General features: G+C 31.3%; 19 protein-coding genes and 1 non-coding gene across 27 annotated transcripts in view; 9 read left to right on the forward strand and 11 right to left on the reverse strand.

Moving 5' to 3' along the window:
* The first annotated feature begins 6,417 nt into the window (after nt 1–6,417).
* Nucleotides 6,418–12,827, forward strand: LOC105772969 (uncharacterized). Of its 2 annotated transcripts, XM_052628864.1 has the most exons (13): nt 6,418–6,931; nt 7,277–7,386; nt 7,778–7,847; nt 8,181–8,328; nt 8,444–8,581; nt 9,030–9,169; nt 9,414–9,461; nt 9,950–10,060; nt 10,153–10,334; nt 10,409–10,530; nt 10,984–11,060; nt 11,149–11,294; nt 12,555–12,827. In XM_052628864.1, the coding sequence occupies exons 1-12, from the start codon at nt 6,677–6,679 to the stop codon at nt 11,272–11,274; spliced, it is 1,527 nt and encodes a 508-aa protein (XP_052484824.1). In that variant the 5' UTR covers nt 6,418–6,676; the 3' UTR covers nt 11,275–11,294; nt 12,555–12,827. The 2 variants fall into 2 exon arrangements, with proteins under 2 accessions (XP_052484824.1, XP_012449963.1); XM_012594509.2 differs by lacking the exon at nt 12,555–12,827 and having other exon boundaries at nt 11,149–11,713.
* LOC105772979 (chromatin remodeling protein SHL) lies at nt 12,454–16,661 on the reverse strand. 3 transcript variants are annotated; one of them, XM_012594522.2, is made up of 5 exons: nt 16,430–16,661; nt 15,992–16,337; nt 15,394–15,462; nt 14,164–14,299; nt 12,454–12,618 (listed from the first exon to the last, which is right to left on the reverse strand). In XM_012594522.2, exons 1-5 carry the CDS (start codon nt 16,500–16,502, stop codon nt 12,511–12,513), a joined length of 732 nt encoding a protein of 243 aa, XP_012449976.2. In that variant the 5' UTR covers nt 16,503–16,661; the 3' UTR covers nt 12,454–12,510. The 3 variants fall into 3 exon arrangements, with proteins under 3 accessions (XP_012449976.2, XP_012449979.1, XP_052484828.1); XM_012594525.2 differs by lacking the exon at nt 12,454–12,618 and adding an exon at nt 12,631–12,854 and having other exon boundaries at nt 16,430–16,653; XM_052628868.1 differs by lacking the exon at nt 12,454–12,618 and having other exon boundaries at nt 14,165–14,325; nt 16,430–16,653.
* Nucleotides 16,662–27,389: 10,728 nt separating this feature from the next.
* Nucleotides 27,390–31,907, forward strand: LOC105772952 (bifunctional dihydrofolate reductase-thymidylate synthase 1). 2 transcript variants are annotated; one of them, XM_052628871.1, is made up of 12 exons: nt 27,391–27,664; nt 28,353–28,891; nt 28,971–29,370; nt 29,485–29,533; nt 29,628–29,689; nt 29,894–29,955; nt 30,045–30,119; nt 30,225–30,390; nt 30,472–30,595; nt 30,837–30,943; nt 31,053–31,233; nt 31,570–31,907. In XM_052628871.1, exons 2-11 carry the CDS (start codon nt 28,458–28,460, stop codon nt 31,161–31,163), a joined length of 1,590 nt encoding a protein of 529 aa, XP_052484831.1. In that variant the 5' UTR covers nt 27,391–27,664; nt 28,353–28,457; the 3' UTR covers nt 31,164–31,233; nt 31,570–31,907. The 2 variants fall into 2 exon arrangements, with proteins under 2 accessions (XP_012449953.1, XP_052484831.1); XM_012594499.2 differs by lacking the exon at nt 29,485–29,533 and having other exon boundaries at nt 27,390–27,664; nt 29,624–29,689.
* Nucleotides 31,908–33,133: 1,226 nt separating this feature from the next.
* Nucleotides 33,134–35,362, forward strand: LOC105772998 (40S ribosomal protein S25-4). The gene is made up of 4 exons (XM_012594554.2): nt 33,134–33,282; nt 33,411–33,485; nt 33,599–33,733; nt 35,022–35,362. Exons 1-4 carry the CDS (start codon nt 33,280–33,282, stop codon nt 35,133–35,135), a joined length of 327 nt encoding a protein of 108 aa, XP_012450008.1. The 5' UTR covers nt 33,134–33,279; the 3' UTR covers nt 35,136–35,362.
* Nucleotides 35,363–36,535: 1,173 nt separating this feature from the next.
* On the forward strand, nt 36,536–37,114 carry LOC105787135 (uncharacterized). Its single transcript, XR_008193012.1, has 3 exons — nt 36,536–36,602; nt 36,686–36,757; nt 36,844–37,114. It is a non-coding gene; the product is annotated as an uncharacterized LOC105787135 (transcript).
* A 2,413-nt stretch (nt 37,115–39,527) lies between these two features.
* Nucleotides 39,528–41,228, reverse strand: LOC105773012 (3-ketoacyl-CoA synthase 9). Its single transcript, XM_012594576.2, has one exon. The coding sequence runs from the start codon at nt 41,128–41,130 to the stop codon at nt 39,649–39,651; it is 1,482 nt and encodes a 493-aa protein (XP_012450030.1). The 5' UTR covers nt 41,131–41,228; the 3' UTR covers nt 39,528–39,648.
* A 4,352-nt stretch (nt 41,229–45,580) lies between these two features.
* On the reverse strand, nt 45,581–47,306 carry LOC105773004 (3-ketoacyl-CoA synthase 4). Its single transcript, XM_012594563.2, is given in 3 exon segments — nt 45,581–45,956; nt 45,959–45,984; nt 45,986–47,306. Coding segments are annotated over 3 exon segments (1,503 nt in total). The 5' UTR covers nt 47,278–47,306; the 3' UTR covers nt 45,581–45,771.
* A 1,430-nt stretch (nt 47,307–48,736) lies between these two features.
* Nucleotides 48,737–50,458, reverse strand: LOC105773018 (3-ketoacyl-CoA synthase 9). Its single transcript, XM_012594598.2, has 2 exons — nt 49,330–50,458; nt 48,737–49,245 (listed from the first exon to the last, which is right to left on the reverse strand). Exons 1-2 carry the CDS (start codon nt 50,339–50,341, stop codon nt 48,860–48,862), a joined length of 1,398 nt encoding a protein of 465 aa, XP_012450052.1. The 5' UTR covers nt 50,342–50,458; the 3' UTR covers nt 48,737–48,859.
* Nucleotides 50,459–55,507: 5,049 nt separating this feature from the next.
* Nucleotides 55,508–57,317, reverse strand: LOC105773030 (3-ketoacyl-CoA synthase 4). Its single transcript, XM_012594611.2, has one exon. The coding sequence runs from the start codon at nt 57,248–57,250 to the stop codon at nt 55,736–55,738; it is 1,515 nt and encodes a 504-aa protein (XP_012450065.1). The 5' UTR covers nt 57,251–57,317; the 3' UTR covers nt 55,508–55,735.
* A 7,203-nt stretch (nt 57,318–64,520) lies between these two features.
* On the reverse strand, nt 64,521–65,902 carry LOC105773035 (protein RADIALIS-like 2). Its single transcript, XM_012594624.2, has 2 exons — nt 65,525–65,902; nt 64,521–64,813 (listed from the first exon to the last, which is right to left on the reverse strand). Exons 1-2 carry the CDS (start codon nt 65,763–65,765, stop codon nt 64,809–64,811), a joined length of 246 nt encoding a protein of 81 aa, XP_012450078.1. The 5' UTR covers nt 65,766–65,902; the 3' UTR covers nt 64,521–64,808.
* An 8,145-nt stretch (nt 65,903–74,047) lies between these two features.
* On the reverse strand, nt 74,048–80,366 carry LOC105773038 (proline-rich receptor-like protein kinase PERK5). The gene is made up of 9 exons (XM_012594639.2): nt 80,319–80,366; nt 79,403–80,224; nt 77,914–78,372; nt 77,345–77,431; nt 77,032–77,102; nt 76,873–76,949; nt 75,483–75,627; nt 75,216–75,377; nt 74,048–74,435 (listed from the first exon to the last, which is right to left on the reverse strand). Exons 2-9 carry the CDS (start codon nt 80,148–80,150, stop codon nt 74,190–74,192), a joined length of 1,995 nt encoding a protein of 664 aa, XP_012450093.1. The 5' UTR covers nt 80,151–80,224; nt 80,319–80,366; the 3' UTR covers nt 74,048–74,189.
* A 3,271-nt stretch (nt 80,367–83,637) lies between these two features.
* On the forward strand, nt 83,638–91,106 carry LOC105773061 (hypothetical protein). 2 transcript variants are annotated; one of them, XM_012594689.2, is made up of 15 exons: nt 83,638–83,937; nt 85,608–85,670; nt 85,789–86,032; nt 86,114–86,226; nt 86,310–86,391; nt 86,662–86,723; nt 86,851–86,945; nt 87,077–87,156; nt 87,721–87,804; nt 88,246–88,362; nt 88,719–88,804; nt 88,887–88,993; nt 89,498–89,589; nt 89,671–89,747; nt 90,374–91,106. In XM_012594689.2, exons 1-15 carry the CDS (start codon nt 83,785–83,787, stop codon nt 90,866–90,868), a joined length of 1,950 nt encoding a protein of 649 aa, XP_012450143.1. In that variant the 5' UTR covers nt 83,638–83,784; the 3' UTR covers nt 90,869–91,106. The 2 variants fall into 2 exon arrangements, with proteins under 2 accessions (XP_012450143.1, XP_012450133.1); XM_012594679.2 differs by having other exon boundaries at nt 85,789–86,226.
* A 2,008-nt stretch (nt 91,107–93,114) lies between these two features.
* Nucleotides 93,115–95,692, reverse strand: LOC105787137 (uncharacterized). Its single transcript, XM_012613576.2, has 3 exons — nt 95,462–95,692; nt 94,858–95,393; nt 93,115–93,620 (listed from the first exon to the last, which is right to left on the reverse strand). The coding sequence occupies exons 1-3, from the start codon at nt 95,690–95,692 to the stop codon at nt 93,179–93,181; spliced, it is 1,209 nt and encodes a 402-aa protein (XP_012469030.1). The 3' UTR covers nt 93,115–93,178.
* A 749-nt stretch (nt 95,693–96,441) lies between these two features.
* Nucleotides 96,442–101,108, forward strand: LOC105773071 (transmembrane 9 superfamily member 1). The gene is made up of 12 exons (XM_012594702.2): nt 96,442–96,683; nt 96,921–97,113; nt 97,206–97,310; nt 97,885–97,902; nt 97,992–98,089; nt 98,166–98,318; nt 98,474–98,608; nt 98,710–98,876; nt 99,118–99,212; nt 99,307–99,680; nt 100,038–100,311; nt 100,623–101,108. Exons 1-12 carry the CDS (start codon nt 96,585–96,587, stop codon nt 100,688–100,690), a joined length of 1,779 nt encoding a protein of 592 aa, XP_012450156.1. The 5' UTR covers nt 96,442–96,584; the 3' UTR covers nt 100,691–101,108.
* A 776-nt stretch (nt 101,109–101,884) lies between these two features.
* On the reverse strand, nt 101,885–104,855 carry LOC105786620 (COBRA-like protein 6). Its single transcript, XM_012613138.1, has 6 exons — nt 104,765–104,855; nt 104,608–104,687; nt 104,053–104,506; nt 103,613–103,757; nt 103,002–103,279; nt 101,885–102,171 (listed from the first exon to the last, which is right to left on the reverse strand). Exons 1-6 carry the CDS (start codon nt 104,853–104,855, stop codon nt 101,885–101,887), a joined length of 1,335 nt encoding a protein of 444 aa, XP_012468592.1.
* Nucleotides 104,856–111,909: 7,054 nt separating this feature from the next.
* On the reverse strand, nt 111,910–114,404 carry LOC105773078 (B3 domain-containing transcription factor VRN1). Of its 2 annotated transcripts, none has more exons than XM_012594723.2 (5): nt 114,107–114,404; nt 113,271–113,715; nt 113,143–113,199; nt 112,870–113,069; nt 111,910–112,489 (listed from the first exon to the last, which is right to left on the reverse strand). In XM_012594723.2, the coding sequence occupies exons 1-5, from the start codon at nt 114,164–114,166 to the stop codon at nt 112,208–112,210; spliced, it is 1,044 nt and encodes a 347-aa protein (XP_012450177.1). In that variant the 5' UTR covers nt 114,167–114,404; the 3' UTR covers nt 111,910–112,207. The 2 variants fall into 2 exon arrangements, with proteins under 2 accessions (XP_012450177.1, XP_012450169.1); XM_012594715.2 differs by having other exon boundaries at nt 113,143–113,217; nt 114,107–114,402.
* A 6,932-nt stretch (nt 114,405–121,336) lies between these two features.
* LOC105773092 (protein DMR6-LIKE OXYGENASE 1) lies at nt 121,337–123,993 on the forward strand. Its single transcript, XM_012594747.2, has 3 exons — nt 121,337–121,838; nt 122,985–123,312; nt 123,585–123,993. Exons 1-3 carry the CDS (start codon nt 121,387–121,389, stop codon nt 123,840–123,842), a joined length of 1,038 nt encoding a protein of 345 aa, XP_012450201.1. The 5' UTR covers nt 121,337–121,386; the 3' UTR covers nt 123,843–123,993.
* Nucleotides 123,994–127,489: 3,496 nt separating this feature from the next.
* LOC105773114 (flavanone 3-dioxygenase 2) lies at nt 127,490–129,895 on the forward strand. Its single transcript, XM_012594789.2, has 3 exons — nt 127,490–128,034; nt 128,205–128,532; nt 129,419–129,895. Exons 1-3 carry the CDS (start codon nt 127,583–127,585, stop codon nt 129,683–129,685), a joined length of 1,047 nt encoding a protein of 348 aa, XP_012450243.1. The 5' UTR covers nt 127,490–127,582; the 3' UTR covers nt 129,686–129,895.
* A 527-nt stretch (nt 129,896–130,422) lies between these two features.
* LOC105773102 (serine/threonine-protein kinase SRK2E) lies at nt 130,423–134,140 on the reverse strand. 2 transcript variants are annotated; one of them, XM_012594768.2, is made up of 9 exons: nt 133,452–134,140; nt 132,281–132,355; nt 132,083–132,184; nt 131,942–131,995; nt 131,775–131,867; nt 131,543–131,635; nt 131,342–131,446; nt 131,172–131,270; nt 130,423–130,968 (listed from the first exon to the last, which is right to left on the reverse strand). In XM_012594768.2, exons 1-9 carry the CDS (start codon nt 133,620–133,622, stop codon nt 130,678–130,680), a joined length of 1,083 nt encoding a protein of 360 aa, XP_012450222.1. In that variant the 5' UTR covers nt 133,623–134,140; the 3' UTR covers nt 130,423–130,677. The 2 variants fall into 2 exon arrangements, with proteins under 2 accessions (XP_012450222.1, XP_012450231.1); XM_012594777.2 differs by having other exon boundaries at nt 133,460–133,628.
* Nucleotides 134,141–136,235: 2,095 nt separating this feature from the next.
* Nucleotides 136,236–138,973, forward strand: part of LOC105773123 (pentatricopeptide repeat-containing protein At2g15820, chloroplastic) — a 3,251-nt gene continuing 513 nt past the window's right edge. Inside the window, exons 1-2 of the mRNA XM_012594799.2 lie at nt 136,236–136,883; nt 137,379–138,973. The exon at nt 137,379–138,973 is cut by the window's right edge and continues 513 nt beyond it. Coding sequence (XP_012450253.1) covers nt 136,260–136,883; nt 137,379–138,973 — 2,219 coding nt within the window. The 5' untranslated portion in view covers nt 136,236–136,259. The remainder of the gene's footprint in view (nt 136,884–137,378) is intronic.

Raw genomic sequence — 138,973 nt, forward strand, 5'->3', positions numbered from 1 at the left:
TCTGTTGCTTCCTTATGTCTATGTATATGTGCATGTAGTTGATGATAAATATTCTCTGGCATACTGATTTCTAAACTTAGAGGGTATAATATATTTTGGTTATAGGTCTTCGGTGGTTTGAAATGTTATAGGAATCTTCTTCCTTTCATGGTCTATTTGCATTTTAATTTGAAGTGAGACAAAATAACTTGTCCTTTAGTGCAAACAAATGACCACCGCTTAAATTATTAGCTTTGATTAGGTCATTTTCGCTCTCTAATTATGAATATAATTAAAGTGTATTTCTTGCATGTGATTCTTTAGTTCTACTTGAATCTTGAACAAATATTTACATGCCATTCGATGATTGCGTTTAAGTCGCTTTAGTGTGGTTATTTTGGTGCGAATGGTGACAACGAATGTTCGAGCTTCTAACATTTCTTTCCTTCTTGTTAACTATGAATTTACTAATATGAATTACGTACTACAATTGAGACAGACTAGCATATATAGTTTTAAATGCCATACTATAGTAATAGTTGATTCAATCTAATACCGATGTGAGATAATAATTAATAACATCCTTAAAATGTAGGAAGATCTTCCTTCAAATAATTATTGCTAGCGTGGTTTTGCAGAGTCATATGAAAAGAAAATAGAGTCCATTTATTCTCTCAAACTCACTCGAACTTCCTTTCTTAATTATTTTATTCGCTTGTGGCTTGGTATATATCAATGTGCTTTGGCGTTGTCTATGTTATGAAATCCATGTATTACCTTCATCAATTTCTATTTAGTTGTAAATCAGACTTAAAATTGCTCCATGTAAAAATTGGACCTCATATTGTTGAATGAATTGCATGCTTATGCCCTTGTTATTTGTTATTTATTTTCTTTTGCTCGTGCTTTGGCTCGTTCTTTTGCTTAAAATGCGTACTGTCTGTTACTAGGTGGATTGGTGATTGACTGTGATTCCTTTGTAGGTATTGGATGTTACCTATCGATTTGCTCGAGACATAAATCGTTGGCAAGTGAATCTCTAGTTGCATTTCAAGAGGTATTTTATAGTTGCAATTCCAAGAATTGACTGTTTTTTTATGGTTTACTCCATAGTGTGAAAAAGTGATGTATTTCTTTTAATGAGAGGTTTGCGCGTAACTTCCTTTCTTAATAATAAAACTCCTCTTCTTCTTCTTCTTGTGTTACTTATTTATACATAAATATAAACAAATGATAACATTTATTTGCAATAATTTCCTTATTAAAATAAGATTCTATATTTGCTTAATTAAGTAAGGTCAACAAGCTTTTATATTCCATAAAAATTTATAACTTAAATTATTGAATTGTTTTTTAGGAAATTATTAAAAATAAAAAGAATTTTACAAAATGAATATACTTTAATAAATTATTTACTAAAAAAATTAAATTAGTATAAAAGTATTATTATTTATATCAAGTAAAATGAAATAATCTTTTTATAGAATTAATACAAATAAATAATTTCTAATTATTTATAAATTTTAAAATTAATTTAATTATAATATAAATTATTATTTATTTTTATTCGTATTTATTTATCCAACACCCAAATGTGGTAATAGAGTTTTAGTTTTGAGTAATCTACATTTGAAACAATTCCCAATCTCTCGTGTCGAAAACATGGCCGTTGGTTCGAAGGTCCAATATGATTCCCATTTATATACTCTCATTGGAAAATCTTTTCTCAACTCTCAATATTTCACAACAATGACATATATTTGAGTTAACATCATATCATTGGACATACCTGCATGTTTCTCGTCTATATCTTTGAAATAAGATATTTCATTAATTAAGTTCTATGTGTTAAATGAAAGAATTTTTTATTTTGGATAATTTTATAGGTATTTAATAGAGAGTAAATTCCATTTCTTTATTATATTTCATTTAAGATTATATTATCTTATCAAATAATCTAATTATATTCACTATGTAGTTTTAATTAATATACTAAACAAAATTTATAACTTAAATTATAACTTTTTTGAAAATCTAATTACGTTAATTAATCCATAATTTTAAACTATTACCAACTTAAAGGTGAATCCGTTAAAATCGTAATTAAATGAAGGGTTGAATGCTTGAAAGTGCTTCTAAAATTATGATTGAAAGAAAACAAATATTCATTGTTATTATGATTGATGTTGCTTCTAAAAATTCTTTAAAGAAAAATGTGGTTTGTTAATATTAAATTTGTAACATTGTTGTCAAAAATACGGTTAAGATTCTAAACTAGTATTGTTCATTTTTCTTTGATAGTGTGATATTGCTTTCTATTGAAGCGGCTTGTTTGATTGCTTCCTCCACCCACGCTTGAGCGTCTTCTTTTCACGCAATCACTTGTAAGTTCTTTGGCAATTAAATTATTTAATTTTAGTTTATCGTTATTGAAATTATGATTGGAGAAATGTGACCCTTTTAAATAAATTTGACAATATGGAACACATTAATATCTTGCAAGAATGGCTCAAATGCGCCTTTAATCGCACAAACTGTGAGGCGTAAAAGAATTGGAATTGCAGTGACAATATGGTTGGAAATTTGTAACATTGTCAGTTGGTTTATACTTACATTAGGTGCCATCGATAGCCTTCATACTTATAGACCAAGGATTAGGTCCTATATTTTAGATTTTTATGCACAACGGGATTATGTGAAAAGGCTTGTACATGCTAGTGACGAGACCTGTATTTCACAAGTTAGGATGAATAGATTTGCCTTTTTCAAACTATGTGAGATGTTACAAACGTTAGGGGGATTGAAGTCGTCAAGGCACATGCTTGTTGATGAGCAAGTTGCAATGTTTTTACATATCATTTCCCATCACCTTAAAAATCGAGTTATCAAGCATCACTTCAATAGGTCCGGGGAAGCTGTTAGCGAGATCATTTCATAGTGTTTTAAATCTTTGTCATACACTTACAAGATGTGTTATTTAAAAAGCGAGCCAATTAGCAGATTCTTGGACACAAGGTGGAAATGGTTTAAGGTATTGGAATAAGTTTTATATATAGCTTGTACATAATTTAGTTTATTTAGATTTAAATTTAGTATCCTAACTTAAGGTTTTATAACATGTGATATAGAATTGCTTAGGTGCTCTTGATGGAACCCACATAAAGATTAGGGTTCCAGCAGTTGATAAACCTAGATATCGAACGCGAAAAGGTGACATAGCAACAAATATGCTAGGTGTTTGTACACCTGAAATGCAATTTGTTTATGTTCTTCCGGTTGGGAAGGTTCATTGTCGATGGACGAGTTCTTGAGATGCCATTAGTAGGAGGCATGGACTAAAAGTTCCTCACGGTAAAGTGGATAGTTAGAGGACTTTGAATTATTCATTAAGATTAAACTTTCTTGGGGAATTAATAATTAAGAATTTTTTTATAGGTTGTTATTATCTAGTTGATGCTGGATACACAAATTGTGAGGGATTTCTTGCACCTTTTAGAGGACAACGTTATCATTTGAATGATTGGCGTCAGGGTTATCAGCCAAGTACTCCGCAAGAATTTTTTAATATGAAACATGCCTCAGCACGTAATGTTATTGAAAGATGCTTTGGGTTATTAAAAATGAGATGGGGAATACTTAGGAGTCCATCATTCTATCCTGTGAGGGTGCACAATAGGATAATTATTGCATGTTGTTTGCTCCATAATTTTATTCGAACCCATATGAGTATTGATCCTATTGAAGCGGAGATAGGAGAAGGATTACCTACTAATGTGGTAGATGACGATGAACCGAATATCGTCAATATTCATCCATCGGATGCTTGGGCTACTTGGAGGATGGAGCTAGCCAACCAAATGTTCGATGAATGGCAAGCATCTAGAAACTAGTTAGGTTTAGGAGAAAATTAGTTTGAGTTCATTTGTTTATGTTATTTTATGTATCTAGTTTGTGAAACTTTGGTGGTGTTTTGAGTTTTTGTATTGTACCAAACTTGTTGAAATATAATTTGATTTCTTTTCATTCATCATGTGTTATAATTTTATACAGTGTTGAGTTTTTTATTCATGATATTGAACTCAATTTTAATTTTATAAACTGCTCACCTTTTGATTCATGATATTAAACTTAATTTTAATTTGTTTTTTCTTAAGATAATTATGTCGGTGTTTGAATCAAATGTTCCTTCCCAATCATCTCGAGGATCCAAAAGGAAATGGGTTCCGAAGAAGATACAAGACCGGTTTCTGCATGGTGGACTTGCACAATGTTGGGACATTTAACGCCGATACGGGTTCAAAGCGGTTACTTAAACGAGTTAGAAAAATGTTAGAGAAGGCTTTACCCAATGCGATGTTGAAGGCAAGACCTAATATCGAGTCAAGGATTAGGTTCTTGAAAAGAGATTGGTCAATAGTGTATGACATGCTTAATGGCCAAAACAATAGCGGTTTTGGTTGGGACGACCATAAGCGGTCGTTGTTGTCAAGATGCGGTTTGGGACTCTTATTTAAAGGTAAGAATGAGTTCAACTCTTGATTATCCTATTCTTACCAAACTTATAACTAATATGATTTCCTCGTTTTATAGAGTCATAAAGAAGCGGTCGGATTCGGACATCGTAGTTTCCCTACTACGACCAACTTATCGCCATATATAAAAGATCGAGCGATGGGAAAGACGCTCAAACAAATTGACGTTCTTGAAGAAATAAATGTTGAGGATGTACCTTCTGCAGATATTAATAAAGACAGAAACGAATACTATGATTGCGATGCTAATGTCTCTTTGGATGACATGGATGTTTCTGCCACGGAGCCGCAAACAGACAAAAACCAAGGGGGTTCCTCATCTTCAAAGAGGAAAAAAAAGAATTCTGATGCAACTGGTCATTTTTCTTCTTCGCCATCGATCTCGCCACTTTATTGGCTGAAAACATGCGGGCCATTGGCAAACAAATTAGTAGGAGTATTGCCTCCGATGTGGTAGTTCACCAGGGCATCCAAGAAAAAGCGGCAAATTTATATCCAACCTTATGTGAAATAGAAGGTTTAACTGTGGATGAACGGTTTCAAGCATTGACTAAAATTCCAGATCATCCAACTCAAATGGTAGTTTTTATTTAGTTTACCTTCTGATGTACGGTTGGAATGGGTCAGAAGATTTCTTGCTAACCATTAAAATTTATGGTTTTGTTGATGACATTTTCGTAACTTTTTACATTTGTAATATTTGGGATGGTATGTCATATAACTTTTGATGTGACAAAAGCTGTATAACATTTGGATTGTGACATAGAATTTCATGAATCTCATTTAACCTTTTGTTAATATTCATTGTTATTATGTTTATGCAAAATACAATTCTAAAGTTATTTATTATCGCTAATATTTTTTATTGTAGAATAATTAACTTATTTGTTCCACAAATGATATTTTAGCACATTAAATATGTATTGCGTTTAATAATAATAAAGTATATTATAAATTATATTTAATAATAATTATTTAAATTATATTTTATAGTATTATATATTATGATTTTAGTAAATTCATATAAGAATAAGAATTTTATTTAATTATTTATTATTATTAAATTATATTTAATAATAATTATTTTAAATTATATTTTAGTATTATATATTATGATTTTATTAGTAAATTTATATAAGAATATTTATTAACAATTTTATTAAATTATATATTTTATTAAATTATATTTTATAACAATTATGTTAAAATATGATTAAATTATTTATTATTTATATTAATAATCTTATTAAAATTTAATAACAATAACAATAATCATCTACTTTAAAAAATTTCGCTAAGGGTATTCTAGTCATTTTAACTTTTTTCCTTATGCTATTACACCTCTATTCCATTCAACCAAACACAAGAATACCATTACGCTCTATTCCATTACATTCAACCAAACAAAAGAATTACCTATTACGCCTCTATTCCATTACGCCTCTATTCCATTACAGCGAACCAAACGCACTGTTAATCTCTATACTAGGCATACATTTTTTATTTAGTTGTATTTTAATTTGATTTATTTGAATTTATTAATTTTAGTTCTTATACTATGCCTTATCAATTTGGTTTTATTTTACTTTGATCAATTTTAATTTTTGTATTTATTAATTTTAATTTTATATTTTTAATATTAAAACTTTATTTATGAATTAAATAATAACTATTAAATCTATTAAGTGAAATAATATAGATTTTCATAGAAGTTAACATGGCATTACACAGTAATTTATTTACTGAATAAAATTTTAAAATAATAAAATTTAATTTAATAAATTTAATATTTTAAAAATTGAAAAGTATTAAGGATTAGAAATATACGTAGAGCTAAATCAGCTAATGTACATATAAAGTTAAAAAAAGGGAGCGAAGTGGGTAGTTTTTTAATGGGGGCGGGTATATAAAGGGCAAACTAGTAAAAAAGCTTAACTTCCTTGGTTTCTCTCAGTTTCATTTTGATTTTGGATTGATTTGATTTTCAGATCCAATTCCAAATTTCAAAGCATTAATTTCAGTTTTCCACATCACAAAGCGCCAAAAAGGTCTTCGCTTATTGTGTTTTGATTTTTGAGTATATACGTATATACTCCTTATCCCCCAGCTTAAACCCGAAGGCAGAGAACGGTCTTTGATGAAGCGGCGTCAGCAAGTTTAATAGAATGGCGGAAGTTACGAGCATGAACAACTGCTCCAAAGACGGCGGAGCCACCGAAGCTGTGACTAATAACGGCTGTACTATCAACGGTACCGGTAAGGATATGATTAAAGTCACTGTAAAGAAAGCGAATGTGAAAGATCCGGAAATTTTCAGTTGCTTGCTTCAACCGGCGAGTTCCGATTCAGATCTCGATTCAATCGGTGTTCGGCGATTTCTACTCGCTCGCAAAGCTGAGTCCGGTGTTCATCGCCGACTTGTAAGCTTTTATTTGTAGGTTTTACCTGCGGATCTGAGTTTTGAATTGTTGACTAGTATGATTTTGAGCTAGTTTTAGGGGAATTATGGAGCCAATAATGCGGGTTCAGTATTCTACTTGTTTGTATTGGAACGGAAGGTTTTAGGTTCATTTCTTTGTTGAAACACAAAGCAAAACAAGTTGTTTTTTCTAATTTCATTTTGCATTCACCGATTTTCCATGTTTTCACTTCATTCTAGGGTTTATTAACCTTCCATTTCATTTACAAAGAAGCGGTAAGCAAGAGTTTGTAGCTTTTATTTATGTTTTGTTTAAATTTATCTTTATTCGTTGATTGATGTGAAGGATTGGAGATGTAATGGAAAAGGTTATGTGGCCTATCGAAATTACATTCGTAGGCCTAGAAACTGGGAAAATTCACAAATACCAAGCTATCCAAGCACTCCTGGAAACAGGTACCTTAATTATCCAGAACTTGCATTATTTTTAACATTTGTTTATGGAGTTATATTTGATGCACTAACTGCATGTAATATATGCAGATCATAAAAAAATTTAAAATTAAATTCACTTATTTTTATTTCTAATTATGTGGAATCTTCTGGTTTACTGATAGTATATAGAATTATACACAATCAGTTCATCAAATATTACCCCCATGATCATTTGCTTCACGAAATGAGGCTATGAAAGTACCAATCGCAGTTGCATTTGTTAGATTGGATGAATGGTTAGGGTTAAAGATGTTTTATGAACAATCAACTGCTAATTTTGTGAGTTCTATTTTAAAGTTTTATGTTTTTATACAATTCTGACATCAGGGTAATTTACTGGTTGATGCATCAGTGGGCGATGGATGTTAACTTCAAGTCCACTCTCGCGTTTGTCCGAGGTGGAAAGCTGGAGCTCAAGCAAGGTAGGTACAACATTTGTTACGCAATTGGTACTTTCAATCAATTAGGGTATGTGATTATATTCTTAGTTTGCATTGCGCATTGCTGTCTGAATTCATTGAATAGTTCCTGTTCATTTTCTAATTGTTTTGATCACTTTCCAAGACAACTTATTCATCATGTTCTTGATGATGAAATGAAAGAACAGAATATTTTCTTTCCCATTATAAAGGGATTTCCTGCATGCCAAGAGCTTGAAACTTGTATGTTCTAATCTTGCAGTTAATATAAGACTTCAACCTTGATATATACAGGCTTTTAAAAGACATAGAAGAGTTTAATACTTTTCCTTGCAGGATTTACGGAGTGGTGCTCTGGCTTCAAACCATAGAACAAGTTTCAGCTCTAGCATTAGTGATAGTGATCACCCACGTGGACAAGGAGTTGAACCTGCATATTCTTTTGTAGGAATGCACTGCATCTTTGATCAGTGCAAATCAGCTGGTACCTTTATTGTAAATCTTGAATGCAATCTACAGTAGTTTCTTCTCTGTCATGCTATTTTGAGCAGTGAATTTCAATCTTTTAAAACTGAAGCGATCACTGGTCTTATATGTAGTTACGGTTTTGAAGTTCGGGCACATGAGTTCTGATCTACTTGCATATGGGGCTTCAGATGGGACTTTAACAGTTTGCAATGTCTCTGACCCCCCTACAGTTATCAATCAATTAAAAGGGCATTCAAAAGATGTCACAGGTTGGATTTACTGGTATTGTATCTGTAGTCTTTCTTATAACTTAGACTAAAGTATATGTATCTGTGCTGCCTGCTAATGTCTTTCATTTACTGAGATCATGGTCAACTTCATGTGTGGGTTACTTGCTCCATTTGACTTCCTTTATTTTATTTTTGGAGTTTCTTTGGAAATTGAACTAGATCGGCATGATTTTAGGTATAGATATTCACTTGATAGAAAATGAATGCTAGTTTACACTCATTAATACTTGTTTGATTACTCGTGTAATAACATAAGGAAAAAACTTTACATACATAACTTTTTTTATTTAAAATGGATGCTAATTTGCATACTACATTATTGTTATTCGTATTAAATTTCTAGATATCAGTAACTAGGATTGAATTTTATTTTGATAACGATGATTTGTATCTAGTTTTTATTAATTATGTTTCTGATTATTCTCAGATTTTGACTTCTCTTCAAACAATCAATATATTGCATCATCATCAGCAGATAAGACTGTGCGAGTATGGGAATTATCAAAAGGCCTTTGCATACGAGTAATATATGGAGTCTCTCCACAATTGTGTATTCGCTTTCATCCTGTGAGTACATATCATCAGCATTAATAAGTCGTCTCATTCAGGCCAAGGAAATTTTATATGGTTATTTATTCTGCATTTTCTTTTTATCTGCCATAATCTTGAAACAAATTCTGTTCCAACCTAATTTTAATTGAGGCCGCAACGAAATCGTTCTGTCTAATGTAACTATAATGTGTATCTTTAAGTTTAGTTCGGGTTTAACTGTCTACTAAATTGTTTTTATATTTTCATTTCTTGGCCACAGGTAAATAACAACTTCCTTTCAGTTGGCAATGCAAATAAAGAGATTACTGTAAGTACTGCAAGTCTTTGCTTTCTCAATTTATAGCTCTTGACAACAAAGTGGAAAATAACCCGTTGATAATCTCAAGTCAACTTAATGAGCAATTACTGCAGTTGATTTAATATGTTAAATTGTGAAGATTATAATCATCACATTCAGAGTCTAGATATGTTAGCAAAATGCATTGCTTCTTTCTCACTGATTTGTTTTGTGAATTTTGATGTTTAGCTTGTGGTACGAGACAGGCCTCTGCCTGTTTAAAAATCCATGATGAAATAGCCAGTTGGCTGCTTCCATATATTTTAATCTTCATTCACTTTGTACTTAGTTGTACATCTGTATGTGTTTGAATTTTCTAAGCTCTCGTATTTACGCTTTCAAAAATTAGGAATCTAAACTTCTGTCAGTTGTCCACAGCAACTAAAACTGCATATACTTATCTACTTCAATCGGTTCCATCATTTAATTGATAGCTTCCTTTTTTTTCTGTACACCAGGTGTTCAATTTCAGCACGGGGAGAGTTATTGCCAAATCCATCTTCGATAGTGAGGTTACCTCAATGGACCATGATCATACGGGTCATCTCATTTTCTGTGGTGATGCACAGGTATCTTTCCATGTGTCGATATCGTAATCGGAGAATCAAAGAAATTTGTTAATAGTCTTTACAGGAAGTTTCTAACGAGATAACATTTGTAGGGATGTATATACTCTGTAACTATGGACTCCCACACAGGTGCGTTATCCCGTTCTCATCGTTATAGAAGTAGCAGTAAACAGAAATTTCCGATCACAACCGTGCAGTACCGAAGTTTCTCGTTACTGGCTGGTGGCCCAGTGTTGCTGACATGCACTAAAGATGGAAGTCTTTCTTTCTTTAGGTTCGTTAAGAACACTATGCCTTCTACTTCCAGTCTTTATGTCATGTAACTGAAATAGTATGCTCGCATTGCAGTGTTGCTTTGGAAGTAGAAGGTTATTTGACCCTGCGTTGCTCACTTAAATTAACTCCGAGAATACACAGTATTCGAGCATCCTTCTGCCCTCTGCTTTCCCTCAATAAGGGAGAATATATAGGTTTGTATCTCCCAACTTAATTGCCACTTACAAGTACGGATGTAAATGAAATACTGGTGCTCGCAAATTATTCGAGTTTGACTCGAAATTTTTTTTAACTCTATTCGGTACTTATCAAGTGAGCTCAAGCTATCAGTCAAGCCGAATTCGAGCTTAATAATACTTGACTTGAACGGCTCGCAAGCCTTATCGAGCTTGTTATATTACCCTTAATGCATATCATTAACTTTAAGCTTAGTTATCGAGCCGAGCTCAAGCTTGAGTACAAAAATTGGTAAACGTGCTTAATTGAGCTTGAGCTTAAAAGTAGATGTTCAATTGAGCTCGGCCCGAGTATCGAGCTTGAGCTGGACAATATTCGGGCTCGGCTCAATTACACCCCTACTTACAATACGACTTCATTCTCAAATCATGTATATCATTTCTGACATTATGTTGTTTCGTGCTGTGAAGTTGCTGGGAGCGAGGATTCAAATGTCTATTTCTATGATTTAACTCGACCGAAACATACATGTGTAAATAAGCTGCAGGTTATACTCTCTCGAGTACTAGTGGATAACTTGTTCGAAACTTCTTTGCTAATGTACTGTTAACAATTTGAGTAATTGATGTCCGCAGGGTCATCGTTTTCCGGTTTTAGTAGTAGCTTGGAATCACGGGGAGAACTTTTTGGCTTCAGCAGACCTGTACGGCGTCGTTATAGTATGGAAGAGAGCAAAAACAAGTTATAAAGGCAATATATAAACATTATACAACGATATAAGGTAAAAAAAACTCTCAAACACATACATCATATAGATGCATTAAATTGAACAAGGAAAATCGGCTTTATTCGCTCAGTTTGATCATTCTTTGTTTATTTCATTTGAGTATTGAATTGTTCCTATGTTTCATTGTCTGCCATTGATGAGTAAGCCGTGTGATCATTGTTCGACTCAAATTTTTAGTTCATTATATTTTTCTTTTAATTACATGTTGAGGAAATTTAGGGGGGAGAAAGGCCCAATTGCTACAAACTTGGGGTAGACCAGATGGGGGGGGGGGGATGAAAAGCATGTAGATTAGTTTATGCTCTGCTTCTTTCTGTAATTTTAGCCACCGCGCCAAAAATTGTAGAATTACATTGTTATGAATTTGATTTCTTTTTATTATTTGTGATTGATTGTGGGTCCAAAAACAGTCATTAGTTATTCATTCATTTATCGCGTACTATGTTTGTTGTGCTTAGGTGTATCTTAAGAGGTAATATGGTAGTTACTCTTATCGTCTTATATTAATCGTTGGGCTCAGGTGTTAATGAAAACAAGTTTAGACTAATTCAACAAGTGATATAAAAATTTAGATATATGTTGATGGGCCTTTCCGGTAAGTCTTCAACCTGTCATTCGTCGGGGATCCCCAGTGCCTATAATGGCAGATTTAGTAAAGTGGGAGTGCCTTGTCAAGATGGACCATGTGATCACTTACCAAGGGGATGTGAACATTCACGCTAGGTAGCATTTAAATCCATGCTTTTAAACAACATCAATGGGCATCTATCCTACGGTTTGATTAACCTAATTTCTTGATGCATTTTCATTCTTTTTGGAGAAGTTTTCAAACTGATGAATCCCTTAACAAATCGGTATTATTCTTACTCTCAACTTTGTGAAAAGTTGAGTTATTGAGGTGACAAGTTCGATAAAATGAAAGCACCTCTTTGAAATATATCGTGCATGTACATATTTGAATTATTCATGGATCTAGTTTAGGGTTTAGTGTTCATATTTCAGGTCGAGTCGGACTTAGGTAAATATAAAATATGTTAATATTATGCTTAGGTTTAGCTCGACTTGCCCATGAGCACTTTTAATTTGAATATATGACATCAATGGGCATCTATATCATCGCTTGATTAACTATATTAAAACCAACCCAGTAAAATTAAAAAATTATAATATTATAAAATATAAACTTTTAGTTATTGCATTTAATTTTAATTTATTTAAAAAAAATCACTTTGTATTTTTCTTCTCTCTCCTCAGATGTTAAATCCTTGCCTCGGTAAAGAATGCGAAATTTGAACTTCGACATATAATCACTGCACGTCTGCACCAAAGGTAGAAACGGTGAAGTTTTATTTTACATACAATACAACCTTAATTTACAAACCAGATACATACATATCGCATAAAAAAAAAAAAAAAACCATTGAGGTTTTCAAACCGGCTAAGTCAGTCTCAAACTCAACCATCGTGGTAAAAATTAAAACTATCGTATCTCAACTAAAACACTAGGTTTATGTACTTTCTTTTTCACCTCCGTCGTCGTTTTTTTGCATCCACCTAAGTCACAATGTTGATGTTTAAAGGTTAATAACAAATACGTAGTAACTAAACTACTAATACTAAAATCATTTCATGTAGATCTGCAGGTATAATTAAGTTAAACCGAGCTCAAATATTGGTAAACTCAATCTCGAAATTTAGAGTTAGATACTTAAGCTTGATTGCACATCTATTTTTAAGCTCTAACTCAACTCAAGATATAATCAAGTTACTTGAGCTTGAGTTTTACTAGGCTCATTTTTCAATTTCCATATTTAACCTCAAAACTCAAGCTCAATTAAGTTTGTATATATTCAAGCTCGGGCTCAACTCGATAATAAGCTTAAGGTTAATAACATATATTAAGGCCAATAATGCAATTTGATAATATGAAATTATTAAAAATGAAAATAAGGCCCGTGAAACGTCAAAAGTAAGTATTATTGAACTTTAATCCAACTCAATGATGAGTTCAAAGAGGTATCTATTTAATAGAGCATCAATATCTCATTTAAATCTCTAAATTGCGCTATCCATTAGGTCTAAAACTAGTCAATTCATGTTTCGAAACATTTTATTTTGGATTGATATCATTAGGGCTTGAGGAGATGTTTCTAGGATGAGTCATTATGAGTTGGGTTAAATTCAATTCAAGTTCAACTCATTTTGAATTACTAGTTTGGGTTATTCTAGCTAGAATTTTTTCAAGTTTGGGTTGAACCCATATTCAAGCCGTTGACTTTTATGTTCAAATAGAATCAGAATCGATTTGGGTTCAAATTGATAAAGTTTGGTCGAAATTGTTAACCCTACAATCCCTAACAATGTTCAACGACATGATACATTCTCTTTATACACTCTTTCCCTTTGGTCTAGGTTAAGTGTAAGTATCGAAAGATCATATTTTTCACACTTACTAGACATGGTATTTGAATCTGATACTTAAAAAAAAGGAAATGGTTAAAATATGTCATAAGTCCACATAATCTTCATAAATTTGAAATTTAGTCCTTGTGCTTTTATTTCTAGACATTTAATTCCTCTACTTTTCAGATTTCAAAACTCAAGTCCAACTGTTAATACTATTTTTGTAATTACATGGCTATCATCAAAATGCAACACAGACAAATTTAACCGTGTTAACAGTTGGATTTAAATTTTGAAATATGAAAAGTAGGACTTAAATTTTAAATTTAAGGATTTATGGCATATTTTAACCAAATTTCAAAATAAGGATTAATTTTTAAATTTGTGAAGAGTAAAAGGACTTATGGGATATTTTAACCAAAAAAAATTATAAGACTAGAAGGAATTAGGAAATTGCTACCTTTGTATCCAAGTCTACGGAAGAGGCAAGGGAATTCTGCAACTTCTTCGGATCATCGGATAAACAAGTTTCACAAAAATAGTGATCGAGTAATTTCACCTCTTCTGCTGTCATTTCTATACAAGCAGGGTGAAACCTGAATCAAAAGTGCATTCCCACATACTACATAAATTTAAGTGTTAATAAAGGAGCCTTTCAATTATAGTGTAGAATAAATAGGTGGAAATGTTGAGTAAACACAATGAAGCAATGATACTACATCGACGTATCATGTCCCGTAATTAAAATTATATGAAAATGTAACTAAATCATTAATACGTCACACAAGTAATTAAATTAAGAAAATTTATGTCAGCTACTAAATTTGGTTATTAATGTAATAACATGAGAAAAATACTAACACAATCAAAATCAAAATCCATTATAGTCATCTTGGAGAAGGAGCCGTACAAAGCAGTGATATTGCGTCAGCATATATTATTTCCACTTAAATCATGTAATTAAAATTATATGGAAAGTCAACTGAATCATTAATAAATCATATTCGTAATTAAAAGTATTCAGCCAAAGCATTTATGATTCGGCTAACTTTTCATACAGTTTTGATTATTTAATGTGATTTGAGTGAAAATAATATACGTAATGTAATTGTTCTATACAATCATTTCTCGTGATCTTATTATTGCATAGAAGATAAATATTAAGGTTACATTTGGTTATTAGTATAATAACATAAGGAAAACGCTTATTTAATACACATGTATTAAAATAGATAGACTTAAATTAAAAAATAATTATAATAAATTTAAATTTGAAATTAGAAGGATGAGTAAAAATTTTTGTAAAAATAAGACCACTTTAAGCAAAAGTTTTCTTCCTTTTACCAAAAGTAAATCATGAGAGTAACTAAATATTACTAATTTAAATTAATTTATTACTTAATGAAAATAATAATACTCAGAAAAACGTAGCACAAACGAAGCAAAGAAATGCTAAATTGGATGAAAATTTTGAATTGGATTTTAATATTATGGAATCCGATGTTTTCACAGCAGCCCAAAAATATTGGAGGGTAATATATTCATACTCGCAAGCATATTTTCTTACTCAAGTTTAGATATATTCAAATATTAATAAGAGAAATAAAAGCCAAAACTCTATATATATATTTCAAGAAAACAATAGTAGCTAAAAAGGTATTATGGAAATATTCCCAAGCATCCAACTTACCAGTCACTGCAACCTTCACACTGAACCATAAGATCATCAGGATTGTAAGGCATCTCACATTTGCAATAACTGCCCACATTAAGTTCAATTTTAATTTACATTTGCAATAACTGTGACATTTAAGTAGAACTTTTATTTTAACAACCTAACATATTTGAATTTAAAGAAAATAAATGTATTTATTGAATGAACGACAATTAGCAAATTAATATTTAACATTCTCCCCAAACATCAAACTCGTAAGATCGTATCTAAATATGCATGCTAAGGATCAACATTTCTTAAATTTTTCTTGCCTAAACCTAAAAATTAAAAGAAATCAGAACAAACGGAGCTCAAAATATAACCTATAACTGTTCTAAACATAAATTAACCAAAAAACTAAGCATAGAAAACTTTAATCATTTCCTTTTAGTCAATGTATGAACCTAATCTTAGTCGAGGGATTAAGTAATCAAAACATCATTAGACAAAATTCACCAAAAAATTATCATTAAGTCACTAGTTATAATGTGTGAACCAAATTAATAAGTATCCACTCAGAAATCAGGTCATGAATTAAAAGTAAAAATTAATGGAAGAAGAAGAGGGAACGTACACGGCGACGCGATCGGGGTTGAAAGCACCGGTGGCGGAATTGTATTCGAAACGACAGAAGAAATCGTCGTTTCCAACGGCGTCAAGCTTTGTATAGCTTTTGAAGCTATGGACCGTACACTTCGCTTCGATCGTATCAGCGCTTTGCACATCGTAATGATCAGACAAGAAAACCTCCTTAGAACCATGGAACTGTCTCCTCCCTCCGATCGACTCCTCCGGCCGATAATACCACCTCACGTGCACCTTCACGTTTCCACCACGTGCGTCCGCCTCGATCCGTTCGATTCTCGCCACGTATTGCGGTTTCGATCGCTCCGCCGGTCGCATCAACACACAATCTCCCGCTATCAATCACCGCCACAACTTTTAAAACACACACACAAAAAGGGGGGGGGGAGGGGAATAAAAGCTCATCATCTTAGTTCTTTAGTCTTACCTTTAATTGTTTTGTTGATGTTCCTGAGTGTATAAGAATCGAGAGTTCTCCTTGGAGCTTTGCCTTTGGCCATGGCGAAGCAATTTTCTTCAGATAAACAGAGATTTTAAAATGACACAAAAAGAAAATTTTCAAAATATCATACTAATTATTTAAAATTTTTATTTACTTTCTGTTTTGGCGGGGAGTTTAGATTCAGTGTTTCTCGGAGGTATGGTGATACAGTGATTTTGGGGGTTTAATCTGCGTTGGATGGGTTTTTAAAGGGACAAAATTGGAATTAAGTAAAAGTTTGAGGGTTTTAAGGAAAGTAAAAAATGAAGGATAAGTGAGGATCCACGTCATCGGGTGATTAGATTTGGGAAGGAGCGTGTGGATGCGGTGACGTTTCACGTCATGCGGATATGGGAGTTTGAGATTTGGTGCAACCAGATTTATTTTTACAAAGTGCTGTTCTTCACTCTGTTGTTATATAGAAAATTCATTACAAGATTTTTTTTATATCGAAAGTTTAATGAATAATGAGTATGTAAAAGGGCAATAAAAAAGGAAATTGATTTGATAGTGGTGATGTCGGTGTATCGTGTGGATGGGGTGGTATACAAGTGTTGACTTTTGCACCAGATAAATTTGTTTTGACTTATTATTTTATTAAATTGGACTTTATTGCATCAAATTGATTCGAATATAAAAATTAAATCAGTTTTTGAGTAAATTATTTAAAAACGATATAAAATAAGAAATTGAAAAAAAATCAACAATTCAATCAATTAAATTAATTTCATAATTTTTAAAATTGTTATTATTTTTATAAAATTTTACCATTTATTTAATTATTACTAAACCAATGATTAAAATTATTGAATCAAAATTAATAATTTAATTGATTCAACCGCTATTTCAATATTAAAACATTGGTCCAAAATTGACAAAAGATGAATAAAACAAGAAATTGATTAAAAGTGTTTTTATAAAATAACAAATATTGTTTTAAAATTTTTTAGTATTTTAGTATAAAAACTTTAAAAATTAATAAATGTTGAGTGTAGTAATAAAACAGATTACATTTTAAAGAGGAACACTTGTCCAAACCTTAAAATTAACATTATTGAAATAAACAATTACGAATCTTAAATTTAAATCATAAATGGACCTAAAGAATGCTAAGGAAAACTTAAAATAAATTATTGTATAAAAGTTGCTAGCTTTTATAAAGTAAAACTATACTTTTAAATCTAAAATTAATTTTTATGTATTTTTACCTAATTATTTTGTAAATTTTATGTGAAGGATACCAAAAAATTAAAACTTAAATAAATTATTGTGCAAAAACTGCTCCTTTGTAAAAAGATTTTTTTTGTTTTAAATCTACAATTCATTTATACATATATTCCTTTTACCAAATTCTTTTATAAATATAAATTTATAATTCACATATTGAATCGCATAATTTAATATGAATAAAATCGAATAATATATAAGTGGTTAAAATATATCTATCAATTTTATGCTTAAAATTGTGAGTCACATCCTATGGACTTAGAACTAATGTTGGTTTTTGTTGTTTGAGCAAGAGTTGATTTCTTATTCGGTTTAATCGTGTTTTTTAACATTAATTTCACTATAAATATTTACAATATTTTTTTCTTTTTGATATCATGTTTAAAATTTTTCATAACTCTTCTCTAACCCTTAAATAAGATAATAATACACTTCAACACACTCGAACTCAAGTCCTTCTATACTGACAACAATATTAATACCAATCGAACTAAGATTCAATCGACTAATCTCATTATTTTTTGTCATTGTCGTTTGTGCAATTGTGCTTAGTGATTTGTGACCATCTTCATTTGGCAATCTATCCCTCTATTATTTAATGATAGGTTTGGATAAGCAGTGCGTTTACCTACGGTCAGTATAAAAACAACGTTGGTAATGAGATTAAATACTATCGCGTGAGACAAAAAATAAGCTAAACGCACCTCACCGCTTATCGAAACCCACCTTAAAACAAATACTATTATTGTTAGCTTTGATTTATATTTTAAACTTCTGTTGTTGTATCGATCTTTACTTATTCGACCTAAATAAAAATTACACTTAAAAAGCCTGAGATTTTATTCAAAAAAAAAAAAAAAAACTTAAGTTCATTAAAATTATTTTTATTGTGATTTAATCCAATTTGAATTAAATAACGCTATTCATCCTATACCCGAATTTATAAGTTATGAAATAATTTAGTAAGCGCATAAGTTAATACGAAATATTACTAATCGAATCAGTAATTTCTTAAATTGCAATGAAAAACAAACCCTTAAAATCAGCACGTATATAACTAATGTACATAACCTGATAATAGTATATATATATATATACTTTTTATGTTATCCATGCTCGTGTTTAATATATATATTCCAATATGAGTGTGTAAAAAATTAGATTATATTTAACCAGAGTTCGAGAAACATAAATTAAATGCCGATGTAAGGTGAATTGCAATGCGCTCTACTGGATACTCTTTGACATGGATAAGGCATATAGTGATGGTGATGATGATGCATTTCCTTTGTTTTTGGATATTTCTTTCTTTTCTTAGCATTGGGATGTTCTTGTTTTTTCAGATCCTCGACGTTACGAACATCTAAAATGCACGTAAATGATTGAGATTTTCCGGAATAATACATTGATAATCCTGGCCTGTTTAGAGTATAGTTGAATCAAAATTACCGAATAAAAATATTCATAAAAAATAATAATTAGATATAAAAAGAAAAAAGAAAAAAAATTACTTTTGTGGAAGATTGTTCCTCAAAGATCCCATGTCAAAGTGCCTCTTTTCACTTTGATTCTCCATTATTCGAATGTATGAAAACCTCTATATGTTTCTGGGGATTTTATATGAAATTTTGTGTTTAGGAAATAGGTAACCTAAAAGGTTTTTTTATTAATGATTTATTTTTCTACAAATATGGATTGCTTTGAATTTTTCTTTTTGATTTTGGGGGAAGGAAAAAGATAAAAATTGATATCCCCATGATCGTCTAAACTCCTCTTGTCCATTCAAAAGGTTAAATGAATTTCTCAAAGGAAAAAAAAAACTTCCTAATTGATCATATAGCCTGTTTTTTCCAATTTATTAATAGGTCTAATTTGAATAGAAAATTATCGATTTGGTTCAAAATCAAATGAAAATAAATTTATATTCATTTCAAATTAAGCTTAAATTTAAAAAAATTGCTAATTGATTTTTGATTCGAAATTGATGAGTTTCTCTAAACAGAGAGTTGGGGAGTTATAATGTGAAGTATTTCAAAATATTGAATTTATTACAATATTGTTATGTTTTTAATAAATTATTGAATTTTATATATATATATATATATTTCAACATTAATTTCATTATAAGTTCTTAACATATATACTTTTTTATATAATATCTAGAATTACCCGTAGTCTCTCCACAACTCTTAAATAAGAGGATAATGCGTTTCAACGCACTCAAACTCACGACCTTTTACATTAACAACAATACTAATACCAATAAAATTAAAACGTAATTAATATGAATTCCTTACACTTTAAATTGCTAAATTTCTTACCGATAGCTCATGAAATGCTTATTTTAGAAAGCTATTTTATATAAATTTTTAATTGAGTTTCTAAAAGGAAAATGCAGTATTATCAATTGGTCATTAGTTTGTTTGGGCTTTTGTGCAAATTTTGAAATTTTCAATCTATAAGAAGATTAAGATAGTATTTCTTCCGTTTGCTAACTACTTAGGTAACCAGAGTTAGCATAATTGTTTTTACTCGTGCGGTGCATTAGTTGATTGTGTATATGTTAATTAAATATATGGTAAATTATAAAAATAGTAACTTTTGTTTCTCATAGGTTGCATTTTAGTCACTTATGTTTAAAATGTTACGTTTTAGTCACTTACGTTAATGCGTTGTAATATTTTAGTCATTAAGCCGTAAATTTCCATTAACGATGTAACAGTAAGCTGATGTGGCACGCTAAATCATCATTTCAAACAAAAATTTCAGGTTAAATTATACAAATGATCCCCATATTTTTTTCGTTTTGAGCAGTTTTTTTTCTTCTCCGTTTTCTAGTCTTTTATGCTTCTCCCTCTATTTTCCTTCTTTTTCCATCTCTTTTAACATAAAAGAAAAAAAAATTGCTCAAAACGAAAAAAAATATGGAGACCAATTGTATAATTTAACCTAAAATTTTTGTTTGAAATGATGATTTAACGTGCCACACCAGCTTACCATTACATTATTAATAACAATTAACGGCTCAGTGACTAAAATGTTACAACACGTTAACATAAGTGATTAAAACGTAACATTTCAAACATAAGTGACTAAAATGTAACCTAAGGGAAACAAATGTGACTATTTTGGTAGTTTACTCTTAAATATATTATATTCTATTGTTGAAATCTAGATATAAAATTTATATAGAGAGATTGATTATATTTATTAATTAAAATATAGTGAAATAGTGAAAAGCTTTATTTTTATAATTACATTTTATTAAATTAGTTCATATATAGTTTTTAAATTTTTTTAGATTTCACAAATAATATATTTATGGAATTAAAATATAGTAATTAATAAAATAAAATTTTAAAAATAGTAATTGATATTACAACCATTTTAAAAATAACATTTGATAAATAATAGTATTGTTAATCTCACAAATTAAAGCATATTAATCTCACTATAGGGTTATATCATATCTGCTCTGTTTTCGATACTATGCCTAGAACTACTCATAGTCCCTTCCTTATCTTTAAATAGGCGAATAATGTGCTTCAGCGCACTTGAACTCACGTTCTCCTACACTGGCAACAATGTTAATGCTAATTGAACTTAAAACTCAATCAAACGTATAAATTTTTTAAAATATTAATATTAGTTTATGCATTAAAAATAATACAAACTAGTTATTAACGTGTGTAATAACTTAATTTCGAATGCAGTGACATTTGGTCGGAATTTGAAATTTATCAATATCGAGATTATATATTTCAACATAGTTTTATATTTGGAAAATGCATTAATGCAAAAATGTGATTAAGTTTACATAATCTAAATTAGATTAAAATTTTATTGAAAGTATAAATTTAAATATTGATACGTTTTTTTTTTTAATTTTATTTAAGTAAAATTGAGTTCCATCTTTGTAACACAATCATAAACTTTGCTTATCAATGAGCTCTTTGTTTCAATAATTAAGATTTTAAATAATTCAAGATTATTTGAAAATTATTATTATTTATTAAACAATTTCATTATAGGTTCTGATCATATTTGTTGCTTTTTACACAATATTCAGAACTACTCATAACCCTCAACCCATAAATAGAATGATAATACACTTTAGCGTATTCGAACCCACGTTTTCTTACACTGACAACAATATCTATATCAATCGAGCTAAGACTCGATCAATTTATTCAAGTTAAATTATATTTTAATAAAATATAATTCAATTTCTTATATGCCCCTGATTTAAAATATATATCAAGAAGTCATAACTAAGTATGAAATGATTAACTAATATAAATAACAACGGGGATGAAATTGAACGGATTCAATTACAATTGGAGGCTAAACAGCATAATTTGCAAACTATGAAAGATAATATCTAAAAAGGCTTAATTGAGCAGGAGGTACCTAATTTATTGGGTTTATTTGAGTTAGATACCTAAACTATTTTTTATCGATTCGAATACGTAAACTTTGATTGCGGTTAGTACCGTTAAAAAAAAGTCAACCAATCAAATTTTACCAGATAGTCAATCATTAAAATATAATTATAAAGTTGAGGGACTAAAGATTAATTAACCCAAACTGAAAAGATGGAATCACTTTTCCCTTCCCGACGCCTCGATGGTTCCAACTATAATCTTTTTCCGCATCTCAATTTATCATAATATCTTTTTCACAATACTTTTGGAAATATTGAAACTCTAGCTTAATTAAATTAGGCATCATGGGTGGGTCGGGGTAAACTAGGGACCAAATCCACACGTTTTAACTTTATATATATAGGATTAGTATTTAATATTATAGGAAATTATAAATTTATAAGCACCATACGTTATTTTTAAAACATTTTAAATTATCTAATAACATGTTAAAAAGGTATTTGTCACCAGTTTAACCTTTTTTGTAAAGTTTTTAAATAGTTAATGGAATAATTTTCGATACACAATAAACATAAAGATTGGATGTTTTTCCTTGTTTGATAGGGTTGGGTGCGTAAGATGCTTCAACATTGTCAAAGTAGTGAAAGCTACATTTGTTGGTAGTGATGGCATACCAAACATATCAAAACACTAAATCAATTTTTTTGAATTCTGTGTATTGATTTGATAGTTAGTGTGTTCTCTGTCTCAAGTGTAATATAGGTTCGAATTATATTAGTCGCATTACTATTAGTATTTTGTCCTCCTCTTATAATTCATTAAAAAAATTACTTCACTTTTTTTTCATTGAAATTAATTTAAAAATGATATAAAATAAACAAAGTTTTGATTGAAATAGTGGAATTAATATATTAAGTGTATTTTTTTAAATTTTTACATAAAAATATAGAAAACAAAATGTCGTCAAAGTAATATAATTTTATATGTAAATAATATTTTAGTCATTACTCAATTGAGTTAATGTCTTATTGGCTCATGACACCAACTCTATAAATGACTTAAAAATATATAGTATAGTTTAATGTGTCATAATCTAATTACATAAAAAATTCTCAAAAATTAGATTCAATGATTTTCTATATGATTTGATAAAATAATTAAAATAAAAAATTAAACTTATCAAATTTTATATAAGATAACATGCTAAAATTTAAATAATTATGACGCAAAAAATAATACAAAAGATCACTGATTAATACATTTATTGTTGTCAAGTTTAAAAATGTTGGATATTGATAAATTTGACAAATGCTGGAAAAATAAATTTAAGGAAAAAATGTAATAAATGTACAATGAAATTGTTTTAGAATTACAAACTTAATTTAGATTATTTTTATAATAACACGTTTAATCTTCAATGTTTATATTTTTATTAAATTGATCTTTATTCTTTTTAGTTAAAGTTAGTCATTAACATTTTAAAAGAGTTAAATAGTTTTTTAAAACAGAAATATTGGTTGAAATATTAAAATTTTAATGATGTTGATGTGGTAATCACGTGACAATCCACTCGTATTTCACGTTGATTTTGTATTTTGTCTTATATGTTACGTCAAAAATAATTTAAAAATTATAAAAGTTCATAAAGGCTTAAAAAATAGCATGAAATACATCTAAATTGTCATGTGCATTGTAATTTTTAAAATTTAACGATTTAGAAATTGACTTGTTTTAAAATGTTGAGAGTCAAATTTAACTAAAATAAATAAGATTCAAAACAAGAAAATATGTAAAATTAAAATAAAAATTAAACATTATACTTTAATTTTTATTTTTAAATTTTTAAATATATTTCAAAAATCAGTTTAGTAATTGATTTTGAATGTAATTTATTCACAACCAGTTATCTGTAGAATAAAAAATCATTTTGGAGATGAGAGTCATGAGCGGCTGAGATTTCATTTCCAAAGCAAGCTACTGACTGACGACCGTATCTATAATCAAGCGATCAATGCCAGGTGGATGGTAAAGATTCGACAAACATCCAATGGAAGGACGACTGTGGCACACTATAATTGGTTGGTTCTTGAGTTTCCCGCCTTCCAGCGTAGCACACAGGTTTGCTTTTCCTTGTACTCCTTTCTCAATAGCCGTTTCGTACAATTTTTGGTTTTAGAGTTAATTATTTTAAAAACTCAAATTACCTATTTACCACCAAGATAAAAAAATATTTTTTATTGTGATTTAGGCAATATTTAATTCAATAAATTTTAAATCTTATAAAAAATTAAAAAAATTCCTTACTCCAATACATTAAACATATTCAAAATTAATGAATCATATTTATATATATTAAAATTACAAAATAAACTTCAAAATTTATTTATCGACCTAAAAGATTTCATTAGACAATAATTTTATTGGACATTAAGAGCGTAATGCCTACAACCTTTTGTTTAGTAGCAAGAGTATTATATTGTAGATATGAGAGTTTAAGTTCGATTTCAGAGAATCCTATTCTCCTTTAGTTAAAAACACATTCTTAGTAAAAGATATACACATATTAAAATAATATTTAAAAATATAATTAATGAAAAATTAATTCAAGAAAAATATTACATTAATTAAGTTAATGTCTATAAACCTTTATTTTTTAATAAACTACACTTAATGTGACTATAATATTAGTATGCTTACTTTTTAGTTACTTAACTTCAAAAAGTTATAAAACGATTATTAAACTATTCAAAAGTTTTCATTTAAGTAAACTATTTAGAAATTTTCATTTAATTCATTAGGTTGTTAAGCTTTTGCTTTTGTTTTTGTTTTTTAAAGTTCGGTTAGCAAGCTCCAAATGAAGATTCAACGATCGGTGCCTTTCGGCAAGTAGAATAACATACCTTAGATCCAAGCCGATCTAACGATTAGTGTCTAATACTGAAAAAGAAATCTGTTTGGATTTTGGTTCATAAATTATTGACGTTCAAAATTATTTCATGCAAAAAAAAAAAAAGAACTGTATAGGAGAAGGGGAATGAGACCTTTCAATTGGCATAACCGATGCAAACAAAGAAGGCCATACAACAACGATTTTAATAATCTAGTAACTTAAATGAAAATTTTCGAATAAATTAACAATCATTTTATATAACATTTTGAAGTTAAATGATCAAAACGTAAATGTACAAATAGTTTAATCACGCTTACATTTATTTATTTTTAGGTGTGACTGAAAAAGAAAAAAAGGTTTTAATATTATCTAAAATTATCTTAAAATTGCAATGAACACATTAAAGTAAAATCAATACAATAGATTAGGTGTAAAATTATAAATGGAACATTAAAACGAATAAACAAATAAATACATTAATGGCGAAAAGTAACAAAATATGAATTCATTATAAAAGTGGGGGTTTTGTATTTGAAGAATAGTAAAAACAATATTTTTTAAAGAGTTGGCATCTTTAATTTTAAGCTTTATTTTAATTATATTTCTAAATCATTGATATTAAATCAATCAAGTCATTTCGTTATTAGAACCATTAATTTAATTGTTAAATGATGTTTCAAATCTTGACCAAATTTTTTAAAAGATTTGAAAACCTCAAACTAAATTTTTAAAACATTTATTTTACAATATTCATTTTTCTTAAATTTTTCATTTTAAATTATGTGACATAAGATTTAACGTTTCATTTAATAGATAAACTAATGATTTTAGTAACAAAAAAACTTGATTGATATAATATTGATAATTTAGAGATGTAATTAGAATGACATGAAGTTTGGGGATAAATTTAGAATGGGAGTCATAATTTAAGAATGTTTGGTGCAATTAACATTTTTTTAAAATATGGGTTTTTTACAAGCTATTTGTGAAAATTAAACGTCGACAATGACAATGAATCGCAAAGAAAGAGAGAAAATAGAAGACACAAAATTTTACATAGAAACCCTTTCGGGAAAAAAATACGGGAAAATGAGAAGAAAATTTACTATGTCGAATTCAAATGATACAAGATAAAAACAGACTATATATTTATAGGTTTGTTACTTTATTTTTACTTAGTTTTACATTCGAATTCTCAAATCCTATCAGAGCCCCGCACCCTCGATTGCAACCCAAGTCTAATATTTTGCTTATTGGGGACCTGTGATGGCCCTCAACTTTTGCCCTTACATGTCCTCCTATATTTCTTCTTGTATTTCATTTTAATAGGAATTTAGGTCAAATAATTTTAAAATAAAATTTTTTTGAAAGATTTTGATAAAAAAGACCCTGGCACTCGTGAGTGTGAAAGTCGATATAAAATTTTGGCTGCTCAGCCTCATGAGTAATTTATGAGAGCTGAGCTCTACTTATAAATGAAAGTATAAGCATAAAAAAAAATCATAAAATGCTATATGTAATTGTTAAAAAATTTCAAGATTTCATTAATAAAGAAAAAAAAAAGATGAAAATTTAATTTTTCTTTAAATGAAAATATTTATTATCAAATAAAATTTTACAAAAAGTACTATTATGATGGTATATTTATCTTTTCAAGAATGAATTTGTAATTTTGTATTATTTTATTTAAAGATAATATAAAAGTGTAAAAGATAAAAAATATTATTATAATAATATTAATGGTAAATTGCAGTTTAGGTCACTAAACAATTACTAAATTTAGGTTTGAGTTACTTAGCTTTAAAAAGTTACAAAACGATCATTAAAACTATTCAAAAGTTTCCATTTAAGTAATTAAGCTGTTAAAATTATTGTTATATAACCTTCTCACACCGTCATCAATTGAAAACTCTCATTCTCCTTCTCTTTCACACTTCATTTTTTTCATAAAATAATTTTGAATGTCACGAATATACGAACCAAAATTCAAATAGCTTTATTCTTCGATGCACTATACCGATCATCAAATCGTCATTTGAAACTCTCTAGCCAAATTAAAAAAAAAACTACCAAATGATTTAAATAAAAACTTTAGAATAGTTCAATGATTTAAATGATTTTTTTGAATAGTTTAGTAATTATTTTGTAATTATTTAAAATTGAGTGACCAAAATGTAAACTCAAATTACCCTAACATTAATTATAATTTAAAAGAAAAATATTTTTATAAATTTATAACTGAATCCGATTAAAATTAATACCAACTCAAAAAAATATTAAATATAAAATTAGGAGAGATAAAAAAACACTAATTCATTTTTTTTTCAACCGATTTAGTCATTTTATTAGTAATGATAGAAACTAAAATAAAAATAGGCGGCAGCGACACTCCGCGTCAACTGTGCTTTTTGGATATTTGCCGTCTCTTTTTCTCTTTTACTTCCTCCCTTTTTTATATTTTTCGCTCTTCTTTTCAAACTCTCTCTCATCGATCCACTAAAATACTGATTCTCCACTCACATTTTATTTTCATTTCTCTATACTCAAAAAAACAAAATCCCTAATTTCTCTCCTTTTTTGAAAAAATTATTCTAATAATTTTATTCTTAGTTGTAGAAGAAGTAGCCAGAGCTTTTCACCGTTGCTGTTCGAACATTTTTGTGTTTTCTTCTCCGATCGGTCGGTACCTTATTCGCATTTCTCTCATTTTTTTGTCTTGCTTTTTGATTTTGTTTTAAACTTGGTTTTAGAGAGCTGGTTTGATTGTCTGGTTCCATAAATTTTTGGTACAAATAATTTTTTTTAATAGTTAAGAGAGTTGAATGTTTGGTAGAAGCGTGATTATTGATCAGTTATGTATGTTCGTTTTAATTTAATTTAATTTTATTTTTCCTTCGAATTTTTTCTGGAAAATCTCGTTTATTGTTTGTCATTTTTTTGTTAGGAATGTATAACAATTTCTTCTCTTATTTTTTATTGGGAAAAAAACTCTGTTTTTTAAGATTTTCTTTTGACTTTCTCTCGCATGCATCGATAGTTGGATACCTTTTTAAGTTCTGAGATTGATTAAAAAATGGGTATTAAATTTTTGGCTTTCGAGAGGTTGAAATCTGAATTTTCGCGCTGATTTTAGTGACTGTTAAACGGGGTTGACCTTGATTAAAGTGTTGTTTTCATTTAGAAGGACTCTTTTTTTCCCACTAATTTCACTCATTTTTCTATTGGAATTCGGTTACTTTGAGTAAATGCTTGGTAGATTCCAATGCTAGGAAGGTTTAACTTACATGTTCTTTATGTTCAAAAAAAAAAAAAAAAAAGAAAAGAAAAAGAAAACTTACATGTTCTTTATATTGAATTATGACTTCAGTCTGGTTTCTGTCGGACTCTACCGCACTTCCACAAAAAAAATTGGCTGATCGGTTTACGTTGCAAGCTTTGATCCTTGAGCTTCAGTTCGGCTTTTAGTTGAATTATGTCTGCTGATACCATGATGAATGTTCCTAATGGCAATGGTAATGGCAATGCACAGCCTGATCCGCAGCGAACGTATCAAGTTGTTGTGGCTGCGACCAAAGATATGGGTATCGGTAAGGATGGGAAGTTACCTTGGAACTTGCCTTCTGATCTCAAATTCTTCAAAGATATCACTCTGACTACATCAGATTCTGGGAAAAAGAATGCAGTCATAATGGGTAGGAAAACATGGGAAAGTATTCCCCTTAAGAATCGACCTCTTCCGGGTCGTCTTAATGTTGTTCTGACTCGGTCTGGAAGTTTCGATATTGCAACTGCTGAGAATGTTGTTATATGTGGAAGCATGACCTCTGCTTTGGAATTATTGGCTGCATCTCCTTATTGTCTTTCGATCGAGAAGGTCTTTGTTATAGGTGGAGGCCAGATACTTAGGTGCAGAAGCTATTTTTTAATTGTTTTGTTCTCCTTTTTTCTCTCCAACTCTTCTTACATGCAATATATTTCGATGCAGGGAATCCCTTAATGCAGCTGGTTGTGATGCTATTCACATAACTGAAATAGAGACAAACATTGAATGCGACACTTTTATGCCTGCCATTGATACCGCTGTATTTCAGCCTTGGTACTCATCATTTCCTATGGTGGAAAATGACATTCGGTATTGCTTCACAACTTATGTTCGTGTGAGAACCTCGACAATTGAGCACCTCTGCCAGAACTGTGATCTGGTCGTTGATAACAAACCAGATACTGGTAAGTTTGAGGTAAAGAAGTTCTCTTTCCTGCCCAAGATGATTTTCCGTAAACATGAGGAGTACTTGTACCTGAATATGATTCAAGACATCATCTCTGGGGGTAACCTTAAGGATGACAGAACTGGGACTGGTACTTTATCAATGTTTGGTTGCCAGGTAATGTCTAGCTCTTAGTTAAGTTCCTGCTGTTTTTTGTTTGAACCGTTAGGTTTCCATCGATCTTTATTGGTTTCAGCCTGCTGATTTGAATATATATATTTTTGTCCATAGATGCGTTTCAATTTGCGAAAAACGTTTCCGCTTTTGACAACTAAGGCATGTATATTATCCTTGTGATGTAGTTATTTCTTCTGTATATTATTTTTAAGTATACAGAGAGTGATTTGCATTTGTGTTGCTTTGTCCGCAGAAAGTATTTTGGCGAGGTGTTGTCGAAGAGTTGCTTTGGTTCATCAGTGGTTCAACTAATGCCGAGGTGATAATTTATTGAGCAGCATACTCCTTTGCATTGCTAGACATTTTTATGCCCTGATGAGATGGAGTTGCTGGCTTCAGACTTCTTTTGTCTTCCAAATGAACTGTGATTTATGGGACGGTTGAATTAGCAACTGCAGATTTTGTTTTGATATATGAGAGCTGAGGGTTATGATTCGTTCTAAAATATTTGCATCACTGACAGGTCCTTCAAGAAAAGGGCATTCACATATGGGATGGTAATGCATCCAGGGACTTTCTTGATAGGTATTAGACTCTTTTGTTGTTGATTTCTTGTTGAACTAATTACTGTTTTCGTGTTGTTATTATAACTTGCGTTTGAGTTGCAATTTCAGCATTGGGTTGACTAGTAGGGAGGAGGGTGACTTGGGACCCGTATATGGGTTCCAATGGAGGCATTTTGGTGCTAGGTTGGTTTTTTTTGCCCTTTTCTACTTTTACTACACTGCTGGTGATCGGTTCCGTATTTCTACTTGATGTTTTATTTAAGATGCCTCATATCTGATACTTTCCAGGTATACTGACATGCATGCTGACTACACTGGACAAGGATTTGATCAGTTGTTAGATGTTATCGACAAAATTAAGAACAATCCTAATGATAGAAGGATTATACTCTCCGCTTGGAATCCATCTGATCTCAAACTTATGGCACTTCCACCTTGCCACATGTTTGCTCAAGTTGGTATTAAATAGTGAACTTATGTCTCTCTTTCTTTTGTACTTAAAAAAAATTAATACTTTTCAATCTGAATGTTGCAGTTCTACGTTGCCAATGAGGAGTTATCTTGCCAAATGTATCAGCGTTCTGCTGATATGGGCTTGGGTGTGCCATTTAACATTGCATCTTATGCTCTCCTGACATGCATGATTGCTCATGTTTGTGGTATGTTGTCGTTGAGACCGATATCCTGTTTATGTTTAATTGATTTGCTAGAATGATGAGTAACATTTGTGTAGGGTTGCAAACGAGACAACAATGAATAGAAAACAAAACTTGATGCTATAACTGCAGGATAGCTTCCTGCTCGACTCTAAAGATTAGATTAAATCGTTAATGGTTTCAATTTCTCCTAGACTGCAATCCTCTTGTAAGGATCTGTCTTAATTTCTTCTACTGTGTATAGATCTCATTCCTGGTGATTTCATCCATGTGCTCGGTGATACACATGTTTATAGCACTCATGTTAGGCCATTGCAGGAGCAGCTTCAGAAACTGCCGAAGCCTTTTCCAGTGAGTATAGTGAATTAATCTTTAAAAACCAGGGAAAGGTATTTTTGGTTCCCGTCACCCTTCAACCTTATTTCTTCTGAAGCATTTTTCTTACCATATCGGAATGCAGATTTTGAAGATCAATCCTGAGAAAAAGAACATAGATTCCTTTGTGGCATCTGATTTCAAACTCATAGGTTACGATCCTCATGAGAAAATAGAGATGAAAATGGCTGTATAGAGCTTTGTTTCAGGTTCAGCAAACTCAGAGGCTCCGGTCTGATTCTAGGCAGCATCCACTCAGTTTTGAGGTAAAATTTCACTTGACTGGTATCTCTTGTGTCATGGTTAAGTGGTTTCTGGTTTGAGAGCTTGATGCTAGGAGTTGTCTATAGTTGGTATGCTCATGCAGATGCTCTTCTATGTTGCTCCAACATTTTCATTTTGCTTAAAGTGCCCATGTCTGGTATCCATACCTGACGCATATTAAGAGATAGGTATTGGGAATATGACCAGCGACTCTCAAATACATGGAAATACCTGTGTTAGACACATTTTTATGACACTCACACCCGAGTCCTAGTAAAACATTAGTTTAATCTGCATTTTGACTTTGTCAAACTGAATGTTTTAGTGTAACATTTCAGGGCCATTTACCGGAGGCTTATGCTGATGCCGAGACATACTGATTACCGAGTTCAAAAATAAAAGGTTTGTTTTTTAGTTGGATACAGTTAGAAGGATGATATCATATGTAGTAAGTGAGAATCCTTTAGTTCCACATTATTATTCTTCAATGGTGGTTCTAAGGAGATTTAGGATTTTACTGTAATTTTCTTGAGCAATTTTACTTTCTGAATTGCCAAACATATTCTTGAAAAGAAAACTGGTTATTTGGAAGACCAAAAGTTCTTTCAGCTTTTATTTGGAGGGGTTATTATTTATTAAGGACTTAAAAAGAAATGATATAGTATTAATTATCAAATATCAGTCCATAAATCTGTTTCCTATAGCTATATTTTGTCTGTTGAATGGTGTAATAATGATGTTTGTTTGTCAATTTTAAATTTATTATTTTCCTCTTAATAATACTCATAATGGATTCATAAGCTCACAATTTCATTTAATTTTATTTATTTTATTTTCGTAAATATTTTATATGTTATTAATTAGTATTTTTTTATAATTGGGAGGTAAATCGAATTGCTTGGAATTAAATCTAAATTTTATACCTCCAACATAATACTTTATCATGGGTCAAGAGATTGTTGACATTATTAAGTAGTTTTAAATCATATATTATGTTATACTTTTAAATCATATATTATGTTATTTTGAAGCTGTATCTGTGTGATAAAGTTTTTAATATAAACATAATATTTAAATTATATTTATAATTTTTTTAAGAATGCATTTTAAAAATAATTAATAATTGAGATATGGGGTAAGGGTGAGTATTGCAATCTTAAAAAATTAACATGTGATTTTTTAAAATATTTTATTATGTTTTTATAAAATATTTGTTAACTTTTAATTTTAATTTTATTTGTAGAGTCTAAAATTTTATTAACAATATATTAAATAATTTTATATTTTATAAATAAATTTTAAGGGTAACATATGTCATATGTCATTTAGAATATAGTAAAAATAAAATATAAAATTAAAAAATTATGAAATTAAAACATTTCATTCACAAGATATCACATGCTAACTTATAATTATACATGACATCATGAACCTAAATATTTTTCAATAGTCTTGCGATATAAAGACCTGCTCCGCTTTTATTGCTATCTGAAAAATAGAGTTTAATTTGAATTTTATAATATAATCTGATTATTCGGTTGAGTAAATAAAATTTTTATAATAAATTTTATAATATAATCTGAATTTTATAATAAATTTTGAATATTATTTGATAAAATTTTAAAATTTTTATAAATATTTAAAAAATTAAATTTTAAGTAAATAAAAATTATAAATCTTATAAAATATATATTTTAAAAATATATAATATCTTAATGTTATTTTCAATATAAAATATTTATTTTCTCATCATTTAAAAAAAATATTTTCTAATCATAAAAATTAGAACTAATTCGATTCACATGGATTTTAGATTTTTTTCTCGGCCCAACGAAAAAGTCATTAGGCTTCTAAATGGGTAAACATCCTATTGGGTCGGATTTCAACCAACCCAAAAACCCTAGTGTTACACAAAAAAAAGCCATCCCATTCCCAGAATCCCATTATCACCTTCTTTATATATCCCACCGCACCCTAAGCAAAAACCCACCCCAACAAAAGCTGCGCTTCATCTCTTGCCCTTTCTTCTTCACTTTCAGCAGATCCCAATGGTTTGTTCATCTCCCTTCTCTTCATTCTTCAATACAATTCGATTTTCCATTTTTCTACTTCAAAAGAAAAGGTGAATCCAGCTTTGTTTTAGATTCGTAAATTATATTGTTTTGTTGTTTTTTTGCAGGCACCAAAGAAAGACAAAGCTCCTCCTCCATCATCAAAGCCTGCAAAGTCTGGAGGTGGCAAGCAAAAGAAGAAGGTCGATTTTTTTTTTCTGATATGTATTTATAGGGGTGTTGATTTTCTGCACTTTTAGAGTTAAATATGAACTGGGTTTTTTTTTTTGTTTTTTTTTGTTTTGGGTATTAATAGAAGTGGAGCAAAGGAAAGCAAAAGGAGAAGGTGAACAATATGGTGCTATTCGACCAAGCTACTTATGATAAGCTTCTCTCTGAAGCTCCTAAATACAAGCTCATCACTCCCTCGATTCTCTCTGATCGTATGAGGGTACGTTGAATGTTCTTTTACCTCTTTTATGTTAATTTCATTTTTAGAATGTGGAATTATTTTGTTGTGTGATGTTTTTTTTTCTTGCTCTTCAATTTGTGATACTATTAGATTTTTTTTATCTGGATGCGGAGATCTGAGTTGTTTATTTGGTTACATTAATTGTTGTTGTTCAATGATTATGTTATGGCTGTTTTGTGCCGAATCGGGGCTATCTAGACTATTGTTATTGATGTTACATGGATCTGGATAATGGGAATTTTTCAGGATGTTGATTATAACTTGAAATGTAGCCTATAAAATGGTATCATAACATGTTGGATTATAGCTTGAAATGTGGCTTACAAAAGTTGAATGGTATTGTAATGGTTAGGGTGTATTTGTGTTGAATCTGGGCTATTTAAACTTTAGCTATTGATGCTGCATGGATCTGGATAATGGATGATTATAGCTTGTAATCTAGCTTACAGAAGTTGGAATTGTTTTAGTGTTGAATTCGGGCTATTTAGACTTTAGCTATTGATGATGAAAGTGGATAATGAGATTTTTCAGGAATTTTCCAGGTTCTTGATTATAACTTGAAATGTAGCCTACAAAAGTTGAAAGGCATTGTAAGGGCTAGGGTGTTTTAGTGTTGAATCCGGGCTATTTGGACTTTAATTATTGATGCTAGAAATGGGAATTTTCAGGGATTTATCCGGGTTCTTGATTATAGCTTGTAATGTGGCTTACTAAAGTTGAATGGTATCGTGATGGTTTGGGTGTGGTAGTACTGAATCCGGGCTATTTAGATTTTAGTTATTGGTGCTAGATGGGTATAGATAATGGGGTTTTTTAGTGATGGCAGGCTAAAACCATGAGTGTTGATCTTAATTACCTTTGGCATGAGCTCCTGTTGTTTGATTAATGTTACCCTAAATCATTTCTACATTCAAATTGTCTGTTTCTATAAGTGCTGTTGGGACGTAACTTGGGTTACCATTCTTTTATACTTGTCGTCTGCTTCTAGATGCATGTGCGAATTCTATTACATGAATTTGCATTTGGCTATTTGAGTCTGAGCCGTTGTGCCATAGAGTTAGATGTAGGTCGTTACTTAGTTGTCTGCTTCTTAATGGCTGTGTGAATTCTATTACATGAATCTGCTTGTGCTATAGAGTTAGATGTCCGGCATTACTCGGGTTACAGTTCTTTTATGTCTGCGTCTAGATGCATGTTGTGAATTTTTTTACTTGAACATGTATTTGGCTATTTAAGTCTTTAACATTGTTTTGTTTGCACCTTGCAGATCAACGGATCGCTTGCGAGAAAGGCTATAAGGGAACTGATGGCAAGAGGGTCGATTAGGTTGGTTTCCGCCCATTCGAGCCAGCAGATTTACACTAGGGCAACAAACACCTAGGTCTCATATTGTTACGTTTTTTGCTTAATTAGTTATATATAGTAATGCTTTTTGCTGAGATTGAACTTGTTCAAATGGTTTCTTTTTGTTTTATTTTAAGACGTTTCTTCAGCTCAAGAATGTTTTTGTTATGGTTTAAAGGGATAGTTTTGAGATTTTGTTGACATGCTCTTTAGCTTCTCGGTTTTCCGAGATGAGATCAGTATGATGCTTCTAATTTTACATTACATTCTGATTTTGTGTTGGGTTAAATTATAGAGTAAAAAAATTATAATATCGCTTGTTTTTATTTACCTGGAATTTATCTAATGTGAGTTTTTTTGGTTGTCAAATTTACTGGTGTAATGTGTAAAAGTTAAAAAGAAAAAACCCAATAATATGACATTATAATGGAATTTAATTTCACAGAGTGTTAATAATCTTGACAATTTTATTAGTTAATATATCCTTTGATATTTATGTCGAATTTGATATTTAAATTAAAAGGCATCATATGTTTTAATAAATATGTGATATTTTAGGTATTAAATTGAACATTAAAATAATTTAAGTATCAAATTAAAAATTAAAATGTGAAATCAAGTATTAAATATTAAAATATAAAAAATTTCAGAATTAGACTCATAATTAGCATAAAAATAAAAATGAAATTTAATCATCATGAGATGTGTCACGTTTAGGATTGTGTGTCTGTGAGTTATTATATGGGTAAATTAGAACAAATCTCAGTCAACTATCGGTAAATGGTAAATTTATGTTTTTATCATTAAATTTTAAAAAGTTATAAAATAATTATTAAATTATTTATAGATTTTCATTTAAATCATTAAACTATTTGAAAATTTTTATTTAAGTTATTGAGTTTAGTTTTTTTTTTTTATAGTTTAACTGATGAGTTCCAAACAATAATTCGACGATCGACATGGTGATTCAAAAGAACATATCTTAAATCTAAGTCGATCTGATGGTCAATGTCGAAGATCAAAGAAGAAAGTTGTATAGATTTTAGTTAGTAGATTTGTGACATTTAAAATTGTTCTATAAACAAATAAACTGAAGTTGAAAAGAGAAAGAAAAACTTTTGATTGGTGCAGACATTGTGAAAGATAAGCCGTACAATTATAATTATAATAATCTAGTTACTTAAATGAAATTTTTTAAATAATTTTTAAATAATTTTTTTTAAAATTAAATAAATAAAACGTAAACATACGTTTTAAGTGTAGTTTACCACAAATATATTTAAGAATAGATATAATACTCCCTCTGTTTAATGATTTTTGCAGGTACTCCATGACAAAAGCTTTCTGCATAGCATTTGTAATGACCTTCTTTTCCGTATTCGATGTTCCCGTCTTTTGGCCTATATTGCTTTGTTATTGGATTGTTCTCTTTGTCCTTACAATGCGGCGCCAGATTACGCACATGATCAAATACAAGTATATCCCATTCAGCATCGGAAAGCAGGTCAGCTTCAAATCAGTTTTCGTAACTGTAGTTCCAAGCATTGTCTGCTTGAAAGATAACGGTATTTTTCATCTCTTTGACAGAAATACACTGGTAAGAAGCCTTCTGCAAGTAGCAGTGGCTTTCGTGGGGATTGAAGCTTAGCTTGTTCGCGGGTAAGTAGTAAAAGGACTCGGTAAAAAAGAACGAAAGATAGCAATCTGATGATGATACTGATAATCGAATTTCATCTTCGGAATAGGTGCGTTGCCGTTGGTACGCAGTTACTACAAAACATAGGTTCTTCGTAGTGCTGACATATCCCAGAACTGAAAGTTGATTGTTTATATACACATGGTGATGAATTTCAGATTATTTGCAAGTAATGTGTACAAAAAAGTATTGTTTTTGCACTTGTATGTCAGTAGGCATCATTGGCAGATTGTAGGTTTTAATTTTATTTATTTGTTTTTAAAAATGGTATTCCAAATTTAAGGTTTTTAAATATATTTTGAGAATCATATTTATATTTCTATTTATGTTCAAATATGTTTCTATAGGTGTTTCATATTTTATGGAAAATTTGAGTAACAGCAGGCCTATATTCTGAATTTGGATTTGAACGAGATTGTGTTAAAGCATTATAGAAACAATAGGGAAAAAAACATAATTAATTAATTAATTACAAAAATGACTCGAGTGAATAATTACATACGAAAATGACCTGAAATCCATAGTCTGTTGGTGTCACTTGACACATCGGCAGTACCATCCCCAATGTTAAGCCAATGATTGGCTTTTTAAAAAAAAGAAATTATTTAAATGCCGTCATTGTGTCAAGTGGCGTCAATATGTATTTTTCGTAATACTCGTGAAAAATGAGTATTCACGATGGAGAAAAAATACTATTTTTTTAATGAATGCTTTTGGTATGTTAATTCCAATTAAATTTCACTTAACTTTCTTTTTTGTTATTCGTTTCTCTCATTCTTCTTTTCACATGTCGCTTTTGTTTTTATTTTTTATTTTTTTTTTCAATTAAAGATTTCAGCGGTCATACTCAATAGTCACCGATGCTACCGTTTACGGTGGCCTTTTATGTCGATTCAATGTCAAAAAAGAGATTTTCTCTTTCTTGTTAACTTCTCCGATTTAGATCTCTCAATAGCTGATTCTAAATCTTCTAAAACAATGACCAAAGCTTTGAATTATTTTTTCATGTATTTTTTGGATATTATTATTATTAATTAATTAAGTCAGGTTATTTTAAAAAACCAACATTCAGAAATTGTAAGAACTGAAACCTTTGGAATTTGTTTTGAAAGCTAATTATTTGGCTAAATGGAGATTTATTTTACTACAAAAAGAAGAAGAGAATTTCTGAAGAAATGCAGAATTTTCCTATACAAAATTTTAAAATAACAAAATATATAACTGAAAATCACTTTCTATTGCATAGCTTTTATATACGAACAGTTGTTCTTATTTCACACAATAACATAATTTCAGAACTTTCTATAAATATTTTAACAATTCAGCTATTAAATTTTGTTGGAATCGACCCAATTAAACAACAAGTAAAAAAATAGCGGAATAAATTGAGAAATTAAACACACAAATTTAACGTGAAAAAGCCTCTTAAAAAAGGATAAAAAACCACGGGCAAAGATAATTTTACTATAATGGCAAAAAAACGAAGAGTATAAAAAATGGAGATAAAAATTAAACCCCGAAAACCCGAAAACAAAGAACCCTCAAAACGTAAACATAAAATTCTCTAAATGTATTATGAGTTATGATCTCTAATGGGTGTATTTTCTAAGATTGTAAAAGAGCCTATTTATAAGCTAAATTCATAGGTCAAATAATAAAAAATAATCTAGACTAATTTGAGCTTAATTGAAACAAATAAATAGAGTTTAACTGAAAGATTATTTCTCAAATTTGACTGAAATAGAGTCATACTCCACAAATTTAAAGAAAAATTTAAATGGATTTGATAAAGTTTTTTAATTTAATATGATATTTCTATCATGTTAATTTAAAATATTGTTTATATCATTATATTTTTAATGGTTGAACTTTTACATAAATAAATAATTAAAAAATAATTTATTATTTCAAACTTGACATACATTATTTAATTTACGTCAATAAAACAAATAAAATTTTATATTAATTTAAAATACTGTTTATATCATTATATTTTTAATGGTTACAATTTTTACATAAAATAAACAATTAAAATTTTAATTTATTTCAAACTTTAACATACGTTATTTTATTTACGTAAATAAAATGAGAATAGTGTGTAGAACTGCATCTTAACTATATCCATAAATCAGTACAGGTACAAATTGATGATCATCAAGCAAATATTAGATCCATGTCATTCAACCAAAACAGACCACTATTAACAATCAACAAATTAAACATCACAACATTAATCTTTATAATTTTATGTAATTGTTAGGGTAGTTACCACTATCGGTCCAAAACTTATTTGGGTTTGGGCCGATGCCGATCCAAACTCATAAGGTCGCAAATTGAGCTTGCATGATGGGTTCGCAGACTGAGTTCATAGGCAGAGCTCGCTTGTTGAGCCGACTCCCCTATGAAGTTATACATGCATGAGAACATGTAACACATGTTAAATTTGGAATATGATACGTGTATGTATGCATGGAATCTACTTATAGCATGTCATCCCAACAAACAGTATCCATATAATATAAATAGACAAACATCACCAGGAGAAGGGATCAGAGAGAAAAGTACCTCAATAATACTTATTAAAATTTAAAATTTAAGTTCAGCTGTTAAAATTATTTCATTAAATTGAAGTTAATTACAATTTCACTTTTTTAGTTATAAGTGTTTTTTCTCTATTTGAAAATGTCACACCAACAAATTAATAGTGTTAACAATTGTATTTGAATTTTGAAATCTGAAGAATAAATGAATTAAATTTCGAATTTGTGAAAAGTACATAAAATATGACATATTTCAACCTAAAAATTCAAGCACTCAAAATAATAAACATTGAAAATCGCTTTGATTAATCCCATTACAGGCTAAGCTGCACTGGATACCTATGAATGCAACCTTCCCAGGGACTATTACATGATGGCTTAACATTCTTGAGTGCCAACCAAACTGCACTGTTACATTTGAAACCGCTCCCGAAAGCGATCTGCCAAATCCGATCCCCCTTCCGCATCCGACCCTTCGCTTCTATATAGGCTAGCTCGTACCAAATCGAACTCGATGAGGTGTTACCGAACCGGTGAAGCGTCATACGAGAAGCTTCAACATGTACCTGGAGAAGGTACAAATTCTTCTCGAGCTCACCGATCACGGCTCTCCCACCGGCGTGTATACAAAAATGTTCAAACGCGAGCTTGAAATCCGGGATATAAGGCTTGATTTTAGCATTGATCAACTTGTTGGCAACTAATGTGACAAAGAACAAGATTTGTTCACTTATGGGAAGAACAAGGGGACCTAACGTAGTAATGTTGGACTTAAGTGCATTACCAGCAATCGTCATCAAATCTTTAGACAATGAAACACCTGTTTTCCCAATATCATCTTGTTCTTGTCTGACACAGTTAAACGCCTCATCATTAGCACCGCAATGTGTACGTACCACATGAATAAGTTTATACTTGCTTCTTCGTCGGTCCACTGATTTATTCGATAATAAAACCGCAGCACCACCGATTCGAAACAAGCAGTTTGGTAACAACATTGCTTTTTTGTTACCAAAATACCAATTTTGTGTAATATTTTCAGTACTAACAACAATGGCATAATTGTTCCGATGAACTTGTAACATGTCTTTAGCTAAATCAACAGATATAACACTAGCACTACATCCCATACCACCAAGATTAAAGCTTTTAATATTACCCCTCATCTTATACTTGTTGATAATCATTGAAGATAATGAAGGTGTTGGATTAAATAAACTACAATTAACGACAAGAATCCCAACATCTTTTGGCTTAACATTAGTGTTAGCAAAAAGGGTATCTAAAGCACCAAACATTACCTGTTCTGTCTCTTGTCTTGCAGCCTCCATTGATGGTTTTGGTGGAAGACAATGCATTGCTTCTGGTGCACATGTTTCTTCTCCAAGCCCTGATCTTCCCAAAATCTTGTCTAAAAACACCAAAGAGGTCTCATCAAAACAACCCATTAGCTTACAATGTTTCATGAACCGGTCGTGTTCCATTTTTAGCTTCGAAGGAGGGAGATAACAGGCATAATCCACCAAATAAACGGATCTTTTTCGGGTCATAAAGTAAACGGTCGACCCGACCAAAACGAAAGCCGACAACACGACGACATAGACAAGGTTATGTTCAAGGTGAAGCCATGTTTGGTGGATGTCATTAAGGCTTAACCTCGATGCTTGAACGATTATAACAGCCATTAAAGGGACTAAACAAAGCTTTAAAAGGTGTGTTATGAGATAATGGTAACCAAGTTTAACGTACTTTAATTTAAGTACCCTATTGTTTGAACTGTTTTTTTCACCATTCATGGTGATGGATGATTCAGAAAAAAAAAAAAAGAACTGGGTTTTAATTTTTTTCTTGAAAAAGCTAAAAGATTTGATGGAAACTAGTTGGATTTTTTCGCTTGTTGTGAACAAAAGGGGGTATATAACTATATATAATGGACAAAATTAAGAGTTTGTAATGAAAATTTTGTGGGTGTTTAAAGAGGGTTAATGAAGCAATTACTGCAAAGACCGGCCGCCATTAAAGAACAAGAGGGTGTTTAAAGAAAATTTTGTGGAGTTGGGGCGTTGGGCGTTGTGCGAATCATCTTTGAGCTTTGAGTTATCGTTTTTATGCATTTATGGAGTTCCATTGACAATTACGGACATTTACGGTCTAAGTAAAATTAGGTTCGAAGTGTGAAATGAGTGAAAATGTATTATAACTATTAACTGGATGAGAGTTTAATTATTAGGATAGTGATTAGACCTTCTAGTAATTTTAAGGAATTCTAATTTTCGAGATGTGTTTGACTAACAACGTGACTAGCGCGACTCGAACTAAGGTCACACTTGAAGCAGTGAACAGTTTTAGTCATTAGGTCATCATAATGGTTTAAAGCAATCATAAATTTTAAGCATAATGACGAATTTAACTATGCTTACCTCTTTTCTCAATTTAATCTTTACTATTTTTTGAGCTACATTTAGTAATTAACATTTTAAAAATAGTTAAATAATTTTTAATAGAAATACTGATTAAAATTATAAAATATTAATTTTATATTAATAAAATAATTAACTCAAAAAATTAATGTTTTAAGCAACATATGACAGCTAAATTTAACTCAAAAAAAATACCAAATTAAAAAATAAAATAAAAATTAAAGTCAACTAATGGTAGGGTTTCTACCATGGTGATCAACTCAATTTCAAAGGTCAAAGACGACGGCAAATATAGCACTATTATTAATTACATATTTTGGCATTTCAAACATTAAATTTTTTGGGTGTGAACTTTTCCAACCAAAATTTAATGGTTTCTTAATGGTTGTAGACATTATTATGGCATGCACAAGTCAGATTCAATAACTCGTATTTAATTAAATTAAAGTATTATTTCACTATTTCAAATTATTTTATTTTCATTTCTTATTTTTCAACAATAGTTATTTCAATTTGCTTTTCTTCACTTGGATTTTTACATCATCTCATACTATCAAAACCATTTCATGAACTATATCAGTATCTATTTCTTGAACCCGTGGTTCATACATTTCATTTCCATATCTCAATTTAATATCTCATTTCAATTCGTATTCAAGATCATTCAATAAAATTTATATTATCAAAATTATTCATTTACCCTTATTAACTTGGCTCGGACTTTGGCGGATACACGGATCCAACCAAACACACCAGTACGGCACATTGTGCCTAAAACAGTACATAGTATCTGATCAGTATACGACACATAAGTGCCTGGAATGACACACGAGGTGCCTGAAATACGACAAATAAAGTGCTTGATATACGACACATAAAGTGCCTGATCGGCAAAGCCGATAGATCCCGTACTCTTCTAAATCCTATGGCATGCCAACTATATCAGACTTAGCCCGACTAGTTAATAGGGTATTCCAATTCTTAATTAAATCTCAATTCAGTCACAATTTCTCACATTTTCAATTGAATCATTTTCCACTTTTCAATCAATTTTCAATTCACATATTCCTAATTCAATACACTTTCTCAATTCAATATCCATTTCAATTATTCACATATAATCACAATTCAATTTAATTTCTTACAATTCAATACTAATACTTACCGTGCATATTAACTTAAAATTCAACAATTAATAATAATTAAATTCGAATTCTAGTAATACTAACCGTAATTCCTCGATTTATTCTTCGTCCACTATCTCTTTCCCTTCTTGGCCGATGTTTCCGGCACGACATCAGCTACGTAATTAAAACAATTAAAATTTATCAATAATTACAATTTCACATTCAACTTTTACCCAAATTCCCAAATTAGTCCAAAATTTAAGCTAGTTTTATTTTTATTTTTTTTACCAAAATTATCTCCATATTTTCGTTTAATTTCTTCTACAAACTTATTTCAACTCTTCAATTTCACTCAAATCCCTGATTTTTTTAAATGTAGTAAAATTTTACTCTAAAAAAATAACACAAATTCAACATCAAACACCCAAACAAAACTCTTTCAATTAAAAGACTTCAAAATATCTCAATGACATATATATAATTCTCTCATATTTATCCACTAACCAAAACTCATAAAATTAATGGACTATTTATTTAAATAGTCCCTTATTCTAATCCCATTTTGAAATTTAATACTAATTAACTTAATTAAACACTAATAATTAAAATTATTAAACTATCATTCTGCTCATTTCTAAAACGACTCTGTAAATTTTAATCTCAATTTCATATACCATTCAATTCAATACCTTTAGCTACTTATTTACACTTTTACACATTTGCCCCAAAACATTTACATCCTATACAATTTAATCCATCATATCAACGAAGTTAATTCCACCATTAACACATAACCCACTATTGCCGAATACTTAGCACCATACTAATTTAATTTATAGCATTAAACTCCTTGAAAGCTAATACTAACAAAACTCATGGTACAAAATATTTAAATTACTCACCAAACTTAGTAATTCAACTCAAATTTCCAGCACAAAGAACAATCCACCAAAACAGTCCCTAGACTTAGCAAAATTAACAATCTAACCTCCAATTCTATTAAAACAACCCCTAATTCTTTCATTTATTCAACATAATCAATGTCTTGAAATCTAATAACTTCCAAAATTTCAACATAAACCATGAAATATTTTGTTCTAAGTTTCTAAAAAACTCAAAAATTATAAGAAAAAGACTTAAATTGACTTATCAATTCAGCTTGGACCCTCAAAACCTCAATTTGCCCTTTTCTTTCTTTCCTTCTTTCCATCACTGTTTCGTTTGCCTATTCTGTTTCTATTTCTCTTTTTCTATCTTTTATTTCTTTTATTTAATTAGTTTAATATAATAACAATAAAATAATAAAATAATATTATTTACTTAAATAATAAGTAAATATGTAATGATTACTAATTTCATTTTTCCACATGTTATGTATCATACATTTGTAAACCTTTTTTATTTAAAATATAATAATATAATATAATTAATATAATTTACAATATAATAAAATAATAATAATATACATTATCATTAAATAATATATTTATATATTTAAAACATTAAAAAATCTAAGATTTTTATCATGCATATGCCGGCTCAACTTTAGAAAAAGGCATAATTCCCTATTTGGTCCTTTTAACTTTTCTTTAATCTATAATTAAGCTTTCACCCTGTTGCAATTTATTCCTTTTTCTTAATTAACCTCAATTTAGACAAATTCACTTAATTAAAATCTAATTAACTACATAACTAGCTTCGTAAATATTTATAATAAATATTTACTTATTAATATTTACGAGTCTGATTTACCGAAATGGAGTCCCGAGAATGTACTTTTTTTTAATTTGGTCCTTTTTAATCAATTAACCATCGGAACATTAAAATTTCTTAACGAAACTTTAATACCACCTTAACTCAGTTTATAGTATCGAGGTCTCAATACCTCGTTTTCGACCCAATTTACCTAAGAATTTACAAAATTCACTAATTCAAAAATATTTCTAAAATCACGCTTAACTTATAATTATAATTATTAATTAATAAATTTTTTTCTAATTTTTTCATCGGATTTAGTGATCTCGAATCACTATTCCAACACTACTGAAAATTGGGCTGTTACACTTTCAACCTTTTAAATAGATGTAGTCGAAACTCCTCTTGTATCATTCGATTTTCAACATTAGTGAATTTCTCCTTCTCTACCCGTAGTTTTTCCTGAAAACATTTTCTACATAAAATCTGTGTGTTTTATTTTTCTTTTCATTGATAAATATAACAATAATAATCATAATTAAATATTAAAATGTATCACAGCATGCTGGCTCAGTAGCTTCATTTACAATAACATAATCACCATCTATTAATGGCATTCAATGAACTTATTTAATGATTTTGTTACTTCGCCAAACTTTTTATGAATTAAGATTAATAGTCAAAACAAGATTTTGAAACATTTAGGTCACGAGTCTATAATAATATATGATGGGATATAAATGTTATTTTATATCAATGAAAAGAAAAATAAAACACACAGATTTTACGTAGAAAATACTTTCGGGAAAAAGCACGAGTAGAGAATGAGAAATTCACTATGTAAAAAATGCTTGCCTTACTGTTGGCCTGCGAGGTAAATGTCCCAAAATCTTTATTGACAATATATAATTTTGACTATTAATTTTAACTCGAAAAAATTTTAGTAGTGTCTCCAAGTTGCTAAATAAACTCGTTAAATGTTATTGATAAATTTACTAGGCGTAAATATAATAGTAATAATCATCATTAGATATTAAAATCTCTAGCTCACGGCATGCTGACTCAGCAGCTTATTCATTTACAATAACATAACCACCATCTAACATAATTAAAAGACGGATTAATTTTGTTTAACTAAAACGACACCGTTACACTACTAAAATGAACATCGAACATTGGCTACTAATTAATCCCTTTACGGATTGAGCTTCACTGGATACTTGTGAATGCAATCTTCCCAAGGGTTACCACATGAGGGCTTAACATTCTTGAGGGCCAACCAAACTGCACTGTTACATTTGAAACCGCTCCCGAAAGCAACTTGCCAACACGATCCCTTTACGATCCGACTCTTCGCCTCCATATAAGCCACTGCGTACAGATCGAACTCGATGAGGTGTTACCAAACGGTGGAGCGTCATACGGAGGCCTCGACATGTAATGGAGAAAGTTGCATATTCTTCTCGAGCTCATCGATCACGCCTCCCTCCGCATGGATACAGAAATGTTCGAACGCGAGCTTGAGATCCGGAACATAAGGCTTGATTTTGGCATTGAACAACTTCTTGGCAACTAATGTGACAAAGAACAAGATTTGTTCACTTATAGGAAGAACAAGGGGACCCAATGTAGTGATGTTGGTCTTAAATGCATTACCAGCAATTGCCATCAAATCTTTAGACAATGAAACCCCAATTTTCCCAACATTATCTTCTTCTTGATAGACACATTTAAATGCTTTGTCGATAGCACCACAATGTGTCCTTACCACATGAATAAGCTTATACTTACTCCGCCCTCGATCTCCAGATTTATTCGACAACAAAATAGCAGAACCCCCAAGTCTAAACAAACAATTCGTTATCAACATCGATTTCTCAGTCCCAGCATACCAGTTCTGTGTCATGTTCTCGGTACTAAAAACGACCGCGTAATTGTTCCGATAAACTTGCAACATGTCTTTTGCAAGATCAATGGCTATAACACTAGCACTACATCCCATACCACTAAGATTAAAGCTCTTATTATTACCCCTCATCTTATACTTATTGATAATCATTGCCGTTAAAGAAGGTGTTGGATTAAACAAACTACAATTAACGACAAGAATCCCGACATCCCTTGGCTTAACATTAGTGCTAGCAAAAAGGGTATCTAAAGCACCAAACATCACCAGTTCTGCTTCTTGTCTTGCAGCCGCCATAGACGGTCGTGGGGGAAAGCAATGCATTGATGGCGGCGCGCCGGTTTCGTCTCCGAGCCCTGACCTTTCCATAATCTTACGTAAAAACTCCATAGTGGGCTCATCGAAATCGGCCGCCTCCTTGGCATATTCCATGAAATACCGGTGATCGGTTTTGAGGTGTTGTGGAGGGAGGTAACAAGCGTAATCCACCAAGTAAATGAATCTTTTTCGGGTCATAACATAAACGGTCGACCCGAAGAGAAAGATAGCAGAGAAAACGACGACGCTGACGAGGTTATATTCAAGCTGAAGCCACATTCGGTGGATGTCATCAAGGCTTAACCTCGATGCTTTAATGATAACAGCCGCCATTACAGGGACCAAACAAAGCTTCAAAAGGTGACTTATGAGATAATGATAACCAAGTTTAACGTACTTTAATTTGACACTACGTAAGAAATCAGGCAATCTCCTAGGTTGCAGGACCTGAACCCCATTTTTTGAACTATTTTTCATGATGTCGGGTAGAAAGGAAACTTACTTTTTCTAAAAGATTGATGAAGTGAATTGGGTTTCGTTTGTAATGAACAAAGGGATATATATACATATATAACGACCGGCGGCCATTTAAGAACAAGTAAGAATGTTAGGTTACTGATATTCAACATATATTACTGACTACGATAGTAAAAGATAAAAAAATTAATTATAATTTCACATAATATCTACTCTTTTTGGCACTACCTATAGCTTCTTTCCATCCCATAAATTGGAGAATAATATCTTTCAGTGCACTTGAATTCAAAGTCTTCCTACATGAAAACTATGCCCATACCAATTGAGTTAATACTCAATCAACTATAATTTTTTAATTTTATAAAAAATTATACAATATATTTTACTTTTTTAAGTTTTTTACAACATGTATTTGATTTAATTTTGTAAAAAATAATATATATATTTATGTATATATATCATAAAACAGAATTTAAAAATTCATGATGGGGAGGGGCAATCAAGTAATCCATTTCAAAGTCGGAACAAAAACATCATATAAAGCTCAGAGCGGGAAAAGTTCAAGTATACAAAAAAAACTTCGGGTTTTCTTGAACGGTCTAAATGATTAATCAAAGAATAACATGTGATATACCATCAATGAATACCATTATGATACATCATTACTAGGTAAAAAAACTTATAAATAAATATTAATAATTTTATTTAAGTATAATTAAATATTAATCATAATTATTATATTTTTTTCCTCAAGGTTAGGTTTCGAGCTTATGATTTAAGATTTAAGTTTTATATAAGGTTTCGGATGTGAGCTTAGGATTTTGGGTTTATAACTAGCTTTAAGTTTTGAATTTTAAAGTTTAAAATTTATGTTTAAAATAAAATTATTAATATTAAATATCTATAACTCATTCATTATTTTTTTACTTCAACGGCAATGAGCAAGGTCAAAATTTATTTTAGGGGTGCAACTTTATTATTATACTAATTTAAAATTTTTTAAAAACAAAAGGTGTTATATAGAATTTTTTATTTTTTTACGGGGAAAAAGGCAATTGCTTACCCCTCCCTCTATCCCTTGTGATGAGATGCGTTATTATTGAAGAACCCGTAGATTGTTTCAATTACAAGTAGAATATATACGTGCATGAGAACGTGTAATACATGACTATATGCATGGAGTTTACTTAGCATGTCATCTCAATGAACAGTTTCTATATAATATAAATAAACAAACATCACCAGGAAAAGGGATCAGAGAGAAAAATACCTCAATAATATTTTTAAAATTTAAATTTTAAGTTCAACTTCTAAAATTATTTGATTAAATTGAAGTTAATTACAATGTCACTTTTTAGTTATAAGTGTTTTTTTCTATTTGAAAAGGTCACACCGATTTAATTTAATAGTGTTAACAATTGTATTTGAATTTTAAAATTTAAAAAACAAATAAACTAAATTTCTGAAAATAAAAGTACAATAATTAAATATTTGTGAAAAGTCCAGAAGGTATGACATATTTCAACTTAAAAATTCAAGCACTCAAAATAATAAACATTGAAAATCGCTCTGATTAATCCCATTACAAGCTAAGCTGCACTGGATACCTATGAATGCAACCTTCCCAGGGACTATTATATGATGGCTTAACATTCTTGAGTGCCAACCAAACTGCACTGTTACATTTGAAACCGCTCCCGAAAGCGATCTGCCAAACCCGATCCCCCTTCCGCATCCGACCCTTCGCTTCCATATAGGCTAGCTCGTACCAGATCGAACTCGATGAGGTGTTACCGAACCTGTGAAGCGTCATACGAGAAGCTTCAACATGTACCGGGAGAAGGTGCAAATTCTTCTCGAGCTCATCGATCACGGCTCTCCCACCGGCGTGTATACAAAAATGTTCAAACGCAAGCTTGAAATCCGGGATATAAGGCTTGATTTTAGCATTGATCAACTTGTTGGCAACTAATGTGACAAAGAACAAGATTTGTTCACTTATAGGAAGAACAAGGGGACCTAACAAAGTAATGTTGGACTTAAGTGCATTACCAGCAATCGTCATCAAATCTTTAGACAATGAAACACCTGTTTTCCCAATATCATCTTGTTCTTGTCGGACACAGTTAAACGCCTTATCATTAGCACCGCAATGTGTACGTACCACATGAATAAGTTTATACTTGCTTCTTCGTCGGTCCACTGATTTATTCGATAATAAAACCGCAGCACCACCGATTCGAAACAAGCAGTTTGGTAACAACATTGCTTTTTTGTTACCAAAATACCAATTTTGTGTAATATTTTCAGTACTAACAACAATGGCATAATTGTTCCGATGAACTTGTAACATGTCTTTAGCTAAATCAACAGATATAACACTAGCACTACATCCCATACCACCAAGATTAAAGCTTTTAATATTACCCCTCATCTTATACTTGTTGATAATCATTGAAGATAATGAAGGTGTTGGATTAAATAAACTACAATTAACGACAAGAATCCCAACATCTTTTGGCTTAACATTAGTGTTAGCAAAAAGGGTATCTAAAGCACCAAACATCACCTGTTCTGTCTCTTGTCTTGCAGCCTCCATTGATGGTTTTGGTGGAAGACAATGCATTGCTTCTGGTGCACATGTTTCTTCTCCAAGCCCTGATCTTCCCAAAATCTTGTCTAAAAACACCAAAGAGGTCTCATCAAAACAACCCATTAGCTTACAATGTTTCATGAACCGGTCGTGTTCCACTTTTAGCTTCGAAGGAGGGAGATAACAGGCATAATCCACCAAATAAACGGATCTTTTTCGGGTCATAAAGTAAACGGTCGACCCGACCAAAACGAAAGCCGACAACACGACGACATAGACAAGGTTATGTTCAAGGTGAAGCCATGTTTGGTGGATGTCATTAAGGCTTAACCTCGATGCTTGAACGATAATAACAGCCATTAAAGGGACTAAACAAAGCTTTAAAAGGTGTGTTATGAGATAATGGTAACCAAGTTTAACGTACTTTAATTTAAGTACCCTATTGTTTGAATGGTTTTTTTCACCATTCATGGTGATGGGTGATTCAGAAAAAGGGAAAAAAAAAAAACTGGGTTTTAATTTTTTTCTTGAAAAAGCTAAAAGATTTGATGGAAACTAGTTGGATTTTTTCGCTTGTTGTGAACAAAAGGGGGTATATAACTATATATAATGGACACAATTAAGAGTTTGTAATGAAAATTTTGTGGGTGTTTAAAGAGGGTTGATGAAGCAATTACAGCGAAGACCGGCCGCCATTAAGGAACACGTAGAGTGTTTTATCACTAATATTATTACCAGTTAAAATATACCATAAGTCCCTATACTCTTCCACAATTTAAAATTTAGTCTCTTTATTTTTATTATAAGAATTTTAGTCTTTTTACTTTTCAAATTTAAAAATATAAGTCAAACTGTTAATACAATTAAAATTATTATGTTAAATTCTTGCTCATTGTAACATTGTTTTTCTTGTTGTTTGGCCTGAGTATTTAAATTAAAAAAAGAGAGTAAAGAAACTAAAATTTTCAAAATAAAAGTGAAAGAACTAAAATAAAAATTTATAAAGAATACATGTACGTATAATGTATTTTAACGTATATGTTTTAAAGAGCAATGATGAGAGGTTGGAGTTGGGGCGTTGGGCGTTGGGCGTTGTGCGAATCTTCTTTGAGGTTTGGGTTATCGTTTTTATGCATTTATGGAGTTCCATTGACAATTATGGACATTTCCGGTCTAAGTAAAATTAGGTTCCAGTGTGAAATGAGTGAAAATGTATTATAACTATTAACTGTATGAGATGGTAATTATTAGGATAGTGATTAGACCTTCTAGTAATTTTAAGGAACTCTAATTTTCGAGATGTGAGTGATTAAGAATGTGACTAGCGCGACTCGAACTCAGGTCACACTTGAAGCAGTGAAGACTTTTAGTAATGGTTTGAGGCAATCATAAATTTTAAGCATAATGATTTGACTATCAATGCTTACCTCTTTTCTCAATTTAATCTTTACTATTTTTTGAGCTACAATTAGTAATTAACATTTCAAAAATAGTCAAATAATTTTTAATAAAAATATTGACTAAAATTATAAAATATTAATTTTATGTTAATAAAATAATTCAATTTTAATAAAATAATTAACTCAAAAAAGTAATGTTTTAATCAATAAATGAGAGCTAAATTTAACTTAAAAAAGGAGTAAGTATAAATTAAAAAATAAAATAAAAATTAAAGTCAATTAATGGTAGGGTTTCTACTATGGTGACCACACTCAATTTCAAAGGTCAGAGTCGACGGCAAATATATCACTATTATTTACTTGTTTTTGCAGTTCAAACATTAAATTTTTGGGGTGTGAACTTTTCCAACCAAAATTTAATGTTTTCTTATTGGTGTTATGGTTGTAGACATTAGTATGGCATGAACAACTCAGATTCAACAAATTCGATTTAGATTTTTTTAAAAATAATTTTATTATAAGTTTTGGTTATATTTGTTCTTTTTGATACAATATTTAGAAGTACTCATAGCCTCTCCCAACCCATAAATAAGAGGATAATGCGCTTCAGCACATTTAAACCCATATCCTCACATATTAACAACAATGCCCATGCTAAACTCGATTTTGATTGAATGTAGAGTAATTCATGAAATAGAATCATTTATTATTCAGAAAATATTAAAATTATTAATATTAATATTCATTTATTTTTACTATTAAATTTAAATAAAATTTTATTATTAAAGATAATATATTAGATCGAGTTCACTTAAAGTTTAAAGTACGTTGTTTAAAACCAACGGATAATTAAACAAGTGTAAGTATTGAACAGATAGTTTAATTTTTGAATATATAAAACATAAAATATGAAAATGTCACAAGCAACATGTGTAGCAAATTTTAATTTGTGGGGCACCGATGAATTTGCCCTCAGTCGGTGCCTCACTTCGCTCCCCACAATTAAAATTTATTATTAACCATAATTAATAATTGTGTACTTTAAATTTTCTTTTATTTCTGTTAGAGTTGTGTTATTCGAATATCGTAATTTATTAAAAAATAAAATAAAAAGATAAAATAAGGAAATCTGTAAGAGCAAAATAGAGATAATATCCATGATTTATACAATTTTTATCAAAAGTTGGAGAGAATATTAAGAATGAACTTCCATCTATATAAAAACAATTAACTTACACGTGATGACATTGTATAGCTAAATTGTAGATTATAACTACTTACAAACTGATTAACCATCTTTACAAACTAATAACTAATCACTAGAACTAAATATTTCTAACTAATTACAGTTTCTTTCTTCAACAGGATTCCATAAAATATTTATACTTAAAAGAAAACCTTAGCATAAATTATGAAATAAAAGAATAAGACGTTTCATATAATAATAAAAATTAAAATAAAATTTGATAAGCAAATTAATTCACTACCAACAAATATCTCAATTTTAATTTCATCATGAATATATCCATCTAGCTTTGGACTCGAATTAAATTCCTTTTAACATATTTTAAGTTAAATCGAAAAATATTTACTTGAAGTTTATACATTAAATAATTTTTAAATATAATGATAATTTTATCTTTTATTAATCATTATTCTATTTATTTTATCATCTTCAATTCTCATATTCAATAATTATTAATTAAAATAGTAAAAAATCAATAAGTTATAAAATTATTTTAATTAATATTAAATTAAATTATAAATTACATTATATTCTAATCTAATTCTACGTTAAACATCAGTTATATTTTTCGATTAATCTATGTAAATTTTTTGTTTTGAAAATCACAAGTAGAATCACAATTACAATTATAAAAATACACTCGAACAAGATTTGGACATGATATTTTAAACTTCTTAAGCTTTAACCTTATTATTACTCAATGCCTCATCAGTTTTCAGTTTTTTTTAAAATGACTAATGATAATTACATATTGTTTTGTATTCTATTTAAAATTTTTCTTTTAAATATTTTATGTAAATACATGTTAAATATTTAAACTTAATTATATATTAATTTTATATTTCATTCAATTTTTTCATTAAAATCTTTTAAATAATTTACACAAAAATAATTAATGAAAACATATCAAAGAAAATATATAACTAAATTAAATATAGATTTTAAATACTTAATATGAATTGAAGTCAATATAATTTATTTATGAATCAAATATATTTAATTTTATATTACTTCAATATGTATTTTTATTATTTTGTAATTAAAAATAGAGAAATAAATAAAATATATAGATAAATAGTAACAAGGGTATAATTATTTTTACATTTTAATTTTACTTAGAATTTTTCATTAAGCTTTTCATAATTTTTAAAAATTTTAATTAATTCTTCACTTCTTTTCGAAGTTCTCATTAAATGTCTTCATATTTTTTTGAAACTTTTAATTAAACCCTAAATTTTTAAAAAATTTCAATTAAGCATCCAAAACTTTTACTAGATCTTACCTAACTCGATCCAACTTACATCTCTACACAACTTCACTTGTTTCCCAAACAAAGCCTTAGGTCAAACCATGCGATTGAGACTTGATGTCCCTTCTCTTTGACTCAAGGGCAGCGCTAGATTGGACCTTAAAATGGGAAAATTATGCTTCAGTCCTTCTAAAATTTAAAAAGTATAAATTAATGCATAATAAAATTATATTTTGACCTTTCATAAAATGATAAAATTTTTAATTTAGCCATTTTAAAAATTGTAAACTTGCAAACTTACTAAAAACATTACACTTGACCTCTTATAAAAAATTATAATTTAATTTCAACTCGGACCACTCAAAAGCACATCACAATACAAACATGGTTGGTCCTAACTTTCAAAACCCATAATACTCCCATTTCCTATCCCTTTCTCAGTAGTCGTATGAATTTTCATTAATACATAAACAATACCATAAGTACACAAAGGCTAAAACAACCACAAAAAAAAGGAAACACCCAACGCTCAACACCCCACCCTCTCCATTATAACATACGACAATACTTGTAATTAAAACATTCTACGGGTTCTTCAATGGCTGCTATACTTATTGTATGTCATGCACATGAAAATATAATAGCACGTAGAAATTGACCATCACTTTATACGGGAGAAGATCATCACTGGAGCTCTACAAGTTAATTTTGTTCCTTCATCAAATCAAATTGCAGATGTGCTTACCAAGCAGTTTGAATCATTTCGCAAAGCCCTTCGAGTTTTCAAACACAAAGAGGTTCAAAATGTTCAAACAACAAAGAAACTGGGAGAATGTTAGAGTATGACTGAGCTAGGAATTAACTTCAGCTAGAATTCTGTTAAAGCTAAGAGTTAAGAGTTACTTACTGTTACGTATAGTTGGTAGTTGTTATGAGCAGTTATCAGCTGCATGACTTCTATAAATAGTGTAGTACTGATACGACTCAAGCATGTCTTTCATTCAGTTGTTTTCAATACAAGAGTTATTTTGATTTAGAATTTAACATCCATAATTTACATTATTGGGACATGAAATATGATGGTCGAACGTTTAAAATATTAAACGTAAAAAATACTAAAGAATGTAAAATTGTAAAACCACTTAAATTCTACATCAATGTAAGTGAATTTTTCCCTTAAACTAATTAATGTATTAATTTTAATATTAATGCTATTATTTAAGTACTTTACTGAGTTGGTCTTTAACCTACAACATTTGTACATTCTATTAACATCTATACAAAATATATAAACTTTGAGGCTAAATTTATTATTATACCAATCAAAATTATATACAAATTGGTAGAAAATATTAACACCGTGAAGAATTGTCACTATAGTTACTCCATTTATTTGAATTATATTTTTTTCAGTATTTAAAAAAAAAAATAAAAGGGGAGACTTAAGCTTTGGAGGTCTTATAAAGGGTGCCGTTGACACCTTCTCCAGGCTACATGTGTCTTTTTATTATTGATTATATATTACTTGGATTTAATCGATCTATTGATGTTCCTCTCTCCCAAGTGTAGGCTGCCTATTACGATAATTCATAGGCAAGCCGCCTTTGTCAGAGTGTGATTTCTCGACATGAGCTTGCCTTACTGTTGGCCCGTGAGGTAAATGTCCCAAAATCTTTATTGACAGTATATACTTTTGATATTAATTTTAACTCGAAGAAAGTTTACTAGTGACGCAACGTTGCTAAATAAACTCTTTAAGTGTTATTGATAAATTTACTAGGCGTAAATATAATAGTAATAATCATCATTAAATATTAAAATCTCTCACGGCATGCTGACTCAGCAGTTTCATTTACAATAACATAACTACAATCTAAACATAATTAAAAGACAAATTAATTTTGTTTAACTAAAACGACACCGTTACACTACTAAAATGAACATCGAACATTGGCTACTAATTAATCCCTTTACAGATTGAGCTTCACTGGATACTTGTGAATGCAATCTTCCCAAGGGTTACCACATGAGGGCTTAACATTCTTGAGGGCCAACCAAACTGCACTGTTACATTTGAAACCGCTCCCGAAAGCAACTTGCCAAATACGGTCCCCTTTACGCATCCGACCCTTCGCCTCCATATAAGCCAGCTCGTACCAGATCGAACTCGATGAGGTGTTACCGAAACGGTGGAGTGTCATACGGGAGGCCTCGACATGTAATGGAGAAAGTTGCATATTCTTCTCGAGCTCATCGATCACGCCTCTCCCTCCGGCATGGATACAGAAATGTTCGAACGCGAGCTTGAAATCCGGAACATAAGGCTTGATTTTGGCATTGAACAACTTCTTGGCAACTAATGTGACAAAGAACAAGATTTGTTCACTTATAGGAAGAACAAGGGGACCCAATGTAGTGATGTTGGTCTTAAGTGCATTACCAGCAATTGCCATCAAATCTTTAGACAATGAAACCCCAATTTTCCCAACATTATCTTCTTCTTGATAGACACATTTAAATGCTTTGTCATTAGCACCACAATGTGTCCTTACCACATGAACAAGCTTATACTTGCTCCGCCCTCGATCTATAGATTTATTCGACAACAAAACAGCAGAACCCCCAAGTCTAAACAAACAATTCGATATCAACATCGATTTCTCAATCCCAGAATACCAGTTCTGTGTCATGTTCTCGGTACTAAAAACGACCGCGTAATTGTTCCGGTGAACTTGCAACATGTCTTTTGCAAGATCAATGGCTATAACACCAGCACTACATCCCATACCACTAAGATTAAAGCTCTTAATATTACCCCTCATCTTATACTTATTGATAATCATTGCCGTTAAAGAAGGTGTTGGATTAAACAAACTACAATTAACGACAAGAATCCCGATATCCCTTGGCTTAACATTAGTGCTAGCAAAAAGGGTATCTAAAGCACCAAACATCACCAGTTCTGCTTCTTGTCTTGCAGCCGCCATAGACGGTCGTGGGGGAAAGCAATGCATCGATGGCGGAGCGCCGGTTTCGTCTCCGAGCCCTGACCTTTCCATAATCTTACGTAAAAACTCCATAGTGGGCTCATCGAAATCGGCCGCCTCCTTGGCATATTCCATGAAATACCGGTGATCGGCTTTGAGGTGTTGTGGAGGGAGGTAACAAGCGTAATCCACCAAGTAAATGAATCTTTTTCGGGTCATAACATAAACGGTCGACCCGAAGACAAAGATAGCAGAGAAAACGACGACTCTGACGAGGTTATATTCAAGCTGAAGCCACATTTGGTGGATGTCATCAAGGCTTAACCTCGATGCTTTAATGATAACAGCCGCCATTACAGGGACCAAACAAAGTTTCAAAAGATGACTTGCGAGATAATGATAACCAAGTTTAACGTACTTTAATTTGACACTACGTAAGAAATCAGGCAATCTCCTAGGTTGCAGGACCTGAACTCCATTTTTTGAACTATTTCTCATGATGTCGGGTAAAAAGGAAACTCAGTTTTTCTAAAAGATTGATGAAGTGAATTGGGTTTCGTTTGTAATGAACAAAGGGATATATATACATATATAACGACCGGCGGCCATTTAAGAACAAGTAAGAATGTTAGGTTACTGATATTCAACATATATTACTGACTACCATGGTAAAAGATAAAAAAATTAATTATAATTTCACTTCATATCTATTCTTTTTGACACTACCTATAGCTTCTTTCTATCCCATAAATCGGAGAATAATATCTTTCAGTGCACTTGAATTCAAGCCTTTCTACATGAGAACCATGCCCGTGCCAATTAAGCTAATACTCAATGAACTATAATTTCTTAATTTTATAAAAGTTTATACTATATATATTTTACTTTTTTAAGTTTTTTACAACATGTATTTGATTTAATTTTGTAAAATTAATATTTATATCATAAAACAACATTTAAAAATTCATGATGGGCGGGGCAATCAAGTAATTCATTTCAAAGTCGGGAACAAAATACTATATAAAGCTCAGAGCGAGAAGATTTCGGGTATACGAAAAAAAGAACTTTGGTTTTTCTTGAAAGATCTAAATGATTAATCAAGGAATAACATGTGATATACCATCAATGAATACCATTATGATACACCATTACTAGGTAAAAAAAAACTTATAAATAAATATTAATAATTTTATTTAAGCATAATTAAATATTAATCATAATTATTATATTTTTTCCCTCAAGTTTAGGTTTCGAGTTTATGATTAAGGACTTAAGTTTTATATCGGGTTTGAATGCTAACTTAGGATTTTGGGTTTATAACCAGCTTCAAGTTTTGAATTTTAGAGTTTAAAATTTATGTTTAAAATAAAATTATTAATATTAATCTATAACTCATTCATTATTTTTTACTTCAACGGCAATGAGCAAGGGTTAGAATTTATATTTAGGGTGCAATTTTATCATTATACTAATTTAAATTTTTTTTTTAAACTAAAGGTATTATATAGAATTTTTTATTTTTAATGGGAAAAAAAGACAATTACTTACCCCTCCCTCTATCCCTAATGATGAGATGTGTTATTATTCATGGACCGACAATATATCAAATATATTTATTAAATGCAAGTAGAGCAAGGACCAGCAGCCATTGAAGAACCCGTAGAATGTTTCAATTACAAGTACTAGTGTACGTTATAATGATGGAGAGGGTGGGGAGTTGGGCGTTGAGCGTTGGGTATATTTCCTTTTTCTTTTTTTGTTGTCTTTTTCAATTATTGCGTGTTTTTCTTCTTCTTCTTTTAGCCTCTGTGAATGGTTTTGTTTATGTATTAACGAAGTTCATACGATTATTGAGAAAGGGATAGGAAATGGGAGTGCTATGGGTTTTGAAAGTTAGGAACATGCATGTTTTTCTTGTGGTATGCTTTCATGGGGTCGGAGTTAAAATTAAATTATAATTTTTGTGTAAGTTTGCAACATGCATGTTTTTCTTGTGGTGTGGTTTTGAGAGTTTGGAAGTCGAAATTAAATTATATCTTTTTATAAAAATTAATTTTTTTTTAGGTACGTAAGTTTATAATTTTAAATTTTTTTAAATGGTTAAATTAAAATTTTCATCATGAGGTGAAAATGTAATTTTATAAATTTCGAATTTTAGAAAGATTGAAGCATAATTTTTCCATTTTAAAGCCCAATCTATAGCTGTCCTTGAGTCAAAGAGAAGGAACCTCAAGTCTCAATTGCATGGCTTGACCTAAGGTGAAATGAACGTTAAGGCTTTGTTTGGGAAACTAGGGAAGTTGTGTAAAGATACAAGTTGGATCAAGTTATGTCAAATCTAGTAAAGGTTTTGGATGCTTAATTGAGATTTTTAAAAAAATTAAGAGGTTTAATAAGAATTTTTAAAAAGATTAGGGTCTAATTAAAATTTTTTAAAAATTAAAAGATTTAATGATAATTTTAAAAAAATAAAGATTTAATTAAAATTTTAAAAATTTGAAAGGTTTAATGAAAAGTTGTAAAATGTTGGTAAACCCAAATTTATTTATTTAGCAAATTTAAAATGTAAAAATAATTATATCCTTGTTATTATTTATTTATGTATTTTATTTATTTCTCCATTTTAATTACAAAATAAAAATAAAATACATATTAAAGTAATATAAAATTAAACACATTTGACTGACTTCATAAAGAAATTATATTTGACTTCAACTCAGATTAAGTATTTAAATTTTATATTTAATTTAGTTATATATTAGTCTTGATATGATTTCATTAAATTAAATATTATATAAAATTAATTAGTTATTATTATTTAAAATATTTTGATGAAAAATTTATTAAAATATAAAAGAAAAAATAATCCATCTCAAAATTAATATATAATTAAATTTAAATATTTAACGTGTATTTACATTTGAAACGAAAAGAAAAGTAAAATCGAATATAAAACAAAATGTAATTATCATTAGTCATATTTTTAAAAATAAATTGATAACTAATGAGGCATTCACTAATGAGAAGGTTAAAGCTTAAGAACTTTAAAATATGAAGTCCAAGTCTTACTCTATGTAAATTATATGTGTGCTTTTAATACATATTTATTCTAATTTATTTGTTTTGGTCTAAGTTTGAACTCTAGGACGTGAGTTCGAGTGTATTAAAGTACATTATCCTCCTATTTATGGGTTGGGGAATAGCTACGGGTAGTTCTAAGCATTGTGTGAAAAAAGAGCAGATATGATCCAAACCTATAATGAGATTATTAAAAAGAATTTAATTCGAGTCCAAACCTAAGAGGGGTTAGCTGGCCTTGTTTTTCTCAACCAAACTCATCATGGTACGTTTTTCTCAACCTATCTTCATGACTGACTTGTATCAAATTTGTAGAACCTTTTGATGTTGAATACAGAAGGGGTTAGTTGGCCTTATTTTTTGGTTTGTTTGCTTGGCGCATTTGGAAAAATCGGAATCTCTTCATTTTCCAATGTGTATCTTGGAACTCTTTTGAGATTGCTAAAGTCTTGTACAGTTGGGCGAAACAGTACATGTTAGTTCATAAGGATTTTCAAATTAGGCAGCATGAGGATAGTTCTAGTCAGTTTTTGTCAGGAAATTGGGTTCATTTAAATACCAATGAAGCAGTAAAACTGGATTTTAGGGGGGCCGGTAGAGTGTTGCGAAATGGAAATGGGTAATGGATCCTCAGGGTATAGCAGGCATTTGGGAAAATGTTTATGCTGAATTATGGGGTATCTTGAATGGTTTGGTCCTTCTCCAACGGCATAGTTACAACAAAGTAGTGATTCATTCTAACAGTTTGCAGGTGATTAAAGGTATCCAAGATAGTTTATTGATAGTTTTAAATTCTGCTTTGGTTAGACGAATTCATTAAATTTTGGTATATGAAGATAATTGGATTTTGAGACATATCACTAGAGAGAATAATCGAGTTACTAATTGTCTAGCCAAAATATCTTTTAACGGGAAGGAAAGTTTACATATTTATGATAGTCCGCCAAAGGAGGTCTTAGAAGTATTCCATTTAGATATAATAAATGATATTTATATTCATTTCGATGTAATCTAATTTCTTGTTTTGCAAAAAAAAATTGAGATATTTGTTCTAGTGCATTAATTATGTACTACCAATTTGCTCTTGTGATAAGTGAAATCAAATCAAATCAAAATCAACTTTTATTTTTATATTTATATGAACTGTGTTTTATTTTTCTAGTTCATACTTTATGCTAAGGTTTTCTTTACGTATAAGTATGGAATCCAAAGTCAAAATTGACGACAAAGATGTCATTATTATTTGGCAACTTAAACATTAAATTTTCAATTTTGACAGAATTAGTTATTTGGTGTGTGGGCATATTTAATGGAATTTTGGACCTTTTCAATATACATTTTCGGGGTATGCAAAGTTCAAGCTTGGATTAAATTATGAAAAATGGCAAATTTATCATTTAACCCCACTTTATTTGCATTCTCAACAACTTCTATTAACCAATATTGGCACCATATAAAAGCCTAAAATCTGGATTGATGATCGAACTGATCAGAACGGTTTGATGTTGGTCAACCATTAATTTTTTATCTCAATTTTCAATTTTTTTATAGATTCCATGCAATTTCCTCAAAGACTGGTTCAATCTTGGACACAAGCAAAAAAGCTGAGGGCGTCTGATAGCGAAACCATTACTATAAATATGGGCGAAGTTAGAAATATTTTGAGGGCGGAAGTAAGTTTTAAATTTTGATAAGAGCTAAAATTTAATTTCACCATTATATTAACTAAATTAAAATCATATCATTTATGAGGGGGCAAAGTATAATTTTACATATATTATAATTACTATAAATACCCCTCATTATCCTCCATCAAAATATACTCTTCTACCTAACCAAAACTCCGCCCAAATCTCCTTTCTAACTCAGATTTGTATCAACATAAATTAATAATAATATTTTAATAATTAAATATAAATAAATAAAAAAATATTTTTTATTATTTAATTTGAATTTGATGTAGATCGATCAAGAGGTAAAAAATATCTCGTCCAAGCTCAAGATCAAATCCTGATGCTCTGCTTGCATTTTCACCGAAACTCAGATTTTTATTTTCCATGAATATTAGGAAGAGTCAATGTGGAGAGGGGCGCACATGGTTCGATATACCGCATATTGTGAGAGGTGGTTCAACGGACTAAACCTAACACCACGCTTCTCGTTTCTTATTTGTGCACTTTTAGCCAAAATTTATAGCAAACCCTCCAATCACCAATAATTTCAATAACTTTGACTTCACGTTTATATACTACCAAAATTCTTACTTAGTTGTAGGGATAAAATTCGGATTGTGGATTCAGAGATTATTGTAAATTTGGATACTATTTACGATAGATTCAAAGCTGATGCATATATATACTTCATATATTCATTATTTAAATCCGCAATGTTTATTTGCATAATGGATGTAAATTTGGGTTCGGATGGTTGAAACTGTTGATTAAAAAATACTTATAATTTTGGTTTTATATATACAAAAAGAATTTTAGCGGATTCAAATTTGGATTTTTTGGATTTTGATATCTAAAAAGTGTTCGGAAATTTTGAAATCGATTTTGTTTGCAGATTCGAATATTCGATGGATAATGGTACTTAATTCGGATTTAGATAATAATATTTGGACAATTTGTGAATAATAAATGGATTTGAATATTTAGACAGATTTACAATTTCAAATTTAAATAATTCAACAAATTCGGATATCCGATCCATGTCATTCCTAGTTAATTAAAGCAATAAGTAGGGATGATAATGGGTAGAATATAAGCAAAGACAAAGTTAGAAATTTAATATCAAGGATGGAATAAAATTATAAATATTTGAGAGACTAAAACTAATAAATTTCTTTTAAAAGAACTTTAATGGAGTACCAATATTTTGAGGCTACACCTCGAGTGTAAGGATTTTTGTCCATCATGTTCTAAATCCTTTGACCCATAATTGCTTTAATAAAATAAATCATTATAAGCATTGAACTTGGGATATCAAAATTTTCAAAGAAAATCTTTATTTTTAGCTTTACCCTGTGAATGTCTCATTAAAAACTTAAGCTTTATTTTCGAAAATCTATCGATTAAACCAAAAATATACAGTAAAGTCTAGCATTTAAAAAAAAAAAGTTACTAACTAAAATCTACAAAATTAATAAAAAATCAATAAATTAGAGTTAAAGTTTTTGTCAATTATGTGCATGATTGGTTAGAGCACAATTTTGGCTTAATGTCGTGAAGCATGGGGACTGACCCAAGTTTCTAGGGCTCATAATTGAGAGATTAGTTAAAGTCTCGATGCTTGATTTCATGTCCTAAATTTAGTAAGATGTGGAGCTTAATTTGCTGACAAATGTTGTCTTTTTTCACTTTTTTATTGCTACTTTAAGACAGTCAATGGTACCTAATTTTTTTGCATTACATTTCAAAAGAAGGGTCATCATGTAGGTCATCATTTAGAATCAGTTGTGTTAGGTTCACAGATTTTCACCATGTGTTTTTGTTAAGTAATCTAATCACTTCATATAATTAATATTAAGTAATTTAATTTTGGGTAAATTACGGTAGAAGTCACCCGATTCTTTTTTTTGTCACCTAACTATGAAAAGTTACAAAATAACCACTTAACTATTCAATTTTGGTTTTTTTTTTTTTGGTTACCAGTTGGCTAATGTAAAAACAAAAACACCCAAAACTCCAAGATAATTAGGTGACCAAAAAAGACAAAATTAAATAATTGAGTGATCATCTTATAACTTTTCATAATTAAGTGACTACTAATGTAGTGCACCCTTTAATATTTATAAAGATTAAATTGCATATTTTAATGTTTGTTCGGTCAAGTGGTAAGGCGTTCGAATCTTGTCAATGGAGGAAACAACACTGAGAGAATTTGCTGCTCGAAATGAAATTTGACCCAACTTGATTCCAACTGATTTAGTAAGGCTCTTGGGGCATTTGCATATTTAACTACAACACATGAAATGTTATTAGTGAAACTCTAGTTGCAACTTAACTTGCATCTAGATGGTTATGTAATTTGTCATATTTGATTGACATCTTTTGATCGAAAAATTCAGACTTTTTAATGTATATACTTGGAGAATTTTTAACAGCACTTTATTGAGTTAAGCGTGAAGAAAATCAGGTCAAATGATTCTTTGAAGACTTTTAATGTAATTGAGTTTGTTTTTTTGAAAAGATGTTTTTTAAGAAGATTACTCTTACGATATCTTGGTTATTTTGTTCCATAGTGAAGAAATTAGTTTTACAAACTTTTAAGGCCAATTTAAGAAAAATATTAGTTTATTATTAAGCATGAGATTGAGAGCACTTGTTTGGAATTTTTTAGTGTATTATTACACTTTGCTTCCCCAAATGAAAAAAATTATGTTTAATTCCTTAAAAATGATGAAATTATAAATTAATATATCGTAAACTTATATTTTAATCTCTCCAAAATTTTATAACTAAATTCCACTGTTAAAAAATGTATCCCCTAGATAAAAAGTTTCTGACCAATTTCTACATTCATATGCTCTCATATTATATATATATATACACATTTCCATTTTTGTTCTTTAGCATCCCATTTCGATGTAAGTTTATGCTTCTCCATTTTATTGTACATTCATTGTCAGATTATATCTGATTCAATAATTGTTATTGTACTTCGGTTCTTCAATTATTCGGCCTTCAACTTCAGCATTATTGATCTATTGATTTTCTCAAAATAAAAACACTTCACACCCTACATAACTTTATATATATATATATTACAATAACATTCCTTCCTCAATTAAAAACAAAAACAAAAGAGGAAACAATGATCACCCATTAAGCTCTTCTTCCTCTTCCTAAATACATTTATGGCTATTCTTAAGTACTACAATTACTGCCACACACACACACACACACACACATACATATAAGGGTGAGATCCATGCAAGTCCACCATTTTTTCTTCTTCATTTGAGCTTTGGAATTTTTCATGCTGCATATTTTAAGAGAAAATCAACGTCAAAGGGATTAGTCATGTAATAAGTTTGATTAAAATATGTCATAAGTCTTTATACTCTTTGAAAATTTAGATTTTAGTTTCTATACTTTCATTTTCACTAATTTATTCCTCGGATTTCAAAATCCAGATTCAATTGTTAACGATTAACACTATTAAATTTTTTGTTAAATTCAAGTTCATTATAACAACTTTTTTTAATTACATGTTACAGATGAGTATTTTTTATTTTAAAATATTGCACCAACAAATTTAACAAAAAAATTAATCTTGTTAATAGTTAGACCTGAATTTTAAATTTAAAAATAGAATAATTAAATTCTAAATTTTCAAAAATATATATAAGAACTTATGATAAATTAAACTCTTTCAAGATGGCTCCATGCATTATAATTAATGATATTATCAAAACTTTGTAGGTTTAGGTTATATTTACAAACCCGAGACATAATTCATTTGGTTCGTACAATCATATTTAAGAAGTAACAATTAAAAAAAATTTAAATTCCAATCAAATAAGATGACATAATACAAATTAGGGTTAGTATTGATTTGTTAAAGAAATATATATAAAATTAGGGTTAGTTAGATCTCTAAGTTACTTAATAATCAACATCAGCTATCAAACACGAGAAAAAGTTCGGAATAACAAAGCTGAACATCGATATCACCTCTCGGGTTTTTTACCTTGACGATTCCCGGTAACGGTCCAATAGTCGGGGAAAGGAACCCGACCCGACTCGATGTGTCTAACATCTTCAAGAAGAAGCTCATAGTGCTTCTTCACTTCCTCAACAGTTTTCCCTCCCACAGCTTTAGCAACATTGTACCAACGATCTGGTGTGTCCTTGTCGTAAACAGCTAAAGCCCTTTCGAAATCTTTGTTTTGCTTGGCTGTCCATGAAGCAGACATTGAATTCGATGACATTTTTTTTTCTTCTCTTGAGGCTAATTAAAATGTAATAATGTTAGCAGTTTCAAATTTTAAATAAAAATAAAATAAAAAAGAAGAAAATAATCAAAATTTGGAAATGATGAAGAAGGATATATAAAGAGGATGATGGTAATGAGCAAAAGCTTTGGCAATGGCGGCTCTTTATAAGCAAGAAGAGTAAGGGGAGTTAGGGGTGGTGGTGGGGTATACGACCAGTTGGCATACGATCTTCCAAAAACCATTGTAGAATTTTTAATGATTTATTGGATTCTTTATTTTTCTAGGGGTTTGATTCTAATTAAAAGTTGTAAAAAAATGATAAATGTTGAAAATTTTAGAGGATTTTGATTAAAATTTGCAAAGCTTTTGTAGGTATTAATTAGAATTTTTAGCATGATATATAGCTCTTTTTACCTTCTGCCCCTACTCGGAAGTATATATATATATATGTTTCATATATATTTGAATTTGATGTGGATAGACTTATCAATTGGACAAATTGAGTAGTTGTGAATCTTGCCAATTCATATTTTGAATATTTTTAGGATATTTTAATTCGGGATAATTTTGAGTTTAAGTCATTTATGGCTTAAATCATTTCAGTTTTGGGTTGTTTCGAGTTTTGGTCATTCGGATTTGAGGGTCAAGTTATTCATATTGGTTCATTATGGATTCAAATAATTTTAAGTTTCGATCATTTTGGGTTGCTTTGATTTTGAGTTACTTCAAGATTCAGATTTATACCAATTTAGGTTCGGGTTGAATGAGTTTAGATTATTGCCTTTTTATTATTAAATCAAATTAAATCGGGTTTGAATCTTGATTCATTAAGTCAAATTTTCAGGTTTAGATGAGAATTGATAGACCTAGATGTGAGCCTATAAAGCATGGTTTCCAAATATAGTAAGTTATGTGACCATGTGAAATTTTTAAAAAATGTTTTTAAAAAATTAAAGATATTATTCTTAGAAAGGAAGGGTAGTGTTTCTTCAAAAGTATTTCTTTTTTAAAAAGGTAATATATATATATTTAAACTATTTTAAAAACATAAATAATCTCGTAAAAATATTTTTAAAAATAATTTTTAATTAAATTTGCATCTAATTAATTCATGAGAGAAATTCAGTTAAAATTTGTTATTAATATAGATAAAAAGAATCTCATTATAGTTTCTGATAAAATTTATTATTTTTGACACAATGTCTAACATTACCTATAATCCCTCCCTAACCCATAAATAAGAAGATAATGCGCGTCAGCACATTTGAACTCACATCTTTTTACATTGACAACAATTTAAATAAATTAAAATTTGAATTTTTTCGAACCAATTTCTAGATTAAAAAAAAGTGAGTATGTTGAATTATGAGATAGGGTAAAATAGTTCATTTTGTTTTCCTTGTGCTAAAAAGTCATGTGAATTGGTGAAGTGATTCATATGTTAGTAAAATGTAATGCTTGAAAAGCGCAAGCTGACTCCGCCAAAACAGGATATTCCCTTGTTTTCGCTAGAAATTGACATTGTTCACGTGCTCTTTTAACTATGATTTCCCCCCTACTTCCCTTTCCACCAATGGTATTTCATTTTACATGAATGAAGATTGGATGTGAATATATATTTCGAGCTAAAGTAAAAAAAAATATATATATATATATATATATATATATATATTCAAAGTTTAATTTAGGTTAAAATATGTTTTAGGAGGGCTGAAATTGAATTATAAATTTTTAAAAGGTAAAAATATAATTTTATCATTTTTGAAAAGGACTAAATATTTTATCACATATTGACTATGTGAACTGATCTTTAAGATTGGATTCGAGTTCCATTTCTATTTCCCCTCCATAGAGGCGGGGGCTTCTTCCAAAAATTGAAAATTTGTTTGTTTAGTCTCAGTTATAAATTAATATGTGATAAAATTATATTTTGACTTTTAAAAATAAAAAAAACTCAATTTAATCCCTTAAAATGGTGAAATTATAAATTAATAAATAATAAATTTATGTTTTGACCCCTCAAAAATTTATAATAAAAATTCGACCCCTAAAAGAATTTCTAGATTCGTCCTGCCTCCATATGTTCTTGCTCAGCTCCTTGTATACTCTCAATCCCAGGTGAGGTCCATTCTCCAAACATAGACCAATAACTCTGAAAACATCAATTCTTCAAAGATGCTGAGATTCAAATACCATATAAATTTTAATTGTAAAAATATATAAATATTCATATAAAATTATTTTTTAAACAGTAAAATTAATTATTTGAGTAGATCGGACTAAAACTTGACTCGGACTATTAGAATTTTAAAAAAAAAGTCGAGCTTTGACTCGACCAATGAACACTATGGTGGGATGTTTTTGGATTATACTTTTCTACGTAGGGGAAAATTAGGTTGATGTTAGTACAGTGTGTCGTCAACAACATTTCCAGGCATTTTCTAGCTGGCTTTCTTAATTTTTCTTGCCAAAGTTCAAACATATGTTGCCCACTTTTTCATTTTACAATTTTGGAGCTTCTTACAATTTGTTCAAATGTTTGGTTTTTCCGGTAAACGGCTTTGTCTTAGCAACATTTCTTTGACCGGACATGTGTTACAAGTTTTTCGAGTAGATCTGATGAAGGAAACATGTTTATGATTTATTATTTTCGGGATTTATACATATACATCTTTGAAGAGATATCTTTGAAGTATTGTATGTCCGAAACCTATAAGTGACTTATATATTGTAGAGCATGATTTATTATTTTCATGCGCCACCCTTGGTTTGACTAATGATGTGCTTCCACTTCGTTGAATCCGATGCCTCTTTAGGCAACTTCATGCACTCGAGCTCTCTACAAAATTGAGAGACAAAACCTGTGATCGGAATAATACCGACCCATTGAGGGATCCATTGGCTCTAGATGAACGATACTTCAAAAAAATTTCCTGAAAGTATTGGAAAGCTCTCAATAAACCTAAAAATATTGATAATTTCAAAAATGATACACTCAAAATACATCGGTGTTGACAAACATAAATATACATCGATATATATAGAGAGAGGGGGGGTTAACCATGTTTTTTAGTTTCATGTACATGCATGGTATGTGAAATGACCCAAACTAAGGTTATTGGATCATATTAAACTTGTTTAAGGGCTAAAAGTATAAAAGTTCACTCGAAATTTGAGAGATTATATAAAAATATAAAGTTTGAAAAATAAAATTTCAGTAAAAAATACTTATTTAAAATTTGGGTCAATCTCAAGCTCTAAATTACAGCCCAAGCCCACCCAACTTGACTCGTTTTCAAATTTATGATGTGTTATTTATTTTATTTGACATATTATGTAATATATATATATAAAAATACTATATTATAATGCAAATATTTTAAAATATACCTTATGTTGTGTATGTTTAGAATAATAAAAGAAAAAAATATAATGGTAGTAATATATATAATTACTAAATATTAAATAAAATAACTATATTTAAAAAAATAATAATATAGGCGAACTTAAATGAGTTTAAGTTAGCCATTTACAAATATAAATAAATTTAGACAAAATTCGATATCCATATTTCGGGCTAGAATGTGCTTGAACAACTATACATGATATTAATACCATTCATAGGCCTACCTCAAACTCGATCCAACCTAATCCATAAACATATGCAGTTCAAATAATCACACTTAGAATGATATTTAATAGGGACAGATCTCAAAAATGCATATGAACTTTGGTTTAATGTGCAATTGTATACATGAATTTTAATTTAATGCAATTATACACGTGAAACTTTGATTGTGCTTCAAATGTATATATGAAACTTTAATTTTGATTCAATCATACGCATTTAAAAAAAATTAAATACATCAATTTATTTTATATTGGATAAATATAATTATCTCTGTATGCAATATATAAACATAAAATGATGCTATATCAATAATTGTGTTAATAATTTATGAGAATATGATCAAATCAAAATTTCATGTATAAAATTACACAATTAAAATTTTTGTATACAATTACACGAAAAAGAAAAAAGAAAAAGTGAGAAACAAAGATAGGATGGATACGGCGCATGCTAAATTATTTGATGCTATAAATTCGAAAATAGTTCCCAAAATGTGCATAACATGTTCAAAGTTGGCATCAAATAAATATAAACTCAAATACTACTATATAGGAGAAAGGGTGTCCATGATTTGAGTACCTTATTTGAGTACCCAATGCATGGGAATTGGTGCCCCAACACAGAATCAATGCCCCTTGTGCGCGACTGCTCCACGCCTCATCGGCGCCCCTGCCTCGCCCCGTCCTTCGCTTGCCCCTGCGCCACGATTTGGCACCCCAGCGCTGGTTGCAATATTTCGACTTAATTCTCCGTATTTTGTCCGAGTTTTGAGGGCGTTTTGGTCTTTTTCAAGCAAGCTTCTGTACGTTAATTTAGGTCGATTAGACAATGTAAATACTAGATTTTTAGAGGGAATTAGGACTTTTTTAGTTGTTTTCTAACTTTATAATATTTCTCTTGTTCTGACGTACCAAGCATCTTAAAATGAAAAAATAAGGCACAAAAACTTAGCACAAGGCATATTAAGCACATGTCACATATTTCAAATATGTTTGTATACACTTGCACCTATATACAACCCATATAAGCCTAGGACCACCTATTCACAATAAATTTATATTATAATGTACACTATTTACACTATTTATTTTTGCTTTGTTAATTGGCTATCGTGATAGTAAAACTTGAAAATCACATTTTTAATCAACTTGAAATTTTCGAACAACTTTCAAACAATGAAACAAACTTGTTCAAGTGATCAAATGACCTTATTAACAAGGAAATCTAAAAATCAAAACTCAAAAGCTCATTTCTTTGAACTTATAATGGATAAAAAAAAAAGAGTGTAGAAATATCATTTTAAAGCTCTTTGAACCATTTAGCGAAGTATTATAGCATGATTTAAGTATGTCTAAATGATTTCAATATCCATAAATCATCAAAACCAAATTTTGGTCATGTAAGCTCTAAGAGCCCAACAAACTGGCATTCAAAAACATTAAAATTCAAATTATTACAAGTTTTTCAAATTTCTTTATCTAAGCACGCTTAAAACTAAAATCTCAAAACCTTCAAATCATTTTCTCAAATGTCACTTGCTTAAACAATTTTTTAAAATTCTTTTTGCAAAAATGATTTTCCAACAACAAAAATTATGAAGCTTTGTATGCTCCTAAGATGTGCAAGAATGCAATGTATTATAATAGGCATTCCTCCTTTAAACATCTTCAAGCATGATTATATTAAAACATGCTTAGAAACAACAAGTCGATAGGCAACCGATTAACACATAATTAATAAAGTGTAAGACTAAAGGTCATCCATCCTTCTTAGTATGTTTAGAGCATTTAAAATTTTGTGCTTTGCTCCTCATTGCTCCAACAAACCTGCAAGAGACATTCACTTGGATTTAGGTACCCAAATTGCTTTGGATCCTTGAACATTAATCATTAAGCCTCATGTTTTTTTTAGAACCCATACTTGTTTAATTTATATTGAATTATTTTCTTTATTGGGCAAGTATGTAATGTATGACCATGGAAATGATAATGTTCACACTTTACCATTTTTGACGAGTTTTTAAAAATAAATTCTTTTTCTTTACTTAAGCTTTCAAGTTTCATTTTCAATTTTAGATTTTCTTTTGCAAATGGAACACACTTAATTTTAAAAGCTTCTAAGTCATTTGTCAAATTTTCATTTTGGCTTTCAAAAACACCTTTAGTTTTCCAGATAAAATCATTTTCAACCTTGAGTTTAGAAATCATTTTCTTGTACTTGGAATTCATGGTCTCAAATTCCACAGCTAACTCATCAAAAACATTTTGTAGCACATTAAAAGTATAAGAATTAAAATCACATGAGTTAAAAGATACCTCGGGCTCTTCAAGAGCCATAAAGCGAAGGTTGTCAATGCCTTCATCATTGGAGTCATCATCATTAGAAGTGTCACTATTACTCCAAGTGGCTACCATGGCTTTCTTCTTTTTCTTTTGCTTCTTCTTCAAAGGACATACTTTTTTGACTCGGCTTCTTGCAAATATAACAAGCCATTTTTTTTCCTTTTTAAGCCTCTTACCTTTGTCCATCTTCGTAAACCTTTGAAATTCTTGGCAAGTATGATCACCTCTTCATCATCCTCGTCCTTATCATCTTCATCATTTCTTTCTTCATGGATGGATTACTTTAGTGCTACTCCTACTTCTCTTGGTTTTTTATGTTACAATTTCATCTCATAGGTGAGGAGTGAGCCTATGAGTTCATCTAGGAAAAGCTTATCCAAGTCCTTTGATTCCTTAATATCTGTCACTTTAACATCCCATTCATTTGGTAGACTATTGAGCAATTCCTTCACCATTTTTTTGTTGGAATAAGCCTTCCCAAGTGCCTCCAACCCACTGATGATGTTGGTTAATATATCAAACATTTCTTTGATGCTCTCTCCTAACTTCCTCTTGAAAAGCTCATAGCCAAGTGTGAGTAGACCGACCTTGGATTCATTGACTTGGCTTGTTCTTTCATGAGTGGTGGCAAGCTAGTCCCAAACTTCCTTGGCACTTTAATATTGTGGCACTCTATTATACTCATTAGACCTTAATGCATAGAAGAGAGTATGCATGGTCTTGGCATTGAGTTGAGCTTTATGCTTGTCACCTTCTTCCCACTCATCTCCGTTATCGGGCACCTTCAAGTCTCAATTTGAGATGATCCTCCATACATGATAGCTATTTGGTTGATTGGAGAGTTTTATCCTTGTCTTCCAATAAGTATAGAACTCTTTATTAAAGTAAGGAGATCTTACAATGAATTGGCCCTCTCCTAAGCTAGTTGAGCTGAAATAATGTGTCATTTTCAAACTTGATATTTGTGCCTTGAATCGTATTTTTGGTGGTGATACCTTCAATAGAGAGCTAACTTTGATGTTAATTTTAGGTCCAAAAAAACCAAGTGGGGGTGAATTGATATTTTAAAAACTTCTACAAACTATTCTAAAATAAAAGAGAAAACAAGAATAGTTTGGACAATTCGATTTATAATGGTTCGACCCTAAATTCCTAGCTTTAGTACCTTAGTACACCTCAACTGAGGATTTTCCTAATTCACTAGAAAATTGCTACCTTTCAAAGAAAATGTATAACATTTACAATCTTTATCTTTTGACAAAGGCTAAGATAGAACCTTCCCCCTAATTTTGATGGCTAAACTAAAACCCTCTAGCTTTTTTTGCTCAACTAGAAACCCTTAACAATCTACTTAAGGTTTATAAAACCTTAAGTATACTCTTTACAACAAATAGAAGATGAGCAAACTAATAAGAACCTCTAATAGGTGTGTGTTTACAAATTGAAGCTCTAAATACAAATATATGAGAGTAAGAAAAAAATTGACAATAAGATCTCAAAGAAATATGTATAAGAGAAATGAAAAAAACTAAAGATTTGAAGTTAATTATCTTGTATTTGATGCTTAGATATCTCTCTCTTAAGTCTTAAAGTGTTCTTGATAAGTATTTATATCAAGGAAGTGATATGTAGTTGTTTATAGCCATTAGGGATGTTTTGGAGTTGTTTGGAGCATTAATTTTTGGCTAAAAAAAGTGATCTTGCAGCTTATGTTTTGATACATAAAAATTATGTATCGGTACATCTCATAAAAAATAGTCGTTAGAAAACTATCATACAAGACCATAGCCCATCTTCGATACCTTTAAGTCAGTAGCTTGTTGACTTTTTATGCCTCGATAAACTAAAATATGTATCGGAACCTAGTTCCAGACTTGTATAAAATCAATTTAAACACCTTAGAACACTTTGGTATGGCTCAAAAAATATTTTGATAAGTTAAAACACATTTGAAACATGTATTTGAGTACTTTGCAATTCTTTGAAAATGTTTGATAAAACTTTCAACCATATTTCCACTAAATGACTTATGAAATATAATATATAGAATTTATCTTAAATATTTTTATATCAAAAGTTTAGGATATCAAAGCTAATAGAGTCGTAAGAATTCCCTACTAATGATGTGTATGTAGTAGTGATTTACTTCTGTCGTGGTGTGTGAGTTGTACCAAAAAACAAAATTCAACATGAAACGTGACAAGGACTACATTGCTCATTTTACATGTCACTTCGAAACACAACAATTCAATATATTTTCATTTTTCATGTCATCTCAAAACCATTTAATATTTTACCTTTTTGCCTCCAAATTAAATGTACACAAACTTTTCTCAAGAAAGGAAAAAGATAAAATTTATAAAATCTAGATTTCTCGCTTTTATAATGGAGAAATTAATTCATTCTTATTCAACCTATAGTACAAGCACCCATCAAACCTCAGATTTACTTAAGGTCATCTCTAGCCTTGCTCGTAGTCTCACTTGAGTCACTACTAAAGGAAGAAGGATTGAGATGGCAATGGTTCGTATCGTCATTGTTGTTGCTTCCATATTCTTTGCTTTCTAAAGTGTATGAACTCGATTCGTTGCTAGTGTCGTCGCTTTTGGAGTTGGAGGTTGAACTTTGGTCGAGTTTCGAGGTTTCACTTAGGTCATCTAATGGAACACCATCTTCTAATGCACACACAATCTATTTCAATAGACAAAAATAGATATGATTCACAAGTGTTACTCGTTTAGGTGTGCTTAGCCTTGCTTTTCAAAAGCACATTTCAAGCTTGTTGAGGGATTTTTTTACTCGAGAAGTATAGCAAATTTCATGTGCTCGGAAAAGGCGGACACTTCAACAAGTCCAAAATTGTCCCCTATGGGAGTTTTGTTTCCCAACTATATCAAAAGGCCAAGTGCTTGAAGAAACAATAAAATTTTATTTTATGCATTCTAAAAACTATAAAGATATAAACCAATACAATGGTGAAATTACATTTTAACTCTCATATAGATATGCAACTCCTTATAAAAAATTTTGGCTTTGCCCCTGGTAGCGAGTTCACAAAGCGAGAGAGTTTTGTTAAGTGCTTAAGAAGGCGGGTTATGCGCGATCTCCCATGGTTGAACTGGAACCCATGCCTTATAACTTATGGGTCATTTTTTTTTTGTGAGAATGCTACCATTTATGCTAACTATAATACATATGTTCGAGTCCAACTATGCACAATCGTGCACGGTTAACCTTCTTAAGCACTAGATAATGCACTCCAACTCAGTGAACCAACCACCTCTTCAACCACTAGACATGTGTATTTTTCTAACTTTTATATAAAAATATAAAAGATAAAAACACTCTCATAATAATATGTTACTTTAGAAAAAAATAATGCATTTTTAGTAATTTTCTAACCTCTTTGAAACCTAGTTAATGAGTGAAACCAACTCAATTAAGCACTTAAAGAACAATATAGATAAATACCTGTCGCATTTTGGGTCGTTGTCTAGCAGAATGCCTAACACATGCACTGGCACATGAAACCATGGATGCCATCTCATGGTCGACAAAATTGTTTCCTAGGCGTGGATCCACCAATTGACCAAATTTCCCATCCTCTATAGCTCTTGCACATAGGGGCCTAGCCTATTAATCCATATACAAACATATATATGCATATTATATAGTTTAGTTATTCAATATCAACATTTGATGTTATATCAAAGATGTTAAAGTTTATATATTTCATACCCAATCTACTAAGCTTTCATCCATATTTGATGTGGGATTATAAGGCCGACGTCCGGTTATCAGCTCCAATAACACAACGCCAAAGGAGAAAACATCAGATTTGTTTGTCAGCTTACCACTTGATACATATTCAGGTGCTAAGTAACTGCATTTGTTTGATTATAATAAAAATCATATGAGGCTTTAAACAATTCAAAATCAAAGAATTTAGGGTGTGCTTGGTTGTATGGAAAAGTGAAAGGTTGAAAAGAAAAGAGTGAAAGTGAAAAGAAATAAATTTTCAATGTGCTTAGTTGTAAAGAAAAGTGAGAAGAAAGAAATTATGAAAGATTGACAAAATTTTCCAATCCTAAATGCATAAAAGCAAAAGTCCAATGATAGATTTCATCCCTTTGTTTTATAAAAACAAAGAAATCAGTCTCTTTACTTTTGTTTGTTGGAATTTAGTCCTAGTATTTTACAAAAATTAAAAAGTCAGTTCAATTATTGGTAAACACAAGAACCATACTATTATTTTTTTGCTAATAGTTTGCATATAAACTATTGAATTGTTGATTTCGAGGTCAATGATTTGACAAGAAGGTTTAATAGTGGTATCCAATTGGACTCACTTCTTAGTTTTTGTAAAACATGAAGATATGATCCTAACGAATTAAAGTAAATGGATGAAACTTATAATTAGACCAAAAATAAATAATTCCAATTTGAAATTAGGGTCAATGCAATTTTTTAGGGCCTAAACTTGACTATTGTTCCCACATTGGAGCCTGAATTTTTTTGTCCAAGTTAGTCATTAAACGTATCAATTACTTTCACGCTAGGGCTTGAACTAGACAATTTTTCTCACATTGGGGCCTAAACTTTTTTTACTCAAGTTAGACCCTAAACTTGGCAATTGTTTTCAAATTAGGGCTTAAACTTCTTTTTGGACCAACTTTTTTCAAGGAAACATTAGGGACTAACTTGGACAAAAAAGAGTTCAAGCCCTAATGTAAGAATAATTGACAAGTTTAAGGACTAAATTGGACAAAAAAAAGTTTCGGCCCTAATGTGGGAACAATTGCCAAGTTCAGGTACTACCTTCGATTAAAAAAAATTCAAGCTCCAATGTTGGAACAATTACCAAGTTGAGGCCCCAAATAGTGCATTAACCCTTAAAATTATAAGAGAAGAGAAAATAAGAAAGATATAAAGTGTGCAAATTTACATGACTATGTATTTTTTCAAAAATTTTATTTCTTTCCTCCTATTTTTTAACTTTACCAAGTAATTGATAAGAAAAATATAACTTTTTTCACTTTAAAAGAAAAAAATGTTTTTGTTCTCTTTCATTTTTTCTAAATTTCAAAATTTTTCCACCTTATCAAGCAATTTTAACATTTTTGCTTACCCAAATGTTCCCATGACACGAGTAGAGACATGAGTATTACTATCTTGAGTAAGTTTAGCCAATCCAAAATCTGCCACCTGAATTACAATTCAAATATATATTTTGAAAAAACTAAAACAAACACAATTTAATTAAATAATTTTGAAGTTCTTGACATACCATGGCTTCAAAACAAAAATCAAGTAAGATGTTGGCAGATTTGATGTCTCTATGAATGATGCGAGGGTGGCCTGTTTCCTTAAATGGCATTAGAAAAAGAAATATATAGAAATGTGGAATTAACAATGCCATACAAAAGCCCGTTGAGTCTTAACTTAGTTGTAATCATTGTTTTTGCAACAACTTATAGGATGTGGATTCCAATTCACTTAAGTGTATAATGTCATCCACTTTAGATTGGAGGTTGTGGGTTATGAGTAGTTTAGGTACTATATAAAAATAAACAATGCTATATAGGGGGAAAATTACTTACAATCTTCATGCAAGTATGAAAGGCCTTTAGCTGCTCCAAGTGCAATTTTAAGCCTAGTAGGCCAGTCCATGGTTGGGAGACCTTTCTCTGTAGCCAAACAATCAATGATAGTATAAATAGGGTTCTTATTATAATCATATTGGTCTAATTACACCCTCAATCCTTGTATTTTTTTAGATTTTTAAAATGTAGTCCCCTTATTTTAATTCTAGGAATTTAATCCCTTTACTTGTTTGATTTAAAAATGGAACAAGTAGAGAAACTAAATTCATGGAATTTAAAGAAAAAGGACTAAATTTCAAAAGTTTGAAGAGTATAAGGATTGAACGCATAATTAAACCAATCACATATTCCATATGCAGTAAGCAATGTTGCTGAAAACCAACAAGCTATCAATATTAGTAGTAGAATCATCCTTGTAAAGGTGAGAATATAAGTTCAAATCTTGATAAGTGTATTTAACACACCTAATTCAACATGGATTGATCTCAAATCTAATGTGAGGCCAGATACTCTGGTTTACACAAAAAAAAAATTGATAAAAAAAGTACCATTATCCTATTACATACCATGAAGGTGGAATTGAAGAGTTTTGTTTGGAAGAAACTCATAGACCAACATCTTTTTATCCCCAGCAATGGAAAACCCAACAAGAGAAACGAGGTGTCGATGATGAATGCGACTAATGATCTCAACTTCGGCTTGGAATTCACGTTGGCCTTGCCCGCTACCTGATTTTAGGCTCTTGACAGCCACTTCTCTTCCATTAGGTAAGACCCCTTTGTGAACAAACCCAAACCCACCTTGACCCAACAAATTCTTCTGAGAGAACCCCTGAGTTGCAATGGCAAGCTCTTCATAGGTGAAAGAGCACTTGTTGATCCCTAATGGTGATTGATATTTGGGTGAAAAATATGGAGGTGCTTCCTCTCGTGGTGACCCTCCTTTACCTACAATCCCACTTGGACTCACTAGTATATTATCAGCATGCTCATTTGCTTTGTTCCCAATTCCTTTTTCAGCATCACCTATACATATCAATCAAAATGCATGGCAATTTTCAGAAGAAAAGATTGATCAAAGACTTTTTTTTTTAACATTAATCTCATTATAGGTTTTTGTCATCTTCGCTCTTTTTATACAATTCCTAAAATTACCCATATCCCCTCCCCAACCCTTAAATAGGAGGATAATGCATTTCAGCGCACTCAAACCCACGTCCTCCTGCGCTGGCAACAATACTGATGCCAACAACTTGAAGTACATGATTAAATTGTGCTTCCAATCCCTGTATTCTTTCAATTTTTTAGATTTAATCCCACTATTTTTAATTAGATAACTTAGTCTCATGTCGACTGAGTCCTAGCTCGGTTGGCACCATTGATGTTACAACAACTTTGAGGTTGTGTGTTCAAGCGCACTTAAGCACATAATATCCTCCAATTTTGTTAGTTTAGGGTTTGAAGGTCTATGGGTAATTTAGGAAATGTATCAAAAAAAATTAAAATATGCTTTAAGTCCATGTACTTTCGTACATTTGGAATTTAGTCCACGTGCTTATATATCCAAGAATTTAGTCTTTCTAGTTTTCAAATTTTAAATTTCAAGTTCTGTCGTTAACATCGTTAAAATTCTTTTTGTTAAATTCGCTAGTGTGAAATTTTGGAATAAAAAAAATACCCGCTCAGTAGTTATCTAACAAAAAATTGACATTGTAATAAACTAGAATTTAACAAGAGAATTTTAATTGTGTTAATAATTGAGCATGAATTTTAAAATCCAAGAAGTAGAGAACTAAACTCGTGAAAATATAAATAGAAGGACGAAATTCTAAATGTACAAAAAGTACAAGGACTTGAAATATATTTTAACAAAAACAATTAAAATAACACATATTCAAATTTAACTGAAGTTCATCAATAGTATAATCAATTAGACTTTAATTTTTAGATCAGAGGATTAAAGAGACTAAATTTCTAAACTTAAAAGCAGAAGAACCAAATTTTAAAAAATTCAAAAGAGTATGGAAACTCGGGAATTAAATCAAAATATATTTACCTTTTTGCACATGCTTCTCCAAGTCTTCTTTCCTTTTAGTGCGCATCGCATTGAGGCACATTAAAATGAGACCAAGTAATAAACCAACACTAACTGGAACACCTATTATAATTGGCAATGTAGATGAAAATGGCATACTAGATGATTTTGGTGTGTTTTCAATTTGATTAGTGGATGAGTTTGATGTTGGTGGTGGGGATGAAAGTATTGGGGTGGAAGAAGGATTCGGTAAGCTATTTTCAAGTGGCGAATTTGCTGGCAGTGGTGGTGGCGATGATGATGGTGATGATAATGATGGTGGTGACAGTGGTGGTGGTGATGGTGTAGGGTTTGTTACGGTGGTATTATTTTGATTGTTTCCATTGTTATTCGATGAGGGTTTCCGTGAAGGCGATGTTGATGATCTTGTTGATGATGATGAGGGTGATTTTGACGTCGATATTGTCGGTGATGTCCATGACGATGGCGATGAAGGTGACGAGGACAAGGTCGATGGTGGTGACGGTGATGTAGAAGGAGATGTCGGTGGCAGCAAAGCGGGTGTCGACGGTGGTGAAGAGGATGAAGTACTTGAATATGAAGGTGGTGAAGGTGAATTTGACTCTGCTGGGGGAGACGGTGGCGCCGAAGGTGGGTTTGGTGGCGAGGAAGCTGGAACTGGCGGTGGCGCCGTGGACTTATCCCCCGCTGGTGGAGGTGGTGATGAAACACGTGATGAAGGTGGAGAACCTTTTGGGGAAGAAGCCATTTGGGGTATTTTTCTCAAAGGTTTCCTTGAAAAACCCCTTCTTCTATCCTCCTAACAATCCCTTTGGGTGACCTCTATAATGAAATATACAACAAATTAGACATAAAATACGATCTTTTACCAATAATCAACTATTTATTGTAATTTGCATTAAAAAAAATGACATACCATAAGACTAATTAGCCATGAAGAAGAATACAAAAAGAAAAAAAAAATGGAGCTTTAACTCAACAAATTAAAAAAGAAAATGGAAATAGCATACTTGTAAGAGAAGATAAAAGAGACAATGGAACAAATTTGGGTAATAATTTCCTTTTTTGTTTTGTTTTTGTTTGGTTAGGTAAGCTCTTCCTAAACCATGAGTTTTCCTTTTTTTCTTTATCATTTCCTAAAATGGAGGGGGAACTCTTGGGGTTTCTAATTTTAGGATCAATTTTCCTTTTTTGTATTTTGTTTTAGGAAACTTAACTTACTTGTTCAAGTTGTGTCTTGAAAACAAAATTATAATTTAAATAGATGAATGACATTATTTGCAATAGTTAAAATCTTGGACCTTGAGTGTTTAGATTAGAGTCTCATAATGTGAAAAATTGTGTACAAATTAATTAGTTAGCGAGTTAAATTATGTTCAAAGTTTACTAAGAGTTCATGTACTATTAAGTAAAGTTCTTTTAGTCCCTCTATTAAAATTACTTTAGATTAGTCCTTGTATATTAAAATTTGTTCAAATCATGATAGCGTTACAATTTGTTAATAATTTGGACAAAATATAGCATACCCAACAAATTTATCTATTATCTAACCCATTAAAAAATCCAACCATCCCCCAAAAGCGTCCATATTACGTGGTTGGAAAATACATAGATTTTTTTTTGATGGGGGGATGGTTGGGTTTTTATGGGTCGGGTGGATCGTATCAGTTGGATATGATATGTTTTATCTAAATTACCAGCAAATTGTAATGGTGTCATGATTTAAATAAAATTCTAATGTACAATGACTAATTTGTTGCATTTTTCAGTAGATGGACTAGAATGAACTTTACATAATAATATAGGGACTCCAAGTAGATTTTGACCATTAAATTATTTGCTTCAGTGATTGTAATGACTAATTCTTATGGAAACTATTGATAAAGTAGTATGTTAGTTATATAATTTTATATTGTTTGCCTTTGTGTAGGATGTAAATGAGAAGGTTGTGTTTGCAAGATATTGAGTTTTGATTCCCTAAAGAAAAAAAAAAATTGGTTTCGATCAATTTCGAGTCAAACTTGAGTAACTTTAACTATCGAGTGAAATTAATTTGAATGTTCTTATGCTTGACATAAGCAGGGATGAAACCATAAATTGAATTATCAATTATTGAGAGGTCAAAATATATTTTTATCATATATTAATTTAAGATTTAATCAATTTTGAAACACCAAAAATAATTTTTTAAATTTGGGGGCAAAGTGTAGCTCCTTTAGTCTTGTGAAGTTTGTATTTGCACTATATATATTATTTTTCAAGTTTGTAGATCTAGCCTATGAACTCAGAAGGCTTTTTGCAAAACAGCTCAAATGGTAGCATCCTCTGTGTAAAATGACTTATATGTCACAATTTTTCAGCTCAAGTCTAGAGTTGTTTATGAGTCAGGTCGGGTCAAACTCTAACAAAAGTTAAGGCTCGATTGATATGTTTGGGATTGACTCGAAAAATGGGTCTAAAATTTTGTTCAAGTCCAACCCAGAATATAGATGCTAAACCCGAGCCCGACCCATGTTAATTTTTTAAAAATAATTTTATTAGATAAAACAAATTTAAAAATATAATATATTAAATACACTAAAAACATTGAAACAAATGTTTCCCAACAAATTTTAAAGACATGTATTTGGGCCGGGTTGGGCTCGAGCAAAAAAAAGCTTATTCTGAGGCCCAGCTCGTTTAAAAAACAAGCCTCATTTTTTTGTCAAAACTATATTCTTATCCAAATCCTCTCATTTTTCGAGCGAGCCTTTAGACCTGATTAAGTGTTCGATCCATGAACAACTCTAACAAAATCTCTTCTATTGAGCCCAACCGAACACCAACTCTTTAGACTTATGTAATTTTCGTCTATTCAAATATTTTAAGAGTTTCTCCTTTTAAGAACCCATCAAAACTTTAGATAGAATTCAAAACCTAACCAACAAGTTTTTTTTTTTGTTTTTTGTTTTTGAATGGTGAAGCCTAATAAATGGAAACATCTCCACTTTTATGTTAAATTAAATTCAAACCTAACTTGAATTCCAAGTAAAACTCCAACTTGTCAGGGACCTAATTTCTTTCTATTTTTTTTATGTTGGGTATGCAATTTTACCCAATTTTTTTTTTTTACAAATAGGATTTAATATTTTTAAAATTTATTAGCTAAAATAATTATTAATTAAAAAATTTTCTCCAACCCTTAAATAAAAATGTAACACACTTCAACACACTCGAACTCACGTTCTTCTACATTGAGAACAATATCGATAATCGATTCTTATTAATTTATTTTTAATTCAGATTAGTTATTATATAATATTTATTGTGACCTTAATGAACGACCCATGTATTCTTACAAAATATAATTAAAAAGCTTCTCATTTAGACAAAATTCTCGATGAAAACAAAACACGAATGATTAACATGTGTTATTAAATAAAGGTAAAATTCAACATTAGTTCTCTTATTATACTTAATTTGTCAATTTAGCCCATAATACTTTACTCTCGATCATTTTCACTTTTGTACTTTTTATTTTTAAATTTATTAAATTAAAATTTATCATTTCTAAAGTCTTATATAGCAAATATATTATCACGTGTATCATGAAATGTCACTTGTTATTTCTACGATACTTATAAAAAACCCATGCCATTTTAGTTAATAGATTTAATCATTATTATTTTAGTCAAAATTGAACTTTTAAATTTGAAATATATAGGAACTAAAATAATCAAATTGAAGAATAAAAGATTAAATCCACAACTTACATATAATACGTGAGTAATAGTAAAATTTAACCAAACATATTTAATTGCTATTATTTGGGTCATGACGCAAATTTCAAAACTAAATTCATAATAAAAGAATAATAGCATAACTTGACATTAAAGAAAAAAAGAGAAATAATACTATACATTATTAAAAGCTTAAATACAAAATTTACCTTCAAACTATGCCATTTTTCATTTAGGTACATAATTTTTAATTTAAAGTGGAATTTAAACTATTAATTTTATTTCATTTTACTTCAGAACACAATAACAACCAATAAAAACATGCCACATGGCACATTCTTATCAGGCATGATATATTTTTGGGGTAAAATAACATGAAATGGATATTTTAGGTACAACTTTTGATAAAAAAAAATTTAAGTATCTAAATGTGAAAATTGATATAGTTTGAGGGCTAATTTTGGAATTAATGCTAAATAAAAAGAACAATGGCGGTCAAAATCAGACTTCGCGAACATTTTCAATATCAGACAGCTATTGTAAGATAAACCCACAAAATTTTCCCAGAAAGAGAAAAGAGGAAAAAAAAATGAAAGGTCGTTTAATCTGAAAGTTGTGGAATATAGTTGATTGGGAGATTAAGAAAAAAAAAATTGAAAAAAAATGGATCCAGAGCAAACATTTATGAGGGTTCAAGGGAGATTTTCTCAGATATTAACCCCAAGAGTTAGGGTAGCGTTGGAGTATATCTATCTCTTCATTGCTATTACTTCCTTTTGTATTCTTGTTACCATGCATGCAAATTATGTTCAACAGGTATTTTCTTTTAATTTGTTGGGTTTTTTTTTTTGCTGATTTGTTTTTTTTTGGGGGGGGGGGATTGTTTAATCGGGTTTAGAAGAGTTTAATTGACGTAATTTCAGCTAAATTTTTTTGGGTATTTCTTGTTTGGAACTGTTTTAGGTTTAATTTATATTCACTGTTCATAATTCCAACTTACTAGCTTAATTTTATAATTGAAGTTTGAGAAAGTGGTTCTCTTACTGCTGACCGTTTGATCAACTGAATATAATTGTAGAATAGATGATTGCAATGATCGAAACGCCCATTAGAATACGATTTTACAAGTACTAAAAATAGTTAAGAGGATGTTCATTGTTTTACAATAGGGTGAACAGGATTGCTAAATATCATTAGGGAATTGAACTAGGATGGCAGTGGTAGGGGTGGTTACGGTTCAGTTCGAGTGAGCTTTGGATTTTTAAGGCCTGCTACTTGAATGAAGTAAATACTAAAGTCAAACATGCCAGTTACAAAGTCAGCTACAACTTTTATAGGAGACTATAATGTCTCGGTCACTGTTTATTTTACTTTGATTAGGAGTTGGGATGGTTCATCCATAGAATGGTTGAAAAATCTATTGTTTCTTTCTCTCCGTGCAACATAAATGAAGGCATTCAAATGCTAACTTGATGATGATAGTGATCGAGGATTTACCCTTTAGGTTGCTAAGAGCCCAGTGTAATTCGTGGTCTCAATCAATGACTTTCGTTTTGATGTTGCATAACTCCGGTATTTGCTACCATAGCTCTTTGGAGAAACTGCAGCCTAAGAAAATGCAGTTAGAGCATAAAAACAGTGCTCATCCTCTACAAGTCCCCATCGTACTAGTCTATCTCTTGTTGGGAGTCTATCCAAAATTGCCATCTTAGAGATAATTGCGTGTTTTGGGGACTGAGAATTGGTACCAAATCAGTCTATGCCATTCAACTTTATCCTTCCCCAGCCTTAACTCTTGCTGAACTGCTGCCACTATGTATTTATCCCAGGGAAAGGCCTCTTAAAGTGCCATTCACTTGCTTCATGACCTGTTTGTGCCATTGGCCTCAACTACAGAAAGCTTTCACCAATTCCTAAGTTTGCACTTAGGATTTGATCCATGCTATCCAAATGGAAACAGCTGAAGCAAGAATAGCCCAAAGGTTTCTAAGAATACAAGCAAGATTCCAAGACTTTATGTCTTTGATTCCAAGACCTCCTCCAGATTTGGGAAGACATATAGACTGCCAACTAACATGAGCACATAGACAAATGAACCAATCTGACCTGAATTCCACTGGTTCGGATTGGTTAAGTTTTTTACTTATTTAGAATAAAATATCTATTTTTATATTAGAAATAATTATAAATAAAAACAGAATTCTGTCTGGTTCAAATTGTTATAGTTATTTAGCTTTTGAACCAAAAACTGAACCGAACCATATATGTTTAAGTATTATATAAACTAAAAGTGAAGAAAATTCAGTAAAACCAAACAAAACATTACGGTTTGAATCAGTATACTGTTTTCTCTTTTATTTTTGCTCGGCTCTATAAGTGGGAGAGGGATGGCCAACATGTGATAATTTGTCCTTTTTCTTTAATTTTTTTTCTTGACATGTAAGGAAAACTTGAATGAATTGTGATGCTTTTTTTTGCATATGAAGCCTGGATGTTCGAGTGAGCTCTCTGGAATTGATTCAAATGAAGTACAACTTATTCAGATTAAGGTAAGATATTAGCTTTTATTTGTAATATATTAATGATACATAGAGTTTGAAGAGACAAGAGACCTATTTGATATAAAACTATTGCTCCTTTAGACCTCAAATTTGTCCTTTAATGTAGATAACCAGTGCTGGCTTGTGGTCAAGAAATGAGTCTGAAACCGTTACTATAGATAACCCTGATTTAAAAACCGCAACTGAAAATGTAGAAGTTGCAAGTGTTGTTGATGAAGGGTTGATGTTCTTGGATGCCAAGTTTTGGTTGAACTGGTTTGATTCAGGCGCTAGGAAGGGGAAATCAGCATGGAAGTTCTGGAATACTGATGGTGATCTTATTAAGCAACATGCAGAAAGCTCTACCAATGGTGAAATCTCTAAGCCAAATATCGACAGTGTTGTTGCTAAAATCGATAATGAGGAGACACGTAACGGTTTCTCTTTATCAGCAAAACAGACATTTAAAGCAGCTGTTGTGCACTTTGGCAAAAAGTGGTACAGACGTTTATCTTTTATTTGGAGACATGCAGTTCAAATCTTTGCAAGTTTCCATAAGTTGTTGGTGAGTAAATAAGGAAGCAAACATATCCTTTTTTTTCATGGCTTAAACTTCTCTTTGCTCAGTTTTGAACTTCTTAAGTGCAGAACATAACAGGTTTACATCTAAATCTTGATGTTCCTAAATGGTTGCGTATACTTCACTTCGACAAGCTTAACTCATATGCAGGTAGATAACATCATTCTATCCTCTCATCTTTGTTCACTTGGTCAAATTGTGAGCTTTCAGAAATAATTATGAATACTTAGGTTTTATGGTAATGATAGATTTTGATTCTTGTTGTAAAAGATTCTGTTTCTTGCTTTGTTGAGCATGAATAGCAAATAACAAGCACACGAATGCAAACACACCATATATGTTATAAGCAATTTGGCATTTTTGGCATCCTAGGGTGTATACTTTCTATTTTATTAAAAAAAATTGTGCTGTTGGTTTCAGTGCACTGGCTTGAGAGAAGAAGTAAAGCATTTGAACCAACTTATCTCTATTCTTTGGAAAAGGTATTTTCTCTCAGTCTGAATTTTCTTCTTTTTTTTGGGTGAATCTTTGATGCATTCTAAGATTTATTAATGTGTTCCACCATTTGAAGTCAGTATCTTTAAACATAAAAAAATGCTACTGCTGCAGGGTTACTTCTTGCTGCCTGAAGCAGCTAAGTCACAGCATAACATCCGTACTGTTAATATTAGCTTATCAGCTCGACATCCCTGTTTTGGGAACAGGTTATATTTGCTGAAATTTACTATTTGCAACTTCCACTTTCATCTTTCTTAGATTGTTATGTTTTTATCTTCATGTGATGCGTAAATAAAATAAGAAAGAAAGCCATACATTAATGCCAACTTGTTTGCAGGTGGCAGCAACTTCTCATCAATAGATTTGTCGGGTATGACACTATTATGATGAATAGCTTATTGCATAAGCCTGGCCTAGGTAATACTTTGTATTCAAATGCAGCATCACACTTTTCTTTGATAGCTTTTTGAGTTTTACACTATGTAACAACATGTTTATCAAGCAATATTTGATACAGTTCTTTCAATGCATCAGTGAATTTCATTTTAAGGTCATTTTATCGTTACATTCTTAGCTTTCATTTTATTAGTCACTTAACATCTTTAAATGATTATTTTCTTTATATATTCACAATTTAACATACATGTCCATAACATTATGCACTTAATCCCAGTGCTGATAATGGTCATTATGACATTATAAGTAGACTCTGCATCTCCTTCTAGTCCTTATGGTAGCTTTTGTGTACCTAAATGTTTAAAGTCACCTTGTAGCTGTTGGTTTTTTTTTTTTTTTTTTTTGGTATGACCAAGGTATCCTTTATGTCAGTTTTATAATCTATGAAGATTGATCCTTTCGGGGTCTGTGGCTGCCTCTCCCAACAATGTTTTTTTCAGGGTTTGAACCTGAGTTCTCTTTTTGCATGGTGAATTTGGGGCTATTTTGTTCCTCTTTATAGCTTGTTTTGGAACTGTATTGCAGGTTATCTTTATAACTTTCAGACGAAGGAGTTCTATAATCTTAGTTATGCGCAAGAATTGCCTGGTAGTTCTGCAAGACTTGGAGGTTTGTAGTTTTAATTTCTTTTACACATTAAGACATTTTATTTCACTGGCCATCTAATGCTACAACCACCTATGTTACTTGAACTTGGGTGTGAATGTCGGATACCTGTATGAGTCCAACATGGATATGTTCAATTTTTGCTAAGTTTTCCCATGTGTTTGAGGGACCCTTTGAGTGACATATTCTAAGGCCCATGTCAGAAATGAGTTTCTAACATGTGTACTTCAAGAAAAATGGCACATACTTAGAGAACACATTAAGAAAGATGGAAATATGATAATAAGAAAGAAAGTGATAGAAATGGTGAGAATAATGGCACTTGATCCTTATAAAATAGCAAAGATGATAGTATATTATTGTCATATTTCGTACTATAATATTGTTTTGTCATCAATGGATGAAATTTTCCTTGAAGTTATTTTTTATCTGGTTTCAATGCAGACTACCTTGTCACCAAGTGCGGTGTGCTCATGATGTCTTTCTTTGTATTTTTCACAACCACCATGTCGGTATCATTTACATTGAGGGAAACTCAGACTCGCATGCTTAAGTTCACAGGTCCGTTAACTTCTATTTCTTGGCAGGCCATGTGATGTTGTGCAAGGCAATGTAATGTTTGTGCAGATTGCATTCATTTCAATTCGTTGAAGAAGTTTATGATTAAAAACTTGGATACCAACTTATCACCCTTAGACTTTCGAAATCATTTTAGATGGGTTTTTACTTTTGTTTTAGAGTCTCTATGTTTTGACCTTTTGCCTATAGTTTACTGAAGGAGTCATTCAATTGGATTATATTGATGGATGAATTCTGTGTCTAGAAAGAGGTGGCAGCACTTTGACATCGTTGAAATGCATCATTTTTCCTTCAATTTTCAAATATGAATTGTATCTCCTTTTCTCAATTTATTTCAGTGCAGCTTCAACACCATGCTCGACATAGGCTTCCAACATTTCAGTTGATATTTGTGCATGTAATTGAATCGCTTGTATTTGTACCGGTAGGCATAAATCTCTTGGCTGTTCTTTCGAACTTTCAAGCGTTTGCCACTAGCCTTAAAGAATGTTGTTGTCGTCTTGCAGATTATGATTGGCATCCTCTTTTTTCTGTTTGAGTTCTACGATGATCAACTATTGGCTTTCATGGTTTTAATTCTTGTCTGGATATGTGAACTTTTTATACTGATCAGGTTCTCTCTCTCTCTCTCTCTCTCTCTCTCTCTCTCTCTTTATATATATATATCTGAACTAGAAAGAGTTGGGTTATACATGTTTTCTTAGGTGGTAGGACCAGTAGGTGGTGTTTATAGCAGGCATAAATTTGAGCAAAATGGCAAAATCTCTCAACCTGTGTTACTCGAACTTCGGTGTAAGTGTCGAACATGGGTATGTGTTAGACACGGGTATATACAAAATTTTCCAAGTTCTTTCATGTATTTAGAGGGTCTTTGGAGAGTCGTAATACCCATATTGAAATTGTGTCGGACATGAATACTTTAAGAAAAATAAAGAGTTGGAGCAACTTAGCTCTCAACTGTAGGTTATAATCATATCACTTCAATTAGATAATTCCGGCTCCTTTTGCTTTTTAATTGGGTGCAGGTTAATATCTACCATATATGATTGCATCGAACGAGTTTACTCCGTATCTTCTGAATCCCATATCTATTTAATATGATTGTTTCTGTTTGCAGTGTTCGGACACCAATATCAATGAAGTTTTTTCCTCGATTCTTTTCGCTCTACTTTCTGGTTTTTCACATTTACTTCTTCTCCTATGCATATGGTATGATCCTATACCGTTCATAGAGCGATTAGCCTCGGAATTTGCTTCTTTTTCTAATTTTTTTTTCTTAAATTTCTCCAGGTTTTTCGTATTTGGCTCTCTCTACTGCTGCCGCATTCATGCAGCACCTTATTCTGTACTTTTGGAATCGTTTTGAGGTAATGATCATTGAAAAGGCTGGCAATCTTCTGTTCTATACTGTGGTTTTGATATGATTTTGGGTAAACTACGGTAGAAGTCACCAAACTATGGTTCTTTTTTCTTTTTGTCACTCAACTATGAAAAGCTACAAAATGGTCACCCAACTATTAGTAAATTTCTTTTTTGGTCACTCAACTGTTCAATTTTGTCTTTTTTAGTCACCAGCTGGCTGGAAACACCCAAAAATGCAAAATAGTTGGGTGACCAAAAAAGATAATTGAATAGTTGAGTGACTATTTTGTAACTTTTCATAGTTGGGTGACCAAAAAAGGACAAAAAAAAAAATCATTGTTGGGTGACTGCTAATGTGATTTACCCTATAACTTTTTATCAACTCTTATTATGGGAATTTATGATTTAAAATTCACTTAAATGTAGCTAGTAAATATAATTTATCGGCTAGGTCTATGGAGAGTGATTGGGGATAAAATTCCCATACTTGGGTCCGTGTGTTTGTCGAACTCTAATACTTCCATAAGAACGATGGTTCGGAGTAACATAACAACAAATAAGTTGCAGGAAAGAAAATTTCCGAAATATTTTGTTTACATTTCTAGCACTTATCTATACGTTACACTTCTAGGTACCAGCAGTTCAAAGGTTTATGCAAAACCGGCGATCTCAGCTTCAGCAGCATCCGGACTTCCATATCACTTCTTCGACTATACTTGCATCTACTCTACACATTCGAAGATTAAACACCCGGAATCCGGGCCTAGCTAATACAGATCCTTCCTCCGGGCTGGGGTCGAGAACCGTATCTGATCAAGCAATGCCAGCAAATGTAGCCGGAGAAGCTACTGGCCCTCAAGGAAATGCGGGAAACAACAATGTGGGCCGGAGTGTTGACCCTGTGCAGATTTCCGGACAAGGACAACCTGAGCTACCGCAAGCCGAAGCTGGTTCTAATCCTGGGACTATGAGTTCATTCAGTTCATTGTTATTATGGATCTTGGGAGGTGCTTCATCTGAAGGTCTCAATTCATTTCTTTCCATGTTCCGGGACGTGAGAGAACAAGGGCGGGTTTATACCAACTCTCCTAGGCATGAAGATCGTGCGACGCAGAATGTCCAATAGCCCTGAGCAGACCGAGTGGCACACTCAAAAACAAAATGAAGATTTTAGTATTAGATGTTTGTATAGCTAATATTTCTAGTCATCTATATAGCAAAGATGAAACAATGCATAAAGATACACATGTGATATATGGTACAAACCAATGCTTTAAAGTGTATAGATAAAAAAAGAAAACACTTTGAATATTCATTGAGAGAAATTTAAAAATGAAATGACAATATTGACATTGATATCAAAATAGGTTATAGTCCTTTTGAATGGTTTTTTGCCCTTTTTAATGCAATTTAACTCTTTAAAGAATTTCTTTCAAAAAAAAAAATACACTCAACGTGATTAAATTATTAATGAATTTACATGTTAATTAAATTATTAGTAAGTTTTACGTTTTTAACTTAAAAAAGTTATAAAATTGATATTGAATTTGAAAGTTTTTATTTAAGTCAGAAGTTGTTTTGTTTTCCTTTTTAAAGTTTGTCTAGCGAGCTTTAAACGATGATTTGATGATCAGTACGGTAGATTAATATCCATTGACAAGTGGAAGAACATATGTTAGATCCAAGTCAATTAGATGGTGTCAGATATCAGAGAAGAAAGCTGTTTGGATATCAGCTCGCATATTCGTTACGTTCAAAGTTGTATCATGAAAATTGAACTATAAATGAGAAAGGAAAAGGAAAACATTCGATTGGTGCAGGCGGTGCGAACAAAGAAAGTCATACAACAGTAATTTTAACAACCTAATGGCTTAAATGAAATCTTTTGAATAGTTCAATGATATTAGTTTAGTGAAATTAGTTGTAGTTTATCCCAAAAAAACCTCTATAAAGTATAATAATAATTTATTAGAGTACTAACTAGTTTGATGTCCTTTTAAGGTCAAAGTTTAGATTTTTCAATTCTTGTCAGTTGGGATAAATTTCAAATATATAAACTTTGATTTAATATGTAATTAAACACACAAATTTTGATTGTATAATTATATGCATAAAATTTTGATTATAGTTCAAATATATACATAGAACTTTAATTTGAATCAATTATATACTTTTAAAGAAATAAATACATCAAATTATTTTTATCTTTGGATATATATAATTATTTATACATGCAATATATAAACATAAAATGATTATATATCAATAATTGTATTACAATTTTTGAAATTTGGATCAAATCAAAATTTCATATATAAAATTGCATAAAATCAAAGTTTATGTATAAAATTACACATCGAACTAAAATTCATGTATAGTTTTGAGATTTATATTAGTTTGGTTCGCATTGTAATTGATCCAACATATATTTGTACTTGTAAATGTATTGTATTCGACGATTAGCTATTGACCTATACATGTTTTCTCATTTTGGTATCTAATTTTTTGTTTTACTTTAATACTTGAATTATAATTTTTATCTTAATTTTCCCTCAAAGCGGGAAAAATGATAAAGATGATATAGTTCAAAGATCAAATTATGATAAACTTTTTTTCCTTTTGATCTTTCAAAATAGATGCTATCTGATAGTGATTTTAACAATCCAATTATTTAAATGAAAAATTTAGTATAATTTAATAACATTTTGTAATTTTTAAAATTAAATAACCAAAACATAATAAAATTAATAGTTTGATAACTTAATATACCCTTTTTTTCTTTTACAGATTTATTAAAAAGTTAAAAGTTGTTCTAACTTTTCCAAAATTTTATCTATATGTAACCAGTGGCGCGCAGGCCACTCCTCTAGAAGATTTTTCATTTAAACTCTTATAGTTTATAAAATTTTAAATTAATAATAATAAAATTATACTTTGACCTAAAAATAATAAAATTTTAAATTAATATTTTAAAATTATAAAAATATAGACTATTAAAATAGTAAAATTAGATTTTTATTATAGTAAAAATATCTAATTTAATTCCTTAAAAATAATTTTCTGGTTCCACCACTTTATAACCATAATAATTTTAAAAAGTAGATAATTTTAAATTCAATAAACATAATTTTCACGAAAATACCACCTTTGACCCGACATTTTTAATTAAAAAATCTACTTGAAATTTTTAAACATATGAAGTAAATCTCAAATTTTGCAAAAATATAGGGATTAACTGCATATTTTAACCTAAAATAAAATAAAGTTTACATGTTTTCGTCCTCCGCGACCTCTTCCATTGAAGAACACAAAATCATACCAAATATAACTTCAAAAAAAAAAAAAAAAGAAGCTACAAATCACTTGAAAATGTGAGCCAAAAAGACACTAAAATCACTTGAAAATCATACAAAAAAATAATTAATTGATTTACCTCTCAACAACAACCTTCCAATATACTACACGTCTCCGATCTCTGTTCGTCGGAGAGTTCCGCCGGAAACTTAACGAGAAACGTAATCCTCAAGTCACCTCGTTTGTCTCCTTTAACGTTAGGCATCCCTTGGCCATGAATCACTTTTTCGTATCCCGGATATATGACCTCACTGACGTGTATGCTCATCGTTTCACCTCCGAGCAACGGAACGGACAAGGAACAGCCCGTCAAGGCCTTAACCAACGGGATCTCGACGACTATCTCCAGATCGTCGCCGGTTCGCTTGAATAGCTCGTGCCTCTTCTCTTGAATCGTGAAGATGATGTCGGCCGGAAGGTAACCCGGTTTCTCATCGCCTTTGCCTTCGAAGGTAACCTTCGTCCCTTTGGTCCATCCCGGCTTGACGTTAATTGTTAGTGTCTCCTCTTGCTTGACTATCATTCTGTATACATAAAAAAGAATTGAATTTATATGCGGGTCGGGTCGTATCGGGTGGGTGGAATCGGATTTTAGTATGGTTTAATTCAAATTAGTTTTAAAAAGGTATAATATAAATTTAGTTCTTAATATTTAAAATTTTTTATCAATTTGGTATTTATTTTTAGTTAAATTTATTCTTTAACATTTTAAAAGAGTTAAATTTTTTTTAACGAAAATATTAACTAAAACATTAATTTTTTTACAATTTGATTGTGACAAGTTGTGCGGCAATCTATGTATACTTCATAGTAAAAATAAAATAATTTTAAAATTAAAAAATTAACATTAAGTACATGTGAGTTGTCATGCATGATGTTTGTTGCTTTTAAAATTTAATGTTTCATCAATATTTTCATTAAAAACACAGACTCTTTCTGAAGTTTGATGAACAAATTTGACACTTTTTAAAAAGCTAAAAGCTAAAATTGAAAAATACAAACAATTTAGATTAAATTTATCATTATGTCTTTAAAAATATTTACTATCATTATATAGTTTTTAAAGAGCTAAACTGAAACCGAAACCGAAACTAAATTGAACCATACTAATTTGGATTGATTTAGTTCAAATGTTTCTTTGCTCATCCTTAATTGCTGGGCTTGTGTATTATATTAAGATTATACATGCTTCTTGAAATCTTGCCTAGCCCGACAAGAAATATGAGTTTTAAATTTTATTCGAACTCGTTTGTATTTGTAGGTAGTTAATTTTTTAATATTTTATTATATCGCTATAGGACACTTGCCAATCCCTTACACTGCTTGTGAAATCTAAAAACTCTCCTCAAATATGCCAAATATTTTCCCTTAATTTAAAATTCTATATTTTATACGTTATAATTAATTTATATTTAATCTATTATAGAATATAAAAAGGGCAATGTATTCTAAAATTAGAAAACAGGTCGAGATGAGCTTGGACCAAAATATAGGAGCTCAAGCTCAATTCGTATTTTAAATGGATTTTAATATTTTCATCAAAATCACACTTTTCGAGCTTAATTTGTTCAAACCCTTTCAAATATAGGGTAAGACTTTAGATTTAAGTTAGTAGTCTAACTCATAAATAAGTCTACCTCAAGCCCGAGATTCAGTTTAATTGTTCATCATAGCATCATGCATATTTAAGTCTTATGAACATTAGATATATATACTCGAGAAAAGGATGGTGTACATATAAAAAGAAATAGAGTTTCATACCTTTCTTCAGAGATGACATCTTTTACGATGTTGATCTTTTTTAGCCCTCCATGACAGAGCTCCTCCAAGGTGCATTCAAGTGTTTTTTCGACTGGCAAAGGTTTTCTCCGAGCAATGGAGTGTGAGAATATAATAGGAGTGGTGCTCCTTTGGCTTGTACTTCTCGAAAGGTTAGGTTTTTCGGTTTCTGAATTGCCTTTTCGGCTTAAACTTCTCGAAAGAGTGGAAGCTCGATTGGCACTAACACTTCTCTTCTGTTGTTGTTTTTGTGGTGTTTCATCTTCGTCTCGACCCTTTTTACTAAAAGTTCTCGAAAGCGAGAATCTCGAAGGGCTATTAGATGTCCGGATCGAACTCTTTGACAAATAGGTCGGTACAGGTGTAGGTGTGTGGCTCCTCCTACTCGAACTCTTCGAAAGAAACGAAAATTGACGAGAAAACATGCTCTCGTCCGCACTTAGCCTATTTTGTTTCTCTCTTTTTGAATGTTTCTCACCTTTTTTCGATTTATCTTCTTGTTCCTTCTTATTACCTTTCTGAAATTTAAAGAAAATCAAACATCAACATACATACATACATTTGAATTGAAAATTTATGTACAAACCTTGGAAGAATCATCATGATCTTTGATCTTGCCTTCCTCTTTCTTTGGAGAATTTTTATCAGAACACCATTTATTAACAATAGATTTGTATGCTTTGCATGACAAGCCAATAATGCCAGACGTATTCGAACGATGACGATCGTGATTGTGGTCTTCATCTCGATCTTGATCATGATCGTCCTCATGATCATGACGACGACGACGACGATCAGAATGAGAGTGATCTCCCATCAAAAAGACTATAAAATACAATAATTAAATGAAGCTTTTAAAAAAAAAAGCTAAAGAGAGAAATTGAGGAAAAGGTTTCAGAAAAAAGAATGAGAAGATGGAATAAGAGAGAATGTTGGTGAAATGCCCAGTCTTCACAAAGCAATTTGTTAGGAGCTTTTATTAGCCATAAGAATAGGTCAGTTATGCATACACATATACATATATATACACAAAAGCCTTCTTAACACTATTAATTACAATTTGTAGTGTTTTTAATCTTTGTCCCTTCCATCATAAATAGTTGCACACTATTTTGATTTATCTTTATTTAAATTTTATTATACAAATATATAAACATTAATATAACTTTTATGGTGGGTTAGGTAGAAATCAGCTTGGGCTCGAAAAAATTTAAAAATATGCTTTCATTCAAAATTTGGAACTCCTAACTCAAGCGGTAACCATTAAATTTATTAAAAACTTGACTTTTTAAGAGTATTATGTGAATATAACAATCTGATATGACAAGCATGTGATAAAATATTTTTCGTGTAAGATTTTGGATATTGTTTGGTCAAGAATGAAATTTCAAAATTTAAAAACAATATAAAGATTAAAAAGATCAAATTAAATTACAAGAACTAAATTCAAAATTTACACATAGTACAAGGACTAATAATGAAATTTAACCAACAATATCCTTTAATTTTAGCGAGAAAAAAATAGAGGGAGATGATGGTTCATATAAATAATAGGAATAAAAAACTGAAAAAACTCTCTCCCAAAAATCTACGAGAAATTCAAAGGGAGAATTTAAAAAAAAAAAAAACAAAGGGAGAGAACTCAGTCACGTAGCATTTCGAATCGGCGTCGGGACCATTCAGATCCGATCAACCGTCCGACGATCGCAATGTCGTCCGCCGTATTCTCCGCCGTCCGATCTTTCTCTGTTTTCGTCTTCGTTTTACTCTTCCTCTCCCTCGCTTTCGCTTCCGAGTCAGATCACAAGGTAAAAAATCAAGTACTATTCGGTAACGCTTTAGATCTCGTGTTTTTTTTTTCGGTGTAATTTCTTGATTTCGAATTTAGATCTTTTGCATTTCCTTGTAATGTATTCGAATCGCATTTGTTATGAATGGAGAACTTAGATAGTAATCGTTTCTTTTTTTAAACGTGTTTGATGTTTAGCTTTCATTGATGTGGTTGTATTGTTAGGTTTCTGTAAGTTCTTGTTTTGTTCTTGTAGTATCAACCCGATGATCCAATTACTCTATGGGTGAATAAAGTTGGTCCGTACAATAATCCACAAGAAACATATAACTATTACAGCCTTCCGTTTTGTCAACCGGGTACTAATCCTGCTCACAAATGGGGTGGTCTTGGTGAGGTCCTTGGTGGAAATGAACTGATTGATAGCCAAATTGATATGAAGTTTCAAAGTACGCTTTCTTTTCTTCTTGTTTGATTCGTAATTTTGATTGCTTTTTTTTTCTTTCTAATAATTAATTTTGATTTCTTTATTCTTCAACAGAGAATGTGGACAGAGGTACCATTTGTCAATTGGAACTTGATGAAGCAAAGGTCAGACAGTTCAAGGATGCAATTGAGAGCAGCTACTGGTTTGAATTCTTTGTGGGTATGTTTAGCTTTTCATTATTTTGTATGAAAATAATAAACTGGCATAGGTTGGTCTCAAAAGATATTGATACTTGATATATCAGTTGCGTACTTAAAATCCCTGGATCTAAAAGCATTGGAAGCATTGAGTGGATATGTTAGCTGCATCACATTCCTTGGCTCACATAATGGATGAAAATTGTTTTCTCGTAAAATTTTTCTACAAGATTTTGCCTCCTTGGGATCTATACTTAAAACGTAGGTTATATTATTATTATTTTGCTTAACTCAAAGAAGACATAAGTTTTTTATCTGCATTATAAAATTCTTTAGGAGTATACCAATTTCACATCCTTTACTGGATACATGATTACAGATAGTTGCATAATGCAAGCTAGAAATACATTTCAAATCATGTAAGTAGATGCAGAGAGCATGGATGCTTGAGTGTTACTTTCTTTGTATTGTTTGTTCATTCACAGTAAGGGGTTCTTTGTCTGATATGGCTTACTTTGTGGAGCACTGACTCTTTGTTGTCCTTGTCTTTATTGTTGACGCAATTTCTCGTGCTCTTCGCAATGCTGGAAGTTCAGATGATCTGCCTTTATGGGGTATGCCTTACTCTACTTTTTCTGATTTTTATTTGGTCTGGTAATCCTTATATGCTTTGTTACTGAAGACTATCTTTAAACTTTTTTAGGCTTTGTTGGCGAGCTGCATCCCGATAGGAATAGTGAAAATGGCAAGCATGTCCTCTACACACATAAGAATATTGTTATTAAATACAATAAGGATCAGGTTGTTTCTTCTGACATAGTCATGATTTCTGTTCCATTTTTTGGAATCGGCTGTTGTTGACTGTTCTATCTTGCAGATTATTCATGTCAATCTCACTCAGGAGAGTCCAAAACAACTGGAAGCAGGGAGAACCCTGGACATGACATATTCTGTTAAATGGCTTCCAACTAATGTGACTTTTGCTCGTCGCTTTGATATTTACTTAGACTATCCTTTCTTTGAGCACCAAGTAAGTAGACATTATTGGTGATAGTTTCCCCTTTATGAGATTCTTTTTTGTTACTACTGCAACAAAATATTTTATTTATTGCACAACTCTTGCATTAGGTTGTTTTATTTTCTTTTAAATCATCAAGTGCTTTAAATACATGATGCAATATGCAGATCCATTGGTTCTCTGTTTTCAATTCATTCATGATGGTTATCTTTCTCACTGGTTTGGTGTCAATGATCTTGATGCGAACTTTGAGAAATGACTATGCGAAGTATGCTCGGGAAGATGATGATCTGGAAACTTTGGTGATATTACTTGCCCCCCTTTCCTTTTTGCTCTTCTTTAAGAAAATTATTTTTTTTTCCCTGAAAATTCATGTTTTTCTTGCTATTTCCTATGTTCTCAGGAGAGGGATGTGAGTGAAGAGTGTGGTTGGAAACTGGTCCATGGTGATGTTTTTAGGCCTCCTAGCAATTTGGCTTTGCTTTCTGCTGTTGTTGGCACAGGTGCTCAGCTAGCGTTGCTTGTTCTCCTTGTCATCTTATTGGCAATTGTGGGAACTTTGTATGTTGGGTATGTTGAGAAGACAATAATGAAATTCAAAATTCGTGGGAGCTGTCAAAACATATTTTTTCATGATTTCTGTTTTTTGAGCTTTTCTATTCATAGCATTGTCAACTTCAACCATAATTTTTGTTGTCTTTCCCCTCGTTTTTGTTGTTGATAATGGTGAACTACATTGTCTGCTGGTTTTGGCATTTCATTTTTCAGCATTTTGATTGCTATAATCTCATATACTAATTATCTTGTTCAGAAGAGGAGCAATTGTCACTACCTTTATACTGTGTTATGCTTTTACATCATTCATTTCTGGTTATGTGAGTGGTGGAATGTACTCACGAAATGGGGGTACGTGCTTAATCCCTTCCATTCTGGCTTGCATTTAGTCTCTCTCGTTGTTGGCCGGCTTTCATTCTAAAAAGTTGGGTTCTGTGTTTTTCAGGTAAAAATTGGATAAAGTCAATGATCCTTACAGCATCTCTGTTCCCATTTTTGTGCTTTGGGATTGGATTCCTCCTGAACACAGTTGCTATATTTTATGGATCTCTAGCAGCTATTCCTTTCGGTACAATGGTGGTTGTTTTTGTAATTTGGGCTTTCATTTCCTTCCCCTTGGCGCTTCTTGGTACAGTTGTTGGAAGAAACTGGAGTGGTGCTCCAAATAATCCATGCCGTGTAAAGACCATTCCTCGCCCAATTCCAGAGAAGAAATGGTATCTTACACCCTCTGTGGTCTCTATGATGGGAGGACTTCTTCCATTTGGGAGCATATTCATTGAAATGTATTTTGTCTTCACATCCTTCTGGAATTACAAGGTGAAATTCTTTTTCCTACGTTTTGATTGCTTGATAATGAGCCCTTTTTTTGGAAATTGAATCATATTTGCAATTCTTTATTCAAAAGCTTTTGGATGCATGTTCGATAACTTAAAGGAGTCTCTCTTACTCCTAATGTTACCTTCATAATGTCTTTGACAATACTATCCGGAAAACATAATAGTCAAATATAGGCAAACTCGAACTGGAGTAGCCTTCCACACTTATGTATGTTGTAAAATCGGAAATAAAATTTGTAGGGTTATAGTGATTACTAGAACAGTCTTAATTTATACGACATGGAAGTTGTCAGTCCATTTCATGTAATTTCATATGCAATATACTTTTGTTTTGCAGGTTTATTACGTCTATGGTTTTATGCTGCTGGTCTTCCTGATTCTCATCATTGTAACCATTTGCGTTACGATCGTGGGGACATATTTCTTGCTAAATGCTGAGAACTATCACTGGCAGTGGACATCATTCTTCTCTGCTGCCTCAACAGCTATTTACGTGTATTTGTACTCCGTATACTACTACTCCGTGAAAACCAAGATGTCAGGCTTCTTCCAGACCAGCTTCTACTTCGGATACACTTTGATGTTTTGTCTTGGTTTGGGAATCCTCTGTGGTGAGTTTCAAAAATATATATAAATTATCATAATTGTAATAAAAATAAGCATTTTCTCTCGTGACTTTTCCGGCACAGTACCAAGTCCTGCCAAAAAAATTTTGGATCGTTTTCCTTGGCTAAAATTTCAGACATTTTTGAAGAACTAGTTGGGATGTCTCGAAACATCTGTAGATTACATGAAAGTTTGCACAACACAAACCATTTTTATCATGTCGCTTATGGAAAGGGGGTTGTGCACGTGTTGTTTGCTGTTTATTATGTCATCTTTTTTCATGTTATTTAATATTACTTCCTTTTTAAATACGCAGGAGCCATTGGTTTTCTCGGTTCGAACTTGTTCGTAAGGAGGATCTACAGAAATATCAAGTGTGATTAAACCTTTTGTTGTCAGAAACTAGAACCATCGGTGCTTCCATGAGCTTTTCTTTCTTTTTTTTTTCTAGTTGTCGAGGCAATAAACATCGAGAGGAAGCTTTCAGGTATAGAGACCCCATCAAAGCCTTCAAACGAAATCACAGGGTTTAACAGTAGGTATGTACTCTCGGTTCCATGGGCCACGGTAAACCCCACGATTTTTGTTTCGCCTTTTTCCTTTTTTCACCCGGGTTTGTAATAGGAAGCCCTGATTTAGAAATTCAGATCATTGTTTTATAATTCAAAAGCTAGCTTTTTTAAAAAAAAAATTAAAACTCCCCTCATTTTGTTATATACTATTTGCATACATAGATATGCTTTCTGTGTAAGAATTGAAACTGTGATGATCGGTTAAATTCCCTTTGGATTTGTTTTTCTTATTTGCCCTTATTTTGGGTGTAAGGTTGGATCATTATGTGTTTAGGTTATTTGTCATTTCAGGGTTTGGATCAATTCGGATTCTAGTTCGAGAGAATTTACGCAAGTCAAAATGAATTTGAGATTGAATTGAAATTTTTGAATCTTTAGTCCAAAAAATTTGAATTAAACATTAACATTAACTTGTTCATCCATTCAAGCTAAAATTCAAATAAAAGGTTCTCAATTTTATTTAGGAGATATCAATTTATTTATCACTCCTATAATTACGGTTAGACTCAAACCAAAGTAAGCATATTAGTGGCCAAAGTTCTGAGAGCCAAATTTACTTTTAATTTAAGCTCATCATTAAGTTTATTTTTATCCTTAAACTGTCAAAATTTTGTAACGAGGCAACTAACACCCCTAGATTGAGCACGTTATCATACTTCTACGTTTTCCAAGTTTTTTTCCTAAACCGAATTAAACCAATATTTATCTAATGAATGTTTCATAAATTTTTTCACAATTTTTTAAAACCAAACAATTGTTAGCACCAATAGAGAAAAAAATCAAAGAAAAACTAATTTTATTGGTGCTAACAATAAATTTTTGGTAAAAAAAAAAGACTCCAATCTCTCTTAAATTCGAAATTGAGTAAATTAGTCCTTAAAAAAGACTTAACAATTTAGTCTCTGTCAATTTTAAAAGCGTGTAAGTAAGAACATAAAATAACGCCAATAATGTTTTCTGTCCAAAAATCCTACGTGGCAAAAAGAAAACAATATTCTCACATTTTTTAGAAGCAAACAATTGTTAGCACTAATAAAGAGAGAACGATCAAAGAAAGGCTAAATATAGGACCATTTCCACCATTGTTAGGCAACGTTGGGTACTGATCTGGAAGCGGCATAACACATTCATCACCATTAAACAAAACCCTTGTCGGAAAACCCCATCCTTGTCTGAAACTCAGAAAATCTTCGCCTTTACGCATCAACATCTCGGTTTGCACGTACCCGTTTTCACCTTCCTGCAACAACATGTCGTTGTAATAACGAATCCCCCAAAACATCCCCGAATCATCTGCCAAATTCAGGACTCGTGTGAGTTAAGGCAAAGGCAGGAAATTGTTTTAAGGAGGCTACAAAATGAATACAATTTTTTTGGAGGATGTAATTTTATCATTACACTAACTTGTTAAAAAATAAAGAAATTATATAAGCAATTATTTACTTTTGAGAGACCAAGGCCACTACCTGACCCCTTTATCCGCCCTTGCGTGTGAGTGTCTAATACAAGTATGTTCATTTTTCTTTTGACAAAAATAAATTTAGCTCATAATATTTGTACATTTTATCATTTTGCTCTTATCCTTTTTTTAAAAAAAAAAATATTTTGACTCTTAACCTTCAAATTTTAGTCAAATTGAATTGACTCCAAATAAAAAGTTGACTGAACTGTTAAAATTTTTATAGTATTGATGTGATAGTCTATATGTACTTCATTTCTAACATCGATATTTTAAAAAAATTATAAACCTTTTAAACTTTTGTTGAATTTTTAATATTTTTATTAATTTTTTAAAACCTTATAAAAACTAATAAAAATATTAAAATTTTCAACAAAAGTTCAAAAAATCATGTTCATATAGACCATCACGTCAATGCTATTAAAATATTTATAGTTCAGACATCTTTTCATCCAAAACAAAAGGTTCTAAAAGAAAATAAGGACAAAAATTACAAAATAAGTAAATATTAGCAACAAAATTTATAGTTATGCCATTTTCCCAAGATCTCCATGCATTCATGGAGATTTTAGAGATGCATCTGACATGAGTACCGGACATCAATATTTAGAAAAGAAAATTAAAACATCAGTATTTAGTAATAATGAACTTTTTTTGAACTTACTGATATGCCCATATGGATTAAGTGGCTCATAATTGAAGCTGAAAACTTGTGTCAAGTTTTTCAAATTTGGGTGTACTGCCTCCAAATTCCATTGACTGTAATTCTTCAATATATTCCTATTATTCAAAGTTACTTTCACCCTCCAATATTGTTTGTAACTTTGCTTTATATGCCAATGTATTCGTATCGGACACATATGTGACGAACATCTTATTAGTGCCGGTAACTGTTGATTCCAGTCTCTCGTTTCTTGCAACACCGGTGGCGTTTCCCCGAACCTATTCATAAGACATATAAGTATATATGTTCAAATGCACATACAATGGCAGATATGGGATTAAATTTTGGGGGCCCTAGTAAAATTTTCAAAAACTTTTAAGAGGTTAAAGAGAACTTTAAAAAGAATTGGGGGTCTAGTTAAAATTTTTAATTTTTTTTGTGAGATTAATTAGTGATAATTTCCAAAAAATTTAAGAGAGTTTTGATTAAAATTTTCAAAAATTTGGGAAAATTTTCTAAAAACTTCAAGGGAGATATGGGATTTTCCCAAAATTTTATATTCATATCTGTATCCGAATAAAAAAGAGGAGAGATTTAAGAGGAATTTTTACTTGACACATTTGGATGCATGGCAACTGCAGCTGCATTTAGGGCAAGGGACAATGGTTGTGTTGTAGAATGCTGATAAGGAAACACAGCACTGTGGTGAACTTGATGCCACGAATTGGGAGTACATACATGTAATATTCCATGTTCCTGCAACACAATACATACCACATTTGTGAGATACATGACTCTCGAAAGCTTATTATAATAGTTGAAATCCGAGTCAAATCTGGCATTGTTATAATAGTTGAAACCCTAGTTGAAACTTGAGTCTAATCTCAAATTGAAACCTAAATCTATTGCGAAAGAAACTAGTTGATGAACACGGGTTTAGTTTAGTTAGCACATACAATCACCTCCAATAAAATAGACTAACTACTTGGTTCACGCCTATGTTCATCACCTTTGGCAATAACTTAGGGGAATGTATCAAACACTGACTTACCGAGAGCCTGAGTCCACCTACGGCCACTATCCGAACTATACCGACTCGGCGGAACCCGAACCGGTTGCCCACAAGTATAACCCGAAACTCCGAAGCTAAAATTCCCTGGCATTTTGAACCCATCTGAACTATTGACAGCCCCAATTTGCATCACAAAAATTGCAGCATAGTTACTAGGGTCTTGAACCATTGAAGACAATACTCCCCCCTTGCAACAATTACTTGTTTTCATGTTGAATGAGGCTTCTGGTAATAGATCAATAATCATTGGTTGCTTTTCACAACAATGAGGGAGGTTTTCACCTCCTTTGAACCTCGAACAATTGCCTTGCTCGGTTGCCTCCGCACCGAGCATGCTCATAATCGCCTCGTCACCTTGCCATTCCCAACCAAGCTGCCACCCCGGCCGCTCTATATGGCGGTATAATTGGAAGTTAAATATCGATACCCTCACCTGCAAATACAAATAAATAGGTCGAGTATCAATTACAAAACCCTAAATACTATACAAATATATGAACATCATAAATATATATATATATAGATAAAACTTACATCATTTGTATCAGGATTAGATTGCAAAAGATCCCATTTAATAGTTATGTTGCCATGAGGATCCAAAGGATCATATCCATCTGCATTTTCAATTAAAAAATATTCCAATAAATATACATTTTCAATAAAATTCAACACTTAAAATTAAAACACTTACTTGAAGGTGAAACTGATATCAAAATAAAGAAGGAGATCAAACTGAATACCATATCTACTGATCTTTGAACACCAAAGTAAAACTGGGCCATTTCCAAAACTCCAAATTTAATTAAAATTAGTCCTTCTGAATATATATATATATATATATATGAACCTTGAATATATCTTCTTGTGAATAATATTTCTGTTCACTTATCACCAAAAAAAAATTTAAGGAATAAATTGTAAATAATTTAGTGATAAGAATTTTCTTGGATTTTCCAGAGTTTGGGTGTAAGTGTTATACATTTTTATATAAATTTTATTTTTATCACCTTTATATCCTTGGATTAATTTCTTTAAAAATTATATATTTTGGAAAAACTAATGATATTAAAATCAATATTTAACCTAATTTAAGAGATCAAATTTAATAAATCTAAATTCAATTTCAACCTTTTACCCTAATTTCATATTATAAATTTTATGTCAAAAGAAAATATAGAAGATGAATTTTATGCATATAAATTTGGCTGGCAAAATTGTCATTAGAAAAACAATAAGATCAATATCATCATTGAATGATAAAGATCACTATTTCTTTTGTCGTATTTATCAAATTAGAAATTGTGATAATTAAAAATATTAACAAAAATAATTTAAAAGGGTGACATCGACACCCATTTTTATTTCATAAAAAATAGTTGAGTTATTTTATTTTTATAATTTTATATTTTTAATAGTTTATAATTATACTTTTTTAATATTTAGAATAATGATTGAAGTGATAATGCATGAACGTTGAAGGTGAAATCGATAGAACTTTTTAGAAATAAACTCAACTTGATAGAATATGAAAAATATTATAGGCTAAATTTATTAACATTCCAATCAAAAGAAGGCCACGTTAGCATTCTGGTGACCACATATATTTTAATAGTAGAGTAACTAGAATTGAGAATTCACGTGTAAAAAGTGGGTGAAAAGGGGGTGCAATTCGACCCACTTTTACTTTATAGGAGCGTAGTTTGATAGATTGATGACCTTATTTTTACGGTTTAAAACAATCCATTCTCGTAAATATTATTTTAATAAAAAACCCTCAAAATTTTCAAAATATTTTGATTAATCCCTTATCATTTAATTATAATGGTATACGAAATGAATTTACTTCATTAAATAAAATTTAAAGGAAGAATTATATGAAACAATGACGTCACATCGTCTATATCCCTTTTTCTAATAGTTTTTTCATTCTAAATTTCAGTTTTCTAAAGCTTTTGGTTTAATAGCCCTACTTTTGGTTTTTACATGGCTGAGAACTGGAGATTCCGCCATTAAAGTTTGAGGGGGTTCACTGTGTATAAATCTGGATAAATTCAAATCTTTGATAGTTATTGTAGGTTAAATTCTACTAGTAGTCCCTTACTTTATAAAAGTTATGGATTTGGTCCTTATACTTTTCAAATTGGTCAATTTGACTCCCTGTACTTTTCGAATTTTGAAATTTTAATCTTGACCCAAATTTGGTTAAATTCAATTACTATCTCTAATTGAATCATTTTAAGTCCTTATACTTTTGATTTTTAAAATTTTAATCTTGAAACAAACAACGGTCGTTAATTTATTAACTGGATTTTTAGTGAGTAATATGTGGAAATAGCATGCTAACATGACATTATATACATATGATGATATTTTTGTCGTACTGCATTTTGAAAATAGTAGAACTTAACTTAATAAATTTAACAGTTATCGTTTGACAATGACTGAAATTTTAAAATTTTAAAAGTATATATATGGACTAAAATGACCAAATTAAAGTATAGGGTTTAAATCCGTAACTTTTGTAAAGTACATGGACTAATGGAAGAATTTAACCAAAAACAAAATATTTAAATAAAGTCTTCATCTTTTTGGTCAAATTCATAGAGTTATATCAGCACTGATATTTAATTTTAATGTTTAATTTTGAGGTTTTTTTTATCAGGGCACCCAAGTTTGGTTTAATGTCCAGATTGGTACTTGATTTTTTTTTCAATTTGACAGTTGAGTTTTTTTTGTCCCATTTAAGCAAATGAGTTTTCAATATTCATTTTGATACCTGTGTTTTTTTACTTGACCAAACATGCCACATGATGCCGTTTGATTTGGGTATCAATTTGAATATTGAAGCCAAATTCAAGTACCGTATTAACTCTTTTTAATTATTATTTTTTGGGTAAACTACACCCAAGGTCACTAAACTATTAGTACATTTACGTTTTGGTCTCAACTTCAAAAAGTTACAAAAATGGTCACTAAAATATTCAAAAGTTTTCATTTAAGTTACTAAGTTGTTAAAGTCATTGTAATATGACTTTCTTTGTTCATACCACCTACACGAAACAAAAGCTCTCCTTTCCTTTCTACAGTTTAGTTTTTTTTTTATGAAACAACTTTGAACGTCATAAATTGCGAACCGAAATCTAAACAGTTTTATTCTCCGATCTCCGACATTAATTACCAAATTGACTTAAATTTAAGGTATGTTCTTCTACTTGTCGATGGGTACTGATATATTGTACCAATTGTTGAACCGTTGTTTGGAGCTCACTAGACAGACTTTAAAAAAAGAAGAAGCAAAAACAGCCCAGTGACTTAAATGAAAACTTTCGAATAGTTTAATGACCATTTTTTAAATTTTTAAAGTTGAATGATAAAAACATAAACTTACTACTAGTTTAGTAACCTTGAATATAGTTTACCCTTAACTTTTTTATGGCCAAGGCAGTGGCGTGAGTGACGTGGTGGACGGACGTTTCCGCTTTGAAAACCTGGCGTCAGATTATTCTGTCGCGCGCTTAATACCATGCAAAGCATACGTCCACATTATTCAGACTGTTTGGCCAACTTTTTTTTTTTCTTTTTAGAGTTAATGCATTTTTTGGTATTTTAATCTTTCTAATATTTAAAAAATTAATATTTTAGTCTTCATATATTAATTTTATTATTATTGGAATTACATGATTTATTGATGGCTGACGTGATATTAAATCAAATATAAAATAAATAAATTTACAAAGTTAACCAAGTAAATGTAAAAAATAAAAATTGATTTTGCTTTTATTCAAAATTGTTTTTTTATTTTATTAATTTATTTTCTGTACATAGTTATTGTATTTAAATTATTATTTATAGTAGTTTTAATATATTTGTTTATTGAGTCTTATCTCGATTGACATCGGTATTATTGTCCGTGTAGGAGGACGTAAGTTCAAGTGCGCTGAAGCTTATTATTCTCATATTTATAAGGGTTGAAGAGGAGCTATGGATAGTTCTAAATATTGTATCAAAACGAACAGATATGATACGAAACTATAACGAGATTAATGTTAAAAATACAATTAATATATCTAAATTATTTTCAACTATTTGAATAATATTACATTACATGAATTATAAAATAAAAATCGAGCAGCTTATATTAGGATCTTAAAAATAAATAAACAAATAATGCAAAGAGCCCAACAACTATAAATTTTAAAAGCCCGATTTTAATTTAATTGTACATATTTAAAGAAATGGATACATAAATTTATTTTCATATTGGATTAATATAATTATTTGTGTATGCGATATATTAACATAAAGTGGTGCTAATTCGATAATGTTGCCAATTATTTGTGAAAACTGAATCAAATCAAAATTTCATGTATTAAATTGTACAAAAGCAAAGTTCACGTATGGCATTGCATATTGAATCAAAGTTCGTGTATAGTTTTAATATTCATTTGAAAATATATTTTTAAAAATTAAATCGCTACATCAATTAATAATGGACCACTCACATTCTTTAAAATGTTGCAATAATAATATCAACCAATTAAAATCGATTAATTTAGATTTGTTTAATTATTTTTCTTATCATATTATTGTAGTTTATAAAATTAATAAATTTAGGAATAAATTTCGTTAAAAAAGAAATAAATAAAATTTATTTTTTTATATAAAATTGACTTTGGAGATGGACTTGTAGCTTAATTTAGTCATCTGCAAGAATTCTAATAGTTGTTTACTTCTCAAAACTTGCTTTTAATAGTTTCATTAAGGTTAAGTTATGGATTTAATTTTGTATTTTAATTCGTTCATTTTTAATGATGTTTAAATTAAATTGACCGATTGGATCAAGAATTGATCCAGATAGATGTTATATTAATTGACCCGTGAATCATTCGGAACTGGTTGAACTAAGGAAAAAAAAAACCAATTGAATTGATGATCGAACCGATCTTTTTCATAATTTTTAAATAATTTCATTAATTAAATCACACAAATCAATCAAATCACCATTATCTAAACTGGACCAGTTGCAAGGAAGCACTTCAGAGCAGTTGAGCCAATTTTTTATAAATATTTTAATAATTTATTTAATTCTAAAAATGTTGTCATTGTCAAAAAAAATAATTTCTACCACATCGTGTGGCGTGGCGTAATTTCATTGTACTTATAAAACGGTTTCTCTTTTAGTATACACATCAAAAGGAGACCATTGTTCGAGAAGATACACGACATCGCCTTGAATTTTTAATAATAGCTTAACCTGCAATCTTCCAAGACATTAGAAAAACATTAATACCAACACCTAAGAAACTTGGAAGACTTCCCAACGGAAATTACTTGTCTTCCCCAGTCAACATTCTATAATTTTCCCACATTTTCCAGGAAAATCCCATGAAGATAAAACCCCCACATAGCATTCTATATATAGAGATATATGCGTGTGTGTATATGAGTGTGTGTTGAAGCTTTAGAATTAGGTAAGTTAATGAAACATATATTACATATGGAGCTAATATTTTCCAAGTTACTAACACAAACTGATATCGAACGAAGATTATCCGTCCCGACCCGTATTTTGTATCTCTTTCCTTACACAGCCACTGATCATCGATGTTTCGATTTGCAAGTTAAAGACACCGGCGACGTAGTATGGAGTTTCCGATGTATTCGTCGAGACGGGGTTTATGCGAAGCCGGTTTTTTCTAAAGGGTGGCTTCAATTTGTGTATGCTAAAGGGCTCAAAGCCTATGATAAAATTGTTGTGTACAAAGCGAAGGGTGTTGTTGAGGGTGATGTGCCTTACAGGATTGAAGTGAAAAGGAAAATTTTGAGGCTAATGGGTGAAGATATTTGGATCGAAATTGAACATTTACATCTTTATAGCTGAATTTTAATATTTTTTTTTAGGGTTATGTTTGCAATTTCATTTATGTTTGAATCGGATATTTAAAGAATTGTTTGAATATGTATTGCCATGTACTTCTTGTAATAGTCATTGATTATAAAAGGTTTAATTCTAAAATTGGCCCCCAATTTTTATCATTTTTCCACTTAGATATTTAAAGGCTAAAGCTTTATGGTTAAAAGCGATACTTGAACTATTAATTTCGTCTCATTTTATTTCAAAAATGTACGACATCCAATATGAATGTGACGTATGACACGTTTTGATTGGTTGGAATTTGTATTGGGGTAAAGTGAGACGAATTAATAGTTTAGATATCATTTTTAACTAAAAAAGAACAGTTAGATACTAAGTGGAAAAACTAATATAGTTTGAGGGACTATTTTGGATTTAATCCATTATAAAACGGCATTGCAAATTTGCAACTCTTTATTTTTAATTTTACGAATTTAATCATTTTATTTATTTATTTATTTTAATTTTTAAATATAAAATGTTACATATTCAAAATTTTAACGGAAGTTCGTTAACAATGTTATTAAATGGATTTTAATTTTTAACCTAAACAAGTTATGAGAGACTAAATTTTAAATTTTGCAAAACTCCAAAGAATACAAATATCGAGAGCAGAATTACCCCATATATTAAAGGAGCTTACAATCACAATTTCAAGTACAAATACATTACAACACCAATCGAGGCATTCTCCTTTCGTGAGACTCACAAGGTTCTCGGTAAAGACGGGAGACAAAACCTTACCATTGTTAGGGGTTTAGTTTTCCAAAGGAGCCAGGCCCTCTCAACAATGTCCAATCAGATAAAACTAGAAACAACAAGAGAGAATCACACATAACATTTGCGCATTATGAAACTTGAAGTTACGCACTCAAAGTCTCAACCTTTACCAACTATACCGAATCCTTGTGGACTAAACCCCACTTATATTAGACTTTGGAATAATATCACAATTTGCAAACCACTTATATAAAAAAATTGATGGACAGTAGCAAATTTCTGCTGGAAAAACATGTTTGGGTGTCCAAAGGCAAATATTAAATAAATAGGTAAATTATAAAGTTATTAAATTTATATAATTATTTGCATATTTATATTGTATTTAAAAACAAATTCATGTTGGACACCTAGAAAAGCACAAAAGAGGAATTCCAAGAAGAAAAAGGTAATTTGAACACTGCAATCTTTTAGAATCAGCTCTTTACAGCAAACAAATAAAGCTATAGACTTTCAAGTTTTTGCTTTTGGTCCTTCTACTCTTCAACTTTTTTAAATTTAGTCTCCCTCCATTAAACTTGAATATGTATCATTCTAATACTCAAAGGTTTAATTCAGAATTTCAAGCTCAATTAACAAATGCTATTGATTGGGCTTTAGGTTTTAAATCAGATAAACATAAGATTAAATTTCCGAAAGTAAAAGGGACCAAATTACAAAATTTTAAAAAGGTACAGAAACCAGGCAGTGTAAATAGGTGGGTTTTTTTTTTTTTTTTTTATGTGTGTGAAACAACCCCACAATTTTCTCTCTTTTAACTTCCATACCAACTAAAGAACACAGCCTAAACAAGGTGCCAAATTAATAAATTTTAATGGAAAACACTAACAATGATGGTGCTTAAGACTCTGATTTCTCAATTAGAAAAATAAAGACTTAGTTTTTATTATTTCAATACAAGGATCAAATCCCAAATTTTGTCAAATTACAAAGACAATCAACACATTTTAACCTAAATTCCACTTAAAGTTTGATATTTAGTCTATATTCTCCGACCAAATTTGACTAATAATCGCTAAATTCATTAGTTGATTTTTGTGAATAATACATGAAAATAACAATCTGACATGATATTATACATATAATTATATATTGCCGCATAAAATTTTTAAAATAGCAAAACGGGACTAAATTAACAACCATAATACAGGATTAACAACAAAATTTAACCTAAAAAACCCATTGAAAAGTACAAGTAGCACAATACATATGCATACATATATATATATATGCCATGAAAATTTTAAACCAATCAAACAGATGATAATCAAGCTTAAAACCCCATTTTTCAAATCCAGTTCAACGTCAACTTCAATGAACAATCTATTTACAAAGTTAATCAAGCCACAAAATTTTGTGTATTTCACTTTCCTAGGCTCAGTCAACATGTCACCTGAAAAAGAGTTGCGTATCGGCTGGTACACTCAAGCCGCCGGTTTTAACTTAGTTGGCATTGTATTGAGATCGGTGCATTAGTCCGGCGCCGTCCATTACACGGAATACAGTCACTTTAAGCACGAACTCCCTCGATCTAAGCAGCTCGAAGACACAAACATCTCCTTCCCCTAAATTGTTCTCCACTGTGAATTCATACCATCCTTGGCTAAACTTAGCTTTGCCTCCTCTATAAAGACATCGAACGGACCATTGTTTCCCGTCGGGAAGTTGGAGTTTAATGAACCCGGAAACCCCACTTAGATGCTCGGCAAAGCAAGATGGTAGGTACTGCAAGAGAACATTTAAAAAACGTGCAATATGGCAGAACCAAAATAAGATTATATTCGGTAAAAGAATCATGAAGGTCATTGTACTAAAAGTGATTACATTTTACTCCCGCTACTAAAAAAGGGGAAAATTTATCTCTATATATTAGATCAAAAAGCAAACTGATCATTCTATTAAAAACTTTATCCATTTTTACTGTTAAAAACAATCCTTGTACGTCATAATGAGATTTTAAATAAAAAAAGACTTAACTTTGCTCTTTAATCTAATGTAAAAAAAGACTAATTTCTCCATTTTCTGAATCAAAGAAACAACATGCGATCTGACTTCTAATATAAGGACTTCCATGATACTTTTATCAATTATATTCAATGCCTCACCATGATACATCCCCGGTATAGATACGATGGTCGCAAGACGACTCTGCAGAAAGGGTTACTCGGTTCAAATGCTTTGGCTGCATTCATTGCCCTTTCTCTTTCTTCGGCTGTCACGGTTCTCTTTCGAGCTGAAGCGCTTTCGTAAAACCTATACCGCATTTCCGAATCGTCTTCATGTCCAACAGACAAATCCTGATCATCTGCATTTCACCAAACAACCGGTGAGAAAAATCCCGAATCCCTTCCATACTGCAAAAACTTAAGAACACTTACTAGGGTCGAACTTCTGCTTTTTCCTCCCGGGTTTCTTTGGTGGTGGCGTCTCTGAACCTGAAGTACGCAATTTCACTTCCATTAGCAGAATCATCTTAAGTTCAAGCACATTAAACGAAGAACCATACCTCGAATAGGTTGATTATTCGCGCTTTTTGCTGCATTAAGGTTAACTTCACCGCTCCAATTAACGCAATGGTTAAGTTTGGATCCCCCGAACAAATGCTGCATAGCTGAAGACATGCATTCATCGTCTTCGAGTTCATCGAACGGATATGATTTCCCATGATTGTATTGACTACCAAGAAGAGCATTAGACTGATAGTTTATTTCAGAATTATACAAATTAAAGATACTAACACTAAAAGCCGAATTCCCTTCGTATCGAAAGATCAAAAAGTATCCTATTCGGATATAGTATCGGTCAAGGAATTCGGGCCAACCCTCTTGAAACCAGACCTTGTTGTCACCTTTCCTAATCCCTACACGCCAAACATGACCATCAGGGACAGTGAGAGCAGCTGCAACAGAAAGTTCATCCTTGAATTTCTTAACAAAGTTATCAGGGATCCTCTGCAGACAACCCCCAAAATCCAAAATTAGGGTTCTTTAAAATTGGGAATTTTTGCAGATTTTTTCATAAACATCGTGAGAAATTTCTTAACTAACAAGCTTTTTCACCAACATCCATGAAAGAATACATAGAAAAATCAACAAAAAAATCCATTAAAATGAACTAAAATTCAACATCAAGCAAACAAAAACTCTAACAAGTCCCAAACAATCAAATTTCAAAAAACACACTGAAATCTACAAAAACAAAGGAAAATAAAACAAACCCAGAGCTCAAAACAAAAGAAAAACTTGGGTTTTAACATTGAGAAATTAAAACACACAAAAAAAACACACAAGAATCAAATAAATTATAAACCCAGAGAGGAAATTAGGGGTTTTAGTAATTTACCAGTTTCTTATCTTGGAGAGTAGAGGAGAGAATAAGCTTATGGAAAAAAGGGCGTGGCATATTTGAAGAGATGACCAGATTATACAGTGATGCTTGATTTTCAAAGAGAGCTTTAAAGGTTTTTTTTTTTTTTTCAAAGTATGTGTGTGTGTGTGTATATATGTGTGTGTATAGCACAGTGATTGAAATGATAAGACTTCAGAGATAAACCGAAGAAGAAAGCTCAAAGAGAGAGAAAATGGAGATTTCAGATCTGGTCTTCACTGCTGCTTCTGCTTTTAAAGCTCCAAAAAAAAAAAAAAAACTCAACTTGCCCTAAAAGTTGAACCGAGTTGAACCACAATCTGAACTCGCTTACTCACTACTGAGTTCTTCGTCGCGCCTTTCTTAAACGAAGGCGACCAACGTGTGTCCCACCTACTAGCCCTTTTGCTCTTTTAGTTTTTTTTTTTGGTTAAAATATGTCATAGGTCCTTGTACTTTTCTCAAATTTAGATTTTAATATCTGAACTTTAAGTTCAATTGATAATACAATTAAATTTTTTTATTAAATTTATTGGTGTGACATTTAATATATAAAATACTCATTTGATAACAAAGTAACTGAAAAATAGTGTTATAATGAACTTACATTTAACAAAATAATCTTAACAACGTTAATAGTTGGACCTAAATTTCAAAATCTAAAAAGTAGAGGGAATAATTTACTAAAAATAAAAGGAAAAAGACTAAATTTCAAACTTGAAAATAGTACAAGGACCCACGACTTATTATCTAAATTTTAAATTGGTCATTGAACTATGAAGCATTTTATTTAAGTTTTCAAAATATCAGTATTGTATTGATTGGTTACTTCCATCAGCCTAGTCGTTTTATTTGGGTATGATGTTGAGCATATTTAAAGTATATCGAGCAAATTGTGAACACGTGTGTAGCCATCACACTAACAGCTTGGGTCTAACGTGTTTAAAAAGCAGTGCCTGTAAAATTTATGAGGGCTATTTCTTATTCTTTTACTTGTAAAATCCAAGTACACATGCGATTATGATTTTGATTAATGTGTTTTAAATGTGCTCATCGAATTTCAACTGGTATTTAATGCTCATTCTAATAGCTAGCTTAATGGAAAGACACAAGTCAAGGGCAAAGTTAGAAAATTACTTTAGTAGGGGATAAGGATGAATCATAAATTTTTGGAGAGATCAAAGAGTAATTTTACCATTATATTAACATGTAATTTTACTATTATCTATCATATGAGGGAGGGTAGCTACCTGCCCTTTACCTTCGCCCTTAGTTCGAGTGATACAATATTGATATTTTGAAGATTCAATTAAAGCATTTTGATATATAGCACCAATTTAAGATCCTAGCCATAGTTTGAGGATGTATGACACAACGAACCTTAAATTTTAAATATAATTTAACATTTTTACTATTTTAAAAATAATTTAAAGTGATTTAATTTAAATCTATCTTATTTTTTTCATAAAATTTTTCAACATTTTTAAAATAAATTAATTTAATCTTCAATATTTTTAAAATTATCTCTGGAAAAATAAAAGCCAAAACACCAAGTGATGTAATTATGTTTCCTTTAGATGTACTAGATTTGTCCATGGCCCTGCCCGAAGGCCTACTTGAAAAATAACAAAATATAGGTTTGAAAAATGAGATTAGACAAAAAAAAAAACAAGACTTATTTTCTAAACAAGTCGGGTTTTGGGTAAGCTTTTTTTGCTCAGGCTCGACCCGACCTAAAATTGCAAAAAAAAGGAAACTATTGTTTTTTTTTTTGTTTTACCGCTGATTTTCTATTGTTATGCTATAATTTTATTATTATATTACTATTATTTTATTATTATTATTATTATTTTGATATTGTATAACTCTTTTATTATTAATTTTGTTACTATTTTAAAACTAACAGTGTAATGACTTAAAAAAATTAATTGTTTAGTGACTTAAATAAAAATTTCTAAATATTTTAACCACCATTTTGAAAATTTTGAAAATTTAATAATCGAAACATAAGTTTACGTATGGTTTAATCAACTTGTGTGTAATTTACTATTATTATTTTTAAATTGAAATCTGCTGGACTCGTTTTCATAAGTGAGTTGAGTCGGAAGAGTGTGAGAAAAAGGAAGAATCACTGAGTCAAAAGGCAAAAGAAGACAGTGTGGTCCCGAGTCGTGAACCATCAACTCTCTCAGCAAAATATTTTTTTATTTAATTAATACTTTAAATAATATATAAAATACTTTAAACACGTGTCAAGCTAGGGTGGATTAGACCATGGCAGAATCACATGCGCCCAACATAATGAAAATAATTGAAAATAAAATAATTCATTTAATAAATTATTTATATATATATAAGTTGGTAAATTGCTCGAGTTGGATTTTAAATTCAAAATATTTTATTTTTTAAAATTTATTTTAATTATTGTTAAGCTTATATTTTGGTTACTTAGGGTGGGTTTGGATGGGCGATTGGGTGCGGTGCGGTGCGTTTAGCTTACTTTTTGTCTCACGCTGCAGTATCGTTACAGTATCTAATCTCACTGCCACCGCTGTTTTTACACGAACCGCAGTTAAACGCACCGCCCATCTAAACTTACCCTTAGTTTTATAAAATTACAAAATAATTATTAAATTATTCGAAAGTTTTCTTTTAAGTTATTAAATTGTTAAAATTACTAATCTGTACAAATTGAAAACTATCATTCCCATTCTCTTCTAATATTCAATTTTATTTCATGAAATAATTTTGAACGTTATGAATTTGGGAACCAAAGTCTGTGAAGCTTTCTTCTCAGATCTCCAACATCGACTATCAGATCGACTTGGATTTGATGTATGTTATTCCACTCGAATCGTCACTTAAAACTCGCTAGTTAGACTATTATTTAAAAGAAACTTAACATCCTATTGACTTAGATAAAAACTTTCGTATAATATTAGTGTACTAAATAAAAAATTTTAAATAATTCAATAATCATTTTATAACTATTTTTAAATTGAGTGATCGTAAATTTGTTAATAATTTAGTAACAGTGTACTTTACAAAAAAGAATGCCCAATCACCACAAAACGCAGACGTTTCATTTACTTTAATATAGAGGGATCACCCGGACGGCGTCGTTTGAGAAAAGGCGAGATTTTGCTTTCAAACGCGCATTTGAATTGCCGTTTGGCGGGTCCATTTTCGACTGTAAACAACCGCTACCGCCATCATCATCAACCAAACTTCAAGCTCTCCCTTAATTCACACACATCTCATGCAAATTTCAATCTTTAAAACAAAACCCAGGAAAAAGAAATTCAACCCAAAATTTGATCTCTTTTTAGTAATTTTTCTACTCCATTTCAAGCTTTGATACGAAAAAAAAAAACAAATGGAAGCTACCAAGATTCCACCTCCACAACAAATGGAAGATAAAGAAGAAAAGGAATCTCCAGAAGATGAAGAAGGACCAAAGAGTGGAGGAGGTTGGGGTGGTTGGGTTTTCTCCACTTTCTCTGTTCTATCTGATCTTCAAAAAGCCGCCGCTGTTGCCGCCGAGGAGATCGCTCTAAATGTAATTTTATTCTCTTTTTTTTTTCCCTTTTATTAATACTTCTGGGTTTTTTTGTATTCGAATTAAAGATCTGTTTTCTTTTGAATCTCTGGGTTTTTAAGTGAAATTTAGATCTTCGATAACATATGGCTGTGACAGGCTTCTGGGGTTGCAGAGAACGCTGCTAAGACTATTGCGGATATTCAAGCTGCCAAGACTATTGGGTATTTATAGGAGAATGGAGGCTGAACGTGGGTTCCAACCACATGAGTTTCCTTTTCGGGATGGAGTGATACGGTGGCATGTGTTAGCCTAAGGCACTGTTGGAATTGACCTGAAGGGCCTAGCTGCCGGATGTGTTGAATTGATGGGTGCTGTCAAGGAGGTTTCCCAATATATCTTTTGCAGATTGTATAAGCTCACTAAATATGATATTTAGGCATGAAATCAGGTTTCTCTGGCGAGGAGCTGCCAAGGTCGTATCGCCAGGCCCCTAGGATGGTCTGGTGAGGGAGCTTAAGGTAAAGGTATAACATATATTTAGATATAATCACTGTGGCAAGTTAGTCTAGGTGCTTTTAAGAAAAAAATCTACGACTAACTAATGATATAAAAGTAAAGAATCAATTTATGCCAAATTAAGTACAAAGATTGTATCTCCAATTTGATCATAGTTGAGGGACTAAAACAATAATTTGACCTTCTGATACCTTGAAACTATACTAATCTGAGATGATAGTAAACCAGCAGAGTTTAGTTTTCTTGTTTGTGTTTGAACCTATGTTTTGTGTTTTCTTGTTCAGACTTTGAGTAGAAATTTCTCCTGGTACTTAGAACATGCAAATGCCGTAGATAGATAATTTGAGAATGGAAATTTCCATGCTAATATAAACACGAATAACGTAGGCTGCTGCTAGATTTCGTGTTAATGGTCTATCTCTGAATGTCATAACGTTTTTCCATTGTATTTTCTAGGCTCGAGCATTCTGCTGTAAATTTTGCGGATTCCAGCACCATGGAGGTTTACCTGCTGGTTCCGTTGCACCATCATTGATCAAGGTTTGTGCAGGCCTTGTTATCCTTCTTAATAATGCTATGATGATCTCGTAAAATCCTCATCTTTTTTTTTCTAAGACCAGAAAACCTTTTACAACAAAGGGAATGCAAGTGCTCGATCGAGTATGTAGGAAAGGAGACTATGGAGTTACTAATCAATGAAACCGGTATAGAACTTGAAATGAACACTAAAGAGAAATGAACAATCATCTGAGGAGGACTAGAGGTGTTCATGGGCCGGGCCGGGTCCAGGAAAAAGTTTCGGCCCGGGTTCTAGGCCCGGGCCCGGCCCGAAATATGGGCCTAGAATTTTGCCCAGGCCCGGCCCGGGAAAAAATTCATAAGCCCGGGCCCGGCCCGGCCCCTTTTTTTAAATAAATACCAAAAATTTATTTTAAAAATTAAAATAAAAATTAAAAAAAGTATTTTAAAAATATTTTAAAATTAAAAAAAATTTAAAAAGTATTTTAAAAAAATTTAAAAAAAATTTTAAAATTAAAAAAATTAAAAAAAGTATTTTAAAAGTATTTTAAAGTTAAAAAATAAAAATAAAAATATTTATTATTCGGGTCGGGAATGGGTGGGCCCAAAAAAGTTGTGCCCGAGGCCCGACCCATTTTTTAATCGGGCCTCGTTTTTTGCCCAAGCCCATATTTCGGGCCGGCATGTTAATAAGAGTTAAGGCACAATCATGACATGTTATACGGCAGTTGTATCGAGCAACTTTATCACTGGTTAGTTTCTTTGCAGTTACCCTGTTTTCAGGCATATCCTATGTAACCAAAACCTACGTAGCAGCCGTGAGAGCGCTACCGTGGATTCGCATGAAGCACTTCCACAAGCATCAATCCAGGAGAAAGCCAAGTCCTTCTCCGAACACCTCCACGATGATCGGGCCACCGCGGTGAGCAAAATCTAGGATGGACTCCAATATTTGTCTTGTGTAGTCCTTTCGACCTCGATGCCGGCAACTAGAAAACCCGAATTCTCTATGCAAAATTTCTATTGATGATGCGATATAATTTTAGAGCGAATCGTCATCGCATTTCAGGTAGCAAAGTACAGTTGGTTACCAAGTTCATTTACCAGAGTGGAACACGAAATTACATTAACCCTTCAAAAATACAGAGATCAAAATACAATTTACGCAATTCCACACAAATAGCAGACTTGGTTCTTTCAGAGAAAATGTATTTTTTTAAAAATAATAATAAATAAGCCATCTCATTAGAAAAAGAACAATTACAATGAAAGTCCATGGGGGAGAGAGCAGTTGTGAAAACCAACTGTATGCATGCAGGATTCATCGATTCGATTGATTAGTCCGGTTCAATTCAAACAACACTAGCAACTTGGAAATGAAACCGTTTCTCCTGCTGTTACAATATCAATATTAGGGAAGGGGAGTAGAGTTCAAAACCCGTGTTACTTAATAGCTAAATAGAGATTTTAGTTATTACTCCAAATTAACTCTTACTTAGAATTAATGTTGTTTGCATTAGATTATATCAGTTAAAGTATCAGTTCGAAAAAAATTATTAGATCGATTAATTCGAGAATTAAGTGAAAAAACGAGTTAAATCGGATGATTGGACTTGATTTTTTATTAATTTTTATTAAATTAATCCGACCGAAAACTTTGATTATAACTTTGGCATATAAAGAAAGGGAGGATTCTAGAGAGAAGGCATTGGGTTTTGGTCTCTTGGTGTGACTGTATGTTTGTTTCTTTTAGCAAAACTGTCCATGTTAAATGTATGTGATTTCATATATATGTCTATGTTCAATGTATGTATGATATATATTTTAATTAAAATTCATTATACCCTATCATGTTAAATTTGTGTTAACATACACGTCACGTTAGAATTTTGGATGATCTCTTATTTTTTCAGAATTACCATCCAAAGTAGGATTTATTTGTTCAATTTTTTATATTAGAGGGACTGCCAAGTATTTTTACCTATTCTTTTATATGTTTGTTTTTGGGTAAACTACAATAAGGTCACTAAACTATTAATAAAGTTTACATTTTAATCATTCAATTTCAAGAAGTTATAAAATAATCATTAAACTAATTAAAAATTTTCATTTAAGTCATTGGATGTTAACATCACTGATATACGACCTGTTCTTGCTCACACCGTTTGCATCAATTGAAAGCTCTATTTTTCTTTCTTTTCTATAGTTCGTTTTTTTTCATGAGACAGCTTTAAATGTCATGAATTTACGAACCAAAATCTAAATAACTTTCGTCTCCAATCTCTGATACCGATCGTCAAATCAACTTGAACATGCAGTATACTTTTCTACTCGTCAATGAGCATTGATTCACCGTATTAATCATCAAATCGTTGCTTGAAGTTCACTAGCCCGACTTAAAAAAAAAAACAACTACTGACTTAAATGAAAACTTTTAATAGTTCAATGATTAATTTATAATATTTTTAAATTGAGTGATCAAAATATAAATTTACTAATAATTTAATATTTTTACAGTTTTCAGTTTACATTTTTTTTTAGCAAAAGCGTCCATGTTCAATGAATGTAAAACTAAGTGATATATAATAAGCCATAGCCACATAATATTACTAACCTTCTTTTAAAGCAAGCTTTCTATAGCAGAAACTTCAACAACATCATCATCATCAATCTAATCTCCATGGGAGAAGTGGATCAAGCTTTCATTCAATCCATCGAACACCGAGCCAACCTCGATACCATCGAAATCGAAGGAATCCCGTTAATCGATCTTTCACTATCCCACACTACAGACATCAACCTACTCGTTTCAGAGATAGGAAACGCTTGCAAAAATTGGGGTTTTTTTCAAGTGATCAACCATGGGGTGCCTTTGGAATTGCTCGAAAAGATTAAGGTAGCAGCTAAAGCATTCTTCGATCAACCCATGGAGGAAAAACGTAAGGTTAAACGAGATGAAGTGAATCCTATGGGGTACTATGAAAGTGAACATACAAAGAATGTTAGAGACTGGAAAGAAGTGTTTGATTTCTTGATAAAAGACCCTACCTTTTTGCCAGCTTCGCCTGAGCTTGAGGATGATGAAATGAGGACGTTGAGTAATCAGTGGCCCGAGAATCCTCCACAGTTTAGGTGAGTAATCTTTCATTGGCGCTTTTCTTTAATGTTGTTAGGTAAAAGTAAACTCTTGGATGCACTGGTTAGATTATATTTTGTACGTATTTACTAATATATATATATATATATAAATTATTCTTTACCGGTCATATTAAAGAGTAAAATGATCTTTCTGTTAAAAGAATAGTCAAACAATTTCACATGATGTGTCGCATATGCGCATATACCGCATGCTAATTACAAGAATAAATTTTAACATTATAAATGGATGAAATTTATAATATGATCAATTTACTTTTTAATCTAAACTACAATGATTAATTTACCCATTTTATGAGTGAAGGAAGTAAAATGTAATCCGACTCCTACTATAGGAGCCTCCATGGTACTTTTATCAAGCTTCCCTTTGGTGTGTTTGATAGATTGGTTGGTAGAGATGATCAAATCTGTGATTAGGGTGTAAATGAGACTAGCATTAGCTATTCGAGTTCAAGTTTGAATAGAAAAATATTCTTACTCAATTCAGTTATTATCAAGCCGAGCTTGAGCTTGAGTAGCAAGCTATCAATCAAGTTAAATTCAAATTTAGTAATATCTAGTTTGAAAACGAAAACCGATAAATGAGTTTAATCGAGCTCAAGTTTGAATAGTTTGATTATATCTCGAACATAAATTAAACTTAAAAATAACTTAAAAATAGATGTTTGATCGAGCTCAAATTGAGTAATGAGCTCCGAATTTCAGATCAAGTTCAAACTTGTTAATATTTGAGCTCAGTAGGAACACCCTTATGACTGTTCCGTAGTAGAATTTGATAGTTTAGCTGCCTATAGAAATCTTGGGATTGTTGTTTAAAATTGCTTTATAAATTAACAAATCATATTAGTTTCTTTAACTATTTTGATTCAAGATAGAAATGAAATTGCTCAAGCTGGTTTGATTAAGATCATTTACTTATTTATATTTGAGTTTGAACTCGAATTAAAGATTAAAGTACGAGATGAACCTCGAGTTAACCCATTAGGGTACTCAAATTCAATTTGCTCAATATTAACTTGAGGCTAACAATGATCAAGTGGAATGCGAGCTCTTTTTCAAATGGAATCGTAACAAGTGTTTAGTTTACGCCCCATGTTAATCCAGTCTATTAATGTTTGCCAGGGAGGTATGCCAAGAGTATGCAAGAGAGGTTGAAAAGCTGGGTTACAAGCTATTGGAACTCATCGCTTTGAGCTTAGGCTTGCCATCGAATAGGTTCAATGGCTACTTTGAAGACCAACTAAGCAGGATGAGACTTAACCTCTATCCTCCATGCCCTTGCCCCGAGCTAGCACTCGGTGTAGGTCGACACAAGGATGCCGGTGCTTTAACCATCGTCGCTCAAGACGATGTCGGAGGATTACAAGTGAAGAGAAAATCGGACGGTGTCTGGGTTCCTGTTAAACCGACCCCAAATGCCTTGGTCATCAATGTTGGTGATATTATTCAGGTAACTTCAGTTCAGTTTGGGCTAATTTATCCAAGCTCTTGCATATAGATTTTAAAAAGTTATTATTAAATCCTCTTGCTTTTTTAATTTAAAAGTTTTAGTTCAATCATCGACAACATTAGTATTTTCTGTCAAAAAATTGCTTATTATCATATATATATTTATTGAGTTCATAACAATTTGCTTCTAAAGTTAGTATGATCGCATTGATGAAAAATACTATGGTTTTACACGAAACTGTCAAAGATGGTCAAATGATATTGGATTTTCAGGTTTGGAGCAACGAAGCTTACGAGAGCGTGGAGCATAGGGTGGTGGTGAACTCGGAACGGGAAAGGTTTTCGATTCCGATCTTCTTTTTCCCTTCTCACTATGTGATGGTGAAGCCATTGGAGGAGCTTGTGAATGAGGGAAACCCACCCAAATATAAACCATACAACTTTGGGAAGTTCAACGTGGCTAGAAACCGCAGTAATTACAAGAAACTTGAGGTCCAAAACATCCAAATTAGTGACTTTAAGATCATCTAATTTTTGCCGGTTTCGAACCGTCGGAAAAGGTTGGGGCTGTTCGGGATACTAGTTCAGTCCCGATTTATTGTAGTTTAAGTTTAGATATATTCTAGTTAATCAAACCTATATATATATTGCAATGTGAGGTTGGTTTTACAATTTGGGTAAATTATTCTTTTACTCTTTTATCTTTTAATTTTTTTTAAAGTTATTACATGACTTTTGTTTATGTTAAATATAAATTTGATTTTAAATAAATTATTTTTTATTTTAATATTTTACTTAATTAAATTAATTTTTAATGTTATAATATTAAAATTAGTGAATATTACATTATTAAGCTTAAAATACAGTTTTTTAAATACAAATATGAATAACATTTATCAATTTAAATTTATGTTTTCAAATATAATAAGAGTTAATTACAGCAAAGATAAATATAAAATAACAAAAAATTTAACATTAAAAATTAATTTAATAATATATATAATAAATAACTTGTAAGAAATTATTAATAATATTATATTAATATTAATATTTAAACCATGATGACTTTTTGTATTCTTTTAATATTAAATATTTTTAAAATTAAATTACTTGTTCAATTTTATTAAAAATTTAAACAAAAACTAATATTAGAAATTTAATATAAACAACCGATCGTGCATAAATGCGAGATTACAAACTAGCTAAACACTAAAAAGTTAGCATTGTATCAAAATGTATGACTCTTGTCAAATACAAGTATCATATTCGACTTAAACAATAAATGTACTACATTAGAAAAAAAAATGTTAAACTTGGATACCAAATAATGTATTAAGCCAAAACAAAATTATTGCATATATTTGTAAACTTGTCAATTTAGCGTGATGCGTCAGATTTCGATCGAATCAAATAAATTGAATATTAAAATTTTGAATCATTTTGATTTGTTAACTTTTTATTTAAATTAATTCAGGTTTTTTAGAATAAATCATTATATGTTTAAACTAATTTTCAATTTCAGTTACTTCAAGCTTATATTATTTTGAATTGTTCGATTTAAATCAATTTTAAAATTTTAAATTATGTTCCGAGATTCGAAATATTAATTTTTATAATAAAATTGAATTGGTTTGATGGAGAATGCTTAATTTTTTTGTCTTTCCTATTAACTTAATCATGAAAATGGGAAATTAATTCATCCAATTCCATTTTAAGAAACACGTCATCAGCAAAGGATTAATGTAACATGTCTTAATCAAAACAGTGAATTTATTTATCTTTTAATTAAAAAATTTTAATTTTGTTTAAATTTGAGATTTAACCCTTCTATTTTAGTTTGATATATTTAGTTCTTAATTATGAATTAGTTCACATTAGAGGTGCTCCGCCGGCCCGAAGGTCCACCCCAAGTATGGGAGGTTCGGGTAAAAATATAGGCCCGAAATATGGGCTTGGGAAAAAAATGAGGCCCGTTCGAGCACCATTTTTTTGGCCCGGGCCCAGCCCGAATATAATAAATATATTTTTTTTATTTTTTATTTTAAAATACTTTTTTTAATTTTTTTATTTTTAAAATAAATTTTTGGTGTTTATTCAAAAATGGGCCGGGCAGAGCCGAGCTCAGGCTTTTGAATTTTTTCTCGGGCCTGACCTGAACAAAATTTTAGGCCCATATTTTCGGTTTTTTTGGGCCCGGCCCATGAGCACCTCTAGTTCATATCGATAAAAATCATTAGTTGCTACTATTAAACTGAAGTGAATTTCTTTTGTCATTCAGTCATTATCACGTGAAAATCCAAAAAAGATAAAAATAAAAATTAATCAATAATAAATTTATATGTCAATTAAATACTTAAAGTTTAATAATAGTAACTAATGATATTATCAATTTGGGCATATTTATAACATTATAAAAATTGAAAGACCAAATACCATCAAATTCAAAATAGGTAGACTAAATCTAGAATTTTAATATAGTGAAGGGACTAAAAGTAAAGTTAAACCATTGAAAACCGAAATTATTACAATATCTTGTACCATAGAGCAAGATACAAGATGAAGCCAACCTGGTTCCACACGGCAAACCCACTAATTACCTACCGCCAATTAATTATTCAATAAAAGTTAAAGGGTAAATTATGCTATTAGTCCATATATTATGCATATATTATGGACTTAGTTTATGTATTTTAATTTGTTCATTTTTATCTTCTTTAATTTTTTGAATTTTGAAAAAATAGATTTTGATATTTCATTCCAAACTCAACGGTAGCAATTAAATAGAGTTAATTGCACCAAAATCCCTAAACTACGACTCTCGTTTAAAATTGGTCTTTAAACTTCAAATTATTCTAATTACATCTCTAAACTATCGATGATATATCAATTAAGTCCTTTCATGACTAAAATTGTTGATTTAATTATTAAATGACATGTAATATCGACGTGACATAATTTAAAATAAAATTTTAAGAAAAATGAATATTGTAAAAATAGATGTTTTAAAAATATTAGTTTTGAAGTTTTCAAAGCTTTTACAAAAGCTTTATCATTCACTTTTTTATTTGTAGTTTTAATTTTAAAAGATATACGATAACGTACTATTTATTTAAAATTTTCATTTCACATTTAGCCACGTAAGATTTGACGTGTCATTTAACGATTAAATTAACATTTTTAATAATGAAAGAACACGATTGATATAACATCGATAGTTTAGGATGTAATTAAAACATCTTAGAGTTTGGGAATCAATTTAGAATGATGGTCAAAATCTAAGGATGTCTAATGTAATTAACTCAATTAAATATGTTAATTAAATATTGTTGATTTTCTAAAATCTTATACGAAAAATATATTATCATATATATTATCATGTCACATTGCTATTTCCACGTATTAGTAACAAAAAGTCACATAATTTAATTAATGAATTTAATGATTATTATTTAAATACTAAATCCACCTCTTACACATAATACAATATTATTAGCAGAATTTAATTAACTGATTTAACAGCTACAAATTGTGTTAAGACAGAAATTTAAAAAAACAATATTTAAAATGACAAAATTCGCAACTTGCACCCAATATAAGGGTTAGTAGCAAAAAATACTAAAACTAAACCGAGTTGAAATAAGCATTATTTATTTATTTTTCATGTACCAAAATGAATATTTTTTTGGTAAACTACACCCACGTTTTACCCACTCAACTTCAAAAAGTTACAAAATAATTTAAGTTACTATTAAGTTTTTTTTTTTTTAAGTTTGACTATTGAGCTCCAAGTGACAATTTGATGATCGGTAGGATGGATTAGTACTCTTCAATGAGAAGAAGAACATACCTTATATCCAAGTCAATCCGACTGTCAATTATGGAGATTGAAGAAAAAAACTGTTTGAATTTTGATTCGTGGGTTCGTGATGTTCAAAGTTATTTCATGAAAAAAAATTAAACTGTAAAAAAAAACGAGAGTTTTAAATTGGTGCAGAATGTGCGGACTGAGAATCTCATATAACAATAAATTTAAAGCCCACTTAACTTTCAAATAATTTGATGGTGATTTTATAATATTTTAAAATTAAATGACTAATAATTTAATAAACCAATTCACGCTAATTATTTTTGTACATTTCCTTCTCTTATTACCCACCACCAACCAACGAAAATATTTTTTTCTAAAGAAAATTTCTTTGGAATCCAATGGTTATAAAGCTTGCTAAGCTACATTGTCAACTATCTACCTACTGCACTGATAAAGGATCGCCATGGGAGGAATCGATCAAGCTTTTGTTCAAGAACCAGAACAAAGGCCAAAACCAAGTACAATCGAAGTCGATGGAATCCCAGTGATCGACATGTCGGTTTCCGGCACCGGAGGAATCGAAAAACTGGCTTCGGAGATCGGTAATGCGTGCCGGAAATGGGGTTTCTTTCAAGTGATCAACCATGGGGTGCCTTTGGAATTACGCCAAAGAGTCGAGAAGGTGGCTAAAGCGTTCTTCGATCTTCCCATAGAGGAAAAAAGGAAAGCTAAGCGAGATGACTTGAATTTTACGGGTTACCATGATGAAGAACATACTAAGAATGTTAGAGACTGGAAAGAGGTTTTTGATATGTTAATTGAAGACCCAACATTTCTCCCAGCTTCGCCGGATCCCGATGATGAGGAAATAAGGACGTACAGTAACAAATGGCCTGAGAATCCCCCTGAGTTTAGGTGAAGAAAGGGTTTACATTTTTTCTCACAACATGCTTGCTTGAATGTCTGAATGAATTCTCACTTGAATATTTTACTTAAATTAAGCTGAGTTAAGATTTTGGTGGTATATATGTTTGTATGTATGTAGGTTTGTGCTTGTTTGATGCAATATGTTTGTGTCTATATAGGGAGACATGCCAGGAGTACTGTAGAGAGGTGGAGAAACTGGCTTTCAAATTGCTGGAACTCATATCTTTAAGCTTAGGTTTGCCTGCTAACCGGTTGAGTGATTTCTTTAAACACCAAACTGGTATGTTGAGGCTGAATTACTATCCTCCTTGCCCTTCACCCGAGCTAGCACTTGGCGTCGGTAGGCATAGGGATGGTGGTGCCTTAACTGTTCTTGCTCAGGACGATGTCGGTGGATTACAAATTAGGAGGCAATCAGATGGGGAGTGGATTCCTATCAAACCAATCCCAAATGCCTACATCATTAATATTGCTGATGCTCTTCAGGTAACCTTACTTTTATTAGTACAAAGGAGACAAGAGAAGAGATTGTTGGTTGTTGGGGTTTAAATTGGGTAAACTTCACTAAATTATTAGTAATTTTATATTTTTATCACTTAACTTTAAACGGTTACAAAATGAGCACTAAACTATTTTAAAATTTTCATTTAAGTCATTGAATTGTTTGGATTTGTTTCGTAAATTCGTGCTATTCAAAGTTGTTTCATAAAAAAAACTGAACTATAAAAAATGAGAGTTTTCAATTAGTGCTGACAGTATAAATTAAAAAGTCCAAACAATAATAATTTTAACAACTCAGTGACTTAAATAAAAACTTTCAAATAATTTAGTGATCATTTTGTAACTTTTTGAAGTTACATAACCAAAACGTAAACTTATTAATAGTTTAGTGATTTTAGGTGCAGTTTACCCTTAAACCTTAAATCTACGGGATGTCATCTCTTAAAAGTGATGGTATGAATGTAACTTAGGGATAAGAGACGGGGTCGTAGATGTTAGGATTCGAATCTCGAATCTACTGTATGCAACCTCTCAAAAAAAGGGTTCCATGATGCTTCTTTAGGAGAAGGAAAGGGGTTTGCAGGGTTCAAATCCCGAATCTATTGGATTCCACCTCTAAAAGTGGTAGCTTGAGGAGAAAGGAAAGGGTTATAGATGTTGATATTTGAATGTTGTATACAAAAAAGTTGGGTTTCAAAACCCAAATTTGCTATATGCTATTCCCTTAAAATAGTTGCATTTAACTACTAAGCTGAACTTTAGGCTCACCCAAACACGGTTTCGGGCCTAGTTAGACAAGTTACTTGCGTTTTCGATTGAATCTAAGGCAAATTTGAAGATCATATTGTTAAAACGAGATGGCATTTTGCAGGTCTGGAGCAATGATCTTTATGTGAGTGCGGAGCACAGAGTTGTGGTGAATTCCGAACAGGAAAGATTTTCGATTCCGTTATTCTTCTTCCCTTCCCACTATGTCAAAGTGGAGCCTCTAGAGGAGCTAGTGAATGAGCAAAACCCAGCGAAGTATAAAGAATATAGCTGGGGAAAGTATTACATTAATCGAACCGGCAGCAACTACAAGAAACTCGAGGCTGAAAACCTTCAAATCGACCATTTCAAGACGCCAGAATCCAAATAATTGCTGCACTCTATCATCTCTGATTCTAAACCATTACCCGTTTTTTAGTTTCAGCTTCAAGTTCTCATCATATGATATAATGAACATAGTTTGTATCATATAGAAAAATATGCTTTTAGTATGTTTCGGCTACGTGATTATATGCTTTTAGTATGTTTAGGCTACGTGATTATATGTAAGATTTTAAGTTGAATAAAAAGATTGTTTTCATATGATTTTCATAAATTAATGTTGTTGACAGAGTCGACTCTTTCAAGAAAAATCTTCGAAGTATCGTCCGTCGGTCAACCAACCGAATTCCCAACAACCGAAGGTATTGTCTCCATATCGAGTTTTGTTCCCAGCCTCCGCGGAGAGCTATGTACAATTCATGGAGGAGAGCGCCTCAGTTGATGGTATTGCAAGATTCAGGAAATGTGTAACCCAAATGGTACCATGGTTGCAAGTAAAGGGACTATAAGCCTCAAGTTGGTGGTTCGAGTTGCCTCACGCTCAGATATTTCCATTATTATTCACATGCCTCATACTGACACCTTTCCCGAGTCTTACAGGTACCACCAACTGAGACGCCCCCTCTGTGAACCGTACACCGCTCTTCGCGGAGGCTAGGGACAAAACTCTAACACAAGAACAATACCTTAAATTGTTAGAGATCCTATCAGCTGTCTGATAAACGACACTTCAAAGACTTCTCTCGTGAAGGAGCCAACCCCCTCAACAAATATATCAATACTTGCTTTTACAGTAAAACTTGAACTTAATCCAATTAGTTCACGCAGTTATCTATTACAAACTTTATGAACATGGAGAGACGAGGAGTCACCATTGCAGTAAGAGACAAAGGTTTTCATTAAAAGAACATAAACACTTCATTTTGAAAGCTAATTGCAACTAATGCTGGATTCTTCCAAGAAGCTCTCCCGAATTTCCGAGAATAAACTTAGATTAACATCAGTTAACCACCCTAGATTAGTACACGAGCATGATGAGAGTCACATCGCATATATTAACTCACCACTGCTATCAATATCTAGTTCGGAATCATTATCGAGGTCTTCCATATCATCATCAGGGTCCAAGCTACCGGTCAAATAAGAATCGAGATTATTCATATTCGTTGCAGGGATAGTAGCTTCAGAAATGATCTGCATTATCTCGTCAACACTTTGCATAGGTTGATCGGGTTCTTCGAACTGGTCGTTCATCGAGTTCTCATCCATGAGATCTGCTGGTAAGTTCTTTAGAAACCACTCATGATTCTTAATTTCAGGAATGGATATCCTCTGTTGCAATAAAAATCGAATCAATATTATATATGCTTAGAATATATAAATCTATGTTGCTCGGACTTTTCGTTTTTCTTAAGGTACCGGTTTCTAACAGATCTGGATTCCCAATGAGTTCGGGTAGCATAGTTATGAATTAAACTCTGACATTTCAGGTACAATCATAGACTAAGCCATGATAGCACAAAGAGAAAACTAACCTTTGCCGGGTCAGCAACAAAAATCCTCGAGATCAGATGACGGCACTCGGGGGATATATGGACGTAATCCGGGATTGAGTACTGGACATGTATAATCCGCTGCGAACCAACCGATTCCATTAGTCGAGATATAAGTTGCTATGTTAGCATTAACCAAGGAATGAGCTTACATGTATTGTTTTGTGGAAGTTTCTTGGATCCTCGGGGTCTTCGAACGGATATGCTCCGACCAACATAACATATATGGTTACCCCACAAGACCAGACATCTGCAACCTGAAATTTAGTTCGACATTAAAATTTTAGCATATATTTTACTTGCAAGAAAATACAAATACTAAGCAATCTGAAGCAAATACGAAGCATCATTACCTTTCCGTCGTATTCTTTCTTGAGTAACACTTCGGGGGCAATATAAGCTGGAGTTCCGACTGTCGATTTCGGTTGAGAATGTAATAACGAGGACTGGGGAAAAAAGTATACTACATCAACATATTGTATACGGAAATCAAAGACAATGAAAGCAAAGTATACTATGGTACTTGAACAGAGCTACAAGCATCAAATATGGATACTTCGAGAAATTGAAGAGCACTTTTTATACCTTGGAATACCCGAAGTCACAAATCTTCAAACGAGGAGCTGGACTCCCGTCCAGTAATGTGTTCTCCAATTTCAAGTCCCGGTGGCATACTTGCTTCAGAGAGGAATTCCGGAAAAGGGATCAAACCGAGTTAACTAGTAAAAGCAACGAAACAATAGTTTACTCACCATTGAATGGCAGTAACTCACTCCTGATATAAGCTGTTGAAAGAAAAACCGAGCCTACAAACCGGGGAAACAAGTTTAGACAAGAAGAAGAAAGGGGATCCAAACAAACAAATAAAGACTAATATGTAATCGATCAAACACCTCATCTTCACTAAACCGGCCTGCATTACATATCCGTTCAAACAACTCTCCTCCAGCAGCATATTCCATCACAATAGCTAGATGTGTTGGTGTTAATATGACCTAATGTAACACCATGGATTCACAAAGTTAAAAATCTTTATCAAGGATGACGAAAAATATGATAAAAATTGATGGAACACTCGATTGAGGACCGACCTCTTTGAACCGAATGATATTCGGATGCCTTAGAGACCTATGATTGATAATTTCCCTTTGTACATTTTCATCTATCTGTTTGCATACAACATATTATGAAAAAAAGGAACATGAAAATAGAAAATCGAAAACAAACTCAAATATCAAATACCAAATACCAACCGGATCAATCATTAACAAAAGAGCAAGAAAAACAAAATCAAGGTTGATCCGTAAAATACTATGGAAACCCTTGTATTAGAAGTCGAATTGCATTTTGTTCCATCAAAAAATAACCAAATTAATCTTTATACATAAAATCAAAGAACAAACTTGTCCTTTTATTAAAAATTTCATCAATTTCTACTGTTAAAAATTGATCCTTCTACGTCGGAATGAGATACAAGTGGAACGCCACGTGTAATTTTCTAGTTATTCTAGCAACCACGGTAGTTTTTAATAGTAGAAATAGATAAAATTTTTAACAAAAATGACCAGTTTGGACTTCCGTGGTACTTTTACCAAGTTGATCATAAAGGGTAAAAATACCGTGGAGACCTCTATAGTAAGAGTCAAATTGCATTTTATCCTTTTATTCAAAAAATAGCAAACTAATCTTTATATATTAAATCAAAAAGTAAATTGATCATTCTGTCAAAATTTTCCTCCATTTCCACTTTTAAAAATTGGTATCTGTATGTCATGACACTACGTGTCATTGTTTGGTTATTTTGTAAAGCATACCAATTTTTAATAATACAAATAAATAATTTTTTAATAGAAAGAACTAATTTACCCTTTGATCTAAAAAAACAGAACCAAATTCCAAAAGCTCAAATCAGCCAAATCAAAGTCCATTTCAAGCTCAATACCATACATGCAATTTCAAACACATTTGTAAATTGAAAACCACTTATATATGAATTGCAGAATTAAAATTCCAACCTCAAATTTATTGAAAACAAACTCAAATATCAACCAGCTATTACTTCTCGATCATTTACAAAGAACAAGCAAATAACACAAAATAAAAGTTGATCATCAAAACAAAGCAATGAACTAAGAAAAGAAAATCAAATTCCCAAAGCTCAAATCAAATTCAATTACAAGCTCAACACCATTAAAAAGTACTATAGAGAAAAATGGGGTTTTAAAATTAAGAACAACAACAACAAGAAAAATACACACTAACCTTCTCACCTCTCTCGATATACTTAACAGCAACGAGCTCATCAGTATGTTTATCTCTCATCAACCTAGCAACCCCAAAATTCCCTGAACCAATATCTTTAACCAATTCATAACGATCACTATCATGCATAATTGGCAAATCCATCCCAGCTCCCATTGCTGGTCGATCCATTTCACTCAAAGCTTAAAACCCTTTAAAATCCCCCCCCCAATAAAAAAAAAACTAAACCCAAAGAGGAAAAATATGAAAGAAGCAAAACCCAAAACCTCTCACATCACATTATCATCTGATATACTAAAAAAAACCCAGATCAAAGCTTAGTCGGTGATTGGGTTTTTTGTGATTGTAAAACGTGGCAAAACAACGATCGTTTGATTGGGTTGTTGAATAAATGGGTTTTGGCTCGTGAAATTGTTTAACTCAAAAAGAAACTATACTTTTTTCTTTCTGGGGATTTGAATTGAGATTTGAGAAAGAAATTTTACAGATGAAAGAGCTCGTGAACTGTTTGGGGCTTTTTCTTTTTTTCTCTTTATATCTATATATGTATGTGTGTGTGTGTGTGTGTGTGTATAGGAACATTGAACCATGACGATGGTTTTTTTCTGAAAATGAGGGGTGCAAGGCAAGCAAACAATGGGCGATCTTGTTTCAGCAATATTGTCTTCTTCTTTTTTACCGTCCATTGCTTGAAGACACCATTTTTGAGTTACTTAAAAACATGCATTAATATTTATTACGTCTTTTATAAGTTTCTGCTACTGATAAAATATAGGGTAAACTACACCCAAGAATCCAGGATGACTAAATTATTAGTAATTTTACGTTTTGGTCACTCAACTTTAAAAAGTTACAAAATGGTCATTGAATTATTCGAAAGTTTTCATTTAAGATATTGAACTATTCAAAAATTTTTATTTAGGTTATTGAGTTTTTAAGTTTTTATTTTTATTTTTATTTTTAATATAAAGTCTAGTTAGCAAGTTTCAAGCGATGATTTAACGATCGGTATAATGGATTAATACCCATCAATGAGTAGAAGAACAAAACCTTAGAGTCATTTCAATATGAAAGTCAATGTCGAAGATCGAAAAAAAATTGTTTAGATTTTGGTTCACAAACTCATAACATTTAAAGATGTTTCATGAAAAAAGACTGAATTGAAAGAGAGAAGCGGAAGGAGAGCTTTCGATTGGTGCAGGCTATGCAAACAAAGAAAGTCGTACAAGAATGACTTTAACAACCCAATGACTGAAAACTTTCGAATGGTTCAGTGATCATTTCGTGACTTTTTGAAGTTAAATAACCAAAACAAAAACTTACTAATAGTTTAGTGGTCTTAGGTGTAGTTTGCCCTGAAATTTAAAAATAGTAGAAGAAATGGTTAATGTACTATTTAGTACTTGAGTTTGATTCTAATGTTTGATTTGGTATTTGAGTTTTATTTTTGTTTCAAATTGGTATCTTAGCTTAGTTTTAATGTTCAATTTGGCACCTAGGCCAAACAACATTACACCGCTTAATGAATATTTGACACATGTGCTCTAATTAAAAGAACGTATGTAGTTATTAGGACAAAAAAGTTTAGAATCTAAATTGAATATTGAAGCTAAACTCAAGTATTTAAATAGAACAAAGAAAAAATCAAGTACCAGATTGAAAAAAACTCAGGTACCAAACTGAACATTGAAGCCAAACTCAAGTACAAAATTAGGACAAAAAAAAATCAAGTACCAAATAATATTTAATCCTAGAAGAAACTATATAGGCTTAACTACCAAATTGGCCACTAAATTATCCGATTTTCCCTCTTAGATACCTAAAGGTTTTTTCTTTTTTTTCTTTTATTTTTATCTAAAGTGGTACCTAAGACATGCTCTTATTGACTAGTATCATGTTTTAGATAAAATGAGATGATATGTACCACTTTTAACAAAAAAAAAAAAAAGCTTTAGGTACCTAAGTGTAAAAAAAGATAAAGTTTGATGGCTAATTTTTTAATTGGGTATCTAAGTTTAGGACCAAAAGTGGGGAAAAAATATTGCAAAGTTAAAGAGGCTAACATGGATCAAAATAATTCAGGGACCAAATTGAAAAAGATTACCAATTTTATGGAGTAAATGTTTTAGTTTATCCTCTTCTTTACGACAAATTACACCTAAGGCCACTAAACTATTAGTAAGTTTACATTTTAGTTACTCAATTTCAAAAAGTTACAAAATAGTTATTGAATTATTTACAAGTTTTCATTTAAATAATTGGGATATTAAAATTGATATTGTATAGTCTTTTCTATTTGCACTGCTTCCATCAACCGAAAGCTCGCCTTCCCCATCTTTTCTACAAGTTAGTTTTTCTCTTTACAAAACAACTTTGAAATTAATAATTTATGAACCAAAATCCCAACAGTTTTTTTCCAATCTCCGGCACTAACTGTCAGATTGACTTGGATCTAAGGTATGTTATTCTACTTGTTGATGGGTACCGATTCACCATATCGATCGTTAAATTGACGCTTGAAGCTTGCTGGCCGGACTTTAACAAAAAAAGTAAACAACCTAGAAACTTAAATAAATACTTTTGAAGAATTCAATAACTTAAATGAAGACTTTTGAATAATTCAATCACTATTTTGTATTTTATTTTATCCCCATTTTTAATGAACCTATAAAATAATTGTATCATGTAATGGAACAGGGGCCTAAGATTAATGGGCACTGGCCCAAAGCCCAAAGCCCAAAGCTTTACCATTTTCATGGTCGCCTTTGAAAAAAAAATGGAAACAATCTTTTAGATTGAAAAAGGATTATGGATGTGCAGCAAATGATAGTAGCAGCAAACAAAGCTCAATGCTTCGTTTCCCCGCCTCTTTCAACCCTCATAATCACCATCAATACCCCTTCTTTAAACCCTAATACACCCGCCAAAACCCCCATGCGCACTTCCCTCTCTTTCCTCCGCCTCTTCCGCCCTCTTTCCCGCCCTCAAACCGTCCTTTTCCGCCCCCTCATCCCTCGCTACGCCGCGCCTCGGTTTTCCCCTTCTTTTTCCCGCCACTTCAGTGTATCTTCCGCCCCATTCTCAGCCTCCGCCGTTGGTTTCGTTGAAAAGGAAAGGGAAGAAGAAGAGAGGTGGGATTTCTCCGACAACGAAACCGAAGCGAAACTCGTTTTCGAAGACAATGATGGGGTTTTCGCGGATAACGATATGAAGCACTTGGTGGCACCGGAGATCGAGGTTAAGGAACTAGACGAGTTGCCGGAGCAGTGGCGAAGGTCAAAGCTCGCTTGGCTTTGCAAAGAGTTGCCGGCTCATAAGGCGGGAACCTTGGTTAGGATCTTGAATGCGCAAAGGAAGTGGCTCAAGCAAGAGGATGCTACTTACTTGGCTGTTCATTGTATGAGAATTCGAGAAAATGAAACTGGTTTCAGGGTATATTAATTGATTTCTTTCTTCGATTTCATTATTGTTTTTGTTTGCCCAATTTGATGCTAAAAGTTCATGATTGAGGGTTTTAGGATTTAGGGTTTATGTGAATGACAAAGAACAATTGGTTGCCATTGCAAATTAGTTGATGTTAATCTTTCACATTTAGTTACTTTAGGGTTTTGGGTTTAAGGATTGTTCTTAGTTTGTGCTGAAGTTAAGATTCCTGTGTTACAAGTAGTAACTCGCAAGTAACTTCTCGAAAAAAAACCCAATTTTACGAAATTTCCGAAGCTATGAAACTTTGATTCCTTACTGATTCTGCTATGTTGTGTTTATGATTGTTGATATATGCTGTTTGTTGCTATATATTGCTTTTGAGTTTTTCAAGAGTCGAAGAAAAACGACTTTTAAGAACGGGAATCTGTGTGTCGTTTAACCATCCGAATTGCTGCTCTGGTTGTATGATCGATGTTGAGAAAATCTTTTTCTGCATTGCAGGTCTATAAGTGGATGATGCAGCAGCATTGGTATCGATTCGATTTTGCTCTTGCTACCAAGCTAGCAGATTACATGGGGAAGGAGAGGAAGTTTACGAAATGTCGGGAGATATTCGATGATATCATCAACCAGGGACGTGTGCCTAGTGAGTCTACGTTTCATATTCTGATTGTTGCATATCTTAGTACACCGGTTCAAGGTTGTTTAGACGAGGCTTGCGGTATTTACAATCGTATGATTCAGTTAGGAGGATACCAACCACGTCTTAGCTTACATAACTCGCTTTTCCGAGCTCTTTTAAACAGACCGGGAGGTTCTTCGAAATATTACTTAAAGCAAGCCGAGTTTATCTTTCACAATTTAGAAACATGTGGTTTAGAGATGCAAAAAGAAATCTATACTGGCCTAATTTGGTTGCATAGCTATCAAGATACAGTGGATAAAGAAAGGATAAAATTGTTGAGGAAAATGATGCGAGAATCGGGTATGGAAGAAGGAAAAGAAGTGCTCATTTCGATATTGAGAGCTTGTTCGAAGGATGGGGATGTTGAAGAAGCCGAAAGAACTTGGATCAAACTACTCGGTTCCAATGATAGTATCCCTTCTCAAGCTTTTGTTTATAAAATGGAAGTTTATTCAAAGGTTGGGGAAATTACGAAATCTTTGGAGGTATTCCGGGAGATGAAAAAGTGTTTGGGGTATACTAGCATCGCATCATACCACAAAATTATAGAGGTATTATGTGAATCCGAGCAAATGGACCTTGCTGAATCGTTCATGAAGGAACTCATTGAGAGTGGTATGAAGCCACTTATGCCATCGTACATCAAGCTAACAGATACATACCTCCGGTTGAACTATCACGATAAGCTCGAGTCGACCTTTTTAGAGTGCCTTGAGAAATGCCGACCGAATCGTACTATTTATAGTATATACTTGAGCTCGTTGGTGAAAGTTGGGAATCTCGGCAAAGCAGAGGAAATTTTCAATCACATGGGCGAGAATGTCACAATTGGTGTTAATGCGAAATCATGCAATACCATTTTATATGGATACCTTTCTTCCGGAGATAATTCGAAAGCAGAAAAGATATATGATTTGATGTGCCAGAAGAAATTCGAAATCGAATCTCCGTTGATGGAAAAGTTGGAAAGTGTCCTTAGATCGAGCCGGAAAGAGGTTAAGAAACCCGTGAGTTTAAAGCTAAGCAAAGAACAACGAGAGATTTTAATGGGGTTGCTTTTAGGCGGTTTACGGATAGACTCGGATGAAGAGAGAAAGAACCACATGATACGGTTCGAGTTTAATCCAAGTTCCATCCCACATTCTATTTTAAAGAGACATATTCACGATCAATACCACGAGTGGTTACATCCTTCGAGTAAGCTAACTGCTGGTAATGGTGATATCCCGCACAAGTTCAATACCATTTCACACTCGTATTTCGGTTTCTATGCGGACCAGTTTTGGCCAAAGGGTCAACCTGTGATCCCAAAGCTAATACACCGGTGGCTGTCTCCGATTGTACTTGCATACTGGTATATGTACGGGGGCTACAGAACATCAGCCGGGGATATCCTTTTGAAACTGAAAGG

The sequence above is a fragment of the Gossypium raimondii genome, chromosome 1 (genome assembly GCF_025698545.1).
Source record: "Gossypium raimondii isolate GPD5lz chromosome 1, ASM2569854v1, whole genome shotgun sequence".
NCBI lineage: Eukaryota > Viridiplantae > Streptophyta > Magnoliopsida > Malvales > Malvaceae > Gossypium > Gossypium raimondii.

What these genes read in the sequence shown, in the direction of transcription:
- LOC105773035 (XM_012594624.2), bottom strand. Translation starts at nt 65,765, where the DNA reads ATGTCATCGAATTCAATGTCTGCTTCATGGACAGCCAAGCAAAACAAA.
- LOC105772969 (XM_052628864.1), top strand. Translation starts at nt 6,677, where the DNA reads ATGGCGGAAGTTACGAGCATGAACAACTGCTCCAAAGACGGCGGAGCC. An exon ending in TTTTCTGTGGTGATGCACAG is followed by an intron (nt 10,061 to 10,152) that starts GTATCTTTCCAT and finishes TAACATTTGTAG; the next exon opens with GGATGTATATACTCTGTAAC. An exon ending in GGAAGTCTTTCTTTCTTTAG is followed by an intron (nt 10,335 to 10,408) that starts GTTCGTTAAGAA and finishes CTCGCATTGCAG; the next exon opens with TGTTGCTTTGGAAGTAGAAG.
- LOC105787137 (XM_012613576.2), bottom strand. Translation starts at nt 95,692, where the DNA reads ATGGGAGATCACTCTCATTCTGATCGTCGTCGTCGTCGTCATGATCAT. An exon ending in ATCATGATGATTCTTCCAAG is followed by an intron (nt 95,394 to 95,461) that starts GTTTGTACATAA and finishes TTTAAATTTCAG; the next exon opens with AAAGGTAATAAGAAGGAACA. An exon ending in GATGTCATCTCTGAAGAAAG is followed by an intron (nt 93,621 to 94,857) that starts GTATGAAACTCT and finishes TTATGTATACAG; the next exon opens with AATGATAGTCAAGCAAGAGG.
- LOC105773078 (XM_012594715.2), bottom strand. Translation starts at nt 114,166, where the DNA reads ATGCCACGCCCTTTTTTCCATAAGCTTATTCTCTCCTCTACTCTCCAA. An exon ending in AAAGCAGAAGTTCGACCCTA is followed by an intron (nt 113,070 to 113,142) that starts GTAAGTGTTCTT and finishes GGTGAAATGCAG; the next exon opens with ATGATCAGGATTTGTCTGTT. An exon ending in TATACCGGGGATGTATCATG is followed by an intron (nt 112,490 to 112,869) that starts GTGAGGCATTGA and finishes GTTCTCTTGCAG; the next exon opens with TACCTACCATCTTGCTTTGC.
- LOC105773092 (XM_012594747.2), top strand. Translation starts at nt 121,387, where the DNA reads ATGGGAGAAGTGGATCAAGCTTTCATTCAATCCATCGAACACCGAGCC. An exon ending in GAGAATCCTCCACAGTTTAG is followed by an intron (nt 121,839 to 122,984) that starts GTGAGTAATCTT and finishes AATGTTTGCCAG; the next exon opens with GGAGGTATGCCAAGAGTATG. An exon ending in ATGTTGGTGATATTATTCAG is followed by an intron (nt 123,313 to 123,584) that starts GTAACTTCAGTT and finishes TTGGATTTTCAG; the next exon opens with GTTTGGAGCAACGAAGCTTA.
- LOC105773030 (XM_012594611.2), bottom strand. Translation starts at nt 57,250, where the DNA reads ATGAGAAATAGTTCAAAAAATGGAGTTCAGGTCCTGCAACCTAGGAGA.
- LOC105773102 (XM_012594768.2), bottom strand. Translation starts at nt 133,622, where the DNA reads ATGGATCGACCAGCAATGGGAGCTGGGATGGATTTGCCAATTATGCAT. An exon ending in ATATCATTCGGTTCAAAGAG is followed by an intron (nt 132,185 to 132,280) that starts GTCGGTCCTCAA and finishes GTGTTACATTAG; the next exon opens with GTCATATTAACACCAACACA. An exon ending in TGAGTTACTGCCATTCAATG is followed by an intron (nt 131,868 to 131,941) that starts GTGAGTAAACTA and finishes TCCTCTCTGAAG; the next exon opens with CAAGTATGCCACCGGGACTT.
- LOC105786620 (XM_012613138.1), bottom strand. Translation starts at nt 104,855, where the DNA reads ATGGCCCAGTTTTACTTTGGTGTTCAAAGATCAGTAGATATGGTATTC. An exon ending in TAGGTGGACTCAGGCTCTCG is followed by an intron (nt 103,758 to 104,052) that starts GTAAGTCAGTGT and finishes ATTGTGTTGCAG; the next exon opens with GAACATGGAATATTACATGT. An exon ending in TAATCCATATGGGCATATCA is followed by an intron (nt 102,172 to 103,001) that starts GTAAGTTCAAAA and finishes TGAATTTGGCAG; the next exon opens with ATGATTCGGGGATGTTTTGG.
- LOC105773071 (XM_012594702.2), top strand. Translation starts at nt 96,585, where the DNA reads ATGTCGTCCGCCGTATTCTCCGCCGTCCGATCTTTCTCTGTTTTCGTC. An exon ending in CTTCCGAGTCAGATCACAAG is followed by an intron (nt 96,684 to 96,920) that starts GTAAAAAATCAA and finishes TTGTTCTTGTAG; the next exon opens with TATCAACCCGATGATCCAAT. An exon ending in AATTGATATGAAGTTTCAAA is followed by an intron (nt 97,114 to 97,205) that starts GTACGCTTTCTT and finishes ATTCTTCAACAG; the next exon opens with AGAATGTGGACAGAGGTACC.
- LOC105773012 (XM_012594576.2), bottom strand. Translation starts at nt 41,130, where the DNA reads ATGAATGGTGAAAAAAACAGTTCAAACAATAGGGTACTTAAATTAAAG.
- LOC105772998 (XM_012594554.2), top strand. An exon ending in GTGGCAAGCAAAAGAAGAAG is followed by an intron (nt 33,486 to 33,598) that starts GTCGATTTTTTT and finishes GGGTATTAATAG; the next exon opens with AAGTGGAGCAAAGGAAAGCA. An exon ending in TTCTCTCTGATCGTATGAGG is followed by an intron (nt 33,734 to 35,021) that starts GTACGTTGAATG and finishes TGCACCTTGCAG; the next exon opens with ATCAACGGATCGCTTGCGAG.
- LOC105773114 (XM_012594789.2), top strand. Translation starts at nt 127,583, where the DNA reads ATGGGAGGAATCGATCAAGCTTTTGTTCAAGAACCAGAACAAAGGCCA. An exon ending in GAGAATCCCCCTGAGTTTAG is followed by an intron (nt 128,035 to 128,204) that starts GTGAAGAAAGGG and finishes GTGTCTATATAG; the next exon opens with GGAGACATGCCAGGAGTACT. An exon ending in ATATTGCTGATGCTCTTCAG is followed by an intron (nt 128,533 to 129,418) that starts GTAACCTTACTT and finishes GGCATTTTGCAG; the next exon opens with GTCTGGAGCAATGATCTTTA.
- LOC105773018 (XM_012594598.2), bottom strand. Translation starts at nt 50,341, where the DNA reads ATGAATGGTGAAAAAAACCATTCAAACAATAGGGTACTTAAATTAAAG. An exon ending in AGATTTGATGACGATTGCTG is followed by an intron (nt 49,246 to 49,329) that starts GTAATGCACTTA and finishes TTGTCACATTAG; the next exon opens with TTGCCAACAAGTTGATCAAT.
- LOC105773038 (XM_012594639.2), bottom strand. Translation starts at nt 80,150, where the DNA reads ATGGCTTCTTCCCCAAAAGGTTCTCCACCTTCATCACGTGTTTCATCA. An exon ending in GGAGAAGCATGTGCAAAAAG is followed by an intron (nt 78,373 to 79,402) that starts GTAAATATATTT and finishes TGATATGTATAG; the next exon opens with GTGATGCTGAAAAAGGAATT. An exon ending in AACGACCCAAAATGCGACAG is followed by an intron (nt 74,436 to 75,215) that starts GTATTTATCTAT and finishes CTATTGAAATAG; the next exon opens with ATTGTGTGTGCATTAGAAGA.
- LOC105772952 (XM_052628871.1), top strand. Translation starts at nt 28,458, where the DNA reads ATGTCTGCTGATACCATGATGAATGTTCCTAATGGCAATGGTAATGGC. An exon ending in CATGATTGCTCATGTTTGTG is followed by an intron (nt 30,596 to 30,836) that starts GTATGTTGTCGT and finishes TACTGTGTATAG; the next exon opens with ATCTCATTCCTGGTGATTTC. An exon ending in AACTGCCGAAGCCTTTTCCA is followed by an intron (nt 30,944 to 31,052) that starts GTGAGTATAGTG and finishes ATCGGAATGCAG; the next exon opens with ATTTTGAAGATCAATCCTGA.
- LOC105772979 (XM_012594522.2), bottom strand. Translation starts at nt 16,502, where the DNA reads ATGGCCAAAGGCAAAGCTCCAAGGAGAACTCTCGATTCTTATACACTC. An exon ending in CATCAACAAAACAATTAAAG is followed by an intron (nt 16,338 to 16,429) that starts GTAAGACTAAAG and finishes GGTGATTGATAG; the next exon opens with CGGGAGATTGTGTGTTGATG. An exon ending in AACCCCGATCGCGTCGCCGT is followed by an intron (nt 15,463 to 15,991) that starts GTACGTTCCCTC and finishes TAATGTGGGCAG; the next exon opens with TTATTGCAAATGTGAGATGC.
- LOC105773061 (XM_012594679.2), top strand. Translation starts at nt 83,785, where the DNA reads ATGGATCCAGAGCAAACATTTATGAGGGTTCAAGGGAGATTTTCTCAG. An exon ending in ATTGCATAAGCCTGGCCTAG is followed by an intron (nt 87,157 to 87,720) that starts GTAATACTTTGT and finishes ACTGTATTGCAG; the next exon opens with GTTATCTTTATAACTTTCAG. An exon ending in TAGTTCTGCAAGACTTGGAG is followed by an intron (nt 87,805 to 88,245) that starts GTTTGTAGTTTT and finishes GTTTCAATGCAG; the next exon opens with ACTACCTTGTCACCAAGTGC.